Below are 144,179 nucleotides of genomic sequence, written 5' to 3'. Positions count from 1 at the left end.
TCCATTCTGATCGCAGGCTCAGGGTGTCTCAGATATTTGAGATCTAATCACAAAACATGACAGTCTCTTCTGCTATCTAGTTAAGATCGTCTTAAGATTCAATTGACCCTGAGATAAAAGGCTAAGGTTGCTCAGTGGAAACACTTTAGGGATCCAACAGTAAAGGGAAACATTTCTGAAAGCAAAGGAAGTGAGATTTTGTCCTGTTCTCTTCTAGGAAGAGAAGGTCTCCCAAGTCCCGGATCCAGTTGTGATGGACATGGACCAAACTCTATTGTTCTCTAAGGCTAGCGACTCAAAGTTTCTTGGAGGCTCAGATAGTAAAGGCCTCTGCAGTATCTCCCCAGCCTCCCTGCAGGGCACTGATTACTTGCCATCCTGCTACTATTTTAGGGAAATAGCTACATATTCAAATGGGGCAGCTAGACTTGGACTCTTCCTGTAACCTTCCTGCAAGCCAGGTCTTCTCCCTGAGCCGATCTCCTGCCTGGCCCAGACCCTCTCCAGTAACCAACTTGACCCAGCCGAAAGATGGTATACGAGTTAAGTCTGGTCTCTCAAAGCTGGTCCTCCCAGATTTGAATCTAGTTTCTCTCACTTTCTTAGTCACTTGGAGTGAATAGTCTCACTCTGGCTACACTGTTCTATCAGTAGACTGGGGGAATGGTAGCATCTGCTCAGCGCAGAGTGGGCTACCTGTGGTGATACATCTCAAGCGCCTAGAGAACAGGCACACTTGGTGATTTCATCAATTCATTTCTATACTTAGACAGTACTGACAAGCCTACAGAGAAACTTGCCAAACCATCTTCCTGAGGTTCTACAGACTCCGGTGGCTTCCGCTGCATTGTGCCTCTGAGGCCCTGTGTTTCCCTTAGCCCAACACAATGGATTATTTGTCTGTGTGTCCTAAGAATTTGAGCAGGTTCCTGGAGGAAGGGCCTCTGATTTCTAATGAACAAAAAACACATGGTCTGCGTTGGTACATTTACATTGAGACAGCATCAGAGGTGGGAAAGGCAGCCTGCACTGGATTAGGGCAAGTTACGAAAAGAATAAGGTTGTTTTTGACACACACACAAAACACACACACACACACAGAGTTTGCATGATCTGTGCCCTCATAGGAGATATGAACAAGAGTACACATGTACACACATAAGACATGGCTACCAAGTCAGGCGACAATAGAAAATGACAGTGGGATTACGAAGTGGGATTATTTTAGAAGGGCCTGTGACAAAGGCAAGAGTTCTGGTGAGCCATGCAAGGTTTGGAAATCCAGTGAAATCAAGGAGACTGTTGGAGAGCAAATATTAAGTCCCAACCTGGAAGTGGGCAATGAATTGAGGCCAGGTGATAAGGGCAGAGGTGCTAGTTGAAGAACTAACAGCTCTGGAGGAGGAAGGGTGCCAGGTCACAGCTTTTATAATCATAAGAGATTTGAGGTTGCTAACTCAGCTACATAGTAAGCCAGCAAGTATTTAAATGTGGCTCCTTCATAAAGTCCCTGTAACAGCTAAACGTGATGATGCCCGAGTTAAGTCGAAGCCAGCAGCTAGCAAGCACGGCTAGTGTTTACTCTTGTTACCAAACATACCTCTTTGGAAATGTATCTTTATTTTCCTGACTCTGAAAGATAACCAAGGCATTTTCTTTTCAGAATCCTGCAAGAGAGTTTCACATATTCCTTTCACTGATGATACTCAATATTTAAAGTGTGTGCAGGCATTCGTGGGAGTGTTTGTGCGCATGCTCAGTGGTTCTAGAGAGGCATGGTGCTCTATTACTCTCTATTTCATTCCCTCAAGACAAGGTCTATCACTGAACCTAGAGCTAAGCCGGTAGCCTGCAAGCTCCAGCGATCTGCTGTCTTCCTCCTCACAGCACTGGGGTTACAAGGACATGCTTGACATTCAATGTGGGTGCTGGTATTCAAACCCATGCTTTCACAGAAATCATCTTTGCACACGGAGACTCCCTGGACCTCTACAATATTTAAATTAGTAACTGATCAGTCATGTATTTACATAAATTGCAGCTTAGATCTGCAAGAAAGGATAATTGTACCTCACTGTTGAATCGATGTGGAGAGTTGGGCTGTGGAGGTGTGGATAAATCCATTTTTCAGAGGAGTCAACTGAGCCATGGAGAAAAAAGTTTTGGTGTTATGAAGTTAGTGGATGGAGGTACCAAATGTGCTCAGTAGCTCCTCTTCTTCACTCTTACCCCATCCCTCCCCAGTCTGTTTTGAACATTTCAAATATTTCAGATTATTATCATGTGAAAACTCAGTAAATAAAGAACGCAAAAAGGGCACCCAAGGCCATCACTGTCTCGGAAGGACAATTGGGAGAGGAATGTGAAAAAGAAACCAACATACTAGATACATATTTCAAAAATATCAAAACTCTATTGTATCAAGTAGATGTGGCTAAAAGGGCTTCCTATTTGCTGCCCTTTGGTAGACCATGGGCATGATGTGGACGAGATAAATTATGGCTTGTTGTAGAACCTTTGGTTGTTTTGGCCAGTGGGGCTTCTATGTGGGAGCTTCTAGTGCAGATTGTTCTGTTCCCCTGTGCAACTCTAGCAAAGCCTTGTTTGCCCACCCATTTGAGGGTCCCTTTGAAGGAACAAACGCAATCACAATAGTCCTTTCTCATGAGAAAGCACTGCTCCCAGCCCACATTTGGAGTTACTTTGGAAACTTTCTGGTCTCGCTTTTGGAATTCAGGTGAAGATACAGTTTTACTTTGTCTCGAAGCAAATACGGTAAAAGATCAAAAGCTCAAGTGTGCTTAGCTCCCGATGATCTCTGAGGTATGGAAACATGTGGAAAATGCACCTGCCTTCGAGTTTGCTTTATCTGGGCCCAAGATACCTGATAATCCTTAACACCAAAAGGATTATCTAAGTCACTTTAGTAAAACTCCAAAAACTATCAGTTATTGTTCAGAGAAATTTTTCATAATGAAATCTATAGTCTAGTGAGAACACTTCTGCTTAGGTTACCTATGCTCCCTCTGCCTCAAACTAGAAATCTGAGAATTGCTGTTGCATTTTGTTATGAGGATAATGTTGGCTTTCTTGGATTTCTTGTATATCTCTTCAAAACTTGTGGTCCCAGGTGACAGAACTACAGAACGTTAGAATTAGAAAGGACCACACATGACGGAGAGCATTGAGAATATGGCAACCTCCAGAAGATATGCGTACAGAATCACTATGCAAATTGACCCAGAACCCTCGTTACATGGTTTCAGACGTACCACACACTGCGAATGCGCAATTTGTTCCGTATTCCAGCCTTCTTTGGGAATCTTATCTGATGATGTTTCCAAGTGGTCAGCTTCATATTTCAGGGCTGATAATCTATTGATCCCCTGGATGATGTATCTGGGGGAACTTGATCCAATCCTAGTGCTCAGGGTCACCAGGCAGTGCTCCCGGACCTTAATGGGCTGTCTTTAGAGAACGCATGTAGTACATCTATTTGGTGGTATGCAGTAACATTTGCTACCAGTGGACTTTCCTGACTCATCTTTTAAAGTTAACAAGTTTGTGTGTGTAACACATATTAAAGCCAATGGGGTAAGCCTATGGCTTGAAATGAAAAACAGGGCCTCAGAGTAAAGGGTAGATGGGGGACAACTTAGGGCGGAAGTTACTCACAGGCAGTAAAAATGAGTTTTCTGTGCACAAAGGATGGAGGGGAATAATGTTATTACATCAGTAGGCAGTCTCTATGGTGGCTGTGCTTTATTTAGTGCTTCAAATGAGAGTACTAATTGATGTCACGGGTGCTGACGCATGAGGATAATGGCATTGAAAACTACTCCCAATGAGTAAAATATGGTTGAGATATTTAGGTTATTTATCAAAGGTCATTTTTACCTGGGGCGGGGACATGTGTGGAAAAAAATATTAATAGACATAGTTTCAAAGACTTGCAAAAAATACCAGAGAGTAAAGATAGACAATTTCTTAGGACTTGTGGTCCAATCTACTTGGTGAGTTCTGGAGCAGCGAGAGACCCCGTCTTAACATGGGTGGCCCCTGAAGAGTGGCATCCTGTTCTCTGGCTTCCATAGGCATGCGCATGGGAATGGTCATCTGTGTGCACATGTAGTTCATTAACTAATTAAGTAGAATATATTACTAAGAAGCATTCATGCTATCCTCAGAAGCAACTTTAGTAGTCTGTCAGAGCATTTTAATATATGGTTAATTAATAGGCTGAAATCTTGCTTTTAAGAAACCAGTGGCACTGAACTGTTTGCTACTACTAGATCCAGAGAGCAGGCAAATCATTGCCTGCAGCTGTGTGCCCTCTGATGCCTGCCCAAGAGCCAGTGATACTCCCAATCCAGTAGTCACACACAGACTTTGGTTAATCTAAATGTGTTACAAACATAAACCCTAAATCATAAAACTTGGAAAGGGACTGGTGGAGATGGAGCTTGGCAGGGATGGGAGGAAGATGAGAAAGGGTACAAGGGAGAGAGAACTCAGCCTACATTATAGACGTGTATGGGGTTGTTGAATACTAAAACGAATCAATTTAAAAGCAAGAAAAAAATCAATGGCAAAGCGTTAGACCGCTTTAATAAAAAAACAAGGTGGAGCAAATTGAGTAATGAAGTTTGGCATCAACTACACCATTCTCTCCAACTATTTCTTTAAGCATTTTGCCATTGGTTTGTAGGGTAAATACTTCCACAACCAGCAGGATACGGAAAATGCTTTCCAAGGGCTCATCAAATCCTGACACATAGATTCTTACTCTGTAGAATAAACAAATCTATTCCTCATTGGCAAAAAAAAAAAAAGTGGATTTCATTGGTTCCTGTTTTGATTGAAGAAAATAAAAAATCACACCCCTTTCAGGTATGCTAGGAAAGAGAGAGCATTTGTGGGAGCAGAACCAGAGGGGAGCAGGTGGGCCTGTCAGAGTGCTAGGATTTGACCTTTAGCTTTTAAAAACCCAGGATTTCCAAATGCATGAGGATCCCTGCCCCTTTGACTGTAACTCTGTGCAGGTGGTCTCGGAAACAATAGGAACGGGACTGAATTAGAATGGGCTTTTGGCTTTTCTGGACAACTGTGAAGTGCCTGGCTCCTGGCTTTGCTTTAGCTGAACTTGAAGATCCCTGGGCTGCCACTGATGCTGTCCGTGAAGTAGATGTCAGAACACTATGGCTTACACTTACACTATGTGGCTGCCGTGTACGAGTGGAATTGTTGAACCGTGAAAAACTAGGCCAATACCATAGCTTTACTCACTCACGCTTGGGGTCCTTGCCCTCCAGATGGTTACCATTGGACTCTTCCATCTTGGCACAGATCTTCCAGAAGTAGAAGCTTCCCCGGAAGCAGGGGAAAGTTACTTTCTAGAGGCAAAAGAGAAAGGTCTCTGTCTCATGAAACTCAAGTTTAGTTTGAGACTTCATAAGATAGATAGATGGGTGCATTTTAAAGATGCTGTTTCTGATCTTTTTTTTTTTTTTGTCTCTTGAAACATTGACAAACAACAATTTAATTCTCTATAATTTCACATGGACTATATAGTCATTTGATATCAAGAACTGTTTCTTTACAATGTTTTCTTAAGCAAGATTGAGTTTGCCTTGAACTTTAGCTTTTCACAGACTGGAATACACCTAGATCCTGCCCCACCCCCCCTCCAAAGTCACAGCATTGAGGTAGTATGCTATCTTCCAGTTGTTGCACTAAGGACTCAACAGAATAGTGTTTAATGTAAAGAATTACTAAATCCCAGCAAGAAGTTATCATTAAAAGTAATTCCATTTAAATTACTCCTGACAACTGGATATTACTTATACTCTAAAAGATACCCTTTGAAAATATCCAACATGTATATTAGGAATTATATAGTTATTAATTACTTTCAAATTAACATGAAGTTCATACTTATGACTTACTAAAATCCTCTTTGTGCATTGTACTTTAAATTGTTATGTAGACAGACAAGGATTTCCATGGCCATTTACATATATGCAAATGTTAACTACCTCCATCATCAAAACATATCTTTAATCCTTCCATTCTCTCTAGCTGTAATAATAAACCTCCTCACTTTATATCATCATTAACTTTCACCTAGTTTTCACTTTGTAGGTTCTAGGGGTGGACTTCTGTCCTAGGTGGTCTCCTGACTTGCTAACTGGCATCTTCACTTACCAGTCAAAAACCATTTTTTCTCACCATGGCCAAAGCTGCATTTCTTGAGGATTGTTATTTCATGTCACTCTTCCATTCAAAACTCTTCATTCATCCATTCATTCATTCATTCATAGTAAGGATAAAATGTGAGTTCTTTATTTTGGTCTCCAAAACTTCACAATTAATCATAGTTTGAGTATAAACCACTTTGGTCTCCTGAGACTCACCTAACACTTGGAAGCTTGCTAGAATCTCAGTGATCAGATGGCAAAAGAGGACAGGCTATAGGGAGGTGAATAAGCTCAGTTTGGAAATCCAGTCAAATCATTGTGTCAAGAAGGCATGGCAGATTGCACCCAAGTCTTTGTCCGTGCCTTCTGAGGACCACCTGGGAGGAGGTTATACTGAGGTTGTCAATTACAGTATTCTTCATGCTACTTGCTCCATGTGTATTAAGGTCAAAGCGTTGTCTGGCAACCCAGTGACTCCATGCACAATGTGAAATCAGCTGAGGTTGGAGTGGGAATCCAGGATAGGAGGGAAGTAGCTTGCATTATGGCAACTGGTGGTTAGGGAGGAGGGAAGAGGGACGAGGCTTTACGGACTTATCTCTTAGAAGCCTCTTGGGTTCTTCTTGGCACACACAGACCAAGGTGCTGGTTCACCAAAACCTTGTACGTGATGACTTTTGGCACCTGTACATGGGAGGGGGCTGGGCAGTTGGGGCCTTCAGGATCTAAGGTATTTTTGGAAGCTTGAGTCATCCATCCTGTTTTCTCTGTTTGCCCAATAACTTTTCATGTACCCTTCACTTTAGACTGTGTTGCCAGGAGTTCAGCCAATACTAACAGTGCAAAGGAAGAGAAACTCACCTACTAAGACTTCTTCAAAATTAAATGCTGTGTCTAATTATAGCTATGTTGTTGTTCACTCATTGTGTTGGGGAAGATCTTTAATTTTATATTTGTTCTTTTATGGTATTTAACTTTCTTTTGGGTCAAAGACTGGCATTTAGTGTCTAATAAACCCTTACCATGAGCTTAGTGTGGTCTTTTCCCCAAACTTTCTGTAAAAAAAGAATCTTCTGATTCAACTATATGCTTTCCCCCTTTACGCATATTCCTTCTTTTTTGTTTCTTTTAGAAATAGCACTAATTTTCTAGTTGTTATTAGAATTTGCCCTTTGCACTCTTATTAGATCAAATCTATTCTCATTTCTTATCAGATTTTGTTGCTGTTGTTGATTTTTTGTTTTGTTTATTTAGTTTGTTTTGCTTGGCCTGGGATACAGACATGTTTCTTCTACATTTTAAGTTTCTGATTTCTGCTTAAAAAGAAATTGAGCTGTCAAACCAACAAACAAAAACACTCTAAAGGATCAAAGATGATTGTTTTTCAATACCTTACTTCCTAATGCAGAGAAAGACATGAGCATCCTTGGGGAAGTACGTTGGATGCCCTTCAGAGACATTCTGTTGTCACAGAGTCTGACATCAGAGGTGAGGGTAGTGGAAGGTGAGAGAGAGGCAGCTCATCACAGAGAATTGAACGTTTCATTGCCTTGCGGGAAGAAGGCACCAACCTTGGTTCTCTTCTCTGACAAAAAGAAAGCAGAGACAAAGAAGGACAGGGCAGGAAGCTTTTCAGCTTTCAGCAACAAATACAAAACCTTTAAAGCAACAGTAGTACTTTGGTGAAGGTTGCAAATTACAGATGAAGTCTTCTTGGAAATTATCGCGAAACAGGAAAGAGGGTTACCCCACTAAATGGCAGTGCTGGTGACAAAGCCTCACTAAAGCTAGAGCAAAAGTGCCTAACGGGAGGAGGGAAACTCATGTGGGCATGGAGCAGTGGCCTCACCGAACATCCACTGGACCAGTGTAAACAGACACCTTCATTCCCCCATCACTGAGCATCAACTGGACCAATGTAAACAGAAACCTCACCCCCTCATCAGTATCTCCTACCCCTCCTACTTAAAACAACTCCATTCCCTCAGCTCCTTCTTCAAATCACATGTACACTGCTGTATCCAGTACATCGCTGTATCCAGTTACTCCACATTACATACTCATATCTGAGGATTTGGAACTAGGAGTCTCAGATGAGAGAACAATTATGATTTGTTCCTTGGGTATGAGTTATCTCATTCAATACTACAAAATCCCCCTATCCATTTACCTGAAATTTTCACTTCATTTTTATAGCTGAATATCCACACCGTATCTGTACCACCTTTCATTATTCTTTAGTTGGTTGAAGGACACTTGGGTTGTCTGATTTTCTAGTTATTGTGAATAGAGCAGCAGAGAACACTGAATTAGTGTTCACTAATATTCTCTGCATTAGGAAGTAAGGTATTGTTATCTCTGGAGTAGGATGTCAAGTCCTTTGGGCATCTGCTGATGAGAGTATACCTGCTCCATATGGTAGATTCATTTTTGCCATGTTAAGAATTCTCCATCCTGATTTCTAGAGCGACTGGATGAGCTTGCAATCCTACCAGTGCTGAATGAGGCTTCCTTCATTCATGATCCTTTCCTCTGCATCCTCTCCACCATTTATTGGTGGTTGTTTGCTGGATCTCTGCCATTTTGCCTGGGCTAAGATGAAATCTCAAAATTGTTTGAATCCCATTTTCCTGAGTTCTAGGGATGATGAATTTTTTTTTGAGATTTTTTTTAAACCACGTTAGTTATTACCCAAGTGGTCTACTGCCCTGTGCTTTGAAAGACTCCTCCCTAAAAGGGTATGATATAATGCTGAGTGAGAAAGGTGGGTTAGACACTGGACCACTTTAATGGTATTCTTTGCTTTGGTAGATACTAAGACTTCATCTATTTTGAATTTTGGTCTTTGGGTTAACACTAACTAAAAAGTGAAATATTGCTGAAAGTCTTGAATGTTTAATATGAATGGCATTCCAAGAAGGGCCCCTGAGAACCCTCAAGGGAAATGAGTGATGGCGTGTTTGTTCTTTCACTTGCCTCTCACCTGCTGTTTTTCCTAAAATCATCAGAAACATTCCAAGGTAAAAACTTCTATGCAGATGGCAAGACAATCCATGATTAACTAATTCTGTTTAACTTTATTTCTCTGAACCCCCAAATCCAGAGAGTTAACAGAGACCCCCTTATTAGGCAGGCAGGACAGTGCACGCCCAGCCCCTAGCACAGACAATGGCACAGATGAGGGCTTTATAAATAATTGCTGAATGTCTGTCAAATGAATGAAGGGTGAATGAACAAACATGCAGAGTTTGCCACTAGGACTTTTGTCAGGTGTGAGTATGCACCAGCTTTTAGCTAGTCTGGGGACTGTTTCCCCGACCTTACCTGATTGCTTGAGAAGGTTTTCCCTGCAACACTCAGATGGAGCTGTCTGTTCAAATCTGATCCGACAGGAATCTGCTTTGTCAAACACCGGGCGCTGGTAGACTTGGGCTTTTCACATCTTTAAGCAGCATGACATGGATATCACAGTGTTGTTTAGAATCACCTGCTGGCAGTCACCATTATCCCTAGGGTTAGCTGAACTGCAGACTAGGTCTAATTTGATTTCTCCTATTTAATTGACAGTTTTTATGGAGAGTTAGAAAGAACACATTTCCAGAGCAACATCTGGCTAAGTCTGAAATAGCCAAGGTCAAATTTCCAGTTGCCTTAAAGCACTTGGGTTTAGCTGACAGCCTGCTGGACTCTCATTGCCTTGGGGTATCAGGCAAGGAGCAGCAATAAATGAACTACTAGGATCATAGCATTGATGTCCGACCTTTGTCTCAGGGACAACCAGGAGAATGACTGTCACTGCATTCCTACACACAGCAGACTGCTTGGCTTTGGATGCTGCCTAAGTCACCTTGTTGCTTGACCCAGAATTAGATCTAGGATGGAGAGTTTTTATTTACATTTTTCTTTGAGGTGTATGATTTCATAACTGTAAGGGAAAAATATATATCAAGTACTGTTCACATCTGGGCATGACTTTAGGAGAATAGTGAAGCTGCTCACACTCCGTGAAACCATTCTAATTTTAGATAGAAATATCTTTCTACTAGATCTTGGGATGTGTTCCCTTGTGAGATTTGAAACAAGACAGATACATGATACTCAGCCTTTATTGCTATGACAATACACCTGAAACAACTGATTTAAGGAAAGAAGAGACACTGAGGTTCACTATTTCAGGGGTTTTGGGCTGTGGTTGGCTGGCTCAGTTGTTTCCAGACTTTGATGAGGCAAAACAAAAGCACTGAAGGGCATAGAGGGAAACTGCTTACCCACCAGGAGCCAGGAAGCAGAAAGTTCAGAGAAGGGACCAGCACAAGGCACATCCTTTAAGGGCAAGCTTCCAGTCTCCCAATAGCCCATTCAGCTGTGCGCTCATGGATAGATTGCTCCTTTGATGGAGTTAGTGCTTCTGTGACTGAGTCACCTCTCACTATTACCACCAACTGGTGACCAAGTCTTTTAGCAGGTGAGCACATTTGTCACACCAGGGGCCTCTCAGGAAAGGTCAGGTCCTTGACTATTGTGATCATCCAATCAGATCAATGAATGCCAAGGTAGGCAGAGAAGTCTCATCATCACCAGGTCTCTCTGCCAGCCCTTCGGGGAGACCGCAGGTCCCCACAACTTAGAGATAGCCCTGAAGAAGGTAGAATTGCATGAAACCTGTTAAGGGGGCCTCCATTAACTCTCTGGATCTGGGGGTTCAGAGAAATAAAGTTAAACATATTACTTATTCATGGACGGTCTTGCCACCTGCATAGAAGTTTTTTACCTTGGGATGTTTCTGACACTTTTAGGAAAAAGCAAGTGAAAGAGAAACACGCCACCACTCATTTCCCTTGAGGGTTCTCAACCCTGTCAAAGACACTGTAGGGACAGCGTTGACAGAAGTGCCAGAAATGTCAGCTCTAAGGGGCAAAAAATGATGAGATGGAAAACTTCACTGCGAGCTTAGATGAGACCTTGCTCATTTCAACAGTTATTAGAGAAGGGCTCACTCACAAAGCTAGTCCATGGTGCCTGGAGGAGTTAATCTTTCAGAAGCCTAGACCTGAATAGCCATCAGAGTATATTTTTCTGGGTGAATATAAAAATTCACAAGTGCTTCCAAGCAACTCTTTCTGTGATATGCATCTAAAGCAGGTGAAGGCCACACACAGGTGTTCTGCAAAGAAGATAAGGACACAAGAAGACAAGAGTTGATTGGAGGAGCATGCGTGACCCACACTAAGATGTCACACTTGACTAGCTGCAAACTAATGAATGGCTTGCATAAAGAAGGGCATTTGAATATACACGCTCATGAGAATACACAAATGCTCCACATTCTACTTGATTCAAAAGTTTCACTATTCTCTTCTTTGGAGACTATATTTTTGCCTGTATTGTTCTGGTTTTATTTGTGTTGCTGTGATAGAATATATACTGACGATAAGCAATGCAAGGAAGAATGGCTTTATTTTAGCTCAAAATCTGAGGTCATGGTACATCATCATGGGGAACTTAGAGCTACAGTAGTTAGTCATGTCACAGCTACATTCAAGAATACAGAGAAATAAATGCATGCAAGCTTAGTGCTCAGCTAGCTTCTCTATCCTTTTACAGTCCAGGACTCCTAAGCTAGGGACTAGGGCCACACACTTTCAGGATTTGTCTTCCCATACACTTCCCATAACATTCAAGAAGATCTTCTACAGACACGATGGCAAGCCCACCTGATCCAGGCAACCCTTCATTCTCCTCCAAAGTGGTTTTAGGCTATGCTAAGCAGACAATTCAAACTGACCATCCCAAGTCAGTGGCAAAACAGCTCTAGGAGAAGCTCAATCCTAGGAGAGGATTGAGCACTAACCAGCCAGCCAGATTCCAGCATTGCTGATAGGTTTGGGGGAAACAAAAGCTGCAGACTTGACTACTATGAATATAAAACACTTATAATTTACTAACAGCTCAGAGCTGTCCTGTGGATCTTGTTGACGGAAATTCTGGTAGAGAACAGTGTTCTTGAAACAAGAGCAAAACATAGGTTCTCTCATCAAAACATGTCCAAAACCTACCTAGGGACGTGGTGCTTGGCGCTCAGTCCGCTCTACCAGAGGGCTGAGGTGAGTTTCTCCTCTATCAGGTTCCAGAACTTCCCCCCAGAGAGATTGGGTTTTCATAAGCTTCAAGAAGAGTTTAGGAATCCTGTCTCAGGACAAGTCTTCAGATAATTATGGACCATATTCTGAGGATCCCTAACTGTTTGGTAGCTACCATCACATTAATGGAAACACTGCTTTAGGGATATCCATTCATTTTCCTCTAGTCCCTCCCAGTCAAAAGGGATCACCAGGACCTCCCGTGCTCAGTTGTATTCAGAATATAGAAGGAAATTATGCCCAGTCCTTATCCACATGAAGTTTAGATCTGAGTGGGGCTTAAGAATCTTAGAGGCAAGTTCATTGTTGCAATTTCTGATCCTCTTTCAGGTCATATCAATGGATTCAGAACAGATAGCAGTGAGATGTCTTGGACACGATTGGGTGATGACAGAGAGAGATCAATGTCATGGAAACATGGTTTGAAACACCCGTGTTTCACATAGGTGCATCATGCCACGTAGGAACACATGGGGGAACATATCATGTTGGCTAGGGGGCATTCATAAAAAAGAACTTATGCCAGATTGTAGAAGAAGCAAGACAAGGTGTATTAACAGTTTAGGGTTGGTTTGTTTAAATAATTCTGGGATCCTTTGGGTAGGGGAATGGTCATCAGATCCCTGGCTCTTGGTTCTAAGATGACTGCATACAGGACAAGATTGGCACTGCACGTGGGTTAGATGAGAAGCTGGTTGGCTTACCTGTGAGAGGCATGTTTTCATCTAAGTTGTTTGGTGCTTTAGGAACTACGTGTGGCTCAGAGGGCTAGTATTATCCAAGGGTTGAAGGCCCTTGAGTGCAAAAATACAAAAATTGAAAAAATTAAGGAAACATAGTAAAGATCAATGACTCCCTGATGAATAGATCAATAGAAAAATAAACTAAGAAAATATAAAGTCACCATCCTCTGATCTAGTTTATTACATGGAAGCAACTGAAGAGGGTAAAAGCATAACTTGGCAAAAATCATTAAATGGAAATGTGTATGATATAGCCCACATAACATGCATCTTTCATCTAGGATGGTGTTTCTTCAAAAATAAACCTGGCACTCAAAGGTTAATATATATATATATATATATATATATATATATATATATATAATTATATATATATAATTATTTATACCAAAGTCTGTTCTGTTTCCCAAATGCCTGGGTACTTCCCATCTCCTTAAGACCTTTCTGAGCAGACAAGTTAAGTTGTTGCTAGAAATGGGAGATGGAAGCCTTTGACCTACCACTCCCTGGAGGAAAAAGTGGTACTTGCAAGCTGCAAGGCAGGAGTTTGACTAAGCTAGATGTAATTTGATGGTCTAGGTACTTTATGAGATACACTATGCTTGTGTGGGTAGGCTTACGACCTCACCTCTGTGCCACAGAAAGTGTTTTTCTCAATTTGGAGATCATGGAATCCATAGCGCCTATCATCTTAAGGTCACATTGAAAATAAGTCGCAAATCTAGGAGGGCTTTTCTAGTCTTTTGTTTCTCAATAAGACTTTGCGATATAATGCCCTTCATGTTTCCTTTGATCCTTGATCATGTTTCCTGGGGGAGGTGGGAATGGCTAAGATAGATGTCTATAAAGAATGAACACTGATGGCACATTCTGTAAAGTTCAGTGAAGGTTGTGAATTCAGCAGATGCTTGGAAAGCCAGCCTTTCTATTATGCATTTCCTTGGCCCAAGCTTGGATATTTTCCAAGAAGCAGTTGCAAAATCAAGTAGGAGGATTTGGTTTGAGTGTGAGTTTGTGTGTGTGTGTGTGTGTGTGTAGTTAGTAAACTTCAATTTCTTTTAAATGAGTAATGTGTGAACAACTTTCCAATCTTCCTTCAACCGAATGATGAGTTTGGATTTTATAGGAAATCAAATAAGAATTAAAGAAAAAAAAATCAACAACACCAACAAGTTAAAAAAAAAAAATCCAGCTTGGATCTTTACTTCCAAGCGCGCTGGCCCCTAGGCAATCATTTTGTAAAAGGAACCAGGTCCTTAGTGCTAAGTTTGCTTAGCAACACGTTTTCTTGATGAAGGTTCTCAAAGCAGAGAGAAGTGAATGGAGGTTTGATTAACCACAGACCATAATGGCTATATCAGTTTCTTTTGTAAGTGAAAGATTATCTTTGCATATTCATAAGGGGGTGTCTAAGCACCTCTGCTGGAGCTGTCAGGGCTCTAAACTGGGTTGGATTAGGAAGTGTATGGGAGGCCTCCCAATGGGTGGCCCTGGGGGACAGTTTTTCACAATCAATGAATTCAGATTGTACAGAATTTACTCACTGTAAAAGTTGTTAGGCTTTGAAGGAGGTTATAGAATTTACTTTTCCCATAGATCTTTAAGGACAGGACAGAATCTCACTGAATGGGCTGAATTCAATACAGTTGTGAAGTGTTTGAAATGAGCTATTACTGGGATAGAGGAGATAAAAAAAAATGCAGAAGGCGAGACGCATGAAAGTCAATCCAATTACCCCAGCAGCTGAGGTGTATGAACTGAGCCTTGCGGGATGTTGGTTACATTTTTGTAGTATAGGCTAATATAAATTTCCTAATAAGCACTTGTGAGGAGCTGGCCCACTGCAGGCCTACCTAGTTTGGAATGTGTGGACACCACTGTGGACATGAGAAACTAGAGCTCAGGTTTGTGTCACTCAATTGCTCCAGGCTGAACTTGGTTTCATTTATCTAATTTTTTGTTCCTTTAAAGCTAAGTGTATTGTCAGACTTTATCCTCCAAACAAATGAAAGGAGGTGCTGGGAATGTGTGTGTGTGTGTGTGTGTGTGTGTGTGTGTGTGTGAGTGTGTGAATTATTTACCCCAGGTCTTGGAATTAATAGCAAGCTAAAGTTTGGGTTCCAAAGTCCTGCCACTCACTCACGTGGTTCCCTCAAAGGCTTCCAGTCTTGCATTGTCTGATTCTGTTTTCTAAACACATTATGATAGCAGAGTCTACTGCATTCTAGAGATGAGAGTCCACAGATGCCATCGCAGATACAAGTCAGAAATGCATTTTTCTACCATGTGTTCTACTCCAACCACATATCACAAAAATCTAGGGATGAAGGGTATGCTCACAAGCATCAGCCAAGAAAGCCATGAGGAGGTGTGAATTAGACTCTCAGGGCATCTTTAGAACAATTCCTGCTCAAGATGCAGACTTAGCTCAGTGCGTACGCGTGCTGAGTGTTAAAGGCTTTTTAGAGAGCTGGGTTTTGCCTGTGAGCTCCCAGAGACCATTTTTTTTATCCCTAAATTCAGCTTACAGGAACTTTTAAACAAATGCATGCTGCATTATTCTCATTATTCAATTATGACAGTCTTTCCCCCAGCTTTTTAATTAGCACTCATTTACTGAGAATTAAACTGTCATTTTAGTTGAACTCAAAGGAGTACCCCAGGGACATGCATTCCACTAGATAACAAAGGCACCATATAATTCTGATGCTTCAACAATTTAGACTGAAGCCACGACAGGGCTTTTCTGTCAGCCATTTCGGATGGAACTTAATCATGGCTGTTGAAGGATGGGGAGGGTGTATGATTCTACATGTGACAGTTTGATGCCTGATCAAGTTAGATCAGGGTAGGAAACTGCTGGAATCCCACTTGATGCCGAGAACCAGAAAAGTCAGCAGAAAAGGCGTTCAGTTTCCACCCCTGGTTTGGCCACACAGCTGCTGTGAGTTCTAGCCTATGTGTACTTGGCTAGAAATGAGAGGGTACTGTTGTCATAGTGGGCTGTGATTGTGGTTCCCACTGCCCTCTGGGCCTGTCCTGACTTCTTCAGGCTTTTCTCCTCTCCCTTGGCATTTATTCTATAAGATCGTTCCCACCGGAACATTACAGGCGTCTATCAAATTAAGCAGATGGAGGACCAGATTTTCTCATAATTACCTCTGGAAAAATGTCATTGTCTTTTTGATTCTAGTGATTCAAAATAAAACCAATGTCTTACTTTGTTGGTGGTGCATTTTGTTTAGGCCTCACTCTGCCTAAGATGTTGGGTATCATCTTAACAGATTTTCACAATTTTTATTCAGTCAAACAGGTGACTCAGGAATGTGGAAAAGGGGATGCCCTTGGATTCAGGAGTAGCATCTCAGGATCATGGATTGCAGGAGAGACATTTCCTTACTCTTCATCCAATGCAACGTTCACCTTAAAATGAGATGACGTGAGGTCAGAGAAACTTGCTGATGTTTTCCACGCTGAACAACTGAATTTGTGGAGAATGAAACCTGGAACCCAAGTGTCCTGGATTCCAGGGTATTGTTTTGTTTTTTTCTTTTTACACCATTTTACAAGTTGTCATGTAAGAGCCCTGGCTTCAGCCCATGGTATTTAAGTACATTGAAACTTAACACTGACCATGATTCTAAGTACTTAACGAATTCAAGCCAGACAATGGGCAGCTATAGGAGTTTGACATGAAACCTGAGGGGAAAGGGGGAGCTAGCAGGTGGAAGAAAGGACAGACAACCGAAATAATTTTTAAAAAATTGAGGTACACTCAAGGAACAACTCTCCAAAGAGTGGCTATTGGGTGCTCTCCCATCCTCAAAGCCTTAGGAGGAGGCTCCATTCTGGTGTTCTATCTTCAGAATGAGCATAGATGATGTAGTAATGTTGAGGAATTACTTCAAAATAAACTCATTAGGAAGCTTCATTTCACAAAACAAAACAAACAACAAAAACAAACAATCAAAGAAAAAAAAAAAACAACCCAGGTCTAGAGTAGGAATCTAATGGAAAAGTCAAGCTTTGCCTCTGTCAAATCAGCCATTTACACGCAGTGCTTGGAAGCAACAGAACCAGTGATGGTAACTTCAGGAATGAGGCCTGGTCCAGAGGAACTTGGATGGGATGGAGGCTGAACAGTCTTTCACAGATGGATCTCATGTTGGTGATGACTGCATTGTTTTACCATTCTTTGTGTGAGGTGGCAGCATGGATTATAAACCTCAAAGGAAGGAGGGTGTAAAGGTCTAAATGCTTTCCCGTGCATATATTTTAAAATTTTATTTATGCACATTACAGTGTGTCTATATGTGTGTGCATGTGTTTTTCTCTGTATGTGTATATGTAATAGGTATGAATGTGTGGGTGTGTGTGAGGGGGGAGTTTGGGATGGGTAGTGTGTAGATCAGAAGACAATTTATGGGAGTCAATCCTCTTCTTTACTATGTGGGTCCTAGGAACTGAACTCAGGTCACTATGATGGGAAACATCTTTATCCCTGAACCATCTCTCAGACCTGTGTGCACTTTAAAAACAACTGATCTTTGCCTTTAGGGTTAAAAATAAGTTGTTTGACTCTTTGTCACCATGCAAAACATTAATTTATACTTTGACTTAGACAAGATCCACATTGTGGAAGGACAACTCCTGCAAGCTGTCCACTAACTACTACGTGTGTCACATCTGTACATACCTCACATACATACACACACTAAATAAATACAAGTGATCATTGTTCTTTTTTTAAAAAAATATTTATTTATTATATGTAAGTACACTGTAGCTGTCTTCAGATATATCAGAAGAGGGCATCAGACCTCATTATGGGAATATTTATTTATTATATGTAAGTACACTGTAGCTGTCTTCAGATATATCAGAAGAGGTCATCAGACCTCATTATGGATGGTTGTGAGCTGGGATTTGAACTCAGGACCTTCAGAAGAGCAGTCAGTGCTCTTAACCACTGAGCCATCTCTCCAGCCCCAATCATTGTCTTTTAACATAAAATATTTTTTATGTTCTTGTGCTTTTAGATTTTCTGTCTTCCCAGAAATCTATCCTTTAAGAATTACTCTATTCAAGCCCTAAACCAAATGCTGTGCAGAAATAAGAGTACATCCCTGTCGTGTCCTTTCTTTTTCTTTTTTTTTATTCGATATAATTTATTTACATTTCAAATGATTTCCCCTTTTCTAGCCCCCCCACTCCCCGAAAGTCCCGTAAGCCCCCTTCTCTTCCCCTGTCCTCCCATCCACCCCTTCCCCCTTCCCCGTTCTGGTTTTGCTGAATACTGTTTCACTGAGTCTTTCCAGAACCAGGGGCCACTCCTCCTTTCTTCTTGTACCTCATTTGATGTGTGGATTATGTTTTGGGTATTCCAGTTTTCTAGGTTAATATCCACTTATTAGTGAGTGCATACCATGATTCACCTTTTGAGTCTGGGTTACCTCACTTAGTATGATATTCTCTAGCTCCATCCATTTGCCTAAGAATTTCATGAATTCATTGTTTCTAATGGCTGAATAGTACTCCATTGTGTAGATATACCACATTTTTTGCATCCACTCTTCTGTTGAGGGATACCTGGGTTCTTTCCAGCATCTGGCAATTATAAATAGGGCTGCTATGAACATAGTAGAACATGTATCCTTATTACATGGTGGGGAGTCTTCTGGGTATATGCCCAGGAGTGGTATAGCAGGATCTTCTGGAAGTGAGGTGCCCAGTTTTCTGAGGAACCGCCAGACTGATTTCCAGAGTGGTTGTACCAATTTGCAACCCCACCAGCAGTGGAGGAGTGTTCCTCTTTCTCCACACCCTCTCCAACACCTGCTGTCTCCTGAATTTTTAATCTTAGCCATTCTGACTGGTGTAAGATGAAATCTTAGGGTTGTTTTGATTTGCATTTCCCTAATGACTAATGAAGTTGAGCATTTTTTAAGATGCTTCTCTGCCATCCGAAGTTCTTCAGGTGAGAATTCTTTGTTTAACTCTGTACCCCATTTTTTAATAGGGTTGTTTGGTTTTCTGTCCTTTCTTAACCTCTGAGCCATCTCTCCAGCTGTCCTGACCTTTCGTATGGCATCTGTAATCTCACCTTAGTTGGCTTTTAATTTTTACGAATACAAGAATTAGCTAGATGACAGTGGTGTCTTCAGCTACAGGTAAGACTCATAAGCAGTTCCTTCCCTTAAAAAACAAAACACAAAACAAAACAATGAAAAGCCCTGTATCTTGGTTCTTCATACATAAAAGGATGAAGTAAGTCTGGCTACAAGTTACATTTTATGGTGATTTCTACCAGTTGGACAGCAGATAGGACTTGCAGTTTCAGAAGCAAAAACACAGGAGTCAGGCTGAGGAGATGGCCTAGTGGGCAGAGTGCTTGTTGCGTAGGTACAAGGACCTGAATCTAGATTCCCAGATCGCACATACACAGGTTGTGGTCTGCAAACCCAGCCTGACTACAAGAAGGTGGGAGGTGGAGCTAGGAGACTTTCTAGAGTTCAAAGGGTCACCTAGTCTGTCATATTCTCTCTCTCTCTCTCTCTCTCTCTCTCTCTCTCTCTCTCTCTCTCTCTCTCTCTCTCTCTCTCTCTCTCTCTGTTGTGGCACACATGTGTCCTCACACACACAAACTCCCCCCCACAGGCACCCCTGTGGACTACCATGATGTCCTTCCAGAGTACCTAGAACCAGCTCCTCAGTTCAGGTTACACATGCAAAGTCATTTAAGTAGCCAAACTGTCCAGCAGCAGAACACAGCACAGCTGAGGCTGATGAGTTTTGGGTTCTAGGGTCATAAATATAGGTTAGAAACTTCACACCATTGCTCCTATTCGCTGACACTTTGCCATTTAAGGTTAAGCAGGTTTAATTAGAGGGCTCCTTCTCCCATCCCTGCTTCTTTCTCACACTGTAGAAGATATTTTAGGAACAGAGAAAGGTTAATGGGCCTGTGATGGGGCCTTGAATTAACTTCTTTAATTAAGCCTCAAGAAGACATCTTTTCATTTCTCTTAATGACCTATCTTGGTTTAAAAAGACCCCAAGCACCTGCCTCTCTGTGTGGGCCCTGCTTCCGTGAGACCATAGCTCTGTCTGAGCTCTAGAGTCAGCCATACACAGTCCCCAACAATTAATAAGATTTCTTAGGCAAGGGGAAGGGAAAAAGCAGCTCAGTGAAAATTTACAATGAAAACGGTTGATTTTGAACTATCTAGGGGTCAATAACAGCAGCTTTCTTCTTCTTCTTCTTCTTCTTCTTCTTCTTCTTCTTCTTCTTCTTCTTCTTCTTCTTCTTCTTCTTCTTCTTCTTCTTCCTCCTCCTCCTCCTCCTCCTCCTCCTCCTCCTCTTCCTCCTCCTCCTCTTCCTCCTCCTCCTCTTCCTCCTCCTCATCCTCCTCGTCCTCCTCCTCTTCCTCCTCCTCCTCCTTCTCCTCGTCCTCGTCCTCGTCCTCGTCCTCGTCCTCCTCGTCCTCCTCGTCCTCCTCGTCCTCGTCCTCCTCCTCCTCCTCCTCCTCCTCCTCCTCCTCCTCCTCCTCGTCTTTGGTATTCCTAAGACTTGGACCCAGATGCAGGCAACTGTGGTAACTGGCCTACAGACAGCTGGGTTACACGAAGCTACAGGCACCTTGGCTACACTGAGCTCCAGACACCATGGCTGCCACTAAGCCACACATTCTCTTTTCCAACTTTCTTTAAATGTTGACAAAGGCTCTCCCTAAGCTTCTCAGGCTAGCCATGATGAACCCACTCCGAATCCTAGAGAGGCCTTGAACAAGTGATCTTCCTGCTTCAGCCTCCCAAGTAGCTGGGATTATAAGTCTGCACCCATAGGCTTGGATCCTAGTTCTTTTGGCTTGAATTCTCTGTATCTTGTTTACATTTCCTAACATTATTAGAACAGAATTTACCACTAAGGACAACCAAGGGCAAAACCAATATCCTGTAATGTTTTGAGAGTCTATTGGCCAACCCTGGCCAAAAACTCAAAAGAGAGCTTTCCATGCCTAGTGTTGGGGTGGTTTTTAGGTGTGTTTTTTGGCTATTGGGAAGAGCATTGTCAAACAAGATGATAAGAAATTCATTTAAACTATATATGTATATTTATACACGACTTACATGTATTGTAGGGATTTTAAGGTGAATAATTAATATTATGATTTCTTATGATTTTTTCAAACACCCTCACTATTATTTAACCCTCTTCTTCTGCCTCACTGTTCCCTAATTAGAACTCCTAATTATACATATCATATTTAGCATCATTTCTTAATTAGATTCAGCTTTGTAAGCTCAAGTGTTTTGGATGGATGGATTCCCAGGTTGGACTTTAGGGCCCTGTCATCTAGTTTGCAATTCTTGAGTTTCCCAGAGGATGGTGCTACAGACTCCCCTCTAAGAACCTCCGTGTATGTGGATACAGTCTGTGGTAGAACTAGAAGACATCTGACTACATTTCCTAAAGGTGTCTGTCCTGTCCTGCCTGGTAATAGTAATAGAACTGACAAGAGGATGAACTCTATGCTAAGCCACTTCTACTTTCTTCTTCTTCTTCTTCTTCTTCTTCTTCTTCTTCTTCTTCTTCTTCTTCTTCTTCTTCTTCTTCTTCTTCTTCTTCTTCTTCTTCTTCTTCTTCTTCTTCTTCTCTCCTCCTCCTCCTCCTCCTCCTTCTCCTCCTCCTCCTCCTCCTCCTTCTTCTCCTTCTCCTCCTTCTCCTCCTCCTCCCCTCCCTCCTCCCCCTCCTCCCCCTCCTCCCTCCTCCCCTCCTCCCCCTCCTCCCTCCTCCTCCTCCTGCCTCCTTCCTCCTCCTCCCCCTCCTCCTCCCCCCTCCTCCTTCTAATTTATTTCATGCGCCCCGAAAGAGGCTGTGGAATCCCCAGGATCTGGAGTTATAGGCAATTGTGAGCTGTGTGATGTGGGTTCTGGGAGCTGAAACTCACAGTCTTCTCCAGGAACAGGAAGTACTCTTAGCTGCTAAGCCATCTTTCTAACCCCCATAAACCTTCTCCTAACAATTATATTAGAACCAAGGATCTGAAATTTTAAGGATCAGTGTCTGAACTTGGCAGATTTGAGAGAGCAATCTATTTGTGGGGAAGGGCATTTAGGATAAAAGAAAAACCTAACCTTGGTGTTTCCGGGAATTCCCTCCTAGGCAATGCAACAGTGACAGCTCTTACTCTTTGTAGCCACTCAGTTTGTTAATGAGCATTTAGTATTGCACAGAGCATTTATGGAGCCTGGATATCTAGAAGTCTATAATCAATCTTTTAAAATCACTTCATACCTTTAGACTGTAATTCACATTTATATGTTATAAGTGGTTGTCACCATAAGGCATTTTATACACTCTGTAGTATTATTCTTCATATCAGCACTAATGAAATATTCATACCTAATGAGAACATAGTAAATGATCTTTTGGTTACTTCATCTCTCCTATTCAGGGTAGGGCTGCAATGAGGAGGTGAATCTGCAAAAGATTGGCTGAATGGAGAGGTGGCCAGATGAGTAGGTGGTTGGACAAGCAGGCATCAGTAGACAGGGGAACTCTGTGATAAGAGTTCAAACCGAGCTACAATAGGTAAGGGTGTAACACCTGAAAGACAAGGCAACTGTCTGTCCAAGATATGAATTCTAGAGTCAGCAGTTGTAATGACAGAAAGCAAGACAACCTGCAGATGTTTTCTGTGCTGCTGTTTTCCACATCAACAACCTGTATCCAGTACCTAGGAGAGTAATAGCAAAGTTTAAACCTGTAAGTCCATGTAAAGTTTCCAGAATATCATCTGGTATGTGATAAGGTTGTACTTATGTAAAATAAAACTACAATTAATGTTTTCAATAAAAATAAATACAAGGTATGTTTTAAACTTCACAAATGGCGAATGGAGATGAGACACAGAATATGAATGTAGCTTGATTTCTGAAGTAGAACACTGGGATATAGTGTAAATGTGAATATCTCAGATATGGAAACAATGAGACACCAAAATACAGCTACTACCAAAGTCAACTAGTGAACCCTTGTGTTCACAGGGATAATTTTCAGGAATCTGGATGAGGGGTTACATATGGGGCAGAAATCAACAAAAGCTCACCCCAATGTGGGGAACAGCTCATTAAAGCTGGAAACCTGGAACACACTACATAACCTGCAGGTTGCTCAACAGGCTGGATAGTAATTTTTTCATGTTGTCTTGGATGGTCTCAGTCTCTTCCAACCAGTGCAGGTATCCTAAGAGTTGATTCTCAGGGGTTCCTACATTTTACATATATTTGGGAAGGGAGGGGCCTGGAGAATCTGGTCAGTTTCATGAACTTCCTGGAGGCATTGAGTTGGTTTCATCTTAAGCTTAAGGAGTTTCCCTGCAGGATAGAACGTTTCTCTTCCCCTTAATGTCTATGTCTCAAGGAGTTTTCCTCCTTGGTGGAGTGCTTGCTGTACAAATTATGAAGACCTGAGTTCAGAACCCTATCACACCCAAAAGAGGCTGAAAGTGATGGTGTGCACCTAAGATCCCAGGACTGGGAAAACAAAGACAAGAGGATCCCTAGGGCTTTTTGCCCTCCAGTATAGCCAATCAGTGAGCTCAAGGTTCAGTAGGAAACCCATTCCCTTCTTCCCCAAATGAAGACTGATTGAGGAATATATCTGACATCAATCTCTGGCATCTACATATGTGTCCACACATGTGCACATGTAGTACAACTACACACACACACACACACACACACACACACACACACATACTCACACACACTCAATTGTTATAACTCCTGGAAGTGAATATCCATCACTTAAGAAGTTAAAAGATTCTGGAAGTGAATATCCATCACTTAAGAAGTTAAAAGATTCTGTTTGGAGGCAGACTCTTGCACTGTTGCTCAGTCTAGCTTGAAACACAGTATTATATTTGTGGTTGATGGCCTGCCATTCCAAACTTATGGCAGGCCATCAACCTTAGATTTCCAAGTGCTTAGATGACAGGTATGTGCCAGGCACTATGCCTAGCTTGAAGCTCAGAGATTAACCTTTTGAAACTATTCACTATATGTGGAGGATGCTGCTCATATTCCCAGAGGTAATATAATAGTTACTTTGCATGTTAACTATATTTATTTAATGATATAATCCAATCAATAGTTATCTGTATGTTAGCAATAGTGGTTGTTGATTTTCAAGATATAGGATAGCAGGGTTCCTAATGCAAGAGCAAAGATAGCGGTATGCTCAAACACTATATTCAGGTGTGTGAAAAGCACCATAAATAGAGCAAAAGTGAGGGCTCTTAGGCACTTAGGATGCTCACTCTACCTCAGTGGTGGAGAATGATGACAATGGAAAGGTTCACAAAGGTGATAGGAAGAGTTACATAGTCTTAGAAGAAACAAAATTATCTGAGAGAGGATAATTTTTAAGGCTAAAATTATTGTTCATTATATAGGCAGCCATGCTCAAAGAGGAGACATAAAGCATGTGTTAAGGACTAGAGTGAAAGTAGGGAAGTGGAGGAAATTGTATTAAGCAGATAGGAAAATGTACCATTTTATATATATATTGCAGGATATACTTAAAGGACTGCCTTTGTAGGATATTAATTACAACGGGAATAAAGATCTGATTTGCTTTTCAGAATGTTCTTCCTTAAGACCATTTGTACAATGCATTGGATAAGAACAACAAGCCACACAGATGTCTATTAATAAAGATGAAAGAATATTTCAATGTCCATGCCATAAATAATGAGAATATCAGCTAGGATTAGATAATTCAGGAAATAAACCCAGAAGAGCTTGTTGGCAAACTACATGTACAAGTGAAGGAGGGATTTCTTTATGCCCAACATGGTGACTAGCAATTATCATAATCTGAATTATTTACCCACTCCCTTGAAGACTCCACTAATGATAAAATAAAATTCTACTACAAAAGATATTGGAGGGAATAACAGAGGGGATAAAACTGAAATGTTAAAACTAGAATTCACTTAAAGGGAGTTCTGGATTGTATTGGACTCTTTCTCTATAGAAGTACCTCAGACTTAAGTGGTGTATATGGATGGAGCTATAGATAAAGACACAACACAACAATCCAAATGTTTAGATCAGTGCTTTTCAAGTTTAATGTGCATTCAGAATCATCCAAAGATCTATTTGAAACGCATGCTCTCATGAAGTGAGTCTAAGCATATGAACTAGGAGATTCTGTATGTCAGACAAATTCCCAGGGTTTGCTAATGCTCTTGGCCACACTTTAAGTAGCAAGACTATACATTGTTTTGCAGGAAGAAATGAAGCTTGTTAGTCCAAAATAGTTAGACTGTGCACTGTGTTGTGTTTTATAAAAATAAAGAGAGAAGGAATATGTTTGGTGGGTGTACAGTTAGGTGTGGGGGAAGGGGGTGCCTCTGTGGGCCCAGGCTGAGGCATCCCTTTCCCATGAGGGACCAGCCACACGATGGTATAGTATAGAATAAGTTTATTCAGAGCATGGGGAGGGGAGGTGAGAGTGTAGTGGAAACAGAGAAAGGCAGAGAGAGAGGGTAGAGAAGTAGAGGCCGGCCATGAGCACGTGGAGAGAGAGGGAAGAGGGAAATGGGGAGGGGGGAGCAGGAGCAAGGGGACAGAGCAGGAACAAGGGAGCAAAAGAGAGAAGGAGGCAAGAAACCCCTTTTATAGTGAGTCAGGCATACCTGGCTATTGCCAAGTAACTGTGTTGCGGAGCCTAGGCAAAAAAAAAAAAAAAAAAAAGACCCCCCTGACTCCCCCCCACCTCCCCCAATAACACACTGCCTACAGATCTGCAGTGTGGCTTCTTGGGATGGATGGTTGTTCCGAGAAGAGAGTTCAGAGAGCCATCTACATGCTCTGTAACATCAGCAAGGTTGTTACGGTGTTTCATGAAGACCCACAAAGGGTTTTTCTCACCACACTTGTTCTGGCACATCCCACTGAGTAAGCAAATCCAGTCTCAAGTCTGAAACTGACGCCAAACTCACTGGCCTGCAAACAGAACCATCTAGCCGTTTGTAGAATAGAGTAGAATAGAGTAGGTTTTGTTCACCTTGCCTGAAGTTGAAGACTATTTGGAGCTCAATTTTATAAGAAGCCATCTGTAGCAATTTTAGCATTTATGTACCTGTCATCAGAGACAAACAAGGCCAGAAATTTATAAACTGGCCCCTCCTAACCGTATGAGTCAGCGCTCTCTTCCACATTTGGCCTCTACTCCCTGACCATGAAACATTTAAGTTATGGTTGTTTGGATACGTCAGCTCTTTAATTACGAGCGCATAAGTGCTAGGGCCCAGGACCAGATGCCAGCTTGGCACTGTGTAGTGGGAGAGCAGCCCTGACAAACGGCTCTGGGTGGCTCAGACCCAGTTTGGCCTACTCTCATGCCTGGAATAGATGGGAACGTTTCTTTAGAAAGATAGCACCGGGCTCTGCTGCTGAGAGAAGTCTGCCTGGAGAGAAAGCACATTCTCTTGGAAATTTTAAAAAAAAAAAGACAAAAAACAAAAAACAACAACAAAAAACTAGATCCAGCTTGGTGGTATTTATTTTTATGGACTCTGGATAAGCTATTTTGTCTTTTTTGGTCTCAGTGTCTACCTGTCAAATGGAAAGATGAGCTGTGTTACTTGTCTTTAAATAGTTCTCTTCGGTGACACACAACTTCATGAGATGACAAATATTCCTACCAGCGAGAAGTTCTGTGCTTTCCTGAGTGCCTTCTATGTCCAAGACTCTCAGAATACTCAAGAGTAAGATTCTACCAAAACAAGTCACCCTAAAGCTATCCCTGGGAACCATATGATTGTAGCTCACAAATACAAAAAACAGATGGAAGTTTGTAGACTATGAAAATATGAACATGGCAGCACTCGGCTATCATGTCTCAAGGCTGTACATCATTGTAAGAGAATTTATTTCCTGGGCTTAGAGAGATGGCTCTAGAGCACATACCACTGTTATAAAGGATGTTACAAAGGACCCAGGTTTGATTCCTGGAACCCATGTAGGGGAGCTCACAAGTGACTCCATCTTTAGGGGATCTAATGCCCACTTCTGATCTCTGTGGCCGCTATGCTCACTGTATAAACCTGCACTCTCACACACACATGAAAACATAATTTTCTAAAAAATTAAAAATTAAAAAAATACTGATTTCTGACAAATCAACTGCAAGATTAATTTTTATAATCTGAGAAATTTAAGAAAAGTGCATTTGTATGATGTTCTGCCCATGACCTGGGGATACTCAACTTGTGAAACTGTGAGGCTTATCTCCATCTAAAATCTCTTCTCTGAGTAGCCTGCCTTAGCAATCTGTGCAAAGTAAGTTCAGCCGGCTTCACTAGTCACCGCCGTGTATTTCTACACAGTGGCCCCCTTTCTGAGGATTGTGTTAATGGAACAACCACTGCTGTTCCTTCACTGTGCTGTTCCCTCACACCTCTGATGGCTCTGTGGAGGACTGTCTTGTGTATGTACAGGTATGTACAGATGTATGTATATACAAGGGCTGGAATGCCTTAGAGTAAGGTCCAATTGAATGGCTGTTTTTATACAACTTCATAAGCAATGGGAAGCTTCTCAAAGGGCGTGCCCTTGCCATACTGACCGCAGTGAATTGAGAGCAGCGTACACAGTTGTTGAATGGATGATTGAAAAGGCATTGGTTTGATGACCCCATCGCAGAGCTCATGAATTACTGGGTTGGGCTTTGGATAGTGAGATGAAAGTATGCCCTTTATTAATAGCTATGCTTTTGTCTTGATTCATTTGGCAATTTGGCGTTGTATTGTTGCCTGGCATGGGAGATCTATCACTTTTATATTTTTTTGGAGGAAACTGCTATCATCAGTTCACTTTCTCATACAGAACTCATTTCTTACCACAGAAAAATGATAAAACCTGGGGATTACTGATAAAGGTGCATTCTCTGAAAGTAAATGTGAAGTCCATTAGTTAATATGAGTATGATTCTCAAATATATAGTGAAACTTAGAGGAATGTTTCCTTTTCTCTCCTTCTTTTTTTTCTGAGACAGAGTTTCTCTGTGTAGCTCTGGCTGTCCTGGAACTCACTCTGTAGACCAGGCTCGCCTTGAACTCAGAAATCCGCCTGCTTCTGCTTCCCAAGTTCTGGGATTAAAAGCATATGCTACCACTGCCCAGCAAGAGGAATATTTCTACACATAAAATATTATTAATTTTTGAATTATATCAGAATATAAAATATGTATTCATTGTTTGAACTTATTTACGTGTTTTATATTACAAGTAAAATCTATTATTGAAACTTGACATACATTATCAGTAAGACTGGTATGCTAGAGAGATGACCCAGTGTGTAAAGGCATTTGCTACACAAGCATTAAAACCAAGCTCAGATCTCAAGAACCCATGTAAAAAGCTGAATGCATAGCAGAAACATCTCTAATCCCAAGTCTCAAATGGGAGATAGGAGATGGAATCAGAAAAATCCCTGCAAGTTGGCCAGCTAGCCTGGCATGTACCGTAGAAAAAATAACTTGGAGACCATACCTCTATCAGGGCAGAGGACAGGGACTGACTGATGAGTTCCTCCAACTTCTGCGCATATGCCAAGGCACAGGTGTAGCTACATCTTTGCAGATTCATACAAATCACACACACACACACACACACACACACACACACAGAGAGAGAGAGAGAGAGAGAGAGAGAGAGAGAGAGAGAGAGAGAGATTATCAAACTGAATTCAGCATCCCATGGACGTGAAATCATCTCCAGAAAGTGGCATATGTTTATATCTTCTAGGAAATGGAGGAATTGGCATTTTGAAGCACAATAGAAGAAAAAGTGCTTTGTGAACTTAGAATCCAAACCTGAGGCTGTAGATTCTAAGAAACCTTCTCTGTCAAAGTGTAAACAGACCCTATCTGCACAGTTAAACAAATGGCAGGTGAGGTTGATTGAGAAATGGGTGGAGAGAAGCCAGGACTTGACCCTGAGTCTCTTTGGGGTTTTCACACCCACCTGGAGGAGGACTACAGGACCATCCTCTTGCTTCTAAGTGATCCATGTCACAAGTATATGATGACTGGCCATCAGATGGCTGTGATGAAAACTTAGCATGGCGACCACGAAGGCTACTGTTTGGATCTTAAATTCCAGCTAGAGAGATGGCTCAGAGCTTTAAAGCACTCTTACAGAGGAGCTGAGTTTAGTTTCCAAACTCCATATGGCAGTTAATAACTGTGGTGTTTTAAATATGCTTGTCTCAGAGAGTGGCACTATCAGGTGTGGCCTTGTTGGAGTAGGCGTGGCCTTGTTGGAAGAAGTATGTCACTGTGGGGGTGGCCTTTGAGACCCTCCTCCTAGTTGCCTGGAAGACAGTCTTTTCCTGGCTACCTTAGGATCAAGATGTAACTTTTGGCTCCTCTAGCCCCACTTCTGCCTGGATGCTGCCATGTTTCTCACCATAATGAAAATGGACTGAGCCTCTGACCAAATCTGTTGGCCAGCCCCAATTAAATGTTGTTGTTTTTTTTTTTTTTTTTATAAGAGTTGCCTTGGTCATGATGTCTCTTTATAGCAATGCAAACCCTAACTAAGACAACAACTGTCTGTAACTGTCTAGTTCGAGGGGATCCATTCTTATAAACACACCTGACCTTACAGATGCAGACCTGAGAATTTAGACAAGTATGGATAGAAAGTTTGGGTTGGAAAGGCAACACCAGTGAAGTGGCCAAGATTTCTGTTGTTCAGAATAATGCAGTGCAACCACTGCACATCACATGGGGAATCATGTGATCCCCAGAGGATCCAGTGAATGACGGAGCTGTGCACCGACTACACCCAAATGAAATGAGCTTATTAGTTAGGTTCCAGATTTATGCCATCAGACAAATACTGAACCAATTCACATAAAAACATGAGCCTCCAAGTGTCATCAGGGGTTCTGGAATGAGTCTTCAGTGTATACTGAGGGACAACTTTATACTGTGGTGCACCAGAAACATTTGGCAATAGTATTTAATCTTATAAATATAAAGCTAAAACAAATAAATGCAAAGCATATGGCACCATTGCCCTTATACAACAGACAGATTTGGTTTTCTTCTTGATGATACAGGAGATACTTGAAAATATAAGTAGGATATCATAAAGTAGCTCTATTTGAAGTCCATGTGGCTACTGTGGAAAGAAGAGAAGGGTAATGGGACAGGAAGAAGGTAGGGAGATCTTTGGCTGATCGTTGCAATACTAACAAAGAAGAAATGCAGGAGTGTTTTGGGCAGTAGGGGAAGGTGGAATTAAATGCTCAGATGTTTGGATATATTTGCTTTTAGGTTGCCGTGTGATGTGAGGAGGAGATTGGGGTCCAGGCTGATGCCAAATATTTGGGTCTCAGGAAGACTGGGGTTTGTGGAGGCGAGAATTCTGGGGTGAAGAGCTTCACTTTCGGCTGTGTGCTAGCCACCCAAATGTAGACAGGGTGTCAGTTGGAACTTCAGGGAAATATGAGAGTGGCAAAGAGAAATGTGTCAATTGCCACATATTTAGAATTTAAAGTTGATGGACTAAGATCACACAGAGGAGGAAGAGGTGTGGTCTTGAGGTGGAGCCTTGGGATGCTTGAGTGGGAGCGGTCAGGATGATGGGCCAGAGCCAGCAGAGGAGGATGGATGAAGACAACTGGAGAGTGGGAGAGTAGTGTCTCACTGAGACAAAAGAGAAAGAAACCACCGAGTTTGTCAAATGCTGCTAATATACCAAAGGAAACAAGGGTTGGGACTTGTCTTGGGCCAAAGCAGAGGTCCACTGATGACAACTGTGACAGAGCTGTGGTCCTGAGGAGGCTGGAAAGGGTGTAGAAGAGCATTGGATTAGAAATGAAGAGAGTAAGGGCAGGTAACTGTGCTATGTTAGCCTGCCACAACCTAGAACCACACAGCAGAAGACAAATCTCAACGGAAGAGTTATTTAGGTCAGTTTGGCTTGTCTATTTAGGTCATGATAGGCATGTCCGTGGGGGGGCTGCCTTGATTGTGAATTGGTCCAGCCCCACTGTGGGAAGCACCATTCCATCAGCAAGGGTCATTGAACTGTAGAGGAAGGAAGAAATCTAGGCACCTTGGGTCCATTCTTTTCTCTCTGCTCAGCACTGTGGATAGATGTAACTAGTTGCTTGACTTTCTCTCATGACTTGCCCTAAAAGGATGGACTGAAACCTGAAGGTTTTTAGATGACATAAAACTTCTTCCCTTAAGTTGTTTTGGCTGGGGTATTCATCTATCACATCAGCAGAAATAAATACCAAATACAGTTCTTCCTAGAATTTTGCTGTATGGGGTGGGAGGACAGAGAAACTCAGAGTTGGTGTGGGTAATACTCAGGGATATTAGAATAATGATGAAATTTAGGAGGCGTGCTGGTTATAGGCCTGTTGTTGTGGTTGAACCTACATTGACTTTTGTATTGCTTGTTCATAGACTACCCAGGTAATTCCAGGGGAAAAGCTAGGTTGAGAATTGTTGGAGCAAGGAGCTTGGAGTAACACATCCAGAATGCTTTCTGCTTTAATAATTAACATGGGGTACCAGTGTGGTGTTTTCTTTTAACTTGGTGGTAGCTCTGTGTATGTGTCTTCGTGTGTGCTGTGCTACATTTGCAGCATATTTTAATAATGTTGGAAATGATTAAAAAACAGAATAGGGTTGAAAAGTTAATGATGTCATAGAGTAAGGCATAGATTTCAAGAGATCGTGGAGGAAATGAGGAAGGGAACACTTAGGTGAAGGAAGAGGAAGTTTGATGGACAAAAAGACTGCTGGTTACAACAGGCAGGAGGCACAGAGGACCAAGGACAGACATATAGACATTTTAGCTTCTCAGTGGTAGGTGGAAGACCATGGGATTTAATTTTTCTGTTTGTATCTGTGTTCTTTATGCAACACAGGGCATCTCCTCACTTCCTATCTTTTCCTCACGACACCTACCTAGCCCACCTGCCCCCAGCTTTAACTATGATTTATGTAGACATCTGGAGAATGTTGGTCACTGGACCAAAGTTTGTCTCAGAATCTGGTTCTCTCGCGGGAAGACACCCCTTTGGGGAGCTGAAGTTCTGTCTCATTTCAGGGATTTATTCAAAGGTAGGAAGCTTAAGATGTTTTGAACCCTGGCTCTTGGGGGCCTCACTTTGCTATGGAATAGCCCAAAAAAGGAGGCATTTCTCATCTGGCACAATGGTGCCTATCCACAGTCACTATCAAACCTGGCTCATCTTTTTGGAAGAAAGGAAGGAAGGAGGAGGACAGAAGGATGGAGGGAAGAAAGAAGAAACTCAGTGTTATTATCTAGAAAGGCTATCACCATTCTAGACTGGTTAAATATGTTCCTGCTCGGGAGATTTGCATTCTGCTTGTAACTAATTCCTCTGCTCCATATTCAGAATTCCACAATGCCGGCCTAGATTCAGGAATCAGCCCAAAATGGCTGAAGGATGACAGGGTTTGATCGGTTGCCTCTCTCTCTATCACTGAAGTTAATATGATGCTTATCTGGGAGCAAAGGCACAGACAGGGAGAAATTTAATGCAAATTTCATCAGGAGTCTAGTGCCACTTCACAAAATATTGATTAGGTGTCTGATTTGCTGTCCCCTGACAATGGGCCATCGGAATAAACCAATGAGGTGGGCTTGACTCCAGCTCGTCATGGTCATTCGATAACGCCAGGCAACCAATAAGGAGCAGCTACCTTCTGATTGGGTGAGAGGCCGGTGAAGGGGGAAACCATCTTAGCAACAGCAGAAGATACTGCACACGCCCTGCACAGACGCACAAACACAGACAGCACGCCACTACCCTGCTGCTGTGAACAGTGGCTGACTGTGTCTCCTCGGGCTTTTGTTTTTGCCACACCCCCTCCAAAGGACAAATTTCAGTTCACACAGTACACTGCCTACCTGGTTAGACAGCCCATAATCCTTTTTTAATGGAATGCAGGGCAACATTGATTGCTCTCCCAAGCCCCCTCCAACAGTCCCCTTATTAAGAATGAACTTTGATCTGCAGGTAACTGCACAGGCTTTGTTCTGGAAATGTTCTGTTCTGGTCTCCAGGGAGCAGGCCACATCATTGCCCTTCCTGCCCAGCACGCCACAGGGAAGGGGCTGTGGTATGGGACTGAGCCCACTGGCTGGAGGTTGTTTTTTTTGTTTTGTTTTGTTTTTTGTTTTTTCTTTTTTCCCCCTGCTTTCTGTAAGAATGGCAGAAGGATTTTGTGAGGCTGGAGCAGGGCTTCACAGTGCTTGTTATTTTCCTCTGAAACTTCCTTTTTCATTGTTCTATGACCCCAGAATGCAGTGCCTCAAAAGCTTTCCTGTTTTCTCTGAAACATTTGGCAAGGTCTTCCTCAGCTTCCAGGCTCCAAGCCTTTGACATTCTCCTTTGAAAGGCTCCCTGCTTCTGTGTTTTTATGTTTCTCTCGGCAGCTCCCTTGTTCCCCAGATGCCAGGAGAAGGGGGCTGCTTGCCAATCCCTGGTTTTTCCCAACTAGCAGCTGTCATGACCTTCCTGCCTCATTTTTATCCCCCTGCCCCTGTCCGGGGCTCAGGAGGCATCCGGAGGACGGTGGGGACAGCAGGCAACTGGAGGGCGCATCATTTCCAGTTCCTCTATACTCTTGGTCTCTTTGCTCTGGTGCCTGGTTTCAGCCTGCATCCTTGGTCCAGGAGCATCTGCCCATGGATTATCCAGCCTTGCTGGCGCTCTCACCAGTGCTCCCTGCTGACAGCTGGAATTCTGTCTGGGTAGACAGCCTATGGGAGAGGACAGCCTTCCCTCTAGGAGGCACACTGCCATGTCTTCGGCCAGAGGGAAGGAAGTTGAGACGATGTCGCAGGCATTTTTTTTTCCAGTCCAAGAAGGATTATCTGCTAGGAAACGGTACCAGCTGTTTTCCATCTTCCTGACTACAAAGCAAAGGGGAATGGCATGAAATGGAAACAGAAAGGAAGAAAGCTAGACGTGAAGACCATTTTTTTAAAAAGCTGGATTCTTTTTCAAATGGTCATTTGGGTTTCCTTTGGGGAATGACTGAGATACCCACCTACTGCAGTTTTGACAAGCTGTGTTCTTATTGGTGCAGTGGCATGAATATGATGCAGGGCTGGAGCGTAGCTCGGGGACGGAGAGCTTGCCTAGCACGCATGAAGCCCAGACTTCAAATCCAGCACTGCAGCAAATAGATGAACAATGACCTGTGGCAGCAAGCATCATGTGATCCCGGACACTGGTCTAGATTTAAGGCATCTAAAGAGAGGGTGTTAGCAAATTCCCAGCTTCTCTCTGCCTTTGAAAAAAGTCTGTACAGTGGAAACCATGCCCCCGAGTCATTTTAAGTAATATCATTTATGTGTAAAATGCTAAGCTGTGGGCTTATTATGTACATTTACATTAAAAAAGGTTGAATCTTGCAGGATGTTGTGGTGCAAACCTGTAACCCTAGCAGTTTGCGGGCTTAGGCTAAAGGATCTGAAGTTGCAGGTCAGCCTGGTCTACACAAATAAAACACTATTTAAACAAAGGAAGGGAAGAAAGGAAGGGAAGAAGAGAGGACAGGAGGGAAAGCGGGTGTAAGGAGATAAATAGAGAAGCAATTGAGACAGTCAAACCACAGACAATCTTGTTAAATCCTCCAGTTCTAGAACTCTCCCAGCTTCACTCAGTTGCTAGACATATGGCGCCATAGTGCTAATTAATTGAAAACATTCTGAACATCTACAAAAGCCAGTCATGATAACTTTGTATGTTAGGGCAGAAAAGAAGACAAGCAAATTATAAAACAAGGGGCAACAAAGGCAAAGCAAAAGGTAAGGGCAAATTGTGAGTCCAGGGATATAGTTAGGTTGGGAGGGCACTTGTGCAGCGCGAAGGAAGTCCTGGGTTCCATCCCTAGCCCCATGCAAACCAGACCTGGTGGTTCACGCCTGTGATCTTAGGAGACAGAGGTGGGGAGACCAGGAGTTTAACACCATCAAAGAAAGCAAACTTGGGATACATGAAACCTTGTCTTGAAGGAGGAGAAGGAAGAGGAGGAGAAGGGAGAGGAGGGTGGGATGGGGAGGGGAGGAGGGGGCAGGAGGAGGAGGGAGCAGGAGCAGAAGCAGGAGCAGAGAGGATTAATAGATGGGTGGAACACTTGCCTGATTAGAACCAACAGCAACCAAACATCGCTGCTGAACCTGGTCTTCAATAGTCCTTTAAGAATGTATTGAGCTCAGATGGGTTCATAGGATGGACCAGAAAGAAGGGGGCAGTTAACAACACTAACAAACTATTAGGAAAAATGAGTGTGATCACTGAAATGAGTGGGGTGGAGAGAGCTTTGAGCTAGGAAGAGTCACTTTCTAGATAACCTCAGGACCTAGAACCAGTTATGTCTTACTTTCAATTCAGATCTATCATTTAAAGCTCTTTGACTAGCTTCTTTTGGTGTAAAATGGATATCACTTTGTTAAGTGATGTTGGAAGATGAGGAAAAAATGTGTCTAATTCTGAAAACTGCCTTTTAATAATAATAAACTGTACAACAGCAAACAAAACCAAAGCCATGCCTTAACCAATACATGTATATGCATGCGCACTCACACACACATGCACACGTACACTCATACACACCCACTCATGCACACACATGCATTCACACATGCATGCACACATATGGGGGGAGAGACAGAGAGGGGGGAGGAAAGAGAAAGAAAGAGAGAGAGAGACAGGGAGGGAGAGACTTACAAGGCAGGGAAGCCAAACAAATATTTCTAATATGAATAATGAATAGCTAAATGGTACAACTGTAGATGCTGGCTAGACAGAGTTAGTGCCGGTGCCTTCGGGATCTCTGTGACAATGACCTTTGGTGTTTCTCTTCAGAAGGCTGCTTGTGTCCTGTGTTCACTTCTCTGTCTATGGATGGTGATTTAGCACATACATTTTTTCCCTTGCATCTTCCCACTCGCATGCTTATATTAGACACGAATTTGGTTAGACCTGCATCTTTTGAGACGGCTAGCCAATAATAGAAGCCCCAAGGGGCTAACGCAGTCTGGTTTCAAGAGAGGGTCTTACAAGTGAGGCCTAGGTCGGGAAGTTATTAGCTGCAGTCTCAGGGAATATATTCAGCTGTCATCACTTTTTAATTAAAAAATAGCTTGGCAACACACATGCGCACGTGTGCACATGCACAAGCATGCATACACACACATGCACACACATGCACACACACACACACACACTCCTGCATTCTGCTGTGGATAGGTAAGGACCATCCTTCATATACACAATTTCTTGTACCTTCTCCATGGCCCAAGATCTCTGGAGCTTGTACAGAAATCTTGGGAAACTTGACCTTTGAGGTAGGCACAGGTACATTCTGGTTTCCTGGGCCAGCTCTGAGCAGCCAACCTCTGTACATCATCTTTTCATAACTGCATATTTAGAAGTGGTGGTTACTGGGGTATGGTCACCAAGGAGACATGTATAGGGGCACCTATCAGAATTTCTTTCCTTTCTTCTTTGGGCGCCATTGACAAGTACACCACTGAAAGAGAGGTAGGATAAATTCCCAGCTGGTAAGTCCTACACATAACCCTTATAAAACGGAATTTTGGAGACTCTAGATTCTCTTTGTCCTTTTCTACTTTGCATATAGAGAGTAGAATCTGAGAGACATAATGGGATCCCTTTAAAACTTATTCATCTTGACTTACGTTAAAATCACTCTTGTGAACTCCTTCTCACACAGCTTTGGCTATGCCTACTTAGCTGCTCTAAGCCTTGACATTCTCATCTGTAGCATGGGAACAATAACACCAGTGACTTAAGGTTACTGGGACTATCCAGTGATTCTTCCATGTAAGGTACTTTGTACCAGGTATGAAGTAATTATGCAGCAAATACAGGTACTTTCATTAGTCAGGGTTTATAATAATTCTGGCTAGGGGATACTTGATGGCTATTTTTGGTTGTTAACTTGATGACATCTGGAGTTAACTAAAACCCAAATGGCTGGGGACACCTGTGAGGAATTTTTTTCTTAATTAAATACACTTCTAATCCAGATCTTTGAGGTGGTAAGATCCTCCTTGACCTTCAATGTGGACCACACCTCCTTTGATAGTCTATATAAAGGACATGGGAGAAAGAAGCTGGCTTGCTTTCTGCCTGCCTGCTCTTGCTCTCACCAGAAAATCCATTCCTTCATTGGCGTTAGCCTGTGCTGTCAGGATTGTGTTGTATACTGACGACCAACTGAGATATCTAGCCTTGTATACTGAAAATCCACGGGCTTCATAGTCCTTCTGTTGATAGTTGTGGATGTACTAGATGGACCACAATCTATAAGTCATTCCATTCTAATAAGTTCTCCATCTGTCTCTTTGTCTCTCTATCAAATCAAACCTATTTGTTCATTCTGTAAGTTCTGTTCCTCTAGAGCATCCTGACTAATACAGGATATTATAAAAATCCATTAGGCACGACTGGCTATATTCTATCAGTCTTGTGATGACTATAGATATTTAATAAGGACATTATTTGATGCACAGTTATCTGAGCCATGACACAGTGTAATCATGAAATATGCTAATATGTGCCAGGACACTTAATTAAAATGCATAATTTATTACTCTGGTATTTTTACATTTAAAATCATTATGCAAAACAAAACAACTCAGTCCCCACTCTCTTAAATTGACATAATGCAAATTATACATCCAGCATAGATGGTGATATGCAAATAAAACATCAACATATTTGCAGATGCACTATCATATATCATTTATTTTGCACTTATTATCCACAGGCAAAACAAAAGAAAATGATTTTTTGACAAACACAGTTTTTATCTTTCTGGTCTTTATGACATAAAAAGAACAATATTACAATCTCTCTCATGGGTAGAGTAGACAGGAGAGCAGATTTTTGAAATAAGCATAACATTCCATTCTTTTTTACATTTGTGTGTGTGTGTGTGTGTGTGAGAGAGAGAGAGAGAGAGAGAGAGAGAGAGAGAGAGAGAGAGAGAGAAATGAGAAAGAGAACTACAGTATGCATATGGAGGCCAGAGGGCAGTTGGTAGACATTGGTTCTCTCCTTTCATGTGTGTCCCGGGGAATCAAACTCAGGTCATCAGCCTTGGTAACAAGTGTATTTAAGCATTGAGCCATCTCACTGGCCCTGCCTTAACAATTGTGTACCAGACTAACTCATAGAACAATGAAATTACTGACCTGTGTCCTGGTATGTCGACTTACTTCATAAGCTTGGAGGTTATGAACCTCCAGTGAGGACCAATGGGATCTCATACATGAGCATACATGACTCATACATGACTTCAGATGGATTTAATTGCCTGTGCTAATCAATTTTTATGTGCCATTGTCTTTCTCAGAGTTAGCTGGGGAAACAGTTAAGGGTCCAGTTTAGCATCGTCCAGTGGAGGAAGCTGGCTCAGTATATTGCATTCTGTGTATCCCCAGGCCTCCCTCCTTTGACTGGTTCCCATGGGCACTCTGAAATCAGTGGGCCCCTCTGAGTTGTGAGTCTTTGCATTTTCCAGATGCTCCAGAGTCTCTTGGGATAGCTGTTGGAGTGACAGTTCTTGGCTAAATTCCAGGCCCATTGGCCTGTTGCTACGACTTGGATATGAAATGTCTGCTGAAGCTTGCGTTTTGAAAATTAAGGACAGCTTAGATTCTTCACTAAGACCAATAAGGACTGGCCAGCCTTTCTGTCTTACTCCAACTACCTGACGGTCCCAGGGAGGCTGAGGCCACATGGAATCCCACTGCAGTCTTTCGCTATTCTCCTATTTTAGACCCAGGCATGGGCTCTTGCTACAGCTCTTGTACTAGCTGCCTCATCTTCACACCACTTCTGACTCCCTGGCAAATATTTACTAGTCTTTTACACAGAAGTTCCAGAATCCCCTTGTCTTCAAGGATTTTCCTAGCCTAGTTTCTTTGTTGTATCCACTCTCCCCAGACTGACTTGTTTTTTTTAAATATTTATTTTATTGTCTGTGTATGTGCCTGACTGTATGTAGGTTCACTACATGCACAGGAGCCTGTGGTAGTCAGAAGAGGGCATCGGACCCCTTAGCACTGGAGTTACAGGTGGCTGTGAGCAGCTATGTGGTCCCTGGCAACTGAATCCAGATCTACCAGGGCAATTAGTGTTCTTAACCATTGAGATATCTCTCCAGTTCCCTGATACACATTTGTCTTGAAGGTAGAATTTATAACATCTGACCACAGCAGTCTTCTCTCCTGAAGGTACAATCCATGTATTTCTGCTTTTAGTATCTCAAAGGACATGATCATGCTCCCTGAAAAAATGAATGTACCCATGAGTTATGTATTTGTAAGATGAGCTAAGAAGAATTTGTAAGTTTTCAGCTGAGTATCACTGTCTTTATTTGCATGTTGCAAATCTGTCAGAAGTTTTGCTAATGATCATAGACAGGGATTGGAAAGCTGGTTCAGTGATTATGCACACTCACTGCTCTTCTGGGGGGCCTCAGTTGAGTTCCCAGAACACACATCAGCTGACACACAACAACCTTTAACTTCAGCTCTAGTGGATCTGAAGCTTTTCTCTGGCCTCTAAAAGCACACACACACACACACACACACACTACATGCACACCACACACAAAGTATTTTTCAGGGTTCTCTAGAGTGACAGAACGTATGGGTAGTCTCTATACAGTAAGGGAATTTGTTGATGACTTACTAGCAGTCTTTAGTCCAACTCCCCAACAAGGGTCAGCAGCCACTGTGGATGGAAGTCCAAGGATCTAGCAGTTGCTCAGTCCCATAAGGCAAGCAGGCAAAGAAGAGAGTAAATCTTCCTTCTTCCAATGTCCTTATGTAGGTCTCCCGCAGAAGGTGTGGCTCAGATTAAAGGCGTATGCCACCACTCAGGAATCTCCTCATCTTAATCTTGGAATTCATAGCCATTATACGTCAAGATCTCCATGCCAAGATCCAGGTTGGAAACTTGTATCTCTCAGCCTCCAGATTAGGATCACAGGTGAGCCTTCCAATCCTGTATTGTAGTTCATTTCAAATATAGCCAAGTTGACAACCAGGACTAGCCACTACACACACATACCACACACATATACAGTATACATATACCACACACAAACATACAGTACACACATAACACATTCATACCGTACATATATACCACACACACACGTAAAATGTACATGTACTTCATGTACATACAGTACACATATACCACACATATGCACGTAGTACACAATGCCACATACACACATATAGTGCATATATAACACATGTATACACACATACAACATACAAACTTCTCTCTGTTCCTCTGTCTCTGTCTCTGTCTCTCTCACATACACAGACACAGACACACAGACACACACACACACACACACACACACACACACAAAATGAAGACCACAAACAAACTGAATCAACTGTAGACTCCCACATATGAGCAGGCTTTACCCAGCTTTACAAACTATGTTAAAACTAGACGAAACCCATAAAATCTGCCCCTTCCCTGATGCCAAGATGGAATGAGGGAAAGAAATGAAACTCATGTCTTTGTTGTTTCAGCCTCAGAGTAAATGTGGGTAAATTAGCAAACTGTAGGCAAACTGATCTTTTACTAATGTGCTCTTACTTAATTTGTTGATTCAATTTCCTAGCAAATGGACACCCAAGCACATTCCTCAAGAACACTTGTTTGCTGCAAATCCCTTCTCTTAGCTAAACCTCGTTTATTTAAATTAATTTCCCATCACTTCTTTTCTTAACACAGTAGTGTGTAATCTGGGTACTTCACATTTACTTCTCCTTTCTAAGTAGAAGAACCACTACCATCTAAAGCACTTCACAAGTGAATGGTCATTCTCATAGATTGCTAGTATAAATGTAAAATGGATGGGCCACTTTGGGAGAATAGATCAGTGCTTTCGTTAAAAAGTTAAGTGAAAACACAAAATAAGCATGATTGTTTCCATTCCTAAGAATCTACTAAATAGAAATGAAAACAGAACTCCACAAAGACAGGTTGGCCAAAATTCATAGTGACTTGATTCTTCATGGCCCCCCAGAGTAGGAACACTCAAATATCCATCTGCTGATACAAACTGCAGCCAATCTAAACAAGCCCTTATACTTTGTGCTGCCTATGCTTTTCTTATATACATACACATACTTAAAGACACAATAAATCTTAGAGAAAAAAAGCATGCTAAATGAAAGAAGCTGGGTACAGATGGGTACATCCAGTACTATTAGATTTACATAAATTGTCCCAAAGGACAAATTTAGAGACATAGAAATCAAATGAGTGTCTGCTTGGGCTTGGAAATGGGAGAAGTAGGGCAGAAGATAGAAGTGACAGTGAATAGGCTTGGGGAATTCTGGGGGAGGGGTGAAGAATATGGTCTAAAACTAGGTTGTGATCCACTTGGCTCTATAAGCTTCCAGTTAGTAGCTGGCTGGCGTCCTCTCAACAGGCAAATGTGATGCTGGGTAGGTTACACTTCAGTAATGTTATGGAACGTGGTTGGAATTACCACTCGGTAATTTCATTGTCTTATTTCAGTGATATTTTAATTTCATGAGTCCTTGCTAGGTAATGTAAAAAGAAGGTCTTTAATCACAGATTCCAGATTTTAAGTTGGTTTCTTTGCTTCTCTTTGGAGCCCCGAGGGCCTTCACCTTTATATCAGTGGAGGCAGATTCAGAATGTAAAAAAACCTTTCTTTCCTTCCAACTAATTAAGGAAGCTCTGACATCAGCTTTATTTGCAGCACACCTGATGGAGGCCACGGTACCAATTAAACTCTGGAATGATTAGAAATGCAAACTGTCAGACACTTTAGCAACAGGCCCGGCTGCCTAGCTCCAGAATCACGGGGAGGCAAGGACACCATCTCAGGGACTGCGACGCTCCTGACTTTACCTGAGTTTAAGGAGAAGTGAATGCTGCACGACCTCACGTCTCACACAGGACGAAGTTTCTGTTGTGGGGCTACCTGCCTTGATGATAATGAACTGAAACTCACCTGTAAGCCAGCCCCAACTAAATGTTTCTTTTTATAAGCGTTGCCTTAGTTCCTATGTTAAGAAGTTCTGTTGCACGGTAGGCAGTCCCTGAGCTTTGGATGAAGAGAGAACCAAGTTCAGGTTCTGATTCTGGGATAATTTAATTTAATTTCCCTGAGTCTGTGTTTCTTTGCCTATACTAATGGGATGAATATCTGCCTCATTGGGAAGCTGAGTAAATGAGATCTCAGAGATGGAGTGTGTCTTGCATACAGGAAGTGCTCAATGAATGGAATCTATTCACAGGATGGCTTAAGTCTCGACTCCATTTTCCCCCCTGATTGTTATTGAGTGCCTGTCATTCTCTCAATTCAGCAAATTCTCAATAAACACTCATATAAAACAAAAGTCAATAAAACACTGCCATTACAAAGCATCTGGGCAGTAACTGCCAACAATAAATAACTGAATTTTACATGATGTTACGTACAGTAATGTGTCCTATGGAAAAGGTACAAAGGAAGAGAGGAAGGAGGTCTCTGGAGTTCCGGGGGTAAGAAAAGGGTGGGGTGCTGACAGAGTGACTACTCTTGAGTAGTAAGTGAAAGAGAAGCGCCATCTGGCAGATACCTGGGGTTCATCTGAGTAACAACATTAACAGCATAGAGGCATCCAAGAGGAATCTTCTAGAAATGTTCTGCACAGGTCCAAGAATCACCAGGGAGGTGATCAGCATGCTAGACCTGGGTCGTAGCAGTAAGTGGAGCAGTAAGAGACTAACTCACTCGTCCCTCAAGCTCTACCTCCACTGCCTGCCTGTCACATGATGCTTGGCTGACCATCTCATGTGTTCCCATCATACAATGGGGGTTAAATTTCTACTTCAAAAGATCTCAGTCTCAAAGGATGGTGTGGTGGTTTGAAGATGCTTGGCCCAGTGAGTTGCACTGGGAGGTGTGGCCTTGTTAGAGGAGGTGTGGCCTTGTTGGTGTAATCATGTCACTGTAGGGGTGGGCTTTGAGGCCTTCTCCTAGCTGCCTGAGGATAGTCTGCTACTGGCTTCCTTTAGGTGAAGATATAGAACTCTCAGCTCCTCCAGAGCCATGCCTGCCTGGATGCTGCTGTACTACCTGCCATGATGATAATGGACTGAAACTCTGAACCTGTAAGCCAGCCCCAATTAAATGCTGACCTTTATAAGAGTTGCCTCATGTGTCTATTCACACCAGCAAAACCCAAACTAGGTGGAAACATTTTCTAACCCCAGTTGACTATGAAGTTGGACCTTCTGGGTTGTGTTTCATTAGAACAAACAGGGGAACCTGCAGATGTATTTTTCTCTGGGTCCATGCTGCTCAGATATCTGTGTCACCCTGTTAGTGAATATCAGCAAGACTGTTCAAGTCAGGTGGGACTTATTGAAACAGTTCCAGGGTATAGAGAAAGAATTAGACATGGGCAAGAGAACCTTTCACTTATTCACTGCACCAACAGCTGCTGTTGAATGGATAAATTAATATAGTTATCTGCTATGCCCATTAAAAATGCAACATGGATCATGGTAAAGAGTTTTCAATAGTGGGGTAATAGATTCTATACGTAGATAAATGGGTGCATGTGTGTGCACACCAGTGTCATATTAGGGTTGAACTTTTCTCAGAAGTATCACACATCAAGGGTGACTCTGACATTTAGGGGCCATTTGGAGTGAACTGTGAGCTGGAGATTCAAAAGACAAGGAAGAAACATGGCAGACCCTTCAATGTTAGTCTTCTCAAGTTGTTCCTTAGCTCTGGCCAAATAGAAGAGGTCCAATGCAAAGAACACTGAAGTTAACTTCCGAAGATCTTGGCCCTTCGAGATCTCGAGCTGTGTAGCTTGGGCTCCCTGTTGAGCTCCGAGTTTTATTTATCTCACTTAACCCAATGGCAATCAAATCTGTTCATTGTCTCACTCCCAAAATGTCCGAAGTCAAGTATAAAGGTTATTTGGTAAACTATAACTATCCACTCAAAATAAGCTCAGAGGTCCTTGTTGGAAACAGGCTGATGGAAACCTGGGGGCTGGTCAAGTACTTGGAAAAAAAGAGAGCTTGGGCATTTCTCCAGATTATATGTGCTAATTTATGTGCATTAGTAAGGTTGGTTGCTGGGCACTCAGATGGGACTTCCTGATGGATGTGCCATTCACAGCAGCCAAGAAACACATGGCTCAGTAATTGTGATCCCTCCTGACAGGGTTATGAGAGGCATAGGTCTGGAGGACTATTTCAAGGGCACCTAATCACAAAACCCTACCTAGAAACGTTGTAAATGGAATGTAGGGTTCATCTTCAACCCTTCTTGGCTCATGCCTGGGTTTGCGTTCCAGGCATGCTAGGAATAAACTGTAGTCAGAGAACAGAGACTGGTGGGCTGTCCCACTTCCCTTTAAGCTTCAAAACCATCTGGGCTAGCCGAAAGTGAGAAGGAGGAAAGTAGCCTGTTTTCTCATGGAGAAAAATGCCTTTGGAATTCAGGCACAAAGGAGGTTCTCTGAGAAAGTTATATAGAAGAAGTAACATGATGTTCTATTAAGTGACATACGACTGCCTGGATGATAAAGTAGGGATGGGTTGAGGACCATTGGGGTCTTAACAGTCATTGAACTTGCTGCAAGGTGGCTTATGCCTGGAGTCCCAACATGTGAGAAACTCAAGGAGAAGTACCTGAATTCAATTCTAGCCTGGGCTACATGGTTAGTTCTAACATCCTGGAGTATAAATTGAGACCCTGACTGAATAAAGAATTGTTGAATTTGGTGATGGAATTGGTGCAGGTAAAATTTCTCATCACTTACTGTGAACTTCGAGTTTCTCATAAAGATCCCCAAGGGCTTAAATCTCTTCCTTCTCCAGGGATCATCCAATACTGATGCTTCATGGTCACTCTATATGATATGATACAATGTATGTATGTATGTATGTATGTATGTATATGATACAATGATGTCTGCCTTGCTCTGTCCACATGGCCACATGGCCAGTGACAAAGAGTCAGAATTTTCCTTCAGTGTTCTGCCTTAATGTCATTCAGATATGAGAATGTTCCTTTGGTAAAGCATTTCTCTTTGTTGGCACCTACTCATCTCTGTGGTGCTCACTGGGAATGTATGCACGTTGGGATGTCATGCTATAAGGTTAAGGTACCAGTGCTGTTGGATGCTTTGGGGATATCTGAAGCAGCTTCCGGATCTTGAGAATTGAGAAAGATGATTGTGAGTTTCTTGTACTGGTAAATGACATAGGTTTGGAGACTGCTAAAAAAATATTCAATTCGTTGCATGACTCTTCCTTGACAAATATTTGGGCCTCTTATAGGGCAGTTGAACTATGTCCAATTTCCTGTTGGAACACCTCAAACTTTCTTAAATTATTTTTAGTCATCATTTCTTTAACAACAATGAAGCTCTTTGCTTATAGTATAAAGTATTCATTTTAAAACTTTTTATTTGTTCTTGTATTTTTTCATTTTCTACCACCTAAAACTTTATGCTTTTTCTGTACTGTCTGAGATTAGGTAGTAGGCACTGCTAAATAGGAAATGGTCATTAGAGAAACTTTATCAAATCCCAAATTTTACTATCTTTTAGAACATTTTCACTTGAAAATATTTTGTCCTTATTGTAATATTCAGGAAGCCTCATATAAAGTGCCACTAATCCTTGGGGACTGGGGAGATAGCCCAGCAGATAAAACTGCTTACTGCTCTTGCTGAGGACCTGGGCTATGTTTCCCACACTCACCCCAGTCAGCTCAGAATCGATTGTAACTCCAGTCTCAGGGGTTCTGATGCCCTTTGACCTCCTTGGGCACTGCACACATGTGGTACACATAAATCCACACATGTGGTACACACAAATCCACACACATTTGCATACATATACATAGTAAATAAATTAATTAATTAACTAAAAACCTTCCCAATCCTAGTTAGTGGGTCCCAATCATGTAATCACCAGTTTCCTATGACCCCTGAAGTGAAACAATGGAGAAACACCGCTGTAATCATTCTTGTTGAAGCTTCAAACATGGGAAGAGATACAAGTGGAAAGTGTATTCATTTTGGTGGAACTGGCTTAAAGAAATCCAAGCTATTTCTATTTTTGTTGTTTTTAGAGGCAAAGAGGGTTTATTTTGGCTTGTAGTTTCAGGAGAGAGTCTTCATAGAGGGAAGGCAAAGTGACAGTGAGAGTAAGCATGGTGGCAGGAGCAGACAGACAGACAGACAGACAGGCTGAACACATGTTATCACCACACTGAAGGCAGAGAGAGAGAGAGAGAGAGAGAACAGGAAATGAAGAGGGCTATAAAACGTCAAAGCCTGCTTCAAGTAATTCCTCCAGCCAGGCTCTGTGTCCTAAAGGTTCCACAACCTTCCCAAGCAGCACTGCCAGCTGAGAGTCAAGTGTTTAAATATGTGAGCCTTTGGAGGACATTTCTCATCTAAATCCCACATGTTCATCTATACTATCACATCATTTCCCCTCCCTTTTCTCCTTCTAGATCCTTCCATTTCCCCTCTCTCCAACCATCATGCCCTTTCTCAAATTGATAGTCTCTTTTTCTCTGATTGCTATTGTTACAGTTTATATATATAACAACACAACCTGCTGAGTCTATTTTCACTGTTTGTATATATACAGTTTCAGGGTTCACCATTTTTGTATTGGATTACCAATTCAGGAGCCCATCTCTGGAGAGGCTAATATATCCCTCTCTCAGTGGCCATTAGCTGCCTATAGTTCTTTGTTTAGGGGTGAAAACCTCATGAGATTTTCCCCTGAGTGTTAGCATGTCTGTTGATAGTGACTTTGTTCTGGTCTTGTTTATATAGCCACTTCAAGAGATGCACTCTCATAACAGACTTCCTGGTACTCTCGTCCTTAACAATCTTTCCATTTCCCCCAGTCCCCTTCCTTGATGTTCTCTGAACCACAGATGCAGGAGCAATGTATGTTGCAGAAATATCTACTGGAGCTGGGCTCCCCACATCCCATTGATTTCTGCATGACCAGTTGTTGTCCATGTTTAAGTCTTCATTTGCTACACAGAAAAATAAAGGGAAAGGTGTTTGTTAACAATGGACACCTTCTGATGAGACTGCATGTTTTACAGAGTCCTTCCTTGCCATCTGGATCTCCCAACTTCTTCCCGAAGAGTAGCAGATCTTCAAAAGGTACACACCACTACATCCAGCATTGCCAACCCTTGAAATTAAACATGGATTTTACAGATTGCTAAGTGTCATCGTCATACAGTCCATTAAACTGCATTTAAATAAAAAAGCAATTGATAGCTTTATTTATTTTAAAATTAGATGAAAGAGTGCTATCATGTCAAACTGAAATACTCAGACCTCATTTTTATTGAATGATCATACTCAATGCAGAAGGGAAAACAGCCATGCGAAATGGGTTTTAAGCTGACCTTAGTGTTTTCCTTCAGTCTGCTGGGAACGAGTACAAACACTGCTCCCTTTCTTTGTTAGGGTGGGGAGACCCAGTGTAGAGGAGATGAACCTGTAGCTTTGAATGGGCACGGAGGGCTGGACCCTCGTGCTCTCAAGAGCAACATCGCTGCAATTAAAAACAATGAGAATGTTAAACATACAATATGTGTGATATTCTAAAAAAAATTATCTTCTACCAGAAATGCAACTTTGCTCACTCTGGTATCTAGCAACTCTGCTTAGGCGAAGGTTGTAGGGGAGGGTTCTAGAGATATGTTGAGAGAAATAATCCAAATGGTCTCCCAGGTGGTGAGTGGAGACAAAGATTTGAGTATCATTCCTGTGGAAGACACATTTGAGATTCCTAAGGGTCAGGATGCTGATTCAGGAGCACTACAGTGTGACCAATTCCAGAAGACCAGAAATCATTCACAAATGGAAAATTGTGGCTGCAGAAAGGCATTTCAAACATATACATAAAATAACTCCCACACATACTCCTCCACATCATGTTTCCTGACCCGACCCCTGAGAAATTAACTTCTACCTTCTTACTGCTAATGTTTCTTTGTTGACTCATACTTTCTGCCATTGAAACACCTCTGGTGTGGGTATCTACCAAGGTGGCAGGTAGGTCATGCAATAGATGCAGAACACATCTACTAGTGAAGCTACTATCCAGAAGCTTTCAGGAGCCTGTGGAAAACAAATGCCTTAAATGTTCCAACAACTTTCTCTGAACCAAGGAGCATTTTGCTCTCCATGCTTACATAAACTCTGAGCACTGGCTTATATAACACTGGCGCTTAGAGAGCTCCTTGCCTGTGTGAGAAATCCCAACACAAATGGAAACCAAATGGAAAAATAAGGAAAATTCCTCAAATTTACTCACGGTGTATCCCCAAGCCAGCCTACATAGCTGAAGCATATCTTAGCCCCCTACTGCTTTGAGGCTTGGGGGTGTTGTATATTTGAGAAGAGGGTCTCTTTTGTACCCTGTATGTCAAGTGTACTGCCACATCAGCATTTGCAATCATGCTCTGTTTAAGATTCTTAAATTTATGGTGCTGTATAAATGAATAAAGAAGGACTAATTTCTCTTCCCTGTGGAACAAGAATATGAGGAATTCTGGGTATTTATGTGGGAAGGGACCCTTCACACTGCTCTTTCCCACAAAGGATGCAATTGGAGACAAGCTTAGAAAGAGACAGAGACAGCAAAATAATTTTTTCTAGTTTCTTTAAAGGTGTACCTATGTTTTCTTTGTTGCTGTGGCTATTCAAAACTGTTGGGTTCTAGACTGTTGCCAGTCATATTAGGTGGGCGTTTTCCTTGTTATTGTTCTGGTTTTGTATTTTAGATGGGGATGGAGCTTCGGAAACTGAACTTTGGTCATGCCCTGTCTCAGAGTTCAGAGTGATCTGCACCTTTCAGCTCCAGCTTCCGAAATCGATGTTCAGTGTTGATTCTTGGATTCTCATGGCGCATTTCCTGAAAGATTTATCTCTAGACCCATCTTGTTTTTTCTTTCCCTGAGAAAGATCCATCTGTGACTCTGTACTTCACCGAGGAAATGTGTGAAGGCTAGGAGGGGAGCATGGTCTCCATGGTCTCCCATGACAATGGTGCTTACTTGCAAAGGCCGGAAGAACACAATGCTTCCTGCTTCCTCCTGGGTCCTGTGAGGTTTGGCGTTTGCTCTCCTGCGCCACCTGCTGTAAGGAGCACCACAGGCCTGCTTCCCAGTTTCCAGCCCTAGCAAGCCCAGCAGGAGCCAGAGCCAAACCCTTAGTCCCAGCAGATGTTGCTTAGTCTGCCAGGTTTCTGTCCAGACCTTATCTTTGTTGCCTAGTCTGGCTCCTAGCTCAGAATTCCAGTGTCCCCAAATGACTTGCCTGCAGTCACGCAGACCCTGAGCTCACTGGCCAGAGGGAAGGAGTCTGCCAGTTTGAGGGCCGCTGAAGGGCAGTTCTTGCTAACTTTCTGAATGTGTGGTCAGTGGAAACTCTCTTTAGCAGTGAAAACGCACCACCGTTTCTTTCGAAAGGGCAACAGGCATACGGCATTTGTCCTTTAATGGGCTTTCATCACATCCTCAATTTGTACCAATCGACACCCCTCCCCCCCCTAGTTCCCCCAAGTTTGGTTTTTGGTTCATTGTTTTAATTCTTGGGACTTTCCTGCACGCTCAGCAACGAGTTAGTGATCTTAAACAAAGGACCACAGAGAGAGAAGGTTTGCTTTTCTTGCCTTCCCATGGTCCCCTGTTCTAGACTGATCAGCTCTTGACAGTAGGTTCTTACACATGTGTCCCTTAAACACAAACTTACACATGTGTAGCGTAGCATATCGGAGGCTCACCTCAAAACTTTACTGCAACGCAAAGACTCTAGTTGATCAAAATCCTTTATGTATCTTTTTTTTCAAGGTAGGTCTCACTCTGTAGCGGGCTGACCTCCATCTTATGGTGCTCTCACCTTAGCCTGTTGAGTGCTGGCATTACAGGTGTGTACCTCTGTGTCTGTCTCAAATTCCATCTAAAAAATTCTTTCCTATTTGTCTATCAAAAGGGAGAGCTGGCCCCTGAGATCACCAATGCTCATTTCTAATTTAATTCCTTAAATAAAGCTGACTTTGTAGAAAGGCTGACTTCTGCAGCTACTCTGATAAGCACGAGGCACATGACCAGCAATTGTTTCTTGAAATTAGAAGGGGGAAAAAGGGTAGAAATATATGCATAAAGGAGACTTGAGATAAATGCAAGTCAGAACTTCCTGAGAGCAGAGGTTATGTGATACTCTTGGGAAAGAGAAGCAAGATGCCAACGAGTGCTCTCCAGTGAGGGAGCACATTCATTTTGCTCAGTAAGCACTTACAACATTCCTTGCTCTGTGTTAGCACTGTGAGGTGCTAGTGTTAAGTACAGCGTCTGACCACTGGAAATACAGAGACAAACAGACAACTTCAACATAATTTTTTAAATGGCTGAGAGAGGGCATGCTCTAGGTGCTGTGCAAGATCCTAAATTTGGGCTGACCATCTGAGGAGGGCGTTGTCCAGATGAGTACACATATTCAGAGGACTTCAGTGGTTGGTTGACCGACAACTGCCTTGAGATCTTGAGAAGTCCTTTCAGCTCTTTCCTAGAGTGGGATGTTGGCTTCCAGATAACGCCATCCAACTTTGATGACTTCAAGAGTCTCACTTTTCGGCTTCTTGGTTTGCTTGTGGCCTTCACACGTTAGCTTTTTGTGTATTAGGAGAACAAAAGCAAGACAGGGTATCCTCCGTTTGTCTGCATCTGAGGAATGTGGTCCTCAAAGCAGCTTTGATGTTCTATATACCAGAAAGTTGGGGCCCTAGACCTGGAACTCTCCTGGCAAACCAACATGACATGGAGAGGAAGGAGAGATCCAAGGCCAGCCTGCTGCTTGGATGAAACCTATGGTAGCTGCTCTGAGTCCTAACAGATCCTTTGATAGGTAAGACAGCTGAGGCTAAAGGACGTGAAGCCACCAATAAATCTTGCGGAATAACTTGCTTCCATGTTCTAGCCTGTATCTGATCAGGCTAGGAACCTCTGAGAGGTAGATTTCCCCCCTAAGAGGCACCTTTAGACTGGGCAAGACAGTGGTGGTGATGGATCAGCCAGTAAAATGCTTGCCTTGGCAGCTTAAGGATCTGAGTTTGATCCCCAGGATCCACATAAAAATGTTGGGTGTGGTGGTAGAGGCTCACAATCTCAAACTCCAGAGAGGCAGAAGCAGGAGGATCTCCAAACTTCACTGGCCAGGTTTAGCCTGATGAGAAATCCTGTCTTAAAGGGAGTGGAATAAATTCCCAAGGATGACTTTGGTCTATGTACACAACACATCTGCATCCTCATGTATACAGGCACCAATACACATGCATATGAACACACACACACACACACACACACACACACACACACACACAACTTTAAAGAGGCACTTGGCAATAACTGGCCAGTTAGTAATGGCCTGTTTCCATTGAATACCCTGCCAACTGGATTGGCATTAGAGGGGTGGTGCTTCCAGCCTCCTCAGGGGACGTTATTCAATCTATTCTATGGCAGCTGGTGTCCTTGTTGCCCTGGACCATGGTCAGAAAAAGAAATACAGGGAGAAACAAAGATTGTGGAGTGGCCACAGACCCAAGCCCTCCAGGCCCACTTGCCCAGGGTGGGGCGCAGAGGGTTAGTGCCAGGCGCTGTGTGGCTTCCCCACCCCTTCCCAGGCCCCTCAGAACATCTGCTGGCTTTCAGAGCTGCAGCCACCCTGAATGGGTCTTTGTGTGTGCCCCAGGAGCTGGCTCAGAGGAGCCCCGTTGAAATGCTTTAGCGATGTCTCCTCAGGACCAAGCGCAGCCCGGCATGGTGCCCATCTTGTGAGGGCAGGGCAGGCCTTGCTGGTGGTGTACCTTGATTTCACTCTGAGCACAAGCCTGGCCTGGAGACATATTCTGCACTCCTGAAAATGGATGTCATAGTCAGGCTGTGGGCATGACAGATAATATTCTCTCTCTCTCTCTCTCTCTCTCTCTCTCTCTCTCTCTCTCTCTCTCTCTCTCTCTCTCTCTCTCTTCTCCCTCTGTCCCTCCATCCCTCTGCCCCTCCCTCCCTCTGCCCCTCCCTCCCTTTCTCCTTCTCTCCCTTCCCTTCTGTCTCTATGGATCCTTTCCTCCCTTCCTTCCCTTTTCTCTCCCTTCCCTGTCTTACTATGTCTATCTATGCCTGTCTGTCTGTCTCTGTCTCTCTCTCTCCCCCTCTCCTTTTCACCTCTCTCTTCTCCTCTCTCTGCTTTCTGGCCACCCATACATGGTCATGGTAATATTCACAAGAGGGGCAGGGCCGTCTTTGGCCGATCCTGTGCTGGCCAGGTCCTGTGTTAATAGTTGAGTACTATTCTGTTCACCTTTCTCAGTCATTCTCCCAGATGCACCACTTTACAGCTTCCACTCTATGTGTGGAGAAGCCAAAGTTTAGAAGTGGGTAATCACCCAGGGAATTCTGAGCAGGAACATAATAACAGAATTGGTTGCATATGTGCTTCTTCCTCCTTTTCCAGGGTTTGGGGCATCTCTTGCCAGACACTGAGAGATCCCTGTCTCCTGGGTGAGAGTTCCTGGGTGCTGGGAGAGCCAGCCGCTAAGTATGGGAGCATGTAGACAGGCATTTGCTCACTGGGTCCCTTTCTGCTTGCATGGCCATCCCTTGTGCTTTGGGTCATATTGAGAATCACTGTACATGATGGGAGGAACTACAGATACAGAAGAAACCCGTTGTGGGCAATGCATCATCAGACTTTGGCTAAAGAATCTTATTGCTATGTCCAAGAAACCAGGCAGTCCAAAGACAAATGGCACCTAAGACTGCAGCTCAGGGCTCTTTCCTTGTGGCTGCTGCTGCTGGTCTTTGCCCTGTCCCTGTCTACACAGTTTAATATCCTCTACTGCCATGTGGGCAGTGAGCGGTCCTTCTAGGCACCTGGATCTCAGATTTCCCTGGCCAGACAGGAATCTTGCTTTTGCTTACTTCTTTCTTAGTAGATTAAAGGGGTGGTTGGTGTTGACATCGTCTTCCCCCGTCTGTCTTCTCTTGTGTGTGGCAGGCCTAGTGCTGGAGAGGTATAAAGCTCTAAGCATGACCTTTTAAAGGACAAAACCGCTGATCAGAGTTGAGCCACATATGTGAAGCCAGCTGTGAAGGCCTGTGTCTCTTTGCAGAGAAATTCTGAAAAACTCACAGGAAACCAAAGCAGCATCGCAAATGAGAGCAAAAGCAGAAGTTCTTAGCTGTGTGCTTTGGTAAGGTGTTGTCCACCATCTTGAAGTCTTTTCCTTTCTTCTCCACTCTATACCTTTCCCTTCTCTTCTCTTCTGTGCTCCCTTCTTTTCTTTCTTCAAGACATTTTCTTTCTCCTTTGACATTTCTGATGCTGGTCTTGACATCCTGGGCTCAGGATCTTCCTGCCATAGTAGCTTGGACAAAGGATGCAATAGGTACAAGCCACCATGCTTAGCTTTTGTCTTTTCTTTATATAAAAATTGAGTTTCTTGTTTCTTTGACTGTTGGCCATAAAGCTCTCTTTCTGGAAAAAGAGGAATGGCCTTACCTGTCAGAAGGATATTCGACCTTTAAAAGTGAACATGGAGTTGGTGGTATTTTGTATGCTAAGCAACTGTTCTACCACAGAGCTACATTTTTAGTCAGAGGAGGCCTTTAACACCAATCTTTAATACGTAACAAAAAGGAAACTCAGGAGAATTGAATGCCCAGTTGCATCTGGTTGAATGCGCTCTGCCTTTCAATGCATACAATGCCAGAAATAGCAGTGTTGGCCTGATGGATTCAAGGATCATTTAATGTATCATCCTACAATGAGCTTCCTGTCACTCCATAGTTCTCTCTGGTGTCTAAAGGTCTTTACCTAAGTAATACTTTTCTATTATAGCACTATTGTCGCTTCAACTACAATTTCAATGTGACTGTCATGACATACGATAAATATTCACATTTCAGTGTAACTGAAACATAAGCACATTGGAGAAATATCGATTGGAATCAAGAGGGTTGCAGTGACTACTCTGTAAATGATCAAGGTTCTGAGGGTGAAGGATGTTGAGCGAATCAGAACTCTACATACCCATTAGACTACCTCGCAATAAAGTCACATTTCACAGAGAGTAGACCTCACTATTGAAACAAATGATAAGGACAAGAGATTAAGGAACAAATCATGGCAGATACTAGAACAGATGAGAGAGAGAGAGAGAGAGAGAGAGAGAGAGAGAGAGAGAGAGAGAGAGAGAGAGAGAGAGAGAGTTTATAGCAAAGAAACTTATTTGGATAAAATGAGTGAGATTTACTTCTAATGCATGCGCTACATAAAATTTGAATAACTTCCTGTGTTTAAATATTTTATTCATAGGGCAACAACATATGAGTCATTGGAGAATTCAGTCTCTGTTGGCAGAGCTGACCATTCATTTCTTAGCCTCATTTCTGCAGCATCACCTGTCAGGACTGTGATGAGGAGACAACAAGGATTGTCAGAGGTTTGCAAAGAGAGATGCAATCAAAGGCAGCCATTAGAAAGACCAACCAGAAGTCATGTGTGGGCTGGATTGTAGTGGGTAGTCTTAGAAAGCCAAGCTGGGTCATGCAACAGTAATCCAGTGTGGGGGGAGGGAAAGAGGGAGGAAGCAAGGGAAAAGTTCATCAAGGGTAGCTGCATCAGAGACCAAAGAATGGGACCGTTTCAGGAAACTCAGTAGAGGGAACACAATAACTTAACTGTGAAGGGAAGAATTTGATATGACACAGTCACTGTCAGAGTTCCCGAGAAAGCAGTTGGGCATCCTCACACTGGCCAGTGTAAGCAACTGAACTGTATTTCCTTCTAGGAAATAGTCAAGGAACAAGCAGCTGAGGTATTCCTAACACTGTCATGATGAGAGTCATGTGGCCCTGATGTAGAATGAGTCAAAGTCAGAGAGAGGGTGTAAGATGTACATTTCTGTCCCCGGAGAGATGATGCACTTACATAGATGCCATTGTCACAGTCCTCCTGTGTGTAGCTCTTCATGCCATCCATGTGGAATGCCAAGCTCATTTTTAGTCAGTAGGGTTCTCTGCATGACATAAAGAGGAGTCTGCGAAGAATCAGCAGGAGGAAAAGCCAAATGTCCTGCTGATATCCTGTCTAATGCACAGTCCTTCGTGAGTTTCCGAGGTTTATTTTGAGTCCTGCCTTCATTCTTTTATCAGCAATTCTTTGCTCATGAATTTAAGACTCTGGTACTAAATTGCCTCAGCTTTCACGATGAGATGGAAAATGGCCCATCTTTTAATTTTCTGCCATGCTATCTAAAAAGAGTGGGCTTTAGGACTCTGATGAAGATGACATCTTGTTGGCTCCAAGATGAAAGGTTTGTTGTGAAGTCATGAGCTTAACTCACTGGCTTCTCCCAAAGAGCTTCTCAGATTACCTAACAGCATGTTCTTTTATGCTGACTTGAGAGAGAGAGAGAGAGAGAGAGAGAGAGAGAGAGAGAGAGAGAGAGAGAGAGAGAGAGAACATTACTTTGATAAATGATGGGGCAAGGTAACTAAAGTTCCTTCTTTAGAGGCTTACCCAGTCCTGGGAGATTTTATGTCTCTATGACCCAGGTTGGTCCCTGGCCAAGGACCCCTGAAGTCCTCTAAAGATGAGCAGCCCTTGAAAGTCCAAGTGTATCTTTCATCAAAGACACAATTAGACTCTTTTCATAACCCTGTTACTTTCACACACTGAGGGCTAGTGTTAGCCTGCAGTGCCTTTTCCTTTCTTGGTACAAAATATCCAGCAAATATCCCTTATCCATCAAGAATGAAGCATCCCCGTAGTCACACTAATTTGTAAATTTCTCTAAAAAAAATGGATATTCGGTAACATCTGCATGTCAAGTGTCATGTGTCCAGGTGATGAAGCAGTTGGGTGTTGCTAGGGTTTTTTGGCAGAACCCACTCCTAGGGGAACAATCACCAGATACTTTTTATCCAGAACAGCAAGCTTTCTGACAAGCATGTTGGGACCAACATTGGTTCCTAGTAGTTATTCACTCCCTTGGAAATGAGATATGTCCTATTTTCTTTGTCTTTCAGGTTTACTGTGGCAGGCTGAAATTTGTAACCCTTTAGTTTCTGTCTGAGAAGGAAAGTTCAGCTCTGACTGATTTGCCCTTAGACTCCCTGGACACATGTAGGTTATCATGCCTATGAGACTGAGTTTAGGGTTTTCTATCTAGAATATCCCGTCAACACTACTTGTTCTGTTGTTGGAAAGACATACTGTGGCCTCTCTTGCATCTGCCTTGCAGGCATGGTCAGTTCTCAATGACCCCCACATGGATTCCATGCTCTGTGAATTATCCATAGATAATTTTTAATTCCAGTCTGACTATATTATTCTTGACATGCTCTCATGAAGTTATCCCTTGGTATCATTCCTTAAGCCAGGCACAGTTTGCCTGCCAATGCTAGCATGGAAGGAAATAGGCAGAGGTAAATTTACTGAACTGACATGGTGTGACAATTCATAAATCAGAAAGAATGACTTTGGAGTAATTCTGCTTGACATTGCATCATTGTTGCTCAAACATCTCTCTGTGATTATGAAAACAAAAATTAACACAAGAAATGTTCTATATGCCTACTCCACTCTTTCCAAAGCTAGTGTTTGCAAGAATATCATTGCAACAGTGAGCCCTAGACCTAGTGGAAGTTTAGGACTATGAGAGGGAATTGGCATATGTAAAATCTTTAGCCAACTTGAGATCCCTTGGGGATTACTCTGAAAATTTCTCAAGCCCTTTCCCAGGATGGTCTTCAAGGAAGCCACCTCAGAGCCATCTTGTCAACCTCCCTATACAGAGCGAAACCCAACCAAATAATGCAAAAATTGATGTGAACATTGGTTGCACCCTATCCTTTCCTGGGGGCGGAGGGGAAGTGCCTCTTAGTCCTGCTCCACCTTAAGAGTATAAACTGCAGTTTCTGTGTGCAGCTCTGGCACACAGCGGGGCAGGCCCCTGATCTGTGCAGGGACTCTGGGGAATGTAAGCAGATCTCTGAAGAAACCACTTGGCTCAGCAATTTTCGAGCTTGTTGTAATTGGCCTAGCCTAAAAGAATTCGTCAAGCTGTACCTAGGCCAAGGAAAATGCAAACGCTTCCCTGAAACAGAGGCATTTGGGGTGGAAGAGAAGAAAGAGCTCTTCTGCAAACCAGGCCAACAGACAGGCAAAGTGGACAGGAAAGCAGGGGAGCAGGGAGGTTGCATATGGACCATTTTCTCACTTGGCACATCAGTAGGTCTGGCCATGCCTTGCAGGGAATGCTGATCCATCCAAAGATCTTGGTTAGTTCACTCCTACTGTTGTGGTCTGGGTATTCACTGACTGCGCAGTGCCCTTTCTCTGAACAACTGAGATTCGGTGTCCTTTCTTTCAGTCTCAGGCTAAAAGCTAACTGCCTACGGACTAGCAGCTGCTGGTGCCCAGCATATCCTACGAGCTTTACAATCTGACACTTGGCCATTATTTCCTCTTCTTTTTCCCGTTCTCTGTGAGTACTGTGAGGATAGGCCTGGTCCCACTGGGTTCCTTGTGTATACAATGACCTTAGCCTTCCATAGTCTAAGCAACAGCTTACTGCATCACTCTGAGCACCATGAGACACTTTATAGAAGGCATTTTACTAATATTTTTACTCTATTTCTGACACGTATTTGAACTCACAGGAGGTGTTCTATCTACACCTGATTGACATCCCATTGTTGTGATGTTTTAACAGTCCTTGACAACAGGAGAAGCTCTAAGGTGTGTTTCTGAGTCACACGATGGGTCTAATTTCCATCTTTCTGCTCAGGTCTTTCGTATCCTTTCCTTTGCCTGCAGTGTGAATCTGTGTACCCACTGCATCATCTCTTGATATCCCCATGTGGCTTTGGAAAAGTCTTTTGTATCCAGTTCCGCTCTGGGACTTCACTTCCCATCACCATCCCTCTAAATTTCCCTCTCTTGTCCCAGTTTCCTGTTCTTTCCTCCATCCTCCAATTCCAGTTTTTCCCACCGTTTCTTGGTCAGAGGTCAATAATTCTTTACTGTTCATTCTCTTGTCTGGCCTCTTCATGAGCTGTTCCTCTCTAAATCTCCACAGCCCCTTTACAGCATACAAGATACAAGGGGATCCAAAGCTCCCTTACATTCCTGCCTTCCTCATTCCTAGTGAACTAGTCACCTTCGTTATTTATTTTATTTCTATGTCTCTATCTTTCCTGCCTGCATTATATGTGTAGGAGCACACTGTAGCTGTCTTCAGACACACCAGAGGAGAGCATCAGATCTCATTACATATGGTTGTGAGACACCATGTGGTTGCCGGGAATTGAACTCAGGACCTCTAGGAAGAGAAGTCTGTGCTCTTAACCACTGAGCTATCTCTCTAGCCCCTCCTGCCTGTGTTATAAAGCTTAACAATAGTGCAAAAGGGGCTCAGAGCAGGGGAAACTAACAATGTCACCAGTGGGGCCATTCAACCCTAAATGGCACTACTCAGAGGGCACCATTTTCTTCTCCCTTGTTTCCATGACTTGCCGACACATACTACATGCAAGTGACATTTCCTTAGCCCCAGAAGCATGCTCAGTAACCAAATGGCTCCGAGGCTGACTGCAGAGTCAGTCAGCCTCTCACTTGAAGAAGTCATGGAAGGGGTTCAGGCCTGGGTGATGGTGGTGATATCTTAGCAATTGAAGTGATATCTTAGCATCTCTTTAAGACCTCAGATGCTCCTCATGTTGTTTACTCAGAAAGCAGAAATATACCTTTTTCTCAATATTTTCTACCAAACTGAAGGGCAATCGCCTTGTTTAAGAGGTCTTCTAGTCTTTACCTGCGAGGGTAAGTTACTCTCTTTTAGAGAAAGACAGGAAAGAAATTAAGCACAGTTAGGAGTTGTGCAGCTGTCTGAGTAGACCATGAGATCCCTTAGCAGGTGATGAAATGCTGTGTAGGTAGGTATCATGTTCGTTGTTTGTAGCCTCTCCCATGGACCACCTAACCTATATATAGGCTAGTTATATAACAACCTAAGATTATGAGTTAGAAGGATTCTCAAATATCACTTTATTCCTGCTAGCCTCAATGGTTGGTCTTCTCTTTGACCAACGTCAGAGACTCCCTAGCCCTTTCTAGATAAGAAGTGACTTCTAATTCCTACTGAATTATAGGCTTATCAATAGTGCAGAATTTGGTTTTTTGAAATGGGATCTCTTGTAACCCTACTTTTTCTACCTTCCAAATATAGGGATTATAAACATGTACTGCTATGTCTCTTAGACCACTGTTCTTTGAGTAAGTCAAAAGGGCTTTCTGTTTGGACTTCTTTTTTCTGGAGTGTATGGCCCCATTCTATCCCCTAAAGATTGGCTAAGCAAATATCATTCACTTTCCATTTGAGAACCCCTTGGATATTTGAAAATATTAAGGATAGATTTAGGTCTTTATCTAAGCAGCTCCATTTTCAAATTTTTCCTATGGCCTGGGTTCACATGTCTTGGAGACCCTGGTTTCTGCATTCTTGGTCCTCTCCCACTTTGCCTGGTGGGGTCTAAAGCAGAAATATATGCTCTGAATAGCTCTGGGGGGAACAAGATGTAACTCTGCTTCCTCGTGCACTTCCTTGCTTTCTCTGCCACTGAGAAGTCATTTCCTACATGCTCAACACACCCAGCACTTACATTGTGAGCAGTGTTTGTGGAAACTCTGTAGCAGAGTAAGACTAACCATTCCAGCCTTTGCAAACCTCTTACAGTTCCTTGACTTTTCTTCTTCTTCTTCTTCTTCTTCTTCTTCTTCTTCTTCTTCTTCTTCTTCTTCTTCTTCTTCTTCTTCTTCTTCTTCTTCTTCTTCTTCTTCTTCTTCTTCTTCTTCTTCTTCTTCTTCTTCTTCTTCTTCTCCTCCTCCTCCTTCTCCTTCTTCTCCTTCTTCTCTTCCTCCTCCTCTCCTCCTCCTTTTCCTCCTCTTCCTCCTCTCCTCCTCCTCTTCCTCCTCCTTTTCCTCTTCCTCCTCTTTTCTCCTCCTCTCCTCCTCCTTTTCCTCCTCTTCCTCCTCTCCTCCTCTTCCTCCTCTTTTCTCCTCTTCCTCCTCTTTTCTCCTCCTCCTCCTTCTCCTCCTTCTCCTCCTCCTTCTCCTCCTTCTCCTTCTCCTCCTCCTTCTCCTCCTCCTTCTCCTCCTTCTCCTTCTCCTCCTCCTTCTCCTCCTTCTCCTCCTTCTCCTTCTCCTCCTCCTTCTCCTCCTCCTCCTCCTTCTCCTCCTCCTCCTCCTTCTCCTCCTCCTCCTTCTCCTCCTCCTCCTTCTCCTCCTCCTCCTTCTCCTCCTCCTCCTTCTCCTCCTCCTTCTCCTCCTCCTTCTCCTCCTCCTTCTCCTCCTCCTCCTTCTCCTCCTCCTTCTCCTCCTCCTCCTTCTCCTCCTCCTTCTCCTTCTCCTCCTCCTTCTCCTCCTCCTCCTCCTTCTCCTCCTCCTTCTCCTCCTTCTCCTCCTCCTCCTCCTTCTCCTCCTCCTCCTCCTTCTCCTCCTCCTCCTTCTCCTTCTCCTCCTCCTCCTTCTCCTCCTCCTCCTTCTCCTCCTCCTTTTCCTCCTCCTTCTCCTCCTCCTCTTCCTCTTCCTCTTCTTCCTCTTCCTTCTCCTTCTTCTCCTTCTTTTTGTGGGGGAGAGGGGGACAGGTAAGGAGTCTTATATAGCATTGGCTGGTCTTGAACATGCTACATAGTTGAGGATGGGCTTGAACTCCGAATCCTTCTGCCTTCACCATCTGCATTCTAGAATTACAGGCCTGCAGTACCCTGCCCATCTTTAAATCTTTTGTTGTTTTTGTTTGTTTGTTTGGCTTGGATTGATGTGCATTTATAACAGAACTGAAGTATTGTCAGAGTCATTTAACTATTGCTCAACCTAAGAACCCAGGACAGGTCTGAGAAATAGTGATTGACTTTCTATGGTCAATAACCATATCATTAACTGGCTTTTCTTCTCCATTATCATTACCGCCAGCATCTTAATGTCATAAGCTTCTTTTTTCATGGGTTGCTGTTGCTATCTGGAAGCGAATTCCTGTAATTTCCATAAAAGAGCCTATGAAGTAGCCATGGTTCTTAAGAAATAAGCTTTTACCATCCATCTTTCCATCTTACACTGGGTTCAACTTTTACTTTTTTTTTTTTTTTTGGATAAAGAGTCTTATATAACATTGGCTGGTCTTGAACTTGCTACATGGTTGAGGATGGGCATGAACTCCAAGTTCTCCTGCCTTCACCACCTGCATTCTAGAATTACAGGCCTGCATTACTGCACCCATCTTTGTTGTTGTTGTTTGGTTGGTTGAACTCCCATGTGGTTCAGTACTGTGCTGCTCCCAACACTGCAGCAAGGTAGTAAAATTGGATAGAGATGAAGATGTTTGTGATTTGGTTTGCTGAGTAAATTGGAAGTATTTTATGTCAATTCTTTGTCAAAGCCCCTCTCCCCAGGATTGCTAAACCAGCCCATGAGGTAGTATGCCATATGAAACAGGCTCTCAGCTTTGAGAAATTTCGATTTGATCACAGGCTGGTCCATTAAACATTCTGACCTCAGTTTCTTTATCACTAAAATAGGGCTCTGCTAATCTCACAGTCAAGGTTTCCCAACTGGTTCGATGGTGAAAGGAGATTGTATCACAAGGCGGGTGGTAACCTAGCATCAGCACCAAATCACTCTCATCATCCTGCAAGGTCTCCTTATTCATTTACCCTTAACAAACTGTTTACTGGTAAATAAAGAGCTTCTGGCTGGTCCTGTGGGTCCCCTTCCCCATTTGACATAATGATGAATTGAATTCTTGCCTGCAGGATCAGGCTGTGTCTTTCTCTGCATCTTGCTAAATACAGTATTCTCACATTACTGGGAGGGGCGGGCCGATCCCTGATACTGAGGGTGAAGCTCGCTGCCCTGCCCTGAGGTTGAATCCAGCTTTTCCCTCCTTATCCCTAGAGGTGGAGCACAGTCTGGTGTCCAGAGCGAGAGGTCAGGAAAACCAGTCCCGATGATGTTCCCTTCATCCTTGCTTTGACTGGTAGCACTGAAAGCATCCCTTGTTAGCCTCTGCAGAAGAGAATTATCGATTTCTTACTTCCTACCTGCCTGCTGGGCAGGTTAGAATGGAAGAGATTGCATCTCTGCGGAGGAGGATGCTATTTGGATATGCAGTCTGTATTCATCACAGTGGGCAACAGAAAACAGTCAAGGTTCCTGGGACACCAAAAGGCCAGGAGAGCCCAGGAGACCAAACCATCTTGCTTATTCTCAGACTTCAGAGACTATGCCTGTCTCTCCAAAATAGCCATGTGTGACTGAGTGACTACTTGACACGTTTTTGTTTTTTTTTTTTTTACCAGTCTAAACTGGACACACACAGCAGCAACAGCAGCAAATGATTGCTAATCACCACGTGCCTATAAAGTATTAGCACTGTAAGCTTAATTTCTACTCAAGACCACGTTCACCTGCACTCTGGGTCTTCCAGGTCCTAAGAACGCTGGAACTCCAAAGGATTTCCCTGATTAATTTCAGAGGACCTCAGCCCTGCAAATCACACAGAGGCTGTTGCTTACAGAAGGACACAGTGTACTCTGTGTCTTTCGCTGCACTCCCCTCCGCCCACCCCAAGGCACCATCCCAAACCTAGTGCTGGCCTGTCGTCTCAGCATCTCCCACTAGGGGGAGCCCCTGGAGGGCAGCTGGGGCTGAGCAATTTGGGAAGCGCTGAAGTTTTCTGCTCCTGTCCTGTACTGGTTTTCACTAACCCAACTGTGAGATTTCTTTGTTGCAATGTTGGGGTCTGAGATACCACTGCTGGAGGCTGGAGGCTGGAGGAAAGAGACATAGCCGAGACCATCTCTTAGTGTGTGTTGTTATTTACTAGCGCTGTGAACTAAGGAAGCGAAGTAACAAAGAGCCCGAAGACTGCACAGCTCCAGCTTGTAGGCCTTGAAGACAGTCTGGAGTTCTCAGGCAGACAGAAAGAAGACATCAGAAGGACAACCTGGGGTGCCTGTGGCTGCTGAGTACAGGTGAGAGCCAGAGGGAGGGTGGCCATGGGGCTCATGGGTAAAGAGGCACAGGAGCCCCCTGACATGGGAAAATGCACAGATCACAATGAGAGTGGCTAGCAGAGGTTAAGGGGGAAAGCACTGACTGGGAACATTCCCCCTCCCCGGGAAGGGGGAAGGAAGGGGGGCAAGGGGTAAGCTTGCAGAAAGGAGCACAAAAGAAAGAAACAAGGTTGTGCTATGAGAGAGGCAGAGCTGGAGAATAGAATCTAAATAGAGTCTGAAGTTGGTTCCAGCTAGGCTGCTTAAGAAACTTGGCAAGAAGCAAGTTGCGGGGAGATTGGCACCGAATGCCCAGTTGCATAAGGAAGTTCAGTGTGAGCAGATGTGGCTCACCATCAATGGATCTAATCACTTCAGTTGTGTGTCACAGAGCCACACCTACTCCTACTTTGACCTAAACTGGAAGGAATTCTGGTCCGCAGGCTTTTCCGGGTTCTTTCACTTTGAACCAACGCTTCCCACTTTCCCTTTCTTCCTTTGGATCTTCCATAACCCCTCTAGGGAGCGGACTAACAGTCAGAAATTCTGTGTTCTGGTCTAGAACTTGCCATTTATCAGTGGGATTAGCTTAAGCAAGGAAACCCCCGAGTTTCCCTTTCCTTTGTCTAAAAAAGGGAGATAATAATATATTACTGACAAGCCTTACAGGGTTGTTCCAAAGATTGAATAAGTAAGAGGATGTAAAGAAATGCTCTTAATAGATTATAATTGCTAGCTAAATAAAAGTTGGCATTAATAATAATTAATCAGTTAATAGAGCCTTGCTACTCAGCAGGGAGTTTGCTGAGTCTGGGAGAGCGCGGAATGCATGTAAATCTACACCCACACCCCATTCTCCCACTCGTGGACAATTCGTACAAGCAGCTCCCCAGACTTTTAGAACGAATCTCTTTGATAAATGGGACACTTCGTGTTCGCTCCTTTCTTTGACAGCATCAAATGTTCTTTTTCCAGCCTCAGTTTAGTTTCTCATGCAGATAAGTGATTGATGGTGTCTCCACGGTGCCTGGGGAAGTGAGATGTCTGTGTTCTGGACACAGGAGTCAATGTCATGTCTTGGGCATATGGTGGGACTATTTGGAAGAAGCAAATGACAGGCTGTGATAATAATAATTAGTCACCATCTCCCCTTTCTAGAACGTTCTTTCCAGGTCACTTGTGATTTTTTTTTTCACCAAAATGTGTCAGACATAAAGTTGGGTCTGTGCCTTGGATTGGGCTGGCAGAGGTTGTCCATGAGAGTGTTAGCTGGCTTTGACACCTGTAGCCATATTCTTTCTGCCTCTCCTTCGCTGTGAGCAGTAGTGTGGCAAATGGGGGAGGCAGTGTAGACCATTTGTGAAGTGTTTGCTATCTCTCCTTCCTCTGTCGCCTGGACTTCTCCCAACTCTTCCTCCATGTATCTAAACATACATTGAAGAGCACCGTTGACCAGCAGATATCAACAGTTCATGACTTGACAAGCTCTCATCATGATGCTGCCACCGTGTTTCCACTAATGATTGCCCCACACCTCCAAATTATTTTAAACTTTTGTCCCAGGTGCTAACGAAAGGAAGCTTTCTCCCACTTCTTTTTATCTGCATCAATGAAATGATGGAGCAAATATTTAGAAAGATGCTTATTTTAAGGCACCTACCTACTCACCTGCAGAAATATAATATCCTTTCCAAAGGCTGTATTTTCTAAAATCACCAAGCACACACACATGCACCCACATGTGTATACATATACAATCATATATGTGTATATGTGTACATATATACACATTCCTTCTCCTTCTAAACATGTTCATTCTGCACTTAATGAAAAGTATGCATAAATATTCACATAGCACAAAGTGCATACTTAATGGAGAGTAAGGGTATGAATTTCTTCTTCAGCAATTTGCCTGTTCTAGAGTCCAGAAGTGATCACAATTCACATGGATTAAAAAAAATCATGGATCAATTTCTGCTCTGTCCATAGTAATGAATATTGATATGTTGCCTCTTCTAGACAAACTGTCAGCAATTTCAGATGTTTTTAAATGAGTTTTTTTAAAAATACATTTGCAAAGTCAATTATTTTGAATCTCATCTGAGGCAATTAAAAAACATCCTGACATTTAAGGTGATATTTTTTCCCAAGTAAAATAATTATAAATAATACTAATTATGAACAAATCATTTAGTAACTGGCAGTCTAGTTCAACCTTTAGGTTAATAAACCAATCCATTAGAATTCATCTTGCTCAAAGGACCAATTTGTTTAAAAAATGTAGTGACCTTTTATCACAAGTGTGATTGATATTTTCTTTAACAATATCAGAACTGTCTTTCTCAGAGAACTGTGGTCCAGAGGAAGGTATAGAAAATTCAGGTAGTCTTACGTGTCTCCTGATGGTGGTGAGAATACCGGATATGGTTGAAACCTTCTAATTTCCTTAAGGAGACATCTGGAGATCTCACAAAATTCACTGGTATGATTCCTCATGCCAGAAAACAAGTTTAGATATTCCTTTATACATTTGATGCTTTGTTCTGGCTAAACACAAATGGCAGAGAGTTGCACGTGTGGCCCTCGGGCCGAGTCTGTTCATCTGCAGTTTCAGTAAAGTAAAATTCGTTCTGTGTACCCTTTATTTATAACAACATTTTCTACTAGGAAGACAGCTCTAGGAAGTCGGTGTGTCCTGCAAAACTGAATATACTCATTACCAAGCCGTTAAAGATGATTACAAACCCCAAGGTAGAAGAATGAGGAAAAAATTGAATAACTACAACTCCTATGTGGGCAGCACGTGTGAATTTCCTAAGTCTGTACGTTCTACTGTAGTAAGGATTATGAAGCTTTCTTGGCTGAGGAAGAAATAGCAGATCTATCTATGGTGGTATAGTCATCCAGTGGCATAGGTAGGGGCTGCCAGCCACTAGAGACAGAAAAGAAGTATCGTCTAGTCTTCCCCTAGATTCAACTGCCAGAGACACTGGACGGTGGAAATTCTTGATGCTCTATTCCTATCTTATCCGCTCTTGGCTTGGTCAACCTCCGCTTATCTTCTCTGTCCCTGTTCTCAGGACCAGGGCTGTGTGAGTAAGCAGAACGGAAAGAAAGCATCGTGCTTTGGGACCAAACAAAGCGAGGCTTTATTACATCAGAGCTCGTTTCCCTATCTGCCCAGAGACGGGCACAATGGCACAGATACTCCGAAGCAGAGAGTGGCAGCAAGTGTTTGTCACAGAACACGCTATCTTATAAAATAAGTTTGCCTTTCAAAATGGAAGATCTGCTTTTAATTACATTTCTTTCTTCTTAATTTAAGTTAATATCAAAATGATTTCTCTCCCCGCCCCTAAGATTATGACATCTGCTAGCAAAGTCGGCACAAGGAGGCAGATCTCAGGAGGAAGGAAGCCTGGGATGACAGAAGAAGACAATGGCTGTGTTCAGAGTCCAGATGTCCTTAATCTTACATCTTCACAAAAGGAGGGGAAGGGTAAAAAGAGAAGGTTGAGAACAAGAAACATCTACATGGAGCCTTCTCTGAGGATGATAAATTTGATTTTCCATTCTCCTGGTTTTTTATATTGACTGCTCAGTTCATCTAACGATGCTAGTTGTAAGATTATTGCACTGACCAAGACTCCCAAGAGGTTAATTTCGCCCTGTGAGACAAGCACAGCAGCCAGTGTAGAGGATTCACTATTGGGTAAAATCTGAGGAAATAGATTTCAGACATTTAGACATCGGAGGAGAAAGCAATGGAAGAGGGATAGAGGGAACGAAGTCACAGAGTGGAGGGGAGGCTTGTGTATATTCAGAAAAATCGTGTGTGGGAGGTGTGAAATGGAAGCTTGTATTGAGGGATGAGGGAGTAAGTGAAATAAGAGCTAGAGGAACTTGGACAATAAGTTTAAAAGTTATGTCTTGGGGCTGGGAGATGGCTCAGTGGTTAGGAGCACTTTCTGCTATAGCAGAGAACCTGCATTCAGTTCTCCATACCCAAATAGCTGCCCATCGCCATCTTTAACTTCAGTTCCAGAAGATCCGATGCCCTCTTCTGGTCTCTGTGGCTACCAAGCACGCACATGGAACACGTACCTACAGGTGAACATTTATGCATACGAAATGTTTAAGAATGAAAAGGAAGTGAGATGTTACACTAGGGAGATAGCTCAGATGATACAGTTCTTACTGTGCATGTATGTGAAACTGAGATCAATCCTCAGCATCCCTGTAAAATAATTTGGAGTTCAGTAGTGCATGCCTGTAACCCCCCCCAACCCCCAACCACCCCGCCCCCTGTCTAGGGAAGGTGGAGACGGGAGAATCCCTGAGTCTCATTGGCTAGCCAGTCTAGCTGACTCAGTGAGCTCCAACTTCATGAAAGACCCTGTCCAAAAAAAAAAAAAAAATGACTAGAGATCAATCAGGAAGGGCACCTGATGTGAGCCTCCAGCCTCCACACAAATAAATGCACAGGTTTGCACATGTATGTGCATGCCCACACAAAATTAAGTCCTTGTCTATAGATGCTGGATGCTTTGACTTATAGTTTGGAAAAGAGCATCACAACATTCAGTCAGAACTTGGTGGCAGCGTGCCAGATAGAGACAAGCTGAGGGAGATGGATCTTCAGCTCGTGTCCTCAAGGCGTGGCTGATCTGTCACAAGCCCGACTATTGTAGGTATGGCACTAGCTGAGGGCTTTCTGAGGGCATTTATTTAATGGAATGCCAGTGGCATTTACTCATAAACCAAAAAGCCATTGGGCCAGAAATAGGGGTTTTGGTTACTTCCCCAGACAGGATGCAGTTTGGGTGATTATACACATGATTCATCGAGGTTGGGAAACATATCCTGCACAAACACATGCCCCTCCCCTCCAAGAGTGACTCATGACTTCTTCAGTTGGTTCATGGAAGGCTCAGAAATCCAGGCAGAGTCTGAGATATGATGTTCAGTCATAAATCTGTAACATTCATAATTACAAGAGAAACATTTCTGCCCATTCTCTCAATTTTCAGGCAGGAGGCATTTATTGGATTCTTACTATTTTAACACAGAGAATGTGATGTTGTGAAACATAGTTCCTGCCATAAAATACTTCCAAGTTTGTTTGGTAACGTGGATGTAATGATAGCAGCAAGGAGAGTTCCCCACACGTATTCTGGAGCTTTCTAAGCTATACTAATGGGCCAGAGGAAAGATTTGCAGTTAGTTATCGGAGGGGTATGAGATTGAGTCTTAACAAATGCCATTCTGTATTTGACAGTCCAGCTTTGCGCAGTGGCAGTATCGTAGCCACTGAGGTTTATCCGAGGCACGATTATTGCTAATTGAAAACTTTATTTGACTGTCCAGCAAGTTAAAATCTAGTGGTTTCTGTAGCTTGGGCATGGTTCTAGGCATGAAGCTTCATACCCTGGTAGAACGTTCATTCTAACCAGAGGACTCTGATGAAGTTAAGCTGTGGTTCTTCCTCCTAGCCCCATGTTCCCAGAAAAAAAGACTCAGACTCAAATATACTTTCAAATACCTTGGCCACATAGCTAGGCTCTTTTCTGACTAGATATTACTTAAAATATCCCATTTATTCTAGCCTACATTCTGCCCTGTGGCTGGTCACCTGTGCTCAGGTATCAGTTGTCTGTCTTGTCACATCTTCTTGGTGAATCTCTCCCAGAATTCTTTCTCCTTCCGGATGTCCCACCTTCTATTTTTTGCCTAAGTCATAGGCTGTAGGCTTTTTAATTGACAGGTGATGCATCCATCTAGGACTCAATAGATACTGTAAGAACCAACGAAACAGCCTTGTTTCATGGAGTTTCCATTCTTAGAAAGTGACATTTCAGAGAACAAGAGCTAGCCCCTCATTCCAAGAAAGAAGAATGTATGCTAAAGTAAAAAAGCCAGCTCCTTGGGAGGGAGTGGAGAAATAAGCCTCAGGTATGGGATACCCAATATGATAAGAGGACCTCTTTTAACTCCTTGACACTGTGTCTTTATAGGGGTTATGTGCATATGCCATGGCATGCCTGGGAAGGTCAGAGGACAACTTGAGGAGTTGGTCCAGTCTCCACCATGTGAATTCTAGGGATCGAACATAGACCATCAGGTTTGGCAGCAAATATCTTACCCGCTGAGCCAGCTAGCTTACTGGCCAACCAAATTTATTAATAAGACTGACATATTTCAGACCAGTTTTGCTGACTTTCTATAACTTGAGTGAATGATGAATGCAAGAGGGATATCGTGTGCATATATGTGTATATACATGCATATGAATGTGTGTGCATATTTTTTGCATGTGTGGCACTGGGGGTCAAACCCTAGATATATGCACACAAGGTAAGCTTTGTACCATCTGTCTGACCCTTGATTTAGTTTACATGTTATTGTTTTAAAGATAGGAACTTATTACGTGTATCATGCTAGCCTGGGATATGTGAATCCTGTTAGCCTGGCTAAGACAGAAATCATTCTTATTTGAAGATGCATAGCTGTGAGTCCCAAACACGGACTCTGGTTTCTATCAGTGATCAGGACTTGGTGTACTCATTGATAATTTTTCTGCAACTGCTCTGTATTCACTTGGTGCCTTGAAGATTGAAAAGGAAAAACTATGACAGGGACATACTTTGCTTAAATAGTATTCAGGTCAGGTTCTGTAACAGGCAACTCTGCCTTGGAGGTCGGGTTTGATTCTCATTTCATCAAGATATCTAAAATAACCAGGTCACAAGGTGGTTATTGGCAGGGTCCTCACTGGGATGGGATTTGACCTACATAGGGAGAGAACCAGGACAGTTCTTCAGCTCTACACAGACTTGGAGAAATCCAGTTTGAACATCTGCAGAATTACAAAGCTGGAGGAGACTCCATGTGACCTAAAGTGATCCTGATACCTTGGGCAGATGTATGCCTATCTGGAAGTTAATGAAAATTCCAGAGCTCAATATTTTAACAAATGCTTTAAAACATATCTATTCTCAATGCTATACCTCTGGGGGTTAGTGATGCCGTCTAGCCTTGTGTATAGAAGAGCTCTATACCTCTTCTGTGGTCGGACTCAGAATCTGTTGCATATTCCTTTCAGATACTTGCTGAGAGAAAAAAAAATAACTGTTTTTGGAGTATATTTTACATTTTCAAAAAAGTAACTAAAGTGTCCTATTCAGTCGGCCCAGTTAACAGGCCATTTTTATTTATTAAAATAAATTTAAACGTAACTATAAAATTGTGAGCGGATGTTTTCATTTGCATCATGACTGGCTTTAAAAAGACTTACCAGAAATTATAAAAATAATAAGTTCACATCCTCCCAGATGGCTAACTTGAGGTACATGAATGCTGGGAAATTGTGCTATTTCCCATTCCACTTGGTAAGCTGCTTAAGGCCAAGAAGAATGCTTCGTTTGTCTCTACATAGCCTGCTCCAGAAGCAGGTGCATGCTGGGACTAAGTTGTTGAGCAAAAAAAAAAAAAAAAACAAAAAAAACAAAAAAAAAACAAGAATGAAGTCATTACTTTGTGGTCATGCCATGATTTTTATTTTATTTTTTGGTCTATTTTGATATTTTTCACCAAATATGAACCCCATGATCACCTTGAGACTAGTTGTCAGGAAGCTAGCAAAAGACGAGCAGTCTTGGGGTTAGAACTATTGATTGTGGGGGAAGAGTTTGGATTTAGATGAATTGTTGGGAGTAGGATGGAGGTCAATGGGATAGATTTACAAGCCTGTGTCTCCATATTTAAACGAAGAGATTGAGCCAATTGACGAGTGTCCTGGTTAGGGTTTCTATTGCTGTGATAGACACTATAACCAACAACAACTTGGAAATGGTTTATTTCATCTTACATCTTGAAGTCAGTCACTGAAGGAACTCCCTGTCAAGGCAGGAACTCAAAGCACAATCTAGAGGCAGGAGTGGAAGCAGAGACCATAGAGGAACAGTGCTTACTGTCTTGCTCCTTGTGGCTTGCTCAGTATCCTTTCCTATAACACTCAGTACCAGCAGCCCAGTGGTGGAACCATCTGGTGAGCTGGGCACTTTCACATCAATCATTAATCAAAAAGTATGCCTCCATAGGCCAATCTCATGAGGGGATTTTCTCAGTGAGCTTCCTTCTGTCCAAATGACTCTAGCTCGATTCAAGTTGACACAAACTAACCAGTACAATTAGGAAGCATTCATTTGAGGAATACAACCTCAAGCAGCCTTTTTGGTCTATTTCTATGTATAAATAGTATGAGATGTTATTTTTAAGGTCTTGCTGTTGTTGGCTAGAATCTTGTGTTTGTAAGAATAAGTCTGATTAAAATTCCAAACTCCAGGAAGGTATGGGGTACACCAAGTTCCAGAAATTACCTGGGCCAAAGACTGACCCTTCCTTCTACCTCATTTTCCATAGATCTTTATCCCAATCCAGTACCCCCTCTCCACCTCTGTCCCCTCTATCAATTCTGCTCTCAGGTCTACTTCCTTGAGGAGGCTAACTAATTTTTCAGACATTGGGAAGACTGGTGTCCCAACAAGAGCAGAGAATTGATGGGTCATGCTATTAGACTGAGCAGACATGGTGGAGAGAGGGTTGGTTCCTCTAGGTAGAGCCTGTGGACTGTACAGCACACAGCAGAGCTTTGCTGGAGCCTGCATTCCCCCTTTCCTGACCATATAGACCTCTCAACTCTATGAACATTATCTGCTGACTTGCTGATCTTTTAAGACTATTCAATTTTGCTTTCCAATGCTTCACTGTGGGGATAGTACAGCTTCTTCTTATCTATGCTTCCAACATACCCCAAACCCACTGAGTTGTGGGACCACGCCTCATCATACTCTCTTCAGATGCTGCGCTCTTCCATAAGACTTGGAACTCCTCAAAGCTACCTTGTTTGATTTCATGCCCCTTTACGGACTATGCGTGCATTTCTCAACCACTAGCTTCTGAAGTCGCAAGAGAAATAATCTAAGACTCCTGTTCTCAAGCTGGCTGAGGTCAAGTAGGAAATGGGTGAGGATGGACACTTAGGAGATGTGCAGTAGAATGAGCACTGGGCGCTATAGGAAGGCACCGATGAGCAGTCTTCGTTACCGATCAGTGGGGTTAAAGGCTGGAGAGTTTCCAGGGTAGAAGGGAGCCTCCATTGGGCTGTGCTGAGTGCTGAGTGCTTGGAGGCCTGGAGAAGGGACATTCACTTGGGTAAGAGCAGCATATGAGAATGTTGTAGGATACACAAAGCCAGAGGTGTATATTCGAATAAAAAAAAAAGAACAGAAATCCATAAAATAATTTTAATAACAGCCTCCAATAAGGCACTAATTTTATAGCATAATGTATTAGGAGCTAGAAAATTAGAAAATGGTTAGGCTAGTCATTAATTTACCCTGGGAATCTCTCAAGGAAGGTGGGCTTTGACTTGCTTCATGTCAAGCTAAATCTGAGGACTCAGTCTAGGTTTTGGTTTCACTCTGTCATGTATTACATTGGTAACAATCTTGCCCTCCCTAATCTCTAATACATGATCTGAAGACACTACAGTGTGTCTTTCACAGTTATATGGAGAATGAAACGAGATGCAATATTTATGTTAATTTACTTACTGGCCAAGATCTTGGCTAATGTCATTGCAAAATACATAATCTATTAATGAGCTAACTGCGCGTTTTCTACATAATTTGCCTCTGAGGATGGGACAGCTCGACTCTGCTGCCAATGTGATGCATTAGGAATTTTTCAAATGATCTGGTTGTTGGACTTAAGGTGCTCTTCCTGGGAAGGAAATTGCATTGTTGTAGGTAGCAATTTCAGCCACAGACTTCCTCTCCCTATAAGACATTCCCTTGGGCATCTGTTGCCTCTTCTGTAGCCCACGGAAAATGATATTGCAGCATTATAAAGTCGTTCCTCCTGGTGGTCTTACAGAGAGAGACATATGATTCCACTATATTAGGTGCATCTTAGATCAGGTGTGGGAAAGACCAGGTAGCACCGTCCAGTGAATGCATACTGACCTGCTAAAGGAATCGGGGCTTTTTTTTTTTTTTCAGTGTATGTCAAGGTCTGTGGACAGAACTCTTTAAGTGTAACCGACATACGCATTCGGGAACGTGGTACAGACATCCATTCCGTCCATGTGCGTCTTTAGTTCTGTAGAGTTCTTAAGAGTCAAGTGCCTGACTTGTTTCTCATTACATGCTGATACCAGCATCATAGGCGAGAAAGACTCCGTTGTTCTTTATCGCCTTGAAGGTGGCACTGAAAAAATGGGCCATGGCATAGGAAGGAGTTCTGACTTACTTCTGTTTGCTGACTACCCCGGAGAATCGTAAGTAGAGGCTCAGATACCCCAGTCAAAGGCATAGCCAGTCCATAGCCAGTTCATCAACTCATTGTCCCACCCGTCAAGTTCTGACGCTACTGAGAATCGCCTTTCCAGGCCTTATGAAGGCACAGAGCATGCTTACTTCCTTGGAATCAAGGTCAATGAGATTTTTGCTGTGAGTGCCACAGAAATCAGAAGGCATCCTATGATCAGACCAGTTTGAGACGGCTCAGATGGTCACTCTGACAGATGAGATACATAGAGCACAGCTAAAGGTGTAAGAGGAAACCGTTGGGGATTTTGCTTCCTCCAATTATTGGCGAACCATGTGAATTTATTCACAAATTACTTTAGAATTTTTATTTCAGAGTTCTGGGGGACAGTTTGAAATCCTTTTAACTCTTGGCTAGTAGGCAAATACTGTTATTCTATCCTCATTTTTAATTTGTTAACTGAGACTTTTCTAAAGTATTTTGATTATATCAATTCCCTTTCCCTGACTCTGTGATCCAGCCCTGCCCGTTGGATGTGAGACCTTTTGCTGGCACGTGATCAACTCACAGGAGCCACACCCTTAAGAGAATACTTATTCTCTTCTCGGTGCCTGTCAATTGTCAATATTGCCTTAACTGGGGGCAGGACTTCACGCTCATTTCCCCTCCTCATGCTGGGACTTTACATGCATTGACCCTGTGCAGGTCCTGTTCATGTTGTCTTAACTGCTGTTAATTAGTATTTGCAACTCTTTGCTGTGGCCAGAATACAATCTTCTTGTAGTTATTCACGGCTCCTCTTACAACCTTTCTATGCTGTCATCTGCAGTGATCCCCAAGGCTTGGGAAGAGCATATACAATATAGACTTCTCGCTTAGAGCTGAACATTCTATGTTTTCTTAATCTCTGTATGTTGACCAGTTGTGGGGATGGATTAATTGGTGAGTATAATGATAAGCCATTAGGAGTCAATTTGATATTCTGTCCATTCAGCAGTGTAATACAGTAGATTCTACTAGATACTACAGGCTGTCGGATAAAAAGACAGGTGCCAGGATTGCCTTTTGGAGTTGTTGGTCAATGAGGTTCCACAGCCCTCTCAAACATTGTAGACTATTGAAAATACTGCACCTTTAGATGTCTGAACAGACGAATACTGTTACCGAAGGGTGAGCCTCATGCTTTGGGTTAAACAAAAGTAGCGCATGGTTTAGATGCAGACTGTCAAAATTGGAGTTCATTTATCCAGTAAACCTCTGTTGCCAAAAATAACCTTTAATAAAAAATCCTACTTTCCTATTCTACTGGCTAAATTGCACAGAAAATCCCTAGAAAATGTTGAAATTGAGATGTCCCCTCCCTCCCTTTTGCCCTTTTGCATTCCCTTATAAAGAGGGAGCGTGGGTTTGATTTATAACTTTTCTAGTTTGTATTTGGTGGGACCCTTTGGAAACCTACTGGATGAGGGACAGAATCATTGTTAGTAGCTTTTACTGTAATCTCAGAAAACTTCTTTGCTCTCCTCCAGGCTGTCACTGTCCCGAGCATGCCCCATATCTGTAATAGAGCCTTCCTACCACGTGCTGAGGCTATCCTTCCTTTCCCTTTCTTCAGAGTAGAGCTAGGGCGGTGTCAGGAGGCAGAGTCAACTCTTGTCATCTTACCTCCTCCACAGGAACTTTCCTTAGGTAGCTGTTTTCCCTCTCTAATGCCCTCCCCCTCTTTTCTAGAATCTCTCCAGAATATATTCAGTTCATAAACTCCTGCATCTCCCGTGAGGCTGTGAAAGCATGCGGTGTCCAGTGAACACATTTGTTTCTCTGAGTTGATTTGAGAATGCTTGACATGACGTAGTGTAAGGAGACCCCTAGGACCCTGCCTTTATGGAGTTCAGCTCTCAGATCAAACATGTCAGTCATCTTTACACCCTTGACCATGTCACTTACTTTCTCCAAGTGTTCTTTTTCTTGTGTGCCTGCCTGACAGAGATGGTAGTGTTCTGAGCTTTTCAAGGATTAAATGAAAAATTGACAAGTTTGTATACTAGTATCCAACCACTGGAGGTTTGCATCATAACGTGCATCTTACTTAATATGATATCTTAAGAAAAGTCTTCATTACTCTCAGCTCATCCCCCTCAACTGTGGTGGAGGTCTATAAAGGGACTTACGGAGTTACTTAGAGAACTTAAAGTTACTTGGAAAACTTGAAATAGAACCTGAATGCTGGTAAGGTCTTGATTACTGTTAACTATTACTGTAGAAGGGTACCCAGAGCTCCTAGGTTAACTGTGTCTCCTCTTCCTGCTGAGCTTTAGTGAGGCCACGCCACTTTGCGGGTGCAGGTCTGTTGGCTGAAGGAATTTTATATAGAGTAGCCATTCAGCTACTGGTGTTCAATTCTTTTACAGGATACCAATGCCTTTTGGAGGGAAGTCTTCTTGGGAAGATAACAAATTCTCTGGATTTTCAAAAGCTTATGTGCTCTAAGTGTGGGTTGGAGACTCTTTTTTCTTAATTGAACACAGCAGACATTTTGTGTCATGTTGATTTCCTCAGGATATGAATCAGAGAGAAAGAAGCGAAATCTTGTCCTAGGAAGAAAGGGAGTGATTGGCAGAAGACTTTTCTCTGGTAAGGCACTTTACACACTTGTCCTTTTAGTGGTGAGTCACCATCTATGATACATTTCCCAGCAATGTCTAGGAGTTTCCAAATCTGGAGTTCACACTCCAGCCAGATAAAGGAGAGAGAAGAAAGGGTCTTATATCCACCTAGTTGCCACTCAGAGCCCTAAAAGGGAGCTCAATGGAAATGAGTCTCCTACCGCCCTACTTTTAGTCATAGCTTTAAACTCACTAAGAGGGAAAATTAGCTAATCATGTGCAAAATTACCATTTTCCAATAGCAAGCACTAGCATTCCAGGAAAAAATAAACCACCCGAAATCTCTCCATCAATCTTCATTTATTGTTTTGAAGCAATGATTTCATGCTGACATCCATGTTTTTATTCATTGTTATGCTTAGGCTGACCTAAGTTTATCTTACAGTGACACTGTAAACTTTTTAAAAAATGATCAAGGTCTGTTTTTTTTTTCTAATAAAAATCTCCAACTATTAAAAGAGCTTTCTAATGCCCAGTTTGTCCAGATTACAGGGTTTTGGGGGCTGCTACCCTGTTAGTGTTTCCTAGCTATTCTAATAATAGAATAAAAAAATCCCACTAATATCTTGCCATCTTCAGAACTGGGGTGTGTTTAGGACTTGGTGTCATTCATGGTCATTACAAGAGCATAAGATGTTAGTTGAAGGAATGAATATGGCTTTTATCTGTATAGCTTTTAATAATCTTTGGTGAGCCTTCATTTCCTCAGAAACCCTGTCTGGGTGGTCATATATTTAACTACTTCCTATCCACACCAAAAATCTTAGCTTTTTTGGTAAAGGCAGTATATGTCTGAGTAGAGGCTTACCTTTCCCGTCAGTTCTTAGTCACGCGATTTTATTGACTTAACCTGAACATTTACTAAGCAGACATACTAGTGTTTTTAAAAACCAGACCTTTAAACTCAACCTCATACTCAAATAATGAAGGAGACATGTAGATACCACTTCTAGCATGTCTTTCTGTTGGAAATCTATCTAATTGTGTGTGTGTGTGTGTGTGTGTGTGTGTATACAAAATACAATTTGTCCAAAGTTAACTTTCTTTTTTTGCTGACTTCAAACTCATATTTCATTCACCTTTCTACAAACTTAGCCTTTCATGTTATATATATTTGAATATAGAATATGAAAGTGACATGAGAGAAATTTTATCTATTTTTTATTTATTCATTCTTTTTATTGTAGGGATCAATAATGTTTACCCCTCCTTCCATTGCTTCTTTGGAGTTCCAGGTCAGCCAAAGTTAGATATTACTGGCAAGGAGACAGGGTCTCAATCACTGAGCTTCTTCAAGGAAAGAGCCATATTAGAAGAATATAACTCTCCATCCTTAAATCCAGGAGCTGGCCATGAGCAGATACTTAATTCATATTATTATATAGAACTGACATCTACAAAAATAATCCAAGGGCTGTCAGACAGACTTGGGGTGTTGGTCTACAACAATGGAGTCTTGGATAGGTTGACTGATCTTTGCCCTCTGTAAGATAAGTCCCTGGGCCTCTTTTACAGGACTTAGGGGAATCTGTGGGTCTTGGAAGGAAGGCCTTAAGAATACGTTTTTTAGGTCCTTATCTAAGTAACTGCCGAAATGATGGTGTTCCTGTGAATAATCAAAGCAACGAGGCTCTCGGCGACTCACTTGTGGGTCAGCATTTTTAATTAGTAAGTGGGGTTTGTTTATTTGATAAATTCCTACAGTGCTCAGTTTCCAGGGTTACCCCCTACTACACATACCAGTGTGGTCATGGTTCCTAGTGCAATGAAATTTCCAACATGTTGAACAATGGCACCTTAAATTTCAGATTCATAAATCTCAACAGGAAGAGCCTGGAGCCAAGCAGGTCAGCAGTGTTGTGAAATCAGTTAAGTTGGGGCTTCTGGCATATGTGAGTTGTCTACCACTCTTATTAATCTGAGGTAGGATACCCAGACAGAGTATTTGATAAAGGAGAGTACATGAGAGAAGTTCATTGACTCATTGATGGGTGCTGAGTGCATTTGTCTGTGAAAGTGGCCTGACCAAGAAAGTTATCACACACGTACAAAGGAGCTGTTCATTGTCAGTTGTTCACAAACCCGAGCAGACATCAGAATCACACTGAAGACATAGTACAGGCATTTAATGCTGTTCCCAAAGTCTCCGATTACTTACAAGGTGGTGTTGGATGTTAAGAAATGGTCACTAGACCAAGATCACTGGAGCTGGTGAGATAGCTCAGTGGATAAAAGTGCCTGTTGTGTAAGCCTGACAACCTGAGTTTGAAGCTCCCTGGAACCCACAGTAGAGGAAAGGATCAACTTCTGAAATTTGTCTTCTGATTTCTAATGCATACTCATGACACATGCCCATGACTGTTTATGACATACATGCATGTGCATGTATGTAATAATGATAATAATAATGATATAATTTCAATAAAAGAATTGTCAAGAGCTTCTAAAACAGGAATAGGGTCACACATCAAGAACATATTGCTCCTTGGCTTCCCTTAAGATGCCAATGGTAGGGGCTACTTACCAGGAAAGTGTGAGCTGAACATGGAGTACAGATGCCTAGCACCCAAGTGAGAACCTGGGAATCCTTGCATGGAAGAGTGGGAGACAAGTGGATTTCTAGAGCTCAGTGGCCAGCCGCCTAGCAGAACCAGTAACATCCATGTTCACAAAGCACATTGAACTCCATTCTCCCCATGGAGGTGCATACATGTACATTCACAACTGTATACATATATGTTCACATCCACATGAAAACGCATATCGATACAGCATATGCACCTGTGATTGCCAATGAAGAGAATGGAAAATGTCCCATTAACTGAGACTTTCCTCTGAGGTGACTTTGCTTTGTTCTAAGTCAAGCTCCCAGCTCCTTCCTGACTTTATAGAAATCATGAGTGTGGGCTGCTCCAAATTCATTCTTTTGTTTATTTGTTTGTCCTTTATAATCTTGTTTCATGAGACAGGGCTCCCATTCTGAAGCTCAAACTGGTACAGAACTCACTGTATAGTCTGAGATGACCTCAGGCCTCATGGCCAATCCTCCTGCCTCAGCATTATAAGTGCTGAGATTACAGGAGTAAGCCACCACGTCTTGATAAAGCACCTTTGGATTACCTGAAAAACATGTCATCTGAATCCTTAGAGCAACAGAAGGAAGGTATGCCCCTGTGTTCTGCCTGTGGTGTTTGCCACCAGTGGCTTCTCTAGGCTCTCATTCTTCTCCTAACAAAGGGCATATACTCAAGCATCCCACTTTATGATCCAAGTGGACAATGACTATAATTCTCTATCCAGACCTTTTGGGTCAGATTCTTATTTCACATAGGCATATGCTATTATATTAGGTTCTATTTCTGGAAGCCATTTTCATTGATTAGCTTCAGCTCAATACCCAGTGCTTGATTTAGTAGTATGTGCCTATGTGAAATAAGAATCCGATTCAAAAGGACTCGATGTGATCCAGGCTCTTGTTGAAAATGCATTCTAACAAAGGGAGATAGACAATAGACGCAAATAAAACACACAGATCAATATAATACTCTGGTTTTGGTCGTGACTTAATTGTTCTAGTGTGCCTTTCCGCTACTGTGATAAAATATTCTGACCAAAACCAACTTGAATAAGAAAGGACTTATTTGGTTTGTATTTCCAGGTAACAGCGTGTCACTGAGATAAGTCGGGGCAGGAACTTTAGTTAGGAACTGAAGCAAAGACATGAAGGAAAGATGTTTACTGACTTGCTTCCTCTGGGTCATGCTTAACTAGCTTTTTCAAACAACCCAGGATAGCCTGCTCATGGGTGGCATTACCTATGATAGGTAGAGCCTTCCTACGTTAACCAATAACCGAGACAATCCCTGTAGACGTGGCTCTGAGACACACTGATCTAGACAACCCTTCAGTTGAGACTTTCTCTTCCTAGGATAATGCACTGCATAAAGTTGAAAAGAACAATTAATCAGCAAAAGGATGTTGAATTTTATTTTTAAAAGGCAAGATGAGGAATGAGGTCTGAGACTGTGGAGGTAGCAGGAGAGTTGTGTGCCTAGTTGCAATTTTCCACATAGGTACCGTTAGAGCAGAGACCCGATGAAGATGAGACTTTATGCCTGGATCAGAGGGTCACAGACAAAGAAAGTATCAGACCAAAGACCAAAGGCATGGATGTACTTGGTCTTACAAGGATGTACATTAGAGTACATCAAAGAGGCTGGTATGGCTGGAGTAAAGACTGCGAAGTCAAATTAGTAGCTTTGTAAATCACTAATAAAGACTATGGTTTAATAATACAGTTGGAGTCACTCTAATGTGTTAGGGAAGAGATAACTTTCCCAGAAGGATCTACTGAAGTATTGTGCAGATTAGGCTGAGTAGGATAAGGATGGAAGCCAGGAGGCTATGTAATTAGCTAAATCAGGAGATAAAGTAACTCTGGTTTTGGGTTGGTCACTGGAGGTGGTGAGATGTTGCCTAATTCTCATTACATTTTGAAAGTAGAATTTAACAGGGTTTCTTGGTAGGTTGGATGTAGAGGATAATATAAAAACAATTTAAAAATGGAGAAGAAGCCAAGCTGTAGTGTCATCACCTAAAGATATGGAAATACTATTGATTAAGATGGTTATAGAAAAATTGGGATTCAGTCTTTAGACACACTGAATTTGACACAACTATTGGAAAGCTGGTTGCAGCTATTAAGCTGGTTGTAAATTATGTATGTGTGGAACTATGTTGAGTATGTCTGCATTAAAAGTGTAGGTTCAGAGATAGTGAGATGGCCCATCCTGGCTGGGCAACCAGGATGTAATCCCCAGGATGTCCATGACACAAGGAATGGACTGATTCATGCATGCTGTTCTCAGACTTTATGCACCCATGCATAGGTGCAAACACACACACACACACAAGTAATAAATAAATAGAAGGTAATAAAGTAAATGAAAAGTGGAGATATGGTGGTTTTTACATTGTTACCAAAACCATGAGGCAGAATGAGGTTTTTAAGGGAGTGGGTGTAGCTAAAACCAAGAAGACAAGTACTCTTAGTTCTGTTTCCTCGGCATTAAAAACTTAAGAAAACAAGGTGGGTGGGAGGAAGGAAGGAAGGAAGGAAGGAAGGAAGAAAAAAGGCAAGAAAAAGAAAGTAGAGAAGGAAGATAGCGTTAGACACCAAGAAGTGACTACTTGCATAAGAGTCAGTATCCTGTTCATCAATAGTGGAAGTGTCTTAGGGTTGCTGAGATAGCTCAGTGGGTGAAAGCTCTTGCTCAGAGAGCACGAAGACCTAGGTTTGGATCCTTAGCAGCCATGTAAAAGAAAGCCAAGCAAGCTGGCTTTCATGCAATTGCAACACTAGCATTGTGGAATGGAGACAAGCAGATCTTGGGAACTCACTGGCCAGTTGACCTAGACAAAATGAGAAGTGTCCAGTTCAAGGAGACACCATGCTCCAAGGGGGTAGGATGGAGAATGATGAACCAGGACAGCTAATGTCCTCCTCTAGCGTCCACTTGCTGACACTGATGCACACATGGAGGTATACACCCAAATGCATGCATGCATGCACCACAGGCACACACACATATGCTGCTCCCCATCAACACCCATAGACAGAAAAGTAAATACATACAGAAAAAGAGAGGAAGTATCTCAAGAAGAGGGCAATGAGTAAGAGCATCAAGCACCTTTGCCATATCCAGCGAGAGGAAAGATGAAAATTACTAGTGGGGTTCCACAGCTGGACATCGTTAGCGGTCTCGACAAGAACATAATTGGATCCAGTGGTGATGGCAAAAGCCTGACTTAAGTGGCTTCTGAAAGAACGCTATAAGGCTTGGAAATATCAAGAAAGCCAGTTCTTGAGGAGCCGAAGAATGGTTGTGGGAACAGGTAGACAAAAAACTCAGTCAAGTCCAATGCTTCTTTTGTTTGCTTGTGCTTAAAAAAAAATGGCAGTACGTGTGGAGGTAGAAGTGTTCTCGTAGACAAAGATGGATTAATGTTTTCGGGGCAGACGGAAGAATTCCTTAAGCAATTTCGCTGAGTTTTCAAACAGGAACGGTATTTAGTGTCCACACAGAAGATCTGGCTTCAGTTAAGAGATAGCTATTTCCCTTCGTAGTGACAGGAGTACAGCTGCTGGGGAGCCCAGGTAAGGTTGAAACCCCATATACAATTTCTTTTGGTTCCTTTAGTTTCCCTACAAAGTAGGGAACATTATCTCTTAAAATCTCAAAAACTGTTCAAAAGAAAATATGGCCCAAGTATAAGTACAAATATTTGTTCAAAAAATAAAATGAAGCCAAGCACAATAGAAGAAGTATGTTATAAATGTTCCTCATAAGGAATTTTTCTAAGTGGACCAGTGGACTGGGATTTTTCAAAAGGGAGTCCATGCTTTTTTTATCTACGGCCTCTTCTTCAATGGGACATGTTTCTGTGGCCAATAGAGTCTTCAAGGGTCTGCCAATATTCATGACTAATAATAATTAGGGATCTCTGCGTAAAGAGTTTTCAAGGCTGGTATTTATGTCCATGGTTGTTCGGTGTATTCATATTGATATTTAAAGAAAAATATTGAGGACTCGTGCCAATATTGAACTCACCAGATTGTGGTAGAAATGAGATTATTGTGTGTAAAATACCTATATTGTTGTACATGACCAATGGCAACTTTAAATAAGCTGTAAATAACATTTAAATAAAATGTTAAATGAGAGCAGAATTCTTTAAGAAATACCCAGCAAAACTGATCAAAACTAGGGAACTGCTCTTTATTAACTATTTTTCTTTTGTTTTCAAGAGGTGGGCATTAAAGGTTACTACAGCCAGCATTATTTTGTTGAGAGCCAAGACTAAGCCAGTGAACTCTTTAAGAGTCACGTGGATGCAAACACCTGTTCACCTTTATGGTCAGGTGCAGGGGTAAGCATCTTAAGTGCACATTTGATTGGGTTCTTGTGATAGGCCTGTGCCATACTTTGTATTAACCCAGTTGTATGGATGAAGAAATTGAGTTGGGGAGACATGATTAAGCACTGCCACGGGAAAGCTCCCTGCAAATTGTTAAGCAAATTAAAAGACTGACCTGATCTACTAAGCTGTCCATAAAAACAGCAAAATCTCTGACCGAGGTCACTATGGGATTTGACTCTTAGGCTACAGGCTTCCTGTTGTTCTGCTAAGTTACTGACATGCTCATCTCAACCCGCCCCCATCTCAAATACCTGTTACTGGTTTGGTCAGATCTAGGAAGTCAGTTTGGTGGAGGCAGTGACAACTTCATTGTTGGTTGTGGCATTGAGTCCCTACTTCTGAACATGTGTGCAGAGCACTCTGGTATTGATTAAGGTTGGGTGCAAAGGAAAATCATGTGGGATACCCTCCATGTTCCAGCAAACCAAACCATGTTTTCTTCAGAACCTGTCTCAACATTATCTTAGTATTGTGCTGGCTGATGAAACAGAACATTCCCTCTTCCTATAAGAATCCCAAAATGACTCGGGACAAGAAGACTAAATTAACCCTTGATGCTGCTGTTTACTATTGAGAACACGGACAAGAGAATATCAACTAGATCTGCAAGTATGCTTTCCTTCAGGGGAAAAACCAGTTGCTGTGGGTTCTGGTAGCTTTTTGTAGAATTTAAAGGATGCCATAGCTCATTGATTACTGGTAATCAGTTTTAAACATTGAAGAGTTTCATTTACCATTGGAAAATGAATTAGCTGATAGAACATTTTACAAATGTTATTTCACACCTGACTTTATTGTAATGTGTGTGTGTGTGTGTGTGTGTGTTATCAACAAGGAACTAAGCAAACCCACTCATCCACAGAGGCCAAGGTTCAACAGGAGAAATTGAAGGTGGTTTTAGCACAGAGCTTAATGGCTAAGATTAGATGAAAATAAAAGCTAGCTACTTAGGGCTTGGGATCTTCTTTATCCTAAGACGTTATAATCTGCTTCTCATCCATTACAGACAACCTCCTGCTCTTACACCCAGAAACAGGTCACTTCGGTGATGATACTCATGGGTCCAGATGGGACAAAGGTCTTTCTTCCTCCACATCTCAAGCTTTGTTTATAAAATGCATGTAGCATTTTATACGTGTGCTACAAGTGATTGGATATGAGGATTGATTTGGTACAAAGTTTCTCATTGCCCACTGGCCAACTAGCCAGTTCATTTTTGCTTGTTGTAGGAGGTCTAAAATCCCCAGAGAGAAAGAATGAAAAAAAAAGTAAGGACGGTCAAGATCCAAACTGGTTTCTTTGGGCTTTAGGCCATCTTCTGAGGTCATCGGAAGAGCCTGGGGTTCATGTCTAACGTCTCCCATTCTCAGTAGCTTCCATCTGACAATTTCTCAGATGCATTGTCTTAGTTAGGGTTTACATTGCTATGAAGAGACACCACGAGCAAAGGCAACTTTAAAATGGCAAACATTTAATTGGGTCTGCCTTAGAGTTTCAGAGGTTTAGTCTATTATGATCCAAACAGAAAGCATGTCAGCATGCAGGCAGACACGGGGCTGGAGAAGGAGCTGAGAGTTCAACCTTGCTTCCAAGGCAACCAGGAGAGACTCCCCTTCTGCCTTGGCCAAAGCTTAAGTTAAGAACCTTAAAGCTTACCCCCTTGGTGATGCACTTCCTCCAACAAGGCCACACCTACACCAACAAGGCCACACCTCCTAATAGTAGCACTTCCCATTGGCCAGGCATATTCAAAGCACCACACTTATTTAGTGTTTGCTTTCTGTGGTAGTTCAGTCTTATTCTGAAGTCTCATTAGTATTCTTTCAACACTTACATTTAATTGTCACTCTTTGTCAAGTGCTGAGTCACTTCTAAAGCCTAGCAGCATTCCAGAGACACCTCATTCTCTTTATTTTCATTCTTAAAAAGAGAAAGGGGAGAAAAAAACCCTGAAACCAACAAAAAACCAAAATAGTCCTCTTGAGGATGAGGAAAAAAATCTTATTTGAGGAAGTACCTTTCTTTGCAGATGCCAGGGCCTGCATTCACTCCCTAGTTTACCTGTAAAAATGTCTGAGGCTAGTAATACTAGTGCTGGGGGCTGTGGGGAGGGGGGCAGAGCCAGAAGGAGCCCCGACTCTCTCTTCAGCTAGCTGAGCCTGATTGCTTAGCTCCAAGCTAGTGAGGAAGGTAGACAGCGTTCCTGAGGATGACACCCAAGGTTGTCCTTTGGTTTCTATACACATGTGTGAACACACACACACACATACATGCACATGCACACAAACACAGACACACAAATCCCTTTTAGAAGTCTTCCTTTACTTTTTTACTAACAGTCTTGTTTTTGAATGATACTGAGAAGTTTAGATAAACTTAGCTATCTCACATCTCCATACGTGAGAATAATTTATATTTCTAACTGTTATGCAAGCATTACTCAAGAATATTTTTTCCAAATTCACGCAAAAGAACTGCCTGTTTGGACTTTAAGACACCATCAAATTTTTTGAGGCGGCTTCTGTGCTTCTTGTGCAACACACCTTTGGGGGTACTCTTTCGTGTGCCCTTCCCCTTCATTAAGAGCTGGGTCTCCTCCTTGGCAGAACATTCTAGCATCTGGGTCTCATTTGCTTTGCAAGGACGACTGAAGGCACTGCTATTTTGGAAACTGCTTAGCATATGGTATAATTGTTTTAAAGTACTTCACAGTTTGCCTGGTGCAGTCCCATTATTTCATGCAGTCATTTCTCACAGATATTCAAGATGATTTACTTTCACTTGTTTTCAGAGAGGGAAGCGGAAGTGCTAAAAAAATGACACATCAGCTTGGCAGGGCAATTTATCTCATTCCTGAATGAATCAACAGACAAAATCTTTCCCTTGAGATGCTGTAATACCTATGCCCAGAAAGCCTGGTGCCTTTTGACCTAAATAGGTAGATGGATATGAGCTGTGCCTCATAGGCACATGTGGTACAGTTAGTCCTACGTCTGACCTATTAGAGTATCCTGTATGTAACCCTAACCCTAACCCTAACCCTAACCCTAACCCTAACCCTAACCCTAACCCTAACCCTAACATTGGGCCATAGTTAGAAAAGGATGCCGTTTACTTTTTTTTTCTTCTTAAAGGTGGTATGGTGGATCATTTAAAGCCCCAGATACAGAATCAAATTGTATGTATTTAAATCTGACTCCTCAACTGAACTTTCTGACCCGCTCCTCCCCATCGAATGACTTAACCTCTCTGCACCACATTTTTTTTCTCACATAGGAAACAGGAGCAGCAATTCCTACGTTGGGGAAGTTGTATTGTGAGGTTTACTTGACCTAAAGTGTGGCTACAGTATCAAGCAGAGAATGCTGCTCATGGGAGGCCCTCAGGAAATGTTAGTTGCTCCTGTGTTGCGCATGTAAGGTGACCAACTGGTCATTTTTCCTGAGGTTCCTTTAAGTTTGTTTGTAGTCAAGATTGGGGCTGGTTAGTGACTTTCAGAGGTAATTGCTAGTGTTTTTAGAATCATAATAATGGCAACTTCTCATTCTGTTCTTTAGAGCGCAAAGCAGTGATGTTTTCAATCCTGAACAATACAATGTTGACAGAGACCTGCTCACTGATGCCCCGTATATAAAGGCAACTTTTTCTAAATACCACACAAAATAAAGAGAAAGGCTGGTATGGATTTCTTAAGGTTCAGGATGAGAACAGAGTGTGGAGAAGTAGGTGTCTGGTAAGTTTCGGGAACTTGTCTTGTCTCTGATTTCTATGTGGGGGGAAACAGGCACAGAAGTACAAAGTGCCTGGCCCAGCGCCTTCGTTTCTTTTTTTACTGCTTTGGTCAAATTCTCCGACAAAATCACTTTAAGTGACTTTGAGTTTGCTGAGCTCACAGTTCAAGTCACAGTGTATCATGACAGAGAAGTCGTGGCAGCAGGAGTTTGATGCAGCTATTCACAATGTAGCCACTGTGGAGAAGCAGAGAGCAAGGCATGCGTGCAGCTGTTCAGTACCAGTTCTTCACTTTTACAGTCTAAGATCCTTCATAACTATAATTTTGCTACTGTTAGGAATCATCATGTAAATGCCTGTTTTCTGATGGTCTTAGGTGACCACTGAGAAAGGGTGTTTGACCCCAGGGATGATATCACCCAAGGTGGGCATGTCCTCCCAATTCCATTGACATAATCAGGGTAATTCCCTACAGACGGGTCCAGAAGCCAGTCCCCCAGGTGATTCTAGATTCCTCCAAGTTGAAAGTTAACTCTAATCATCACGACTTGCTTACCCAGTAAGTGTGTCTTAATCATACTAGGCTTTTCTGGATACTAAAATGTATGCATTAGGGTGAGGTGGTTCCTACAAATGGAAATTGCAATTCCATAGTGCAGAAGTTCTCAATCTATGGGTCATGACTCCTTTGGGGTCAAACACCCTTTCTCAGTGGTCACCTAAGACCATCAGAAAACAGGCATTTACATGATGATTCCTAATAGTAGCAAAATTATAGTTATGAAGTAGTAATAATAATAAATTTGTGATTTGAGGTCCCCATAACAAGAGGAACTGTAGTAGAGTCACAGTAGTAGGAAGGTTGAGAACCAACGCTCTAGTAAGATCAATTTGTCTCTGTTTGCTCAGGACATTCCCATGGTAAGAGCCATGTCCTAAAAACTAATTCATTCTTGGGAAAGTCCAAGAGTCAGTCACGTTAATTCCATGCTGCCTTCTTTCATCTTGGTGTAGTTATGGCAGGCACACTAGACATGAAGGTCCCTTCACAGTTCGTAGACTACACACTACAGTCAATTCTGAACATATAAGGTCCAATCTGTATTTTAGGTTATTAGAGAAGAGCTATCCCCAAATGTGTCATGTGACTATCAAGTTCCATGGATAAGAAGTTTGTGTTCTATGTCATGCTGGTGCATTTATGTACCTTTGGTTGAAAGTATAAGCATATCTATTCAGTGCTGTCATGTTATGTCTTAGAAAACATCCAATGAAAGCAAAGCAGTCTGAGAAAGATAACTCTTTGGTACCTTAATATTAAGGATGGGGAGAGAGTTCAGCTGGTAAAATGTTTGCCTTACAACACTGAGGACCTGAGTTTGATCCCTGGCCCCCATGTAAAAATCTGAACATGGCAGTGTGCGTTTGTAATTGAAATGTTGGGGAGGTTGAGCCAAGCCAATTTCCTGGGGCTCACTGGCCAGCCATGCCAGGCTAATTAGCAAGCCCTAATTGCTAATAAGAGACCCTGCTTCAAAAGAGAGGTGAATGACTCATGAACACACACACACACACACACACACACACACACACACACACACACATATAGTAATACAAAATAGAAAAATAAAGAAGTAAATGTATACCAATGTGTAAAAGCTCATTGCTAGGATTTACCTTGAGGTAGTATCAGTGACCCTTAGATGTACAAAATTATTAAATAAGGCGCCCACTCAGAAACTAGGGCATTTTCCAAAACCCAACTTTTGCAGTGTGCTTTCATGTCACACAAAGCAGAACTTTGAAACAAGTGTGCTTTTCCAGGTGAATTTAAGAGTGCTTTGTCCATTTGTCTAGAGCAACAGTTCCCAACCTGGGGGTACAACCCCTTTGGTGGTTGAATGACCTTTTTACAGGCATCCCCCTCATTAGAAAACACAGGTGTTTACATTATGATTCATAACCGTAGCAAAATTGCAGTTATGAAGTAACAACAAAAATAATTTTATGGTTGGGGGTCACCACGACAAAAGAAACTATTAAAGGGTCATGGCATTAGGAAGGTTAAGAACCACTGGTCTAGAGGTAACCAACCAGAATTCAAATCAATATAGACAAGTGAAACGAAAATAAATAAATGTATTTAATATGGATTTTCCTGAATAAAAACAGTAAAAAAAAAAAATCTGGTCAGACCCAGCTCCTTATGCTAATAGAAAGAAGTAATGTACATCTAAAGAGGACTTTTAAAATCTACCAGCTCATTTATTTCCTTGGAGTGTACAAACTTCTGACCCTTGGAAACTGTCTAAATATGTCATGCACTCATTCTTTACCCCACAGGACCCACTGCAGCCCTGGGCACATGGTGGACACTTAATAAACTCTTAAATTATATTGAATGTCCTTTGTGTTAATACTAATTCCATGTAACATAATGAAAGCCAAGGGAGCCGGGGCATGGCTTACCATTCCACATTCAACTTTTCCCCAAGGAACCAACTACTTTACCTCTCAGACTGAAGCAAAGAGCTCATTCAGAAGCAGAGCTGAAGGCTGTTGGAGTTATTGTTGTTTATATTTCCCTGGACAGAGGAGTAATTATATTGGCTTCAAAGGCCTTTTCTTCCACCTTCCATCTCGGTCTGGTGGTGCAGGAAGAAGGTTGTTCTCTGTTCCTGAGTCTTGCAGATGGAAACCCAGAGGAGGCGAATGTTTGCCCAAGGTCACAGAGTTAAACCTTCTCAGATATTTGCTAACCCTGACTGGATTTTCCCAGACCTTGCCAGAGCAAAATGGTAGATAATTTCTTTGGCTTGATTTTAGGTTTGGGGATGTCATCCTTCCCGTAGCCTTTTCTTCCATGTTCATCTCGATCCTAGCACAACCAAAACAACTCTACTTCCTTCTCTTGCTTGCCAAGGCTCCTGTGCCTCTACCTCCACTCGCAGACTGGAAGTCAAGGAAATCTTCCTGATGGTTCAAAGTGCCCCATCACTTTGAGGACCTACGGGTCAGATTTGCTGCTTTTATCACAGAGATACATGACTAGAGCCTGCCCCCCCCCCCTTTTTTTTATCAGGCTTCCGTAGCCTGAGTCAGGCTTTGTTTTATGGTTAATTTAGCTGGCGGGAGGAGGGACATAAACCGGAATGAACCGAGATCATAGCTCAAATAGGACTTCCTGGAAGACAAATTGCCTGTGGCTTTTAGAACATCACTCCCTTGATAGAAGTGATACAGACAGAAAGTAGAAAAAAATGACAGTGTTGTCTGAAGGGCATATGAAGGTCAAAGAGTTTTCAGAACTCAGTGTCACAGAAGTCTGTTGGTTATTTTATCCAGGCCCCTTTCCTTTAAATTTTGATTACCCTCCACTCTGTGAGGGGCTGGGATTTATGGACCAGCGACAGGTGATTCTTATATAAGGATGGAATCTTTGGGTGTGATAAATTTGGTCTTGAGATGTCTCAGCTCAGACACTGCAGATGGCTGTGTCAGGGTGACAGAGTTAGAGAGTGGCAACATGCTGGGCTATCGGCTGTGTGCAAAATGCCCACTCAGTTCAGAACTGTCAGTACCAATTTTCCATGGCCTCAAGGTCACGACTAAGGACACTGCAGAGTTGACGTTCATACCAACCATTCTGTCTGCTGCTCCTTTAGTCTCTGCCACTGGTTTCCAGAGGATCCTAAAGAGGCAGAGAAAATACCTTTATAAGTCAGGCCATTGTCTATTTGACAACTCCCTCAAAGGGTCAATTCTATGTTTGCACCCTTAGGTTAATTTGAGATCTTGCTGGTTTTTTAGTGTTAGCACTCACAGCCAACAGTTTCCTTTGGGAACTGCCTTAGCTGTATCCCAGAGGCTCTGGTAGGCCGGGCTTCCAGTTTCATTTGGTTCTGAAAACATTTAGATTTCTTCCTTGCTTTTATTTTCCAAGGACACACTGGGTCCTCAATATCATCCCACTCAGTCTATGTAGTTTTGCAGCTTTTATTGCTGTGGATTTCTACATTCAATTCCCCCAGTTTGATAGCATGCAATAAATTATTTTGGTTCTATTTTGTTTGTGAATAGTTGCTCTGTGACATAGAGTGTGTTGTATTTACAGTAGGTTCCCTGGGATTCAGAAGAAAAATATGCATCTCCTATATGTTGGGCGGAATAATCCTAGATTCCTATTTAGTCCACTTGATCTGCAGGGCTGTTCAACTCTGAAGCTTCTGCATTTAGTTTTGAAGACCCGTGAAAAGGTGAGAATAAGCTATTGAAGTCACGATGTTTTATCACACCAGATTTCTTGGTCTGCTCATTAGTGTTTGTTTGATGAAGTCAAGAATCACAACATTTGATTAACAGTTGTTATAGCTCTTGATGAAGAATTGTCTTTTGCTATCATACACTGGTCTTATTTATTTCTTTGGGTTTGTTTTGGTTTGAAGTCTTTTTTGTTAGATATAAGAATATGGACAGCAACGTGCATTTTTTGGTTCATTATCTTCCATTCTTAGATCCTCAGTCTGTGGGTGTCTTTGGTAGTAAGCTTTCTTTGCTGGAGAAGGATTTCTTGTAAATCCCTTAGCTGCTCTGCATTTCTTTATGATGCTAGTTGAGACTCTTTGCACTTAAGGTTATTAGGAGATGTTTCCTGTGAGGTCCTGTTATTTTGTTGGTTGGTTGTTGACTGTTTATCCTTCTTTTTCCTCCTGCTAACATTAGAGGTTTGCTGGTTACTACTGTGCTGGCCATGGTGGATTTTACTGTAATCAGCTCTCTAAAGATAAAGTAGGAATCTTGATTAGAGTATAGTAAGAAGTCTAGGGGGAAAACAAAGAGGATATGTGTTGGAGTAACAGCTTTCTGGGTCTTCAAAGCTTGGGTTACAGGGGTCAGGGAAGAGTTGAGCATTTCTGGTTCTCAAAGCTTAGGATGCAAACGTCAAGGGGTGAGTAGAGATTTGGACTCTGGCCTTTCTGATGATGAAACTGATTTGAACAGATGTCTGGTGTTCACCATACCTGTCTGCACATTAGCCCCTTGCCTTTGCATACTAGGAGCTTTTGTGATCTGAATGATAGCCTTGGAATCTATGGGCTGGGCAGGTTCTTTCACTCTTGCCAAACTCTCCATATTTATTATACTGCTTGGGGTAGCTGATGCTCTCACTAATATTCTACTGTGTAGGGAGAATAGGGAGCAACCACGGAGAGCAGGCTAGTGAAAGACTTGTTTCATGCTATTGAGGCTTCCTAGGTACTAATCATGCATTTGGAAGGATGCAAATCAGAGCTTGTCCTCTTGTAGCAGCAAAGTGGCTTCCAGCAGTAGGTGACTCAGAGATTGGGCCACCTGTTGACCTGAGGTCAGGGCTATCAAACTCCAGTGTTATTTATTTCCAGTGCTGAGGTTGCTTCTGGCAACTGAACAAGATTATGCACGCCCCTGTCTGAGCCTTCTGCATTTCTTCTAGCTTTCTCATCTGACTTTCTTGTTCCCCCTGTAAGGGCCTCCTCTACAGTGTTTCTTGCTCTGGGACTGAGGAAAGAATCACTGACCTGTGGTTTCCCCCTTTCCTCAACCTCTCAGTTTCAAGCAACAAGTTCCTTGTCAGGAAGGCACCAGGCCTCTGCATCTGACTCATGAATAGCACAATGGGATTTCTTCCTGCTGCTCATTTGTGTGTGGCATTTGTGGAGGGAATGGCTTTCTCACCAAAACCAAAGCTGGAGTTGGGGCTTGTGAGGGCGCTGGGCTTCTTCCAAGGGGAGGATTAGCAGACCTCTAACCATCATCTTATCTTTGAGGTGAGGCTTCTACCTCCTGACCCCTGCTGGGGAATCACCTGCCTGGAACTGTGCTCCTACTCGCCTCTTTTTTTCTCTTTTACCCCCAAGACAAAGTCTCACAAGGCCCAGGCTAGGCTCACATTCACTATTTAATGAAAAATAACCTTGAATGTCTGACCCTCCTTCTTCCACCTCCCAAGGGGTGTGATTGCAGTCTTGGCTCATGGCAGCTACTTTATGAGGAATTCGGGATGGAACTCTAGAGCTCCTGAATGTTTGGGAAGCACTTACCTGCTGAACTAGGACCCAGCCCCTTGGCATACTTCTGTCTGGTGTGCTGTGCATCTTTTCCTTGGTCATTTCAGCTGTTCTATTACTGCCTTTGGGATTCCATAAGTGTTCTCGAGTTGATACAGTCTGTTCTTTTTTATTGACTCTCTTCTTGAAGGAAGGCACACGGGGCCAGCTTCTGATCCGTCAGTTTACAGCACACATTCTTTGTGAACATATATTTTCATACTAGGTGTAAAATTATCTTATAGCATGGAATCCCGTTCTTTTGGGTTATGAAATAATGAAGAGAGCACATCAATAATGGAAAACTTTAAGTTACTAAAGCACAATGTGATAGGTTGTCCAAACTTGGCAGTGGGCTTCACTGTATATTCATAAAATCTGTTTCTTCATTACAGCCATAAAATACTATTCAAGGGAATATAAAAATCCTTTCCATGTGTGCATGTTTTTAGCTCACTGCCAAATCTCAAAAAGGTACCAGATGAATATTTGTTAGATGGATGCATATAATATTTATATTACAATAAAATAATGTCATTTATACCACTCAAATAAGGGGAATGTAACACTATGGCCACACATGTAAATATGTATTAAACACATATCTGAGGCTTGGTTGATAGACAGGTCACTGAAAGAAAGTGCCTTCTATATCAGTTTTCTGTGACAAACTGATATAGAAGTTTTGTAACAGGGCCTGAGGAGATGGCTTGAGATTAAGAGCACATGCTTCTCTTTCAGAGGACCCAAGTTCAGTTCCCAGAACCTAACCTTGGCTAGCTCACAACTTCCTGTTATTCTAGTTTAAGAAGCCCCTCCACATACATTGTGGCCTCCACAAACACCTCCATTTATATGGAGAGAACCAGATACTGGCATGCATGCATACACATAATTGAAAATAAAAATAGAATACTTAAAAAAATATTAGATACAAGGGTGAAACTTATTAAGTAGGCTTTTGTGAACGTGTAAATTGTGGTTTTGTTAGCTTTTGCGATTATATCCACTGGCATAAAACAGCTCCCCAGAAGCCCACAATAGCTATTTTCTCTTGTCCTTTCTCTGTCTCTAAAATCTTGTTTTTCATAGTGAAAACCAGGAAGCAAAAACAGAATGGCATTGGCCTGCCTGACTCAAGACCATGGGATCAAGTCAAGGCAGAGGCACTTGCTTCTCCGAGCTACAGTGCGATTGTGCTCAATCTTTAATGTAGCACATATGGATGAGAACATCTAAGCTTGAGGATGTGGAGTAGCCCAATAAGGCCATGTCCAAGGCAGGACTGGATTCAGCCCCATGATGATGCCTATAAAACTGGAATCAGCCCCATGGTGATAACTGTGTTTCTACACACCTCCCGGACAGTCAGCCCTGAGAAGCCCAGTGCTTGCTGATGACTCTATTGGAGGTCTTTTCTTATTCCTTCTTCACAGTCCCCTTATATGCCGACTGACATAGGGAGGTACCCATGCGTGTGTCTATTTATGAGTAACTCTGTTTCACAGATAGTAAGGTCAAGCTCTATGGCTATACCTCTAGCATGGGCAGACCAGAATGGTCATGGTACTTAAAACATGTAGAAGACAATTGACTGTCAGACCAGAGAGTTTCCGAGTGGTAAGGAAGGAACACCTTCCTTTTTCTTCTTACCCACTTTGACTTTCAAGATCTTTGTACTTGAGTTTAAACTTTCATTCTAGGTCAACATGTGAACTCATTTCTATTCCACTTCTAAGTAGTCTTACTAAGTGTTTAAAGTTCCTGTGATTCTTTCTTGATTACTTCTCAAAGCCTTGCCTCATTATCCTCTCTCTATTGTGCTTCCTTATGGAGCTTCAGGCCCTGGTGTGGAATATTACATTGAGTGGCAGATGCATGACAAGAGCTAGCTCCGTGGGGGTTGGAGGGGAAGGACTCAAAAGCTCGCCGCTTTCTTATCCTTGCTAGGACATACTGAAACACTGCTTGTGCAGGGGCCACAGTCGGGGAGGTCAGCCCACACTTGAGGACAGGCATCTGAGTCTGTCCAGTGAGTCAATCACATGGGAATGTTGAGGGTTTGGGGCTGATGATGTCAGTGTCACCATACATGAAAGATGTCTGTTTGCCATAGCAAAATTTGGCAACATACTAAGCCACCAATTTAGAGAGTGACTAATATCTAGAGTCCATTTGTTTTTGTAAGAAGGTTCCTTGTTGAAAGACTGGATGGGTTTGTTGACTACTCATAAGTCTTCTCTGTACTATTCTTTTTCTAGCCATCCACTGTCCCTTCATGTCTCATTAACACCCGTGTTCGGGTGTCATTCTCTCCTTGTCCACTGATCAGGGGGTATTTGTCCCAATCACTTTTCCCTTCTGAGTGGGGACTCCATGCATACCTCTTCCTTTACACTCATGTAATTCATTTGTAAAAGTTACTAGTATGTAGCATGATGCCTGGAACAAAGTACTCAATAAATGCTTATTGGATGACCACAGCCTAGATCCAGTGGAAAGCACATTTGCTCGCTGCGTGCCGTGTTTGCTAGCATCCATCCATTCTGCTTCTGTCCTGTTTACCATCAGATTCACTGAGTCTCTATAAAGTCCTGGGCACTGCTTTAGATGCCAGGATGGTTGAGCCACGAACCCTCTGCTGTAGGAAGTTCAGAGATGGCTGCACTCATATTGTTCTTGAGACTGTCAGCCATGCTTGGTGATCACAGACACAGTGGGCAGAACCTTGGAGTGGCTCTTTGTGGGAGAAGATAAGGGAGAAATGGAGTCTCATTTCTGAGGCCTTCACGGCCCACAGGGAAGCAAATAACTAAATACATAAATACATATAAAATACAATGTATGGTCAACAAAAGGAAATACTGGTGTAGACCAGAAACTGATTCAAATTCTTACAAAGATAAACAATAGATTTTTTTCTTTCTTGTGTGAAATACCCCTGCTTCTCTCAGTAAATACTTAACTCATTTAATATACATATTTTAATATATCCTTATGCCCAATATTATTTCAAAGCTGGGTGCTTAGCAGCAAATAGGAAATATGTAAGAGCTACTTCTAACTGTTGGGGGCAAGCCACTAGTGTGTGACTCATGGGTGAAAGGAGACGGGATGAGTAGGGTGAGCAGATGCAAAGAAGGGAAGAAGTGAGAATAGTGAACAGGACTTAGCATCCAGGAGATCCTCACTGGTCCTGTGCTTCCAGGTCCAAGATGTCAAAGATGGTTACAACTAAAATTCTAACTTTCTTCCTTAGTTACTTTTAAAACACTAGATATTATCAAAGTGACTGGATATGTCTTTATCTGTGTTGGGCTTCATAACCAAATAGAACACTCTGGCTTATTTATGCATTTAATTATCTGTGCATGTGTATGCAGGCACCCAAAGTGGCTATAAAGGGCATCTCATCCCCTGTGCTGGGGGTAGAGGTAGATGTAAGTCACCCTAGGAACCAAACTCAGGCTTTCTGTAAGATCAGTGAGTGCTCTTAACCACTGAGCTGTCTCTCCAACCCCAGTCTGAGTTATTTATAAAAGCTCAGAAATTATCCCATACTGCTCTGGAGACCATGGAGGCCAAAATGGAAGGATCTGGTGAGGAATGGGTTATACAGAGGAACTAAATGTCCTTGTTTGAAAACAGAGGTCCAAGGGACGGTGTCCTCTATAGAGCTCATGCTGTGGGGACTTGGCCAAGGAGACCTCACGGCTTAATTACCTCTCTAAGTCTATTTTCCCCACTTCTCTGTACTACCCCATTGGCAGCACCCGACGTTTAGAGGCAACACATACAAACCACAGCAATGTGCTTTGTAAAATGTTGACAGATTTATCAGCCCCGCCACCGAGGTTACTGTGGAAAGGGTAGTTCATGTCTACTTCCCATTCTTCACTTTGACCAATGATATCCAATGGCTTTCATACTCTATCAGATCCTTCTGTAAGAGGTCTGCTCCCATGATGCAATATAGAGATGCATCAACCTTGTGTCCAGGCAGTGATCAATTACTTGGTAACCATTATGCAGCATCCTAGACCCTAGAAATTCATTGACTCTGAACCATGGACCTTTTATTTCTGTCAATAATTTTTGCCTTTTTTTTTAAAAATAGGGTACATTTCAGACATCTTTCAAAGAATATTTAGATCTTATGACAAAAGGACTCACCACCGTTTTTGAGGTGTGGTTTTAATTATGAAGGGCAATACAGAGCACATAAGTAACACAGGAACTTCAGAATTAAAGCAGTTTGAAGATTCCAAAAGCACAGTGCTCTGAGCTGTCCTAAATCCAGTACCATCACTCCATGTTCCTGTGCCTACAAGCGAGATTAGAGCTTATTATTACAGCCCACTGCACTGTCTGAAGGTTAGCTGTTAAAACACACTCTTGGTGTATCTGAGTCACATGCCAAGGGACTCCCGGGCCACTTCATTCAGCTGTCTCCTTAACCTTAGGAGACCCTTTCATTACCTTTCCAACTCTAAACTCAAGGAAACTGGCGCTCTGGGTGACTAAGTCACCCAGCCCATTTCCTTAATAAATCAGGCGAGGAGGACAGTTCCAGATACAGCAGCCCCACAGGCCTCTCCCTTGGCTGAGCTCCTTCAGAAGCTCTGCGTAGAGACTCAGCCTTTTTGGTCATGACTTTTCTCCATTTTTTTCAAGATCTTCTCCATTAGAAGACAAATGGATTTTGCTTCCTAAAACTCAGATGATTTTTTTTTTTTTTTTGAGGATACTAACACTTGTCACATTTGGGTCCTACTATTCTTAGAACCTGACGGAAGAGTTCTTTGTGTGTTAGTCACATGAACTATGGCTGCATGAATTCTTACTACTCCATCTCTGCTCAAGGTGTGAGAGGAATGCTTTATTGGTAGTGTTCATGTGTATTTATTTGTGTGTGTGTGGGTATTTGTTATAGTTATTATGTTATGACATGGAGTATAATTAAACGATCAATGCATTAAACATAAAACCTGTATGTATGCATAACCATTTAGAATCAGTGCTGAGAGAGGCCCTACTCACTCATTTTAGTAACTAATAAAGGAGCAAAGTCAAAGAACAGGAAGCCCTGTCTTTAAAGATGTGCAGGTGGTACCCAGTGGATTCAGGGCAGCTCATGTCAGATCTGAAGAGTTCTCCTTACTCCTCCATTCAGGCATCAGGGGCAGCCATGGGTAAAACAACTCTGACATTGAAAGTGTCATTCAAAAGCAGCTAGCACATCATAGCAAAGGAGCTAAATTCCAGAAAGGTTATGATTGTCCTAACAGACTCCTGAAAAGAGTTAAGTCTTTCATTCTGAGACTTGTTACCTATGGCTGGAAAGGAGCGACCCCATAGCAGACACAAGACATGCAGTCTAAAGCTAGTCTCTTAATTTGCACATTTATTCTGGTGCTTATGCCTTTTGTAGTCATTTTTTTTTCACCTCAATGCAAACCACTTGTTTGTTTGTTTGTTGTTTGTTTTTAATGCTTAAGCTTTTGGTTTCATAACAAAAAATATTTATTGGCAAGACCAATATGAATAACCTCTATCAGGTTTTGTAATGTATTTATTTTCAAAAGATAAAATTGTACCAAAGGGATAAATAGTCTGAGTCCTTATTCAGACAGTTTACATACAAGCCCAACATGGCTGCCGCCATTTGAAGGGATTGGTCACCATGTGTTCTCATGTCCAGATACCCAACAGTGAGTGTCCTCTGAGTCCTCTGAGAGAGGATGAAGGCTTCGATACTTGATTTATACCATCCTTCTTATCTGCAATGTAACCAATGATTTCTTGTGGATACATTTACTTCTCTACAACTAGATCAGAAACTTCAAACCCAAATTTACGTCCTATGGCCTTACTAATCTCTACTTGGTCCAAACTGTCTAATCCCAGGTCCTTCATAAAATTTAAATTTCCAGAGAGCTTCGCAGGGTCAGTCTTGCAGCAGATTTCAAGACCTATAGCACCCAGTCTTTGCTTCCCTCTAACGTCAAAGGGGCGAATCACTCACTGATGATGCTCATGTGTGACCTTTCCAGACACCTCCCAGCCTTGAGGAAGGGAGGACACCCACACTCAGGGTCATCTTAGGGTCAGTTAGCAGGAGCTTCCCAAGGCCTGCCTCTCTCTGGCACAATGACAACTTAGAACAAATAGGAGCCCATTTCAGAATAAGCTCTGTGACCCGACCCAAGTTCGGTGGGAATCAGCATTGTGCATCCTTTTCAAGAGTTGGCTAGTTCTTTAATTCCCTCAGCATGTGATCAGCAGGCCCACACAGGCTTTAATAAGCAATTGAAGTGGGTTCTGTTTGTTTTATTTTGGTTTTTGTTTTGCTAGCAGCTTTATAGTTCCAGGCATTATAGTTAGGTTTTACATTTTGGGTTGATTTTGTATATAGTTTGTAATAAGGGCTCAATTCACTCTTCTGCATGTGTGTAAACACATTTCCTAACCCTGTAGTCTGTCTGTCTGTCTGTCTGTCTGTCTGTCTCTCTTTCTCTCTGTGTCTCTCTGTCTTTCTCTTTCTGTGTCTTTCTCTCTGTCTCTGTCTCTCTGTCTCTGTCTGTCTCTGTCTCTGTCTGTCTGTCTCTCCCTCTCTCCACTGTAAATTCTTTCCACCTTGTGAAAATAATAAGTTTACCACAAGGCATAGATTTCTGGGCTTTCTAGCATGCTCCGTTTATCTATGCATCTATATGTTTTTATGTAGAACCACAATGTTTGGATTATTGTGGTTTTGTAGCATATTTTGAAATAATGAAGTATAATACTTCTGGCCTCGTTCTTCTTTTTCAATATTGCTTTGGGCATTTGAGGTCCTCTGTGTTTCCTCATGAATTTTAGGGTTTCCATTTTTCTCATTCTGCGGTGTGTGCTGTTGGAGTTTTGATAAAGATTACATTGATTTGTGTATGTTTCTGTGTGGGATGGACATTTAGCAGTGTTGTGGCTTTGCTCAATGGGTAAATTCTATGTCCTCTCCAATAAAAAAGACAAAAGAGAGACAGAGAGAAAGAGAGGAAATGAGAAAGAAAGAGAGGGAAGCAAAATAGCAAGGAGGGAGAGGCAGGGAGAGAGGGAAAAGAAGCAAGGAGAGAAAAAGAAGGAAGAGGAGGAAAGAGGAGAGAGACAGAGGGAAGGAGAGGTAGGACGGAGCAGGCAGATGGCGATGATAATTAGTTTGGATTGATCATTTTACAGTGAATATATACGTAACAGAATATCAATTTGTATATTCTAAATGCATACAGTTCACATAACCAGTGGCAGGGACAGAGAGAGACAGAGACAGACAGAGAGAGAGAGAGAGAGAGACAGAGACAGAGACAGAGACAGAGAGAGGCAGAGAGATAGAGAGACACACACAGAGACAAAGACACACACAGAGACAAAGACACACACAGAGACTGAGAGACAGAGAGACAAAGAGAGACAGAGGCAGAGACACAAGAGACACACAGACAGAGAGATAGAGGTGTGCACAGAGACACAGACAGAGAGAGAGAGAGACGAGACATACAGAGACATTCAGAGACACACACAGAGAGACACAGATACACAGAGAGAGTGAGACACAGAAAGAGTTCATAGGCAACCCATATTTCTGGATTACCATCCCAAAGAATCTGGTTCAAATCTGGGTGGGTCCCAGGAATCTTAATGGTTACTCAGCTTCCCAGGGGACTTGGCTGGGTGGTCCTGGGGCTGCACTTGAAGAAACACTCCTCTGGAATCTCAGTCTCTGAACTTTCTAGCCTTGTTACTTCCCAAAAGATGATGTGGCCTCACTCCACTCAAATGTCCAAACAATACATACGATTCTTTGTGATTCATACTTGTGTCCTTATTTTCTGACTCAACCATTAATTCCTGGTTAGGTCAGTCATTGAGCAATTTTCTTTTGCTCAGTCAGTTGGCCCCTCTCTTCTGTGTGTCAGACACTGGAGAGACAGGAATCCCAGTCCTCCCCACTGAACTCACAGAATGACAATAGCAGTAACGATGGTTTTCCAACACTCCGTGTGCACAGTCCATGCAGTTTATGTTACTGGCCCATTTCATTATCTTTCAGTAACCTGTCATGAACCAGAACAAAATCTGACCATAGAAACATATAAACATAGACAGAATCAGAAAGTACTATGCATCTCATTTTTTACCCTTATTATGTTTTTTAAGTTCTTTGTGTCTATTTTTCTTTTAATTGATTGTTCTCTGTCTGTCTCTGTCTATTTCTGTCTGTCTCTGTCTGTCTCTGTCTCTCTGTCTCTCTGTCTCTCTGTCTCTCTCTCTCTTTCTCTCTCTCTCTCTCTCTCTCTCTCTCTTTCTCTCTCTCTCTCTCTCTCTCTCTCTCACACACACACACACACACACACACACCAAAATAGTGCTCATATACTTCAGGCAATCCCAGAACTTAGTGTGTAGCCTAAGATGGCCTCAAACTCATAACAATCCTCCTGTTCCAGCCTCTAAAGTTCTGAGATTACAGTGTGTACTACCATGAGTGGCCCAGTCTTTCTTCATAGTGGCTACAGAGTACTCACTCCACCATGGAGGTACTGTTCTGTCTTTGGCCACAATTCCATTGATGAATGTGTATGTCACTGGTTACAAATAGTCCCCTTATAAACTTCAGAGCAAATATGATCTACTCTGCCTTTAGAGGATGAGTTGAGAAAAGTTAGTGATCCTGCCCAGGGCTTTCCTTTGGTGGCACTATGACACTAATACAGTCCGACCTGCCTTAACACCAACAGTTCTTTCTTTATGTGCCTCCACCTCCTAGTGATTATAACAGGCTGAGTGCTGGACTCCGTGGGAATTACAAACCCACACCAACCAGACTTCCCTGGGGACTTCAAGTTCACCTGAGGAGTGCCAACAGAACAGAATCTAGGAGCTGTCTGGGAATAGAGGGAGAAAACTGTTCTAGAAAGAGGTGTTAGCTGATTGCAAATATGCCAATCATGCTGATCATCACTGGAGGAAGCAAGTGTGTATGGGGTGTGTGTGTGTGTGTGTATGCACACTCACACATCTGCGTGTGCGTGTGTATGACAGAGAAAGAAAGAGAGGCAGAGAGGGAGGGGGGATTAAATCCTGGAAAAATGGCATGACATCTGCATGTGAGGATTCTTAAAGCATTTTGTATGAGTCTGAAAACCACCAGAGTACTAAGCTAGTGAGCACAGTGTAAATAAATACTTACCCCATTTGGCAGCTTCCGGAGAACCCTGGAAGTGAGTGGGCGATATGGGGTCCTGTGTCTGTGGTGAGCAAAGATATGTGCCCTTTTAATAGCTCGATTCTTCCTTTTAAATGAAGAAAGTAGTATCTAGTGCCTGCCCACTTGACAGGATGTTACAAGGCTTGGCTAATTTCTGTAAATGTTTTGAGCTCCTCGGAGGTATGTGTTCTGTAAATAGGGGGTATTAATAGCAGCCTTCAGAACAGAAACAAAACTGAATTGAGCTGCAGTCATTTTCTGGGAAAGAAATGCAGACACTGGAAAGCATGAAGCCTGTGTTAGATCCAAGGGCGTTGGCCCTTCCTTAAGAGGCAGCCTGGGTTTCATACAGGACACGGTGACAGCCTAGGACCCCATCTCCAGTGGGAAAATGAGCTGGATTTTCTAACATTTAATTTCCCAGATGATTGTTGTGATCAAGAGCCCTTCTGGTGCAGCCCATTTGTGAAGTGTGTGTGTGTGTATGTGTGTGTGTGTGTGTATGCACACACACGTGCACGCACCCCCACACAGGGAGTGGGGATCCCATAAGCCAGAAAAGTCTAACCGAAAGGAAGAGAAAATGCACAGTGCAGACAGTATCATCCCAAAACCCTTTGCTAAGATGTTGAAACAAGAGTGTCATTACCTTCACATTAGTGAGGCCAGTCAGCCATATGCTGTAATAAAGGCAGTTACGGGAGGCTCTCTCTCTCTCTCTCTCTCTCTCTCTCTCTCTCTCTCTCTCTCTCTCTCTCTCTCTCTTGGGTCCAAGAGAGACCAAGAGCTGCTAAGAGGAAAATTCGGCTCTTTGTTTGAGGAGCCACAAAGCAATGCACACATGTTAACCGCAGCTGCTGTAGACACACAGAATCTTCCCCCTGCATGCGCACAGGGCTAGTCACTCAGGTGCAGGCACCCTGGACTTTTGTCGTCCACTTGCCTATATTATCTCCCTCCATACACAAAGAAAGCTATGAGCTATGAGGAGGCCATATGTTGGTGTTCATGTCTTCATGGCCCCTTCAGCGGGAGGGGCGCTCCCAAATCCATCAGCAGGCAATCCTAGTTCATAAGCACTAATAGGACTTACAGATGTGCAGAAAGTAAGGAAGGTCCTGATGCCCAGCTGAACTCTGGATAAAATGTCTCATAATTTCTGTTACTCAAGGGATCTTGTGTAAACCTGTTCCAGACAGAGTTTTTATTGTGTTTTATTTCCAACCTCTAACCAGGTTTACCCCTTGGAGGTCAAGTCAGTAAGGTTCCTTGAAAAAAAAATCCCTCCATTGGTGGTGGAAGTAGAGCCTCCCGTCTGCTGTGGTCACCACTTCTGTCCAGGGCTCTGGGTCCACATGGAAAACTCATCAGTGACTGGATATGTACACACAGGTCACTGAGAAACATCTGGTAGCTTTGACCCTTTATGTCCACTTACCACATGCACTGATAGTCAGGTGGAGTTATAGAACACATTTAAAGTCCTCCCCAGTGACAAAGAGATGGTCTAACTTCAGGAGGTCCTGTGAGCCCAGTGAAAGACAGATGGGTGACCAGCATTCATTGGCTAGAAGACCTGCATCTTTACAGGTAGGTTGTTGTTTCCTTAGGGATAATGTTGGCAAACAGCCTTCTTTTTCATTTTTGATGTGTAGAAATAAGATTGTTTTCCCCACAGGTAGATATCCACACCCAACTCCCCTGTAAGGGCTCCCCTCCTTTATTCTTTGGAAGGTACATTTCACAGTCCATTATATGAGCTTAACAGAGAACTTTAGATCAGGAAATGTCTGATGTGATCATTTTCAGAGCTTAGTGTCTGAAAAGGGGCTTTTCCCATGGACCCTTGGTAGAAGCTTTACCTCCTCTTTGGGGTAATAGTCCATTAGCAAATTCATGCCTTTACTTTGGGAAGGCTGCAGCAGGGCTAAAGCCTCTTAGAGCCCAAAGGTCCCTGGTTCCTCTGACTGTAAGTCTCCTCAGCAATGGACAGGCCCTTGTATTCTGTCCTGTCACCCCAGTCTTCCCTTCTAGAAGGAAGGAGCTGGGCTGCTTCAGTGCTGTCCTTTGTGGTCCTTCAACACTGCCAGATCCTCTCTAGGCTTTGCAAGAAAAGCGGCCATGCCCTGGAAGGGGGTCTTTGTTGTAAAAAAAAATGTATTTTCTCAACCATGGCTAAAATGAATAGATTTAGAGACTTCAACTACTCAAAATCTCTACAAATATATATGTATGTTTGTATGTATTTGCCTTTCACATAGACATAGTCATCTATCACCATTCATCTCACAGTGATGGGAATTATTTGTTTCTTCTTTTACTAATCTGATCCTATACAATGTAATTCATACCCTAAGGGCTATATGAATACTATTTATATAAGAATTATGTCTTTAAGATAAAACTATACTTCTTTATTAGATAGAATGTCCAGAGATGAGATAGTCATGAAAATAATTATTTTCAGGCATCTCCAAATGCCTTCCTCTGAAAGTTTCTGACTATCTTTTCCTTGTGGTCATGAGAAAGACTGAGACATGGGGATCCGAAAAAGCTCAGGGTTAAATGTAAATGACAAAATCTCCTTATTTTCAGCCTCCTTCCTCTGTGGTTGGCTAACGCACTGCTGATTCATAAAACTTGTTGCTACTGAGACTGCACGCAAGTTTAGAGTCTTTCTGCAAATCAGTTTAAATTGATAAAAATGACTTAAAAACAAATGAAAGGAGTTGGAATCGGAATTCTTCAAAGTACCCTGAAGACATTTCAAGAGTGGCTTACTGTCATCTGTCCTTTATATGGGCTGTGAGACTTCCCACACACTCCACCCATATTTGTCTACCAACCCCAAAATACTACACCAGAGGAAATGGAAATATGATCCTCCTTTTATAAGGCATCCATGAGGTGATGTCTGGTCCATATTAAATGTCACCAATAAATTATTTATGTGAGATGAAAATACAGATGTGATTACAGTAGGGCTTAGTTCTGACTAAGAATAACACTTGAACTCTTCCTGGGGGAACAAGTCATTTGTAAATTATAAGCTAATAACCATTTGATGTAAGTATATATAGAGAACAAGCAACAACATTCCAAGGGACGTTATGAACTTGATGTGCTCCCCGCTTCCCATCTGGGATTTGCACTCAGATCCTGTGTGCAAAAACAAATAGAAACCCAGTTAGCTTGAACAGTCACCTCATATAACAGACACGCTTTCTACCATATTCTAGATTGGCAAGCCTGTGGCCTGCTGTCACACCAGATCATAGGTGGAGGGATGCACAGTTGTACTGGCTATATTCACCCTTTCTGATCCCTGATGCCAATTCTCAATATGACTGCTTGGGTGCTTCATCATGATCAACTCTATCCAACATGATAGGTGTGTTAGTACTTGTGGCTAGATTGTCCTGTACCCCAGGATTCCAGGTGACCTACCATGGTTGACTAACAAGAGCAGCAGAACGAACAAAGAAGTACCCCCTGGTTCCTTTAGTCAAGCCTAGGAATCTGAATCACACCACTGTTATTAACTTAATGCCTGAACTTTGGAAAGACTCAGCTTTTGTGTTGACTTCCGGTCCGATGTGGAATTACTGGGTTTAGGAGAGAATGGCTGGATGATGTGAAAACATTTTGCAATCCGAAGCATTAGTTCATGCAAGATAGAAAAGTGGAGCATTCCATTTCTCACCCTGTACCCAGCCCATGATATCAAATCTCAAAATGGACTAAAGAAAAGTTGCTTTATAAAGTGTGAAAAAGATGTGGTCTTTGTCCACAATGTTAATAGTGACAGGTTTGATGGCAAGCACTTAAGCCTATTTATAAACCTCCACAGGTTTTAGTCTCTTTTCCATGGCTATGATAAAATACCCTGACAAGAACAACCTCAGGAGGAAAAGCTTGGTTTGGTTTATAGTCCCAGGTTGTAGTCCATAATGATAGGAAATTGGCACCAGCAGATAGTCAATGTAGCTGGTCCCATTGTATCTGCAACCAAGAAGCGAAAAACCATGATTGTTTGAGGGTACTCAGTTCTTCTCTGTGTACATACTCCAGAAATCTAGACTCCAGGCATCTAGGAAAGGTGCCACCCACAGAGGGCAAGTTCTTTCTATCCGTTAACATAATCAAGATGATCTTGGGGCTAGAGAGGTGACTTGATGGTTAGGAGCTCTTGCTAATCATGCAAAGGAGCCAAGTTCCACGAGTCCATGGGCTTCCAGGACTCATGTGGGATGACTTGCAATTGTGTGTAACTCCAGCTCCAGGGGGTCTTTGGGTTCTGTAGATATCTCCATTTATCTGCAGACACCCACATAGAGACATAATTATAAAAATAAGTCTTTCAAAAATGATAATCCCCTATACCTTCCCTGAGAACCATCTCCCAGCATTTCTAGATTCTATCAAGTTGACAATGAACCATCACAGAATCTTTATGTGAATATACACTTATAGCCATGTTCACAATAGAGGTTGAGGTATGTTATTTATTCTTCAAGATACATCTGAATGACATTTTAATTTGCCAGCCACTCTTCATTTCTCTCGTTTCTTCCCATATTTCAAAGAATTTCCTAATATAATGTGAAAATGGCCTTCTTTGCAATTAGAAAGGTATCTGAATTCACAGTGTACACATCTAGTGAGATTCCCCTTAAGGCTACCCAGACATGTTGATCATTTGTTTACTAATATCTTTTCCATAAAAGATTAGCAGAGTTGGAGGGAAGGCAGGTGGTAATGGAGGGAAGTATGTATGTTTTCTGTTGTTTGGGGAATTTCAGGAAGTAATAAGCTAAGCTACCAAGGAAGGCATTTTGGCCCATAGATATGGGAAAGAAACCTCACTTCAGCAATGGGAATTGTGCTGATCCTGTAAATCAGTTCTTTCTCTCTCTTCAGTGATACAGGTCTGTGCAACACTCAGACAAATATATTTTCCACATTAAGGGTAAACAATCTACTCAGCCCTAGCAGGAGGGGCAAACGTGCTAACAGGCTGCCGGGCAGCATCTCCTGGGGTGCTGACTACTGCAGTCTCAAGGACAGTGAAGAAAGGAGTATGTGACTGCCTAAGCATGGCCTGAATAAGGATGGATTTCAGCAGACATGCTAACATGGAAGCAGGAAAGCCCACAAAGGACAGGTGAATAAGGACGCTAAGGATGGGAAAACAGTCTTCCCCAGGGAAGAGCACACCAACTGGTTATACAATATCAAATAGTCACCCCTAAAAACTTGATGGCATATATATAACATTATATGGAGAGAGCAAGTTGTATTTATGTATTAGGAGTGTGCATGTGTATGTGTGTATGTGTTCGTGTGCATTCATAGCAACAATTAAATAAAAAGATGTCATTAATTTCAAAGAGAATAAGGTGGGGGTATATGGGGAGTTTGGAGGGATGAAGGAGAAGGAGAAAATGATATAATTGTTATAATCTCAAAAACTATTTTAAAAATTGCAAGTATTTCCCTCCTGCCTCCAGGCTAACCAGTACTCTGGGCAATTGTCCCACCACCTGCCGGAGCCTGCCCACCCTGATCAAATCCCCCAGTTCATTCTTCACTTTGACTGAGTCTTGATGGCATAGTGCCAGGTGACATCCGGGAGGATACATTTTGTAGGGAGAAACATAAGCAACACCTCCCCTAGAACAGAGGGCCTGGCCGCATGGAATCTTGTTGGAGGAACCGTGAGTAGCCAGGCCTGGTTACCACATCCCCTCATCTCTGGAATGATGGGAGCAAAGTCTCCATCTTGGAAGCTTAAGAGTCAGCGTCAGAGCTGCCCAACCACCTGCCTTCAACTGAGGCAGAGCAATTTGCTTTAGTCTTGGGGTATGAAACCTAAAGAAAGGGTAGCAGAGTAAAGAGAAGGAAGCAACTTGGCCTTCCTGCTGCACATAGAGATACAAATGCAGAGACGTTGTCCCTTGCTTCAGTAGTCTCCATGGCCACCCACCCAAGAACTATGACATTAGAATGGTCGGAGTCTCCTCACTGTGGTTATCTGTGATGATTAGTGGACAAATGTGAATCTTTTTAATCTGAAGAGGCCCTGAGCAGATGTCCATTCCCAACCATTGTGGTGTGTGCTTTACTAATATCACCATTTATGGCAAGGCTAAGAAATACACAGAAACACCAAGAGAGGCACGCACACATGTACATATGAGAAAACACACAAGTATACAAGTACACATACAAACCTATTAAATAGACATATAACTACAAAACAAATACATAACACACATGTACATATATGCAGATTCATGCACAAACTACACATACACATACATACACACACATCCCAAAACATATATACAAATATATGCATGTGAACATGCACTCACATAATCAAATAAAACACAGACATATGTCAAGCCAAACTCTGGGACTTACATGTTTATCTCTGCACTCTGAACAATAATCTGGACTATATTTTTCTACTTTCTCTCTGTCCTGAGGAAAATCACAGAAATTCTAATAGAGGAGGCTGAGAAAAGAAAATATTGGCTTCTACAGCACAAACATCTCTGTCTGACAAGAAAATGTTAATTTCCCCCTAAATCAAATGTTGACAGATATCAGCTGTGGCTGGAGATGTGCCACATTGGGGGGAGATCTTTGTTTCAGATAATGTGCTCAGCTTGGAAGCCATCTTCCAATAGGCTCCCTGGCACCGCATTTTAGCAGGATGGAACTCTAAGCCCAAGGAAGTGTCCCAGGGAGTTTGCAAGGGCTAGGCTCCCTGGGACTCTCCAGAGTGGGAGAGTAGAGGGGCAGATTCCCACTTGATAGGATGTGCTAGAAACCTGGGTCCTCACAGTCACATACAGGGTTCGTGCTTTCATGCACCATGGGACAGGATTTTAACTGGACATGTAGAAGGGGAAAGTCTAGGAGTAAAGAGAGAAGACAAATGTACAGTCACAGGGAATTTTCCAGAATTGCATTCTTTACCTATACATTTCCACTTTGCTTCTGAAACACAGTGATAGTTTTTTGTTCAACATCTGATACTTTCTTTTTTTATATATTTTTATTTATATATATTCTTTGTTTATATTCCAAATGATTTCCCCTTTCCCGGATCCCCACTCCCTATATGTCCCATAAACCTTCTTCTCTCCATCCATTCTCCAATCACCTCCCTCCTTTTTTTCTCTGTCTGATACTTTCAAAATTCCAAATTAAGATTCCCTTGCTTTCTCCCCAAAACTACACACACACACACACACACACACAGAGCACATCACACACCACATACATACATACGCATATCACACCCCCTCCCACACACATCTCTCTCTCTCTCTCTCTCACACACACACACACACACACACTACATATACACCACACCCCACATACATACATACACACACACCTTTTTAACTTGTTAAGTATGAAGAATGGTGATATATATCTCCAACCAGAGAGCTCTGCCAGTCTGCTCCGTTAAGGCCAAGATTAATGCGGTAGGTTGGTGTACGGCTGCTGCAGAGCTTCGTGCTCAGAATACGAGATGCCTATGCAGGGGAAAGGCCAAGAAATATGTCTGTGCTTGGAGTTTACACAAGTCTCCTTAGCAACTTGTCTGAATTCATTTCTCCCTCGGTATGTGTGGGTTTCTTCCAAATCCTGAGTGAAATGGGTGTTGAGAGTCTTAGCAGGCCCTCTTTCCTCTTCTGCTGGGGCGAACTCTTTTATGCTGGAGAGCAAGGCTTTCACTCCCAGCTCCTTCCCCCTCCCACCCCCCCCCCCCGCCCCCACCCCACGAACCCAGCTCGGAGTCTTTGTGTCTGTGTGTCTGTGGATCATTTAGGGACTTTCCAGAGATCCACATCTCCTTGGAGGAATGCAAGGGGGCGGGGGCTTGCTAGTGGCAAGTTTTGTGCATTTCTGCCTTGGTCTCTTGCCGCCCCTCTTGCTCCTGGGTGTGACCTGGGTTAAATGTGCCTGTGTGGCAAAGGAGGGGAGGCAGCAAGGAGCTGCCATCCTCTCTGCCCCTCCTTTTCATTTGCCTTTGCTTCCTTTCACTATTTATCCCTCACCTGCACCAAAAGCCCTGCCGCTCTGATGAGAAGATAACTCCAAAACTACTAGACAAAGGCCGACTTTCGGGCATTTGATAGACTGGCTTTGGTGTGACTGGGCATGCTCGGGGGTGACACCCTTAAATAAGTCTACGCTGCATGAAGCAACTTCGCCTTCCAGCCTGGAGGAGGGAGATGACACTGTGCTGGGTGGGGCCCAGAATCTTAACATTGTCATTTCCCTCTTCTATGTTAGAGTCAAGGGGAAAAAAGAGAAGAGAAAAATAGCCAAAAAAATAAAATAAATAAGAAAATAAAAAAACCCCAAATTTAAGGTTTGATTTTGGCTTTTATAAACAGATGTTGCTTGTCATTTTGATATGGTTAAGCAGGCAACAGATTGTATGTGTGTGTGTGTGCGTGTGTGTGTGTGTGTGTGTGTGTGTGTGTGTGAGAGAGAGAGAGAGAGAGAGAGAGAGAGAGAGAGAATGACTAGAAAGCAGAACTAATAACAAGGGGAACACGGGGCCTCTTTCCTTTCTGAGCCTCAGTTTAGCTAGCTATGCCCGCCCCTGTAAGTGGCTCTGTGCCATTTGGTAAGCACAGGGCATTCTCCTTTGTAAGGATCCAGCCGCTCAGGTTAGATGGCTGCTTTTGTTCATAGGCATCACCGTGGAAGGGTCAGGCCCTTACCATCCTCAGGTCAGGGATCCACCTGTGCCGACAGTGCTCTCTGGAGATGTACAGGACTTAGAATGTCGGGGAGCAGAAGAAGAGGTGAAGTAAGTCGCTGCTCCCCCACATTCTAATCTAACTGTGCCATGCCTTCTCAAGAACAAAAACCTGGCTTTGAATAGAAAGTGGTGAAGTTGGCCAGCCTCCTGGGAACACTCATTCAGCACGCGGTTCACTTTTATTAAAGAACTGACAGACGCCTGATGTTTCTGTGTCAGAATCAGAGTCGTGTTATTAGTTTTCCATTTGAATCCCCTCCTCCCTTGCTTTGTTGACAATGCAGCTAGAGAAGCACTGTAGGCTGGCACCCAGTCACCTTACGGAGGAAGGAAACTGTCACCGTGAACAAGCTTGATCCTTCCTGAAGTGAAAGTTGTCCTTCACAGCCAGCCGCACATGAAGCAACTTGTGCTTTCTGAAGTTTCTGTCTCCTTTGTTTCACCAAGTGTGTCGAAAGCGAGCTCGGCCCACTCCGCACTCTCCGGTCTTGATCCCTGCTATACATCTGTTTGCATCGAGCATTTAAGTAGGTTTAGGCATTTCCTTAATTACGAAAAATAGAAGTACCCCCGCTCAAACAATCTGAAGGCTTATTTCTCAGCCAGCTTTATTCGATCACGCCATTTCCATGTCTTTGTTCTTCATTGACCTACAAATCTGCCATTTTTCTTAAAAATGTATGTATGTATGTATGTATGTATGTATGTATTTATTAGTGCAAGGAGTATGGCGTGGGAAGATTATAAACCGCAGTGTCTGATCCGTCCTTGCTTAAAAGCACAGGAGACCCATGCCGGAGGACGCTGGTTGGTCTTTCCTTCCCCTCCTCCCTTCAACTCAGCGCCGCCCCCCCCCCTCCATCCAACCCTCAGAAAAGAATTAACTCAGATTAAAGTGGCTGGCTTTGGCACCACGTTGTATTCTCGGGAGGTTTTCCAGCACCACAGTCTAGGGACCTCGAGGCAATATCACAGGCAGGAAAGGTGTGGTGTAGGATGACGCGGGGCACCAGTGAATTACTCTGGGAGTAGCCATGGCCGAGTGCACTGGTTTTGTAGAAGCCTCTGGATCTGCACACGCACACGTGCACACACAGTCCCAAGAGACTTCGGAGAGTAAGACAGAAAAGGCATCAGGAAAAAAGAAAAAGAAAAGCTACAGGCGGAGGTCAAGACTTCCCAGATCTTGGGTGTGGATGTATGCTGAGGGGTATACGAGAGCAAGCTCCTCCCGCTCCTTTCCTTCTCTTCTCTTTTTTTCTTTATCTTACTCTGTCACTACCCTCGTTTCTCCCCCCTTTCTTTTTTCTTTCTTATGTCTCAGTTTGCCTTTTTCTTCTCTTCCTTCTTTTCGTCATTAAAAAAAAAATAAGCCCCATATACTTGCGCTGCCATTTCAGAATAAAGGCGGTCTATAGGACATGACTTCTTCAAACATGAGAAAGCACAGCGTCACCAATGCTCAAGTCCAAAGGCAAGCAGAACTCAGAGCCCTTGCCAGCAGGCAGTCACATAGTAGGTCCACCTTCCCTTAGCAAAGCAACAATGAAATAAGACAAAAGTCTGTGGCCAGTGGCAAGAGGATAGGACAGCTGAACTGAAGCCACGAGCTGTGTGGTGCTAGAAGAGGGATAGACGTTAAAACCAATCACGGTGAGATACCCGCTCCTTCGGCCCGCCCCATTGGCAGACAGAGGTCTCCCAGGCTGATGCCCAATCAGAAAGCTAGAATGGCCTCTTAGGGTGGTGGGCATCACCCTCTTCTCCCATTATGCTTTTCCCATCCCTGACTGTTAGTAGCCTCTCTGAGATTTCACATTCCTATTTGGTGATCTTTTTGTTCCTGGTAAAAATCCTTTTTACAGTACATTGGGAGCCAGGGAGTTTCCGGGGGTGGGGGGGGGGAGGGAATGGGAAAGTTACTTATTTGTAGAACATTTTTATTGTAGGTCACACTGGAAATAAACATGGCATGTCTCAATGTTGTTTTCTTCTAGGAATAGATTTAGTTTTTTTTTTAAATTCCCTTTTACTCTTGATATAATATTACTTACAATTTAATTTGCAGAGTAATGGAGTGACAAAAAGAACTGAAAAACCAGCCAAGATTTCTGATCAACTTAGAAAAATATTTTAAATGTCTTGTTTTCCAGGTGTGGGTGACAGATTTTAAGAAACTGGCAACATGGAAGCTGGTTTTAAAATATTCATAAGAAGTTGGCTTTTCAGGTAATGGCTTTTCCCCCTCTATTTATTTATCCCCAAGCCTTCCATTTCTTCAAATAGTACAATTTTTAGGATATTAAAAACTTATGTTTTTAATGTTGCTAGTTTATAGTTTTATAACCCATAAATCCAGCTTTTTGGTCTTTGATTCTATGGAGAGTGGGAATTTTCAGAATTAATTTCATAAGGGTGTTTGCTTCTTTTGAAAGTAATTTAGGCAGAGTTCATTTGAAACCACAAGCACTGTCTTTGAACTCTGGATGTATATGTGTGTACATGTATATTATATACATATATGTATGTCTATATACCTGAGAATTCAGGGTTTATATGCATTTCAGAAGGTTGTTATTGGTATTTTAACTTCAGATCTACTTGATCACAACTTAGCGCTTTACGGAACTCTTCCGTATCCATTGAGTGGGTGGGGATTGAGCTCTGCTCTCAAGATCCAGGCGGCTTCCTTTGGGTGTCACTGAAGCACTTTGCACCACCTAGAAAGGTTCACAAGCACCCATGATCTGGTGTCCAAAAAGTTACCTTTCCCTTTGTTTGTAACTGGAAGCCCCATGTTCTCACAGTTGGTTGCTCTGTGGTAGAACCCTGCACAATCTTGTTTCATGCAATGACCCAAAATGGCCTTTGGAAAAAGAATCCCCATTTCCTTTCCCAACACAAAGAAGTTTCCTGAAGGAGGCATCCAGTGACTACTTCAGTGAAGGCATCTATTGGCAAGCAAGCTTCCCTCTTCAAGCATAAATGTTAATATTTGAATATTTTCTTTTTAACTTCTGGTCAGCTTTTTGATTTCTGAATTTAAAACTTGAGATTGTTTGGAAGCTAATCTTAGTATATGTGAATGCAAAGTCCTCTGTCCTATATTTAAGGAAAGAAAGATGGCCCCATGGAAACACAAGGTTGAGTTCCTTTCTGTGGTGACAATGTATCTTGGGAATGTATAGGACCCGTGAGAGGGAACCAACATGCCTCTTGATAGATCTTAGTTCATTGCTGACAAATACTGTTTTACTAGTCATAGTATAGTTAGAATGTTCTTTATCTGAAATGGTTGGGAAATGTTTCATATTTGTGATTTAAAGATTATAATGTTTTCAAATATGTTGAAGTAGCTTAAGAATGGGGCCCACGTCTAAACACAAAGTTGGTAATGTTCAGGAATATGCTGTTCCCATAGCCTGGAGGTATGTCATTCAAAGTTCTCAGGGTGTTTATATCATCCCTATAACATGCTACCTGGCTTCAGGGGTGGCACCTTCCTCTTGTGCCACCAACCCAGTGCTCAAAAAGTTCTGAGTTTTACCTGGGCGTGGTGGCACACCTGTTTAATCCCAGCATTCGGGAGGCAGAGGCAGCTGGATCTTTGAGTTTGAAGTGAGCCTGTTCTTCATGGCAGTCTCCCAGTGAGACTCTGTCTACAAAGGGAGGTGGGGGAGGAGGGACAGAGTTTATTTTTTAATTATTTGCATCAGGATAAGCTATCCTGTATTTAAAAATTAGTTCTTATTAATTGGGGAGCTGGACCCCACCCCCCTAAACTTTCAATAGGAACAATAATTCCCATTTCTCAGCAATGTTAAGTGCCCAGTTTTAAACACACCTATTGTCATCCCTTTGTCAGAGAGGCCAAAGGAAAATCAGAAGCTCAAGAAACGTATAAAACACCTGTGTTTTATAGAGGAAATAAGTGTTAAGTAAGTGATGCAGAGACTCTTTGACGGGGTAGGAGAGATTCATGGTTTGGTTGCTTCTTGGTGTGGTTCTCAGACACTGCAACCTCTGCATCATCATCCAACTCAGAACACTGTGGGTGTAGCTCTAGGGTGAACTGGGCAGATGAAGAACACCGGGGTAGCATCCTAGGCTCCTATTTTACCTATTAGGATGCATGAAGCCCAACCTGCTCTATGAAGAGCTCCGCAATCGGGCTTTCATTGTTGTTGAGCCTCCGTTTATCTTCTGGGCTCTCAACAAGCCAATGGCCATTTGATAAGATGAACAAGACCCTCTTGAAGGCCAAAGCCCATAGTTTCCAGCTGGCAGAAATTAAAAATACCTGTGGTAAGTCTGTTCAAAACCATAGATGTATATTTTTCCCGACATCTAGGGCAGAGATTGTCTAAATGTCCAACGAGTTTTTCTGAAATGATTTTTGTTAGAACCATGTCTACTGTGCAGTTCACAGGAGGGGTCATTTATAAAAGTCCATTGCCTTGAGGTTCACATTCTTCCTAGGCAGCCTTGACTTTGCATAAACAATCGATTGCATCTTAACAAATGAAACCTTTTTACAATAAGGAAAGAGAGGCAACCTTATCCCCTTCAGTAGTTTTAGGGTTAGCAGGGGTGTATTTTCTCTTACAACTTAATTTTCAAAATACACCCAAACTTTCTTGTTGTTCATATTTGGGCCAATTATAGGGCTGGGAAAGGATGGTGTAAGACCACAAACTTTTCTTGAAGACGAACGTTCTAGTTTAGTATAGTGGAATCTCTGCTTAGAAGGGTTGGGAAAGCTCTCTTCCAAGTTGTTTAGCAGTGCTTGCTAAATAATTGTACTTATTCTTTTCTGACATGCAAATACATAAACAAACAAAATGCAGGGGGTGGGGGATCTCAATAACCTTTATCACAAAACTGCAGAAGTTAAAAAAATTACATTGTTCTATCGCTTAGAAACTGTCTCATTCTTCTTATTGGCCATACTGACATTAGTTTAGGCTAAATAGATGAGGATTCTGATCAGATGGAGCTCACCTGAAGCACACTTTATCAAGTGAATGAAAATCCAGGTCTACCGGAGATAACAGGAGACTTTTCCTTAAAACCCTTTCCAGCTCTTGGCATGAAATGACTCAATGGCAAAATCTGTTGTTGGACTAAATAAGCCAATGACAAACTCTTTTGTTGGACTAATGGTTTTTAACATTTTATCTTCAGACAAGTCAACCCCCACACAAGAGAAGACACTGAAGCCTGTTGCCACAAACCCGTAGATCCGAACTTGTGCTCAACCTCCACACAAGCTTGTGTCTACCGGTATGTGTCTGTTAGGCGATCCCACAGTCCAGGGGCTTTGCCTGTTTGTCTCTAGTACCCACTCACCTTCTCCTGCCCTCCCTGTCTCCCTGTGGATGCCTTTCAGAGCGGTAGTCGGAAAGAGGGCTGAAGAGGAGGAAACGGAGCTCTTGGGCCACAAACGGGTGAGGTTATTTAAGAGGCTCACCTGCATTCCCCATATTGTCTCTAACTGGTCTCAGCTGTCAGGTTAGGGGGCTGGGCTGCCCATGGAGCAGCAAGAATTCCAGGGATTCAGACAGCTGACTGCTGACTGCTGACAAACGCTGAGTAAATAGGGCTCATACAAAACAAGGGTTTGTTTTGTTTTCTGGGAGCCTAATTGTTCTCTAAGATATGACGATCTTTCCCAGAAAGTGAAAAGATCGTCTGACAGCGCCGATCTGGTTCTGGCTACGGTGTGGGTTGCACCTTCTAGCTATCCTGCCCCTCATCATTGAGCAAGTGCAGGCCACTGGGTCCTTTACTTAATAAACAAGATGATTGAAGGAGATGGACATGTGGATCTGCCCATTTATATCACTGTAACTACTTAAAAGAAGGCAAGAAGGAGTTTATTTAAGAAAGATAAAACAAAAATAAAACAAAGAAACAAAAGCCACCCCCCCCACACACACACCAAATAAACAGCAATAGCAAACAATATTCTGTTTACATTCAAATTCATCTTTGCCCAGAGCAGTTTTCGAAGTCTTTATCACGTTTAAAGGTCTGGAATGAAAATAATTTTATCCCTTCCCTTCTTAAATGTCACCATTGTGCCAGGATTGGAAAGCCAAGCTGACCACAGATCAAAGCAAGACTGGCTATATTTGTCTCCCTCCAACAATGTGAGCCGAAGAGTCTGTAAACAGAAGGCGGGGTGAAAAGTTGGTGGATTCTAGAAGGCTCTGCAACTTTCACATTCACTTTTGGTCAAGTGTGATACCAAGAATTCCCTTAAGAACTCTTGTTTGTTTCTCTGTGAAGGCTCTCGGTAGTAACAGCAGAAAGTCAATATGAAACCCTCGTGAATACATTTTGTCACCTTCTAAGAGCCACACTCTTCAGGGACAGCTAAACGTCTTTCCCCCTTGGATACATGCATGCTTGTGTAGAGAGTGGAGCACAGAACTTGGCGATCTATAAATGCCACACACAGAGGGCGAACTTTCGGTGCATGCTTTGGCTTTGGCTTTTCATGGAGGAGGTGTCTGTAGGGCTCAACTTTTGACCTGTTGGGAAAGCTTTCTTACGGAATGATGGGATATTAACCCAGAAGAGAAAGGCTGTCCTTCCTGGTTGTGTGTCTCACAGAACTGCCTGCTCTGGGCTTTTATCCACCCACTCTGCAAACAGTCTACTTGGCCTGATTTACATGCCTCTTTCAAGTGGCTGAAATGAGTGAACGGCCCACATGTGAAGCCTGCACCTCTGCTGGCTGAAAGCTTGTTTGATACAGGGAGGGGCATCACGCTTGCACCCGTCATCCCCTTAGCCTGCTGCTGTTACATGTGTAGCCACTGGGACCCTGAACACTCAGTGTTGCCTATATAGGAACAATACCTAACTATAAGTGGGTTGCTGGACTCCTCCTCCTCCGACTCCTCCGACTCCTCCGACTCCTTTTTCTCCTCCTTCCTTTTCCTTCCTCCTCCTTCCTCCTCCTCCTCCCACTTCTCTTTCCTCCTTCTTCCTCCTCCTTCTTCTTCCTCCTCTTCCCTCCTCCATCTCCTCCTTCTTTGAAGGAAGTTTTCAAACCAAGTAGCCCAGGGGTAGAGAGGGGGGGCATATGACTCTTTCAAATATTCTAAAAGCCTCAAACATTTGATTTATCTGGCTAAAATTATTGTAGTAGGAAGCCTGAAGCCTCTGGCTACTGGCCACAAGCAACAGGATATTAAATATTTTACACTATGATGAAATTCAGTGTTTTCCCCTTCTTCTACATTCATGAATGAATGGCTTTTCCTCAATGTTAATTGTTCCTCTGGGGTTCCCTCCGAGTGCACCAAGTATCTTGCAGGAAGAAGCAGAAAGTGAAATAGTGTCAGGGTATCTCCCAAGAACGGCTCTGAAGATATATTTCAACAGCCAATTAAGCATGGGGCAAATGGGCAGAGCACAAATTCATCCAAATCCCCAAATCTTCATGGCTCAAATATATCTGTGAAAAGATGATACTTGAATATAGTTTAGCTGTTTTTTTGTTCTTCAAATTCAGAAAAATATAATCATTCTTATTCTAAGAATTGCACCTGACCAAACAGCTTGCCCCGTACTTGTGGGGAGGAAAGCTGAGAAGGACTCTTATTTCAAATAACACTTCAAAATAGTGTCCCGGGTTTCTTATGTGGGAAGAACGTGGCATGATATGGCTGGATTCACTTTACATTTTAAGTTAATATGAATTCTCTTTTCAGTGGGTTTCCCTGTAACTCCTCATATTGAATCCCCATGTTAGACTGTAGAACCTCATTCTTTCAACCTGGCCTCTCTAGTTAAGATTTTTTTGGGAGCCTCTTACTCCTATAAATAACCCCTGCAATATGGATAGGCTGAAATTTAACACAGTAGTCTACATGAGTGGTTCTTCAAGGACATATTTGTATCTAACACGAGAGCTAATAAAACGTGATTGGAAATGAAAGGACTCTTTTACTTTTGTGTTAGCCTTAAACTAGAAAACAACCCTGGAGTCATTCATTCATTTGCTGATTCATTCAGCAAACTTTTAGAGGAGACTACCTTGTTTCATCACTTTACAAAATGACAGATACATGACTTGGACTTCCTTGTTGTGACTCTGATTCCTTTGCCAAGTTCTGTGGGTTTGGACAGACACAATCCTTAATCAAAGCCTATACCCAGATTCTCAATATCTAATCAAATAGAAGATGCACTCACTAATGGATAGTGTCTGTATTATTTAAGAAGATATCAGTCATGAAAAACTTTAATATTTAGTAGGTTGTGGGTCAAACTTCTACATGTTCAGAGGAACTACGGGAGACACTTTGTTTTTAAAAGCTAAAGGCTATAGAGAGGACTCTTTATCCAAAGATAGATAACTGCTGTAAATACTATTTAACTTTTTTACTGTCACTTTTAAGAATTTTTATGACATCATCCCATATCTTAATTGCATGTTGTTATTACATGCCTGCAAATATTTACACTAATTACGTAATGAACTATAATTGCACTAATACATGATAATGGGCTAAAATCAGTGCAAATAAACATGAAAATTCACACAACCCAAAGAGCAGAATATTGAAAACCATTAGTGTTTCAAGACCAGCTTCTTTGATTCTTTGACCCCAGAACAGGGCTCTCTGCACATGAGGGAAAACATTTTTGATCTGCATTTTTTGATTGTCTAAGCTATATAATGAGAAGAATCTACTAGCGCTTTAGCACATGAGACTTTTCCTCTCTCAGTTGCTTCTCCTTCTGATAATCCTTCCCTCCCCAGCCTGTTTCTTTTTTGTGTGTGTTTATACCATCAGGCTAATTGTATATGTACAGGATATGAAAAAAATGCAAGTAAAAAGAAAAATTATATTTTCCCTTTTTGGGCTCAGTGATTATTCAATCTTTTATATAAGTGAGTGGCTAGAGGGAGAAGCCTCAGCCATCCTTTGTGAGTTTCCATAGAGATGCAAGAATTCAAATGACCTGGTCAGGATGAGTTCACTGTGAGTTTTCTCCCATTCAGAGTCTTGCTGGTAAATCCACCTTACCAGGAATGATGTTCTAATATTAGAAAGAGTCCAGTATTAGGAAAAGAATAAGGGGCTGGGTATAAAAGTCACCCAGCTTTTGTACTCCCATTTAACCATTTGTGTGTATATTCCTGCTTTGATATCATACCTCTCTATCCATATATTTATCATCTTCTGCCATGTACCAAGTAGCATCCATGCTAGCAGTACTAGATGTTAACAGCATCCCTCAGCATCTGATGAATGACATAACAGATAAATACGACGTATGTATATGATTCTTTTCAAGGCAGTGATGTGAAGATTAGATTAGAAACTATGATATCAACAGATAAGTAATTCTTTGAATTAAGTTCTGAAGGATGCATGGGTGTTTCCTTGATAAAATTAGCCTCTCAGTCCCCCCATCACCCAAGGAACTAGGTATTTTTGATTCAACAAAGGCTGCTCCCTCAAAAAATAGCCCTATTCAGGAAGACTGCAAGAGACTAAAGTTAGAAATATCAGAAGAACCATCCCTGTCAAGATGGTAGAGCAACATGTAGAAACACCACTTGATCCCTTGGGGAGGTTAGTCCTTTGAACGTAGTCAGTGTAGCAGAAATGAACTCACAGTGTGTTCAGACATGCCAGGATATTCATGACAAGTCTAAATGAGAGTTCAGCCTCGCATTGAGAAGGGGTTGCCATGGGCCAAGCATCAGACCAAATACGAGCAGGCACAGTGCTGGGATGTCCCCTATCTTGAATGAGTCTCTCTCTGGCCCCACCATCTCACTGAGATTGAAGAGACAGGAAAGGCTTAGTAGAAAATTTCAGAATTCCATCAGAGGAATTTACCTCATTCTTGAACAGAGAGAGGAACAGAGGCACATTTTCCAGGCTGCTAAAGCAATCATTAGGGGAAAAACTATTACAAAATGCCAAAATGATTCTGGGAAAATGGGGAGAGGGAGCATTTTCTGTTGTGTTGTAGATAACTGCAGGTGAATGTTCTACATGGCTTCTGTGTTTCCTGCTTGGCCACCATTCTGACTTCATTCATTTCCTCTCTTGTGCTGACCCTTAAGAATTTGCAGATTTTTTTTAGCTTTCAGACAACTTTGTTTTTCAACTACTTGTCCCCTCCCCCCAACAATTATCCAAGGTTATACACCAAATGGTTTTTCTCTCTCTTCGATGGATACCAGAGGCTGGTGTATTGGGCAGAACAACTCTTAGGTAACACTACTATAGCCGGCATGAATACAAATTTCAAAGGTACCAGATCCCAATATATGCTCCATTACCTCAGAGCAATCTCAAACCAGAGTTTTCTCTACCTTTTTTCTTCTTGAGACCCTTTAATGTGTTGTTTCTTATGAACGGACACAGCATTACTTATGAAGTAGGCAACAGCATGAAGATCTTTTGTAAAACCTACATGAAATTGAAGAGCTTAAGCAAGGGTAGCTCTCCAGCCATTGTGACTGCATGTTCCCAGGTTGAGGTAGTAGGTTGTATAGTTTAGAGTTACATCAAGGGAGATAACTGTACAGCCTCCTAGCTTTCCTTGGGACTTGCACAAAGCAACATGGAGAGAACGAACTATGATTTCTCCGGGCCCCTTTTTCCCCTAGGAAAGCCTTTGAAAGGTAAGACTGAGTGCAGCTGTTTTACTGGTGTTTTAGAATTCAAATTTGTTTCATATTTGTATCCATGCTGTATTTTCATGTTCGGTTTCTTTGGGTCAGATTCTATTTCATGAATTGTCTAGCATCACAATGATACTGCATAATGAGCAACAGAGATAATCGGTGGTGAATAACCATCTCGGTCTAGGAGTCTGTGCCTCAGTGGGCCAGTTGTGATGGCCTTGGTTGGGCTGAGTCATTGCAGTCATTTGGGTGTGGGATGGAGCCACTGGGGCAACTCAGTCCTTCTCTGCCACATCACATTCCACAACAAGCTAGGCCCAGCATGTCTTCACGGTAAACCTGGTGAAGTAATGACAAAGAAAAGCCAAGGGTCTTGAGGATTTTGTAAGTTTCTGCTTGTTTTGTGTATGTTGGTATCTTGTTAGTCAAAGGAGACACAAGGGCCAATCCTGCAGCTAGGGGTGGGGTTGGAGGTGGAGAAGAATACCTGTAGGCTCATGGCAAAGGATGTGACTTCAGAAAGGTGGTACAAATTTGGGCCATCTTTTTGCCTTCACATTGAGTTTTCTTTGATATCATCAGATTGAGAATATTAATGATCCCTCCATGAAAGGAAGCTTCCAGGTTCTGGAGCCATGTTTTGAGTTCATGTTTTAGATTTTAAACTAAGCTGGTCTCTGACTTCTGTATTATAACTTTTGTAGAGATGTGTACCAGTCTTCTACAGAACAATGCCGAGAGGCCAGAATGGTGCTCATTGGATCCAGATTATATCAAAGTACATTGCATGATGACGGGTCACAGTCATGAATGACAGACATGACACTTGTTCTAGATTAATCTCTAAACTGGCAATGAGCACTAAAAATAATAGGAGACTTGGCTCTGTTGTTTAGGACAAGGTTGCTGCAAGCCCAGACACTTCACAGAAGAAACTCAGACACATAGTCAGAGAGTACTTAGTGAAGTAATATCATTTTCTGGCAGCTGGCATGGTTGAAGTTTTGGTGGGCCTTTTAGAGGCTACCAGGAAGCTCCACAGCACTGCTGAGATCGAGATTGTCCTGTATCACGTGCACCCATATCTTACCCCAGTGTTTCTTCCTTTAGCAGACACTGAGGCCTGGCTTGAGAAATCACTGACCTGATTTTGCAACGTTTGTTGCATGTTTAGCAGGAAACACATTGCTTACCTGTAATTGTTGGATAAGGGTTGGTGCATTCTACATATATAGTCACTTGACATACAAGGATCTACTTGGTTCTGTTTATGCTTCTTACAAAACCGTTTATGCTCTCATTCCTCTGTGTAAGACAATCTGCTCTGTTTCAGCAGCATAAAATTGGGTGAATTTACATACTTGTAATTCCCACAGGCATATGAGTACTGTGGAGGTCCCCGTTGTGAAGACAAAAGTATGCTGTGAATGTTCATCTACTGACTTTGACAATAGGTTGTGTCCACCTGAATTCCAGTGATGGCCTCCTTGTTTTCTATGGTGCAGTCTCCAGGAACTTACAGTAAACTCATTTTTATCTAGAGGTCTATGGTACAGCAGAGTTTGTGGACTATGGGGTAAATAAATTATATTGGAAATGACATCATAGTATCCATTTCCATAGGCTTTTAAAGTGTGGTTTCTAAAGACTCCTTACCTTCATTTCAGCTGAATATTGTTCATTCCTTCAGGAAAACTCTTTAGTTCATTATCTTTTAGTGCTAAAAAATCACTGCTAACCCACAAACTCTTAAATATACTGATACACGAGTGTCTATAATATCTTCCAAGAATTAATCTTTGGGCTTGGACAAGGAGAAGAAAGCTTTATCAGGCTAACTTCTAAATATCAAACTGTATGTGGTGGTCATGCTTATTATAATCTTAGAAAGACAGAGTGAGACAGGAAGATTATCATGAGTTTGAGGCCAGCCTATACTGCATAGTGAATTCTATGGGCTAAACAGTGAGACCCAGTTTGAGTAGAAAGAAAGAAAGAAAGAAAGAAAGAAAGAAAGAAAGAAAGAAAGAAAGAAAGAAAGAAAGAAAGAAAGAAAGAAGGAAAGAAGGGAAGAAGGAAAGAAGGAAAGAAGGAAAGAAGGAAAGAAGGAAAGAAGGAAAGAAAGAAAGAGGGGAGGGAATGAAAGGTAAAAATTATGAAACTTACATTGGTAATAGAAATGTTATTTTGTTTTATAATCGGTTTACTCAATCCAGCTATGCTCTGATATACTAGAAATCTTCAAAACAGTGCAGTGTAGCTGGCGTCTTGATCTTTGTCATGTGAGGAATGCTTATGGGGCAGTTGAAGAAAACCGGATATTTAGAAGTTTGTAAGTTTTCCTGAAGACAGCTCGTTCATGAATTTTAATTTTTAGAAATCAGAGTACTCTTTCCCTGGGTTCATTACTAGAAAATGTAATGCCTTTACTCTCCCTTTTTTGCTGAGTAGGCATTTGTGAGGACGCAACACTGGGCCTCCCAAAGTTCACCTTGACTCATCACCATCTCTTGACTTTCTGGAGCCTCAAGGAGAATAGAGACACTCAGTTCAAACATCACTGTGAATTTTCTAAATCCTGAATACTCAGTCAACTCTTAAGTGAGTTTGATATTATCAGCTCATGATATATGTTCTTGAGCAGCAATGGTTTTGCAATAAGAAAACATTTATTTTTCCAGATATGTTATCACATACTCACCCCCTTTCGTACCCCTTTACCATTCTCCTTCCTCTCCCCAAATATCCCCCTTCCAATGTTATCTTTTTATTTACTTCTAGATTCCACACATGCAAGAAGATATGGGACATTTGCCTTCTAGAGTCTGAATTATTTCACTTAACGTGAGGTTCTCTCATTTCATTCATTTTCCCAGAAAGTGATATGATTCATTATTTTCTTTTATTTATTTAGTTAGTTATTTAGTTAGTTAGTTTTTTAGACAGAGTCCCCAATACACCTTAGGCTGGCTTCCAGCTCTCTATGTAGCTAAGGAGGACCTTGAACTTCTGATTCCTTAACCTTCACATACCAAGTGTGGTGATTACAGGCAATGTACTGCCATGCCTTGGTAAGTGCTCTACCAAGTGAGCTAGGCCCCTAGCCTTATGATTTTGTTTTGTCCGAATAATATTCTGCTGTGTAAAGTTGGTGAATTTTCTGTATCCCTTTATCTACTGATACTATTCTAGGCTGCCTCATTCCCTGATGACCATGAACTTGTTACAATACGTATGAATATGCAATTATCTTTGTGCTATGTTAACTTAGATTCCTCTGTTGATGTGCCCAGGAGTGAGGTAGCTGGATCATATGGAATTTTATTTTGATATTTCTTAATTTCAGATTCCTGGTTATCCAAATTGCGGGTAAGAAATTTGGGGATTGCTTGTTGTCTTTAGATAGATATGTTCAATTACCCCTTTCATTGTGCTTATAAATATTATCCTAAAAATATGGAGAGAAGGCTCAGCAGTTAAGTAAGAGTGCAAACCACTTTTGAAGAGGAATTGACCAAGTTCAATACCTAACACCCACACTGAATGGATTATTCTCTATAACTCCAGTTCAGAGGATTGCCCTCTTTAGCCTCCTTGGATAGCTGCACAAGCCTACCTATCTACATACCTACCTACCTACCTACCTACATACATACATACATACATATAATTTAAAGGAAAAACTCAGTCTTTTTTTCTGAAGTACAGCTTAGTTCCCTTCACTAATAGAGAACTCTATGGTACAGCACTGAAGAAGCTGTTCTTTAGAAACAGATATTTTAACAATAACTATTCTCCTGAAAAGTATACTATATTAATCACTCATTCAACAAAACACCCTTCACAGCCCATGTAAAAGGAACCTACCAGGGAGGATGGATGCTGTCACTCAAGTTGATTCTGCCATAGTCAAGACATTTGAGTTCCTGAACTTAATCGTCCAAGGGTATAAGTAGGTGATTTCTGGGATGTCTAGAGCATTGAGAAACGTGCAATTCTGAGATGCTCTCTGTGAAATCATTGCTTGCATACAGTAGACTCTTATTTCTGAGGTTTTGTATAATTCTGACCTATAACATGGGAAAATACTTTCCCAGCTCTCTTTCCATACTGTCAAAGAGGCATGGGCAAGATGGTAAGGAGGAGTTTACAGCAATGGCTACCATCAGGCAATCAGAGGGCAACAGAAGAGAATCGCAGAAGCTGTGTGTGTGAGTCCATGGTTTGTAGATCACTAGGGTAACACAGAAAAGGAAATTAGCTTCTGCCAAGGTAATACTTATGATCAAACACTGCATGTCACTTTCCAGGGCAGATTATCTCAGTAATGGAAAGGATGAGAAAGGCACAGCTCACTCCCTCCTTTCTCACTCCCCAGCTCTGCTTTCTCTGAATAAATATCATATGCTTAGTCGTCTGCCACTAACTGCAGTGTGGAGCATGTAAGAGCTGCCATGGCTCTTCTCAGCCGTTTCCATCCGTCACTGATACCCCACTGTTCTGGGCTAATGCAAAATGCAATAACGTTTAGCATCAGAACATATCTGAGTCAAGAGGTTAAGGGAAAACACATCTCCCATTGTGTCCCAGCAGCTCCGATGCTGTTCATGGCAAAACACCGTGGAGACAAATAGATCCCTCTCTATTCTGGAAGCTCTGAGTGAGCAGAAAATATATGTGACATCCTTACAGCATGAGAGCCTTCTCTATATGGTGCATTAAGGCAGGGTGGCACAGGGGAGAAGTTCACCTAACATGGTGTCTGCTAAGGCGTGGGCATTGTCTACAGGGAGGATTCTGTCTTCTGTATTTTCTCTGTATTGCTTTAATAAGTGCTCGTGGTTCCAGCAAGGGAAGGAGATGCAACCTTTACCGATGTAACTGGGGGAAAAGAGGATTCTGAACAAACACAGTAAAAAGCTCTATGCAGTATTTTTCTTATTTATGACTCCAAAAGGTATTAGATACACAACTGACTCTTTTCTTTACATTCCACAGAAGTGCATCTTGCTTCTCTCTGCTGTCTGTTTTAGGCATAAAGGGTACAAATCTATATGTTTGAGGAAGACAGACAGACAAAAAAAGGAAAAAAAACAATAAAATATGGTTTTGTTGAGATTTGTCATTTCAAGATTACTTGTAAGTGACTCTAATCTACATGATGCCTGAAAGATCATATGACAACATATTTTGTGCCTTTACTATTTGCTCATTTGCCAGTTGGTCCTGGGGGAATGGGTCTTAGTCAAGATCACTTCTTGATCCCATAGGACTTTCAAACATGTTCTGTTGTGTTGTTTATGTGTTATGATAAAAGAAAGTTAATATTAAGATATTCATCTTCCTTAGGACCTAAAGAATTTCTGTCCAGTGATGAATTCTGGATCATGAATCTATTTTCAGGTTTATCTGCCAATTTTAGATTTAGGAAACAGTTTTCAAATTTCCTGTGGTGCATATGGTCTTTGAGGTTAGTTCTTCCTGTTATCACCCTGAGTTCACTGTCCTGCCATCTTTGCTGTAAGACGGGGCAGAAGGGCATGGCTGGAAATTTAGCTTCCACTTTGAACTGGCAACTTACAGAGACAAACCACACCAGGCCATCCCACAGCCACACCACACTAAACATTGATCCCTTTGCATCCAGGGCAGCCTGACCACATGTATAAAAAGTTCATCAAGTCCAGGAATTCTAGAATGTCTCATTGTGTGCTGAATAAGGCCCCAAGTGTTCTGTGGTTGCCACTCGTAAATTGGAATAAAATGTATAGAATTCAGATCATAACTGGAATTCCAGACTGGGCAGCTCGAGTTCTATGTTGAGGCTGAACCACTGTAGTGATATGATACTTCCATCCAGAGTGGACACACCTCATGGAGACCTGATGGTGTCCTCAGATATGAGTTCTATAAACTCTAAATGGCAGGGAGTCTTAATGTATTTGTAGACAATGATTGTGTGATTAGGTGCTGCTGATATGGCAAAACCTATATGCAAAACACAATAAATCAAGTAAAATCAAAGGATTTCAGAGATGCTGAGACGTTTCAGTTGGCCAAAAGCACTTGTTGCACAAATCAAACAACCTGAGATGAATCCCCTGATTGTGTAATGGAAAGACAGAGCTTTGACTCCAGAAAGGGTTCTTCTAATTCTTTGGACAACCATGGGATCTATGCTCTGTCTTTCAGTCTCTGTCTCTGACTCCCACCCCTGTGTTTGTGTCTTTCTATGTCACTCTGTTTCTCTTGCTCTCTCATGCAATACACATACATAAACACACATAAAATAAATTTTTAATTAGGGAAAGTATATCCTTGAGTACTAAACAGAAAGGTTAAAGAAAAAAAGGAATTCCTGGGAAATAAACTTTTTATCATCTGCCATGCCTAAAAAACAAAGATTTCGGCTAATCATTCTACTAGAATGTCCCTATATGAGGTGTATGGATGACAACCTGTGCTGCTTGGTTTTATGTCAACTTGACTCAAGCTAGAATCATCTGAGAGGAGGGAGCCTCAACTGAGAAAATGCTTCTGTAAAATTAGACTGTACATAAGTCTTGTGGGGCATTTTCTTGCTTGGTGATATGTGGAGCAGTGACCAGTCTCTTATGGGTGGTTCTATCCTTGAGCTAGTTAGTGGTCCACAATTTTATAAATAAATTAACTGTGCAAGTCAATAAGCAGTATCCCTCTGTGGCCTCTACATCAGCTCCTGCCTCCAGCTCCCAGCACTGTTTGAGGTCCTGTCCTGACTTCTTTCAGTGATAGACTGTGATGTGGAAATGTAAGCCAAATAAACTCTTTTCTCCCCAACTTGTGTTTGATCACAATGTTTAATCACAGCAGCGATAACCCTAACCAGGACACTACCTATTAAAATAAGGAAATTATTCTTCTTTTTAATTTTTTTTTATTTTTTAATGTTTTTATTTTCTATATTCTTTGTTTACATTCCAAATGTAATCATTCCAAATGATTTCCCCTTTCCCGGATCCCCCCTCCCCATATGTCCTATAAACCTTCTTCTCTCCATCCATTCTCCGATCACCTCCCTCCTTTTTCTCTGTCCTTATATTCCCCTCCAATGCTAGGTCAATCCTTTCCAGGATCAGGACCCTCTCCACACTTCTTTATGGGAGTCATTTGTTATGCGATTTGTGCCTTGGGTATTCAGGACTTCTGGGCTAATTAATATCCACTTATCAGAGATTGCATTCCATGTGTATTCTTTTGTGATTGGGTTACCTCAGTTAGGATGATTATTTTCCAGATCAAACCATTTGCCTAAAAATTTTGTGAATTCATTGTTTCTAATTGCTGAGTAGTATTCCATTGTGTAAATATACCACATTTTCTGTATCCATTCCTCCTTTGAAGGGCATCTGGGTTCTTTCCAGCTTCTGGCTATTATAAATAAGGCTGCTATGAACATAATGGAGCATGTGTCTTTATTGCATGCTGGGGAATCCTTTGGGTATATGCCCAGGAGAGGTATAGCAGGGTCCTCCGGAAGTGTCATGTCCAGTTTTCTGAGGAACCGCCAGACTGATTTCCAAAGTGGTTGTACCATCTTATAGCCCCACCAGCAGTGGAGGAGTGTTCCTCTTTCTCCACATCCTCGCCAACACCTGCTATCTCCTGAGTTTTTGACCTTAGCCATTCTGACTGGTGTAAGGTGAAATCTCAGGGTTGTTTTGATCTGCATTTCCCTAATGACTAATGATGTTGAGCACTTCTTAAGGTGCCTCTCGGCCATCTGAATTTCTTGAGGTGAAAATTCTTTATTTAGATCTGTACCCCATTTTTAATAGGGTTATTTGGTTCCCTGGGGTCTAACTTCTTGAGTTCTTTGTATATATTGGATATTAGCCCTCTATCAGATGTAGGGTTGGTGAATATCCTTTCCCAATTTGATGGCTGCCCTTTTGTCCTTTTAACAGTGTCCTTTGCCTTACAGAAACTTTGTAATTTTATGAGGTCCCATTTGTCAATTCTTGATCTTAGAGCATAAGCTATTGGTGATCTATTCAGGAACTTTTCCCCCGTGCCCATGTTCTCAAGGGGAAATTATTCTTCTTAAAGCTAAAACTGTTCTGAACACAGTTTAACATTTCTTAAGGTTTGCAAGTAATTCTGAACTCTGTGTGTTCTGAGGTCAGCATTATAAAGCTAAATTTATCCCGGAGAGCTGTTTGACATGTAAAAGTGCCAATTTCAGACCTCAGCTTGGCAGAATACTGGCTCAGCTCAACTTTGCCATTTATGTTCTATGGCTTGAGTTGGAAATGCACATGGATATGACTTTGATGCCTTCTAATGGGCACATGCCAAAACGCTATGCTGTAAGTGGAACATTACTCCTAACCAACCTACCAACATAGTTCTCAATACAGCAAACACAGTGTCCTGGGGACCGTGCATGGTTCTAAGTTTAGCGGGCTCTGTGGCTCTGTATGTCCTTGCCAGTTCTTCTTTCTTATGCTGGTCTGTGCCTCAGAGGCTCTTTCGTGTGCAGCCCCAACAGTGCCTTTCCCAGTTGCTTCTCAATATGCTTAATCACAGAAGTCACCAGGAAGAAGTTGGAGGGAAAGCGGAGAATGGAGTTAGGCCCTAGAATCCCTCTGATGGCCTACAGGAAGGCCACGAGACAGACCTAGACCTCACAGATGGTGGCCATCCCCGACAGCTCCAGCCTTGACTCCTTACCATCTGTTTGTTCCTTTCCTACTCTCTCAGGCACAAGGTACAAGGATTCTCTGCTTGTCCTAGTCCGAAGACCCTTCACGATCCTCTCTGGGTTTCTCTTATCTCTACCCAATTTTTATAAAGAGATCTTTATGTTAATACATTCAGATAGGGGAAATTGAGGGAAGTTTGCTTTCCTCCAAACTCTAGTTCACTCTCTAAGGTCAACATAGGCAGGTTAACAGAAGCGCTGCCTTTGGAAGTGCCACCACTTTCCATCCTGTAGGAGACAGGGGTGTGGGAGTTGATCCTCTTTCACATAAAACCTTGATGGTAGAAAGGTCAGAGACTATACTGTTGCCTCCCTTTTCATTCTGAGAAAACCTGGCAAAGGGCTTCGTCCGCAGCACGAGCTCACTGCCCATGGAGAGTTGTACAGAGTTCCCATCAAATCCTCAAATTTCTCATCTGCTAAAACGGAATGTTAAGCTTTGCTGTGGGATGTAAATTATGGAAGTGAAGTACCATACGATTCTCCTATAGCAATTCTAACATAAAACAATCTCCCTCACTGATGACACGGGAAGTTCTAACTCAATAAAAACATATTTTCTTCCAGCGCTAGCTTGGTTGGCGTTCAGTAAATGGGAATAATTATGTTTTAAAATGTTTGGATCTGCTTATTTTTTCCAATTTATCTTTTGGGTCACTAGGTTAGTTACTCCTTGTTAGTTTTTCTTCTGTACACATGCACACACATGTGTCTGAATATATGTTTAGTTTGTATGTGACCCTTACTGTTTTAGTAATATTGATATGATGTGGATAGAATCTTGGTAAGTGGAGTCGGTCATCTGTACATGAAATAAGACACTAAGAACTCAGAACCAAGGAGACAGCTGTCTGAATAGGTGTTGCCTTTATTGATTTAGGATTCCAATTGTTTCACATCATTCCTTATCACAACACCTTTTTACTTGATTCCATGAAGAATGGAAAACAGAAATGCGTACTACTTTGATTTGTAAAACACTACATCGCAACCACACCGTGCTCTACGGTCCCCACTCCCGCTGTGCTAAGGTCGGGTTGGAAGGTCTGATTTCTCTGCTTGCTGAAAAGAGCTGAGGAAAAACAGCAGACAAGAACTAAGCCCTTGGCTTTATTCACTGATGGAATAGTGCTTGAGAAGTTTAAAGAGCAAAGTCTTCACTGTTCATATTTTGCAAACAAGTACATTTCTTCAACAAATAGCAGTGCGTGGACGGTTAGAGATTCAGAGAAGCACAGCTGCATAATGATGACTTTACTAGCCCACTTGGGAAGTGCCCAGAGAACTATTAGATAAGCTAAAAACCAAGACAGCATGGAAAAATCTTTTTTGCCAACTCCTTCTTGACCTGTTGGCAGAGACCAATGCTTGCGCTCTTTATCTTGAGACTATCTCTTGTGGGCCAGACCGGATGATCTAATAGGTCTTTGTAATCTCAAATACTGTGACTTCTATCCCCAAGTGAACTACATAGTTTGTTTACATAGAAACACACTCAGAGACTGAAGGAAATGCACTATGACTCACACTAAGGAAAGCAAGCCAGGGTGACTCAAGTGGCTTTCTTTCTAAATAGACATAAATTAAAAGCACAGAGCTTCCCTCCAGCTCCTCTCTGGCATCTTGATAATATGTAGAGTTAGGGGACCAGAGTTCTTTGGTAGTGGATTTGTTTTCTACCACAAGCAAATCGTAAATATGATGTTCTGTGAAACCAATAAACATTTGCTGCCCTTATCAAGACCATTCTTTGATGGCAATTGGTTTAATTGTTTTACTTTCAAGTTGAATCCCAGGCACTTGGGAATTTTAAAAATGTTAGGCAAGATAGAAAAATTAAAAATTATTATAGTAACACAACCCTAATATAAATAAAGTATAACCCCTGTTCATTTGTTTCTGTGTTGTGGGCCACATTTATCTAGACAAATGAAACATTGGGAGAAATTATATTTTTAGTAAGATTGCTTTTCTATAACTAGGTTGGCAAAAACATTTCTAAGGACTCTTTTTCCTTTGTGTTCTAGAAACATCTTGTGATTTCTCTATCAGCTAGTACTTTGAATAGCCTTTCTAGGACTTAAAAAAATCACAGCTATTTATATTGTTGGTTTTAATATGCTGTGTTTTAGAAGTCATATATACTCAAACCTGGCATTTGGCTCCCTTCAAATAAGTGTAGGCAAAAATCAAGAGATAATGCTTCAGGAAGACTTGAGATTGCTTAACTGGTTTCTTGCCCAATTCACTTTGGGATACAGTGGTTAAAAACTGTAGTCAAAATAGATCCTTAAAAAGGTGGGTGTAAACAAATCCCAGCATCACCTTTGAGATCATGCTACTAAGGCAAGTGGATAAAACTATAATCCATTCTCTGCTTTGTCATGTACTTTGATAGATGCATGTGCATATTATAATTTTGTGATATAATTATATAATAATACAAATGTATGTATATTATATATAATAAATATAATTTCAATATATATAATTATGTTGTAAATTGTTTAGGTTTACTTCTTTTCTAACACACACACACACACATATATATAAATATATATGGACTCTATATGATTTTTTCATACATGTGTATAATGTTTCCTGGTATGGGACAGTGTTTATTTGTAGTAGAGGAGGCTGGATGTTGGTCTTTCCTTTTATACCTGCTTACTAATTTGTGGTTAAATGATTTCTATTTGTTTCTAAGTGTCACATACTATGAGAAGGAAATACACTAACAGAAATCAAGATATAGAAATGGTTATGTAGAAAACTAACACTGGGGGTTGCTATATTGCATGCTGAGGTTTCAGATGAAACTCGTGTTTGCAGAGGGTTCTATCAGAGGTCTTTGTGCTTGATCTCCACCATGTGTCTTCTTCATTTAGAGGCCTGATTTATTTCAAGACTGAGAAGACAGGTCATACAAATATTTTCCTTAGTGACACCTATGACTTATTGCCAAAATAATTTAATTTAAAAAATATAATTCAGGAGCTAGAGAGTTGGCTCAGTGGTTAGGCACTTGCTGCTTTTCCAAAGCACCCAAGCAGCAATGTGAGGTGGTTCACCACCATCTGTAACTCCAGTTCCCAGAGACCCAATGCCTCTGGTCTCATAGAATACACATACCCAAATTCAGACACACAGCTATACATAATTAAAAATAATAAAAGTAAACCTATATAAGGATCAATTTGTTTCCTCAGGCTCTGTATAGTATATGCTAAAATTGTCAGCAAGTCTTTCCCACCCTGCCCTGTATCAGGTGTGGACATTTTTCAAGGTCCCTTCCAATAATGTAGTCCATGTGGAATGGAGTATATAGTTTTCATTATTCTATATGATATTTTAAGGAGACTGCCACCCTCATGAGCAGGACACATCTCAGTTCAGAGTCAGTGCATATTCCACCTGTGACTGTTAATCACTCACGTAGACCACGCCTTGAAATTATCCTAAAACTCAGTCAGCTGAGAGCTGACCTTGGGTTTAAAGCTGTGTTTGTTTGACCTACTTTTGTTTTCCACGTACGAGCTTAAAAAGCCATCCTTTCTCTTAGATCACCATCTCCGTCATCCTCAGGTTTCTTTAGATAACTACCATATTATATTAAATGATGCTCAGCGGGATTGATACAGGTTGGGTTTTGTGATGACTTCTTCTATAGTATGGATATTATCTTAGTCATCTGACATACAGTAGGTACACAGTAAGGTATTGTTCACTTAAACTAAATATTCTCTCATTAAACATTTTTTTTTGTAGTGAGGGAATTTGACATTTATTTTTTAACTGATTTTTTTTTAGAATGTTATAGACAAATACTGTAAATACGTCATTTCTACCCCTCCATCTGCCCCTCTTATTTTTCCCATGTCTCCCCAACTCCATCTCAAATTTATGACCTATTCATGTGTGTGTGTGTGTGAGAGAGAGAGAGGGAGAGAGACTATAAACACACATACATTTATCCTACTGCGCCATGAAGTGTTGCTCATATATACATGTGATTAGGACTGACTACTAATGGTTGGATAACCAATGAGGGAACTCGTCCCTGGATAAAACCACTTTCTCACTAGCCATTGGTTGCCTATAGTTCTTCATCTAGGAGTGTGTCCTTGTGAGGTTTTCTCTCTCCAGGCTTGTGCGTCACTTGGCATTGTCACCATGCACGTCTTGTTTAGGTAGCCACACTGATGAGATTTCATGGGTACAGCTAGCTTCCTTGTCATGTTGAGAAGATCCTGTCTTGGGTCTTTTGGCTCTCACACTCTTTTCAGTGAACAACTTTAACAAGGCTTTGTCATCCACGGGATGGAAACGCAGCCTGCCTTCACACAGTGCGGGTAAGTTGGCTCAGTTTACATAGCAGTGACTGAAGTTTGGCCTGTGGTGTAGTGTACAGGATCACATTTCAAAATCAGCAGTCAAGTGAAAACCAGGGAAAGTTGAGGGCCAGTACTTTTAAATGTTGCCAGAAATTAAATCAATTAAAATATGAATTTTAGAAAAAGGGAGGAGGAGGAGGAAGGGGGGAGAAGGAGGAGGAGGAAGAAGAGTAGAAAGTGTGCTTAGTGCTCATCAATACAGTAGGACATGCGTTCATTACCTGAAGTTTTCACCCTTATCTTAGAGGAATACATACAACTTCTCTGAAACAAAGTAGCACTCGCTCAGGGGAAATACCCTTGTCAAATGCCCAGGACGCGATGTTCCCTTTTCTGTACTGTTCATGGCTTGTGAATAAACCCATCATGGTCACGGTGGTGATCAATGGCTTTCCTTTGAAGTCAGCAAGCATCCATAGTTGTCGCAGCTTCCCACTGAGCCATGTTTCTCAGTGTCAGTTTTTGAACTTCTTTTTTTAACTAAGGAATATGTTTTTAGGATGATGGTGCTAGCAATGGTAATGAGGGTGATTTATTTCATTAGTATCCGCTGTGCCAGTGGAATGGAGAACACGGAGTTACGTTTTTACACAGTCAACAGTCTTTCAAGTTAGTTAATGTAGCATTTATTATTGTGCTGTGGCTGGCAATGCCCATACACTTTATAAGTTTATTGAATAAATTTTTCTAATGTGTTATTCTGCAGTCTCTGGAATGAAGGATGGACATCTCTAGCTCTAGGAATTATTCATAGACATTGGGTCCAAAGAGTTAATGTAACCAAAGTGAACTACTCAGACACCCTTCAATTTGATTTTATAATATAAATATCAGTTTACTCAATTATTAATTGCTGATAATTGTATTAATAATATATTACTAATACTAAGAATTAGATTATTCTTTGGTGCATATCTACAATTTTAATCTGATAGTATGACTCATTAACAATGTATTGGACCTTGGTCATTCGTCTGTTTTTACATCAATTATATGTAAATTATACTTTATGTATGTACATACTAGGTATGTTAGACTTGTTATATTTAGTTCATTAAATATTACCTACTTAGCATTTACATGATGTATTGTAGTGAATACAAGATAAGAGTTGATATTTCTTTCCCTCGGAGTTCCATCTAGGAGTGGGACCCTGTGAGGTTTCCTCTATCTAGGCTGGTGTGTCACTTGGCATTGTCACCATGCAGGTCTTATTTAGGCAGCTGCACTGCTGAGATTTTATGGGTATAGCTTCCCTGTCATGTCAGGATGACACTATTTGGGTGTCAATACAAATACATGGACTGAAGAGGCAGCAGGAGTCTGAGATGTAGGCTATTCCTAGTTACGGGGTCAGAGAAGTCTCAGTGGAAGACTTCTCTTTCTTTTTCAGCATGGAAAAGGCATTATGCTTTTGATGGATTGATTTAGGAGCCAACATATTCCTGAAGAAGGGAAAATGTAAACAAAGGGCTTAATTAGGGAGGAGTAGGACTATTCAAGAATGCAAGTTGTCCATCGGGCTTCGTCATAGTCTGTTAATAGGTTTAGAAGAAGTCTTTATAAATAATATCCATAGAGGGACTCTGCATGCCATGTGAAGGTGTTTGGAGTTTTGCCAGGCAGCAACAGGGAGCATCTAGGCTGATTAACTGTCTGCTTTATATGATTAATTAGCTTATAAAGTGGACAGGACAAGATGTGAGAAGACGAGGTAAGAACTTATTACCACAGACTCAGGTGATCTATATGCCATCCTAAACTACAGCGCTGGTCATGTGCAGCACAGAGCGAATGCCTGACAGCCCCTGTCTGGGTGAGTGGATCTCAGTAGCAATGGGTAGGAAGGAGAAGAGGGAAGACTTGATCAAGGATAATTAGGCAAGTTAATTTATGTATCCTTAAGCACTATGGTTTCGTGAATACTTGCAAAAGTATTTGACAAACTGGCAGTGGGAGCAGCAATTACTCAAGATCATCCTTTGAGAACAATTAAAGATATAGAAAGAAGCAAAGCCAAAAGACATTAAATCCCAGAGGGGTTAGTGAAGGCATCATCCGCATGATTTCACAGGGTCTACTGACCAGCTAGACAGGGTGCTGAGGTGCCACTGGGAGAGAGACATTGCTAGATGACTGGAAATAAGAGGAGGAATATTAGAATTTCTGTGTTGTAAACTGAGAACAAATACATGGAATAGAAAATGGAGAGTGGAATGTGTGGTAATTAAGAAGGGGTTTGCTGAGGGTCAGTGTCTTGGGGTTTTACGGCTATGAACAGACACCATAACCAAGCCAACTCTTATAAGGACAACATTTGATTGGGGCTGGCTTATGAGTTTAGAGTTTAGTCCATTATCATCAAAGGAGAAGACAGGCCTGGTGCAGGAGGAGCTGAGAGTTATACATCTTCATCTGAAGGCTGCTGGCAGAATACCAGCTTCCAGGCAGCTAGGTTGAGGGGTCTTAATGCCCACACCCACAGTGCTACGCCTACTCCAAAAAGGCCACAGCTACTCGAACAGGGCCACACCTTCTAATAGTGCCACTCCCTGGCCCGAGCGTATACAAACTATTACAGTCAGGCAAGTCTTGTTACTGAGGGAGTTCACTTTGTGGACATGAGCATCAGGGATCAAAATGGAAGGAGATACACAGCATTAGATTTGATCAAACAAAGGAATAGTTGATGTCCTCAGTATTACTAGGATGAGGAACAAGCTTAGGAACTGGAATAGAAGAATGTGTGTGTGTGTGTGTGTGTGTGTGTATGTGTGTGTGTGTATAAAACAAAGGATTGACCCCATGCTTAGGCAGGTGCTTTGTACTAAGCTATGTCCCCAGACCTAAGCTGAAAAATTAAAATGCTCCCAAATTGGAAATACTATAGTTTTTCTTGGTATGTCTTCATGACAGTGAGTAACCCTCCCTCTCTTCTGTATTATGATACAGATTATGGAAAATTCTTGGCTCTGAACTAAATTTTCAAGAATTTACTTTATCATTTCAAGTGAAGTGTTAGTCTTATTTTCTTATTCACCAAGGGCAAAGGCCTATACATTCACAATTACTGGATGTGTTTTAAAATGCAATCAACTCTTTCCCATAGATTCCACACTGGTGAGTGAGCTCACTTGTTAAAATTTATTTGTAACTGACAAATTACAGAAGCTTTTGAGGTCAATTCATGAAGAAGGGTACAAAGGAAAAAAAAACATCACTTGATGCTGCATTTCTTGTCTGTTTTGGCATTTTAAAGCTTTTTGCTGCTTGACATGGCTTCTAAGTGCAATGCTAAAATGCACTGGTGTGTCTGTGCTCATGGAGGCTGTGATATGTCTTATGGGAAAAAAACACTAGTGTTAGATAAACTGTCCTCACGTATGAGTTACAGTCGAGGTACTACTGGCTGTTGAGTTCCATGTTAATGAATATGTCAAATAGCGAGTCTTTCAAGAGAAACCTTCATAAACCAAAGATGTGTGTTGGTCGCCTTGAACTATCTGCTTAGAGGCTTTCAGAGGCTCTGTGTCCTTGAAGAGCAATTCTTCAGGATTTACTAATTCCTTCTCCGCAGCAAGCATACAGGATGTAACCATTCAAGATCCTGAGGATTGAGTACACTTGCTATTGTTGGTGCAAGGCAGTTGTGCTGGGACTGTGATTACCTAACACATCTGCGGAGCACACTGGGACTTACTCAACTTTCTTACTCAACTTACTCAATTTTCAGGTCATTCTAGACTTGAAGACAAGGTTCCAATATACTAAACTATTCCTTATGAGGCTTGCTTATCTTTCTTTAACTTTGATGTTGTCATAACTACAATACAATACAGAGCCAACAAATCAACATTGTTGTAATAATGCCACCAACACATCAGTATTTGTCTTTAGAATTCTCACCTTTTAAACTCAAGGGCTCCCTCATTGCATGTAGTGACATATTTTCTTGGATTGGGAAGGTTCTTGATTCATTCTTGGTCCTATTTCTGGTCATATCTTTCATAGAAATTACCTCAATTTGAGTTTATGTGGCAATTCCTCACATTTAGGTGAAGGTTATTCATTTGCATCCAGAATACCATGGAAACAAAACTGGACTCTTAGAGAGCATTGCTCCAGAATTAGCCAATCAACATATTGTTGAACATGTGGTATGCATGTCAATCTCTTAGTTAAGTTGTGTAGGGATAATGTTTTTATGCCCTGTGTGAAGATGTGTCTTTGTCTTTCCTTGCCTACCTAAGACATCTTCTGATTGGTTAAAATTAAAATTATATGGGCCTGTAGCAAAAGGTATTATAGAAGGTGGGACATCTGGCAGGGAGAAAGACTCTGGGAAAGAGTCAGGTTCAGGAAGATTCAACACGGAGTTGTGGATCAGACATATCAAACTGAGGAGAGGTAACCAGCTATGTGGCAGAACTTAAATTAGTATAAATGGGTTAATATAAATTAAGAGCTAGCTGGGGAACATGACTAGCTTAAGGCCTATGCATTGATTCATAAATAAATAAGCCTCCATATCATTATTAGGGAACTGGGGCAGTCTTAGAAAAGGCACAGATGGTTACAAAGTTGACATGTTTTTTTTTTTTTTCACTAAAAGATTACTGTTTTTTTTTCCTTTTGAGGTTAATAAGTTGAAGGTGGTTCTCCATCCTCCCCTATCTTCCTACATCTGTGTGTGTGGGGTGGGGGTGGGGGTATGGGTGTGCATGCCAAAGCATACATACATGTATACATATGTATGGAGACTGAAGGTTAAAGTCAGGGGTCTTCCCCATCTGCTCTCATCGTATCTTTTGAGATGAGCTCTCTCACTGAATCCAGGACTTACCAACTGGATAAATTGGCTGGACAGTGACCTTTATAGATTCATTCATTATGCCCTGATTCAGTTGCTAGGGTTACAAACATACATGCAGCCACGCCATGTTTTTACCTGGATGCTAGGAATCTGCAGTCAGGTCCTCATGCTTATATAGTAGTTACTTTCCAAACCAAGTCATCTCCCCAGCACAAAGGTGATTTTTTTAATGCTAAAATGTATTAACACATTAACATCCTACTTGAGACTGGATTTAATGATGCCATTGACATAATTTTAACAGGGCAATCTATTCTTCTGTTCAATCAGAATTTACAGTCTAATTAGGCTCTTCAGCATCATTGCGCAAGAGAAAATTGTACCATGTCAAATCATGTGCCACAGAGTGTAAGCTCTTGAAAAGTCACAAAAAGGTTTGAGAAATTTGTTTTTCTCAAAAAACAAATAGAAAATCTGTTCTATATTTCTAGAACAGATAGGGTCTTTCTAGATAGAACTTCACAATTTCATTAGTGCTGTGCAATATATGGTATGCCTCAACCCCTAAAGGAAATGTGTTAGAAGCCTGTATATATATATATATATATATATATATATATATATATATATATATATATATATACATGCAACACTAAGTCTCTCTACTCTTAGAGGATGTACAGTCTATAAAGACACTGCCAGTGGACCAAACATAATCAGCATCTACACAGATAGCAGAGACTTCATCTTATCTACTCCAAGATTGATATAAAAATCTCCTGTGATTAATCTCCTGTGATTTATATTCTGACATCTCTAGTCACAGGAAGTTCATTTCTCAAGTCAGCTGATTCCACTGTCTCAACTCTTACCAAAAAGGAAATAATTGTTTTCTAATGGCTTACCTCTTCCACAAACTTCCACCAATGACTCTTGTTCTTATCCTCAGTACAAAGAATAAATCCCATCCTTCTTCATGGCTGTCCTTAAATACACATTGGGTCCAGACAAGGTACTATACAACCATTATCCCAACACTCAGGAGGCTTAGGCAGGGAGATATTGAGTTCAGCATCAACTTGGGCTACATAGCAAGGTTTAGGCCACCAGGGCTAAATAGTGAGCTATTCTGAAAATGAAACAAACAGCAAATCCCAAACCAGACACTATTTTCTTAATGTCTACCTTTTCAAGATAAACATAAGTAAGACTTTGAACTGCATATTATTTCTAGAAACATCATTGTCCTTCATGATTCAGTTTTCACTTGATATGGCAACAAGAACTGAAAATATTCTCGGGGCCATCAGGCCGGCGCACACCGTGTAACTAGCTCATCCTTTGTTCTAGACAGTGTGATTCTATTAATGTAACTTAAGTATGCTTTTGCTGGCTTGGAAGAAAACTGCTGGCAGTTAGCATTTTCCTTATAAATAATTTATGACCTCCCCCTTCATCTTGACCTCCTACCCTGAAATGTTTATAGTGTAATAATTATGCAGGGCCTCCCTCATCCTATTCCTTTAGAGCTGTGAACCTCACATTCAGAACGTATTAATGTCTGTCACTTTCTAGGCTCTTCAGTTTGACCTCTTTTGGAGTTCTCCATGAGCTTTGGTCTTGACATCTATATTTCTCCCTTACTCTTAATATCTGCAGACAAGGATGGGATCTATTTTCACTCTAGATTCCAATAAAATAAACAAGATGGGGTCAAGAACAGAGCCCTGGGGCAAGCCATGTAGGTCACTGATTTTGTGGTATGAAAGCACCTTTCTGACTGTCAGGTAGTCTTGGTGCCTTTCTCTGGAGAGAAAATGGGGGCAGAAAGACAATGCATACTCGTAGGCAGTGATGAGCCTTACCTCAGTAAAGCCCACAGAGGCATGTTAGCCAGGAGCTTTGGGTCAGGCTGGACTTCCTGGAAGTTGGTTCACATTATGTCATAGCTAGAAAGAGCCATTTACTATGAGTGACAGGTCTACAGTGTCTTACCCGCTGAAGAGATTTCCTCAAACTCATAGTCTCATAGATACAAAACAGCACCAGATAAATTGTCACCAAAGATTTGGGACTCGGACATGACAAACCAAAGGCAGAATTTAAAGATGTTCTGCTGTTAAAATTCTAGGTGGACTGGTAGGCGATGTAACTAGAGAGATAGAGGTAGCCTTCTGGAATTAGCCAAGAAATGAAGCCGAAGTGTTTAAGGGGAGATGACAGACCATGGTAGAGGACAAAAGGAAGAAATGGATGAAGATCAATGGTGCACTGAGAGGCAGTGTGACTTTGTAACTAAGAGTGGGTTTGGGGAGGGAGGGAAAGTGAAATTAAACCTTCACCTTTTCCACCTGGAAGACAGAGGCACAGGGAGTGGGAATAAGGCCGGCATTATTGTTGTTCTCCTGCTTGCTTGCTGGCACTGACAGGAGCAATGGAGAGATGTGAGCTTGCAACTGAAGAGTCCCCATTCTGCATGCAAAGAAAGCTTTTCTGTGTAGTAAAAGTCAAGTAGAAACTTTGGTGTTCACCCTCCCTCCCCTCTTCCCTGGTTTGGCATGACAGAACTTAAAGATCCCAGTGGCTGCCAACACCCCTAGATTTTCCAGTACAAAGGTGAATGATTGCAAGAGCAAACTCTTCCCGTTGAGCCCAAGCCGTTTCTTTGCAGATCCATTTCGGAGGTTGCGAATGGTAAATGTGGTTAGGAAAATCTTGGAAAGGGAAACTGACTAAGACAAAATATGTCCAAATCACAGGATGAGTCATTGGAGTTAAATTCTGGGTATCGCACCAGCAGTTTTCCTGCCAAAGCTTCCTACTTCTGAATAGAACAGCACTGCTATGTTTTCCTTCAGTGGATACTCAATTTGTAGATCTTCCACACCACATAGAAACAAATGAATACAAGGTGAGCATGAAAGGATATTAACACAAAGCCCTATTGAACAGCATGTGGGGAAGACCCTGTTATCAAGACTTGGACAATCCTCTTACCACACATTAACCGAGACATCTGCTTGTGATTATGTAAAGAATGTATACACATGGCAAAGGTAACACGGAGCATCATCTTTGGGCATAGAAACCCCACCTGATAGAGAAAAGCATGAGTATAGTGTCTGGCTGAATGCTTAGGTGATACCTCTTCTGTTACATTAGCAGAAGTGCCAGCTCTTCTATCAAGATACACAGTCACCCTATGAACAAACTTCTTATTTTATAAAAACACAAGCTTCCAGGCATCACAACTTCTACCTTTCATTCTGTTTAAAACAACTACATATTTATGTGTTCAGTGTGCATGTGTGAGTGCAGGCATGCCTGTACCACAACTTTTCAGAGTCAGTCCCTGACTGAAACTTTATGGGGATGGTCTTTCTAGCTTCAGCTGCTGCATGCTGCATGCTCCAGGCTAGCAGGCTTGCAGGCATCCAGGAAATTTTCCTGTATGTGCCTCCCAACTTGCCATGGAAATACTTGATGACATAGATGATAACTGATATAGTTAATATATTCAGGAACCAATACTCACCAGCAGGGGACCATTCAAAGGTTACCCTTGTGAATGATGCTACAGGTTACCCTTGTGAATGATGCTACAGGTTACCCTTGTGAATGATGCTACAGGTTACCCTTGTGAATGATGCTACAGGTTACCCTTGTGAATGATGCTACAGGTGCCCTTGTGAATGGTCTTTAGTATTATCCTTTGAATGATGCTGAAGAATCTTGTAATCATGGATGTCTTTCTCTACTTTTTGTTGTTTCAGTCATTCTGGTCTTTAGTTGCAATGGTTGCTTTTTTTGAGTCCTTTTTTGCACACACCTCATCTGACTTTCACATTACTTGTAGATGATTTTTTTTCTACATATTCAGATGTGGGGAAAAGTAAAAAGAATTGTAATGAATTCTGAGTTTGGGTCAGCAGACACTTCTGAGTGACCTGTGAGGAGAAAGCATCACTACATTGTGTGGACCCTGAGCTCTTCTTTACTTATGTCTACATTCCAGGCTGGGCTCCAGGAAGTTGACATGGATGAAATATTGACCTCTGGCCAAGAAAGGGTTTGTTACTTATTCAAACTACAGAATATTAGGCTCTATATGAGTCCCTAATTTAGGGGTAGAAAGCAAAGTCCAATGTCTCTAAGGAAAGAAATTATGTATATGTATATGTGTATGTGTATGTGTATGTGTATGTATGTGTGTGTGTGTGTGTGTGTGTCTGTGTATATGTATATGCTTATGCTTATGCATATGCATATAAATAATAGGCCTGACTTTTTGACCTAACAGTGTGAATATAAAGACAGCCATTTTTTTAATGCTATTATGGTTTAGACAGGAAATAT

The 144,179-nt window shown here is 42.0% G+C and overlaps 1 pseudogene; it reads left to right on the top strand.

Annotated features, from left to right (window-relative positions):
• Positions 1 to 68,653: 68,653 nt before the first annotated feature.
• LOC127690432 (uncharacterized) lies at positions 68,654 to 68,823 on the top strand (annotated as a pseudogene).
• The last annotated feature ends 75,356 nt before the right edge of the window (positions 68,824 to 144,179 follow it).

This window comes from Apodemus sylvaticus, chromosome 7, assembly GCF_947179515.1.
Source record: "Apodemus sylvaticus chromosome 7, mApoSyl1.1, whole genome shotgun sequence".
Classification (NCBI taxonomy): Eukaryota; Metazoa; Chordata; class Mammalia; order Rodentia; family Muridae; genus Apodemus; species Apodemus sylvaticus.
Note: the sequence above shows the minus strand (reverse complement) of the source record. Positions and strands in the feature narration are given on the sequence as shown.